At 56.5% G+C, this 123,140-nt stretch overlaps 13 protein-coding genes across 21 annotated transcripts; 7 read left to right on the top strand and 6 right to left on the bottom strand.

Annotated features, from left to right (window-relative positions):
- Window positions 1-9,952: 9,952 nt before the first annotated feature.
- Window positions 9,953-11,002, top strand: CNR2 (cannabinoid receptor 2). The gene has a single exon (XM_058040382.1). It carries the CDS (start codon window positions 9,953-9,955, stop codon window positions 11,000-11,002), a length of 1,050 nt encoding a protein of 349 aa, XP_057896365.1.
- A 1,228-nt stretch (window positions 11,003-12,230) lies between these two features.
- Window positions 12,231-16,861, top strand: FUCA1 (alpha-L-fucosidase 1). The gene is made up of 8 exons (XM_058040381.1): window positions 12,231-12,574; window positions 13,372-13,506; window positions 13,698-13,835; window positions 14,416-14,521; window positions 14,850-15,050; window positions 15,151-15,341; window positions 15,508-15,607; window positions 16,641-16,861. Exons 1-8 carry the CDS (start codon window positions 12,231-12,233, stop codon window positions 16,779-16,781), a joined length of 1,356 nt encoding a protein of 451 aa, XP_057896364.1. The 3' UTR covers window positions 16,782-16,861.
- A 559-nt stretch (window positions 16,862-17,420) lies between these two features.
- HMGCL (3-hydroxy-3-methylglutaryl-CoA lyase) lies at window positions 17,421-22,428 on the top strand. Of its 3 annotated transcripts, none has more exons than XM_058040385.1 (9): window positions 17,421-17,874; window positions 18,909-18,998; window positions 19,201-19,308; window positions 19,644-19,739; window positions 20,254-20,402; window positions 20,710-20,773; window positions 21,078-21,266; window positions 21,518-21,643; window positions 21,883-22,428. In XM_058040385.1, the coding sequence occupies exons 1-9, from the start codon at window positions 17,824-17,826 to the stop codon at window positions 21,982-21,984; spliced, it is 975 nt and encodes a 324-aa protein (XP_057896368.1). In that variant the 5' UTR covers window positions 17,421-17,823; the 3' UTR covers window positions 21,985-22,428. The 3 variants fall into 3 exon arrangements, with proteins under 3 accessions (XP_057896368.1, XP_057896366.1, XP_057896367.1); XM_058040383.1 differs by lacking the exon at window positions 17,421-17,874 and adding an exon at window positions 18,032-18,088; XM_058040384.1 differs by lacking the exons at window positions 17,421-17,874; window positions 18,909-18,998 and adding an exon at window positions 18,790-18,908.
- Window positions 22,429-23,082: 654 nt separating this feature from the next.
- Window positions 23,083-26,695, top strand: GALE (UDP-galactose-4-epimerase). The gene is made up of 11 exons (XM_058040196.1): window positions 23,083-23,122; window positions 23,866-23,991; window positions 24,068-24,183; window positions 24,441-24,554; window positions 24,677-24,853; window positions 24,938-25,051; window positions 25,131-25,197; window positions 25,285-25,370; window positions 25,481-25,558; window positions 25,669-25,783; window positions 25,860-26,695. Exons 2-11 carry the CDS (start codon window positions 23,871-23,873, stop codon window positions 25,913-25,915), a joined length of 1,044 nt encoding a protein of 347 aa, XP_057896179.1. The 5' UTR covers window positions 23,083-23,122; window positions 23,866-23,870; the 3' UTR covers window positions 25,916-26,695.
- A 613-nt stretch (window positions 26,696-27,308) lies between these two features.
- On the bottom strand, window positions 27,309-34,746 carry LYPLA2 (lysophospholipase 2). 2 transcript variants are annotated; one of them, XM_058040163.1, is made up of 10 exons: window positions 34,666-34,746; window positions 32,289-32,392; window positions 31,402-31,433; window positions 30,745-30,810; window positions 30,376-30,423; window positions 30,152-30,222; window positions 29,846-29,919; window positions 29,639-29,740; window positions 29,362-29,538; window positions 27,309-28,889 (listed from the first exon to the last, which is right to left on the bottom strand). In XM_058040163.1, exons 2-10 carry the CDS (start codon window positions 32,364-32,366, stop codon window positions 28,839-28,841), a joined length of 699 nt encoding a protein of 232 aa, XP_057896146.1. In that variant the 5' UTR covers window positions 32,367-32,392; window positions 34,666-34,746; the 3' UTR covers window positions 27,309-28,838. The 2 variants fall into 2 exon arrangements, with proteins under 2 accessions (XP_057896146.1, XP_057896145.1); XM_058040162.1 differs by lacking the exon at window positions 34,666-34,746 and adding an exon at window positions 34,300-34,474.
- A 208-nt stretch (window positions 34,747-34,954) lies between these two features.
- On the bottom strand, window positions 34,955-37,085 carry PITHD1 (PITH domain containing 1). The gene is made up of 6 exons (XM_058040324.1): window positions 36,891-37,085; window positions 36,201-36,244; window positions 36,022-36,099; window positions 35,797-35,901; window positions 35,432-35,540; window positions 34,955-35,221 (listed from the first exon to the last, which is right to left on the bottom strand). The coding sequence occupies exons 1-6, from the start codon at window positions 37,071-37,073 to the stop codon at window positions 35,120-35,122; spliced, it is 621 nt and encodes a 206-aa protein (XP_057896307.1). The 5' UTR covers window positions 37,074-37,085; the 3' UTR covers window positions 34,955-35,119.
- A 1,340-nt stretch (window positions 37,086-38,425) lies between these two features.
- Window positions 38,426-52,802, bottom strand: ELOA (elongin A). Of its 3 annotated transcripts, none has more exons than XR_009115555.1 (12): window positions 52,650-52,802; window positions 47,675-47,731; window positions 46,946-47,064; window positions 44,965-46,159; window positions 44,055-44,169; window positions 43,555-43,710; window positions 43,093-43,190; window positions 42,272-42,452; window positions 41,320-41,431; window positions 40,931-41,082; window positions 39,050-40,432; window positions 38,426-39,019 (listed from the first exon to the last, which is right to left on the bottom strand). XR_009115555.1 is itself a non-coding variant. In XM_058040418.1 (11 exons), the coding sequence occupies exons 1-11, from the start codon at window positions 52,719-52,721 to the stop codon at window positions 40,371-40,373; spliced, it is 2,319 nt and encodes a 772-aa protein (XP_057896401.1). In that variant the 5' UTR covers window positions 52,722-52,802; the 3' UTR covers window positions 38,426-40,370. The 3 variants fall into 3 exon arrangements, 1 of the variants encoding a protein (XP_057896401.1); XR_009115554.1 differs by having other exon boundaries at window positions 38,426-39,049; window positions 39,080-40,432; XM_058040418.1 differs by having other exon boundaries at window positions 38,426-40,432.
- A 1,531-nt stretch (window positions 52,803-54,333) lies between these two features.
- Window positions 54,334-57,198, bottom strand: RPL11 (ribosomal protein L11). The gene is made up of 6 exons (XM_058040124.1): window positions 57,134-57,198; window positions 56,648-56,798; window positions 56,217-56,323; window positions 55,736-55,867; window positions 55,281-55,391; window positions 54,334-54,409 (listed from the first exon to the last, which is right to left on the bottom strand). Exons 1-6 carry the CDS (start codon window positions 57,137-57,139, stop codon window positions 54,380-54,382), a joined length of 537 nt encoding a protein of 178 aa, XP_057896107.1. The 5' UTR covers window positions 57,140-57,198; the 3' UTR covers window positions 54,334-54,379.
- Window positions 57,199-60,703: 3,505 nt separating this feature from the next.
- PPT1 (palmitoyl-protein thioesterase 1) lies at window positions 60,704-66,009 on the top strand. Its single transcript, XM_058040084.1, has 9 exons — window positions 60,704-60,803; window positions 61,028-61,137; window positions 61,859-61,986; window positions 63,197-63,267; window positions 63,951-64,053; window positions 64,356-64,446; window positions 64,537-64,635; window positions 64,795-64,866; window positions 65,182-66,009. Exons 1-9 carry the CDS (start codon window positions 60,704-60,706, stop codon window positions 65,302-65,304), a joined length of 897 nt encoding a protein of 298 aa, XP_057896067.1. The 3' UTR covers window positions 65,305-66,009.
- CAP1 (cyclase associated actin cytoskeleton regulatory protein 1) lies at window positions 65,881-79,919 on the bottom strand. Its single transcript, XM_058040083.1, has 13 exons — window positions 79,870-79,919; window positions 73,910-74,022; window positions 73,604-73,704; window positions 73,149-73,226; window positions 70,797-70,940; window positions 70,623-70,708; window positions 70,017-70,122; window positions 69,754-69,925; window positions 68,721-68,896; window positions 68,410-68,533; window positions 68,225-68,307; window positions 67,613-67,756; window positions 65,881-67,249 (listed from the first exon to the last, which is right to left on the bottom strand). Exons 2-13 carry the CDS (start codon window positions 74,001-74,003, stop codon window positions 67,166-67,168), a joined length of 1,392 nt encoding a protein of 463 aa, XP_057896066.1. The 5' UTR covers window positions 74,004-74,022; window positions 79,870-79,919; the 3' UTR covers window positions 65,881-67,165.
- Window positions 79,920-83,970: 4,051 nt separating this feature from the next.
- MFSD2A (MFSD2 lysolipid transporter A, lysophospholipid) lies at window positions 83,971-94,353 on the bottom strand. 3 transcript variants are annotated; one of them, XR_009115540.1, is made up of 14 exons: window positions 94,250-94,328; window positions 93,502-93,626; window positions 90,420-90,543; window positions 90,207-90,285; window positions 89,809-89,981; window positions 89,615-89,705; window positions 89,069-89,190; window positions 88,720-88,803; window positions 87,303-87,386; window positions 86,313-86,425; window positions 85,629-85,772; window positions 85,291-85,467; window positions 84,438-84,951; window positions 83,971-84,376 (listed from the first exon to the last, which is right to left on the bottom strand). XR_009115540.1 is itself a non-coding variant. In XM_058040217.1 (13 exons), the coding sequence occupies exons 2-13, from the start codon at window positions 93,558-93,560 to the stop codon at window positions 84,894-84,896; spliced, it is 1,308 nt and encodes a 435-aa protein (XP_057896200.1). In that variant the 5' UTR covers window positions 93,561-93,626; window positions 94,250-94,353; the 3' UTR covers window positions 83,971-84,893. The 3 variants fall into 3 exon arrangements, 1 of the variants encoding a protein (XP_057896200.1); XR_009115541.1 differs by having other exon boundaries at window positions 83,971-84,367; XM_058040217.1 differs by having other exon boundaries at window positions 83,971-84,951; window positions 94,250-94,353.
- A 5,862-nt stretch (window positions 94,354-100,215) lies between these two features.
- MYCL (MYCL proto-oncogene, bHLH transcription factor) lies at window positions 100,216-103,554 on the top strand. Its single transcript, XM_058040220.1, has 2 exons — window positions 100,216-100,720; window positions 102,947-103,554. Exons 1-2 carry the CDS (start codon window positions 100,216-100,218, stop codon window positions 103,510-103,512), a joined length of 1,071 nt encoding a protein of 356 aa, XP_057896203.1. The 3' UTR covers window positions 103,513-103,554.
- A 3,297-nt stretch (window positions 103,555-106,851) lies between these two features.
- Window positions 106,852-121,935, top strand: TRIT1 (tRNA isopentenyltransferase 1). Of its 2 annotated transcripts, none has more exons than XM_058040215.1 (11): window positions 106,852-107,007; window positions 113,265-113,407; window positions 113,772-113,868; window positions 114,039-114,187; window positions 114,981-115,123; window positions 115,372-115,483; window positions 115,559-115,671; window positions 116,613-116,690; window positions 118,152-118,261; window positions 118,572-118,686; window positions 121,337-121,935. In XM_058040215.1, the coding sequence occupies exons 1-11, from the start codon at window positions 106,852-106,854 to the stop codon at window positions 121,465-121,467; spliced, it is 1,347 nt and encodes a 448-aa protein (XP_057896198.1). In that variant the 3' UTR covers window positions 121,468-121,935. The 2 variants fall into 2 exon arrangements, with proteins under 2 accessions (XP_057896198.1, XP_057896199.1); XM_058040216.1 differs by having other exon boundaries at window positions 113,265-113,412; window positions 113,777-113,868.
- Window positions 121,936-123,140: the final 1,205 nt, after the last annotated feature.

Genomic DNA, 123,140 nt, shown 5'->3' with positions numbered 1-123,140 from the left:
TAAAGTATTGAAAATTATGTAGAGCGATGTTTCAGGTCAAAGGAGGGAAAATATTTCCCAGGTTTAAAACAGCGCTGTGGGTACGCAGAGCCCCTGGCAGTGGCTGCACTTTGTGTTTATATTCACAATCTCTTATTTTGCCTCAAAGGATCGTTTCAAAGAAAAAACCCACAGGATTTGGCCTTTGCCATGTGTAGGATGATTAAAAATTAGGTATACATAAGAAATTCACACATGTGAGACTGTTCCCTGCCCACCACTGTGGGGCCAGTCTAGCACTGTACACCACATTAAAGGCTGAAAAAAGGAAGTTTCAAAGAAAGTGGAAAAGAACGAGTTCAGTTCCAACCCCACCAAGTCAGGGCAGTACTTAAAAACAACAGATGAACCTTCAAAGTTTTTATTTTGAAGTAAAGATCCTGGTTTCATTGAGTAACCCTGTATTCTTAGCTACAGAAGGAAAAAAAATCCTGTTTTATCCCTAAAACAAAACTGTTTCCTTACTGACCTAGTGTTACAGTGCTCTGACCCAGCCCAGGACAAGGTAAAGACTTTTAAATAGAAGTTTGTATTCATTGTGATGTTATTTTAAAAGCCAGCATATATTTTAATACATGAGAGATGTTGACATACCTAAACCCAGACCTTTGTTGCTGTTCTTTATTGTATGTTTGCACAAAGCCAGCTGAAATTAATTTGTTTTCCTCCCTTTGCTTTGGATTTCTTGGCACAATGTAATGGCTGAGGTCCTTATAGGAGCTTTTTTTGCCTTTACATGGAAGACAACAATATCTGCTGTAAGCCTGGAAATTCCACTCATTAATTAACAACTCTCCTCCAATGCACATCAGCTGATTTTTGCTTTGTTTCTATCTCTAGTGTGTTTATTTCTGCTAAAACACGATCTCAGCCCAGTGTGGATGTTCTCAAGCCAGGACGTGTCAGTGGCATTGAGAAACAGCATTTTGCAGGCTGCAAATGTTCTGCTCTTGTCTGGGCAGCACAACAGCGTGTACTTTTCAGTTCAGAACAAGGATGACACAAGGTCTGGCTGTTTGTCCTCGCTATCTCTGAGATAATTAAAGAAACATCTTGTCTTTCAGAGCTGGTGTTGGGGTCAGGCTGACACATTCAGCCTGGGGGAGCAGGAAATGTCAGTGATAAGCCATTGCTGTATTTGTGCAGGAACTGTTCCACTGAAACAAATGGAGTCATTTGGAGGCCGAGCAGGAACATGAGGGCATTTTTAAAATCAAAGGGACAAAACCCCAAACACTACAAAGTCCAGCTTGCAAAGTTGTGTGTTTCACCCTTCAGCTGTTAGAGCCCTGGGCTGGTTTCCTCCCCTGCAGTGGAAGGAAAGGAGATGTTCCCAGGGCTGTGCAAACCACAACAGACAGAAGCACTCGAGTTCCTGCTGCATCCTAAAGACTCAGCACAGACTGAATCCTGAGGTTCTGTCTCAGTCCTTTATCATCACCACTTGAGATTCCTCCAACAGGAGCCACTTCACTCCTTCAAGTGCTGATTTTTAACCTTCTTCCTTTTCAAAGGTCTCGCTGTAACATCTGTGACTCCTGAGCATGTGACACTACATCCACCTCAGGTACTCATGGGCAGGCTGGGATATCGGAGCTGCCTCCAGGATCGTGCTGTGCTCACCCTGATGTCCTGCAGGTGCCACAGGCCCAGCTCCAGAGCCCCCAAACACTGCTGGAACAGGGCAGTGCTTCCAAACCCACCCTGAGGATCGTGCTGTGCTCACCCTGATGTCCTGCATGTGCCACAGGCCCAGCTCCAGAGCCCTCAAACACTGCTGGAACAGGGCAGTGCCTCCAAACCCACCCTGAGGATCATGCTGTGCTCACCCTGATGTCCTGCAGGTGCCACAGGCCCAGCTCCAGAGCCCCCAAACACTGCTGGAACAGGGCAGTGCCTCCAAACCCACCCTGCTGTGCCACAGACTCAGTGACCTCCTGTGCACCTCTCATAACCTGTACACAGCACGAACAGGAGTTTTCTATTGTGCAAGTGTCTGCCCTGTCTGGATTATTCCACTTCCTCCAGGCACTCCAAAGATGACTGCAATAAATCCCAGCTTCCCTCACGTTCCCAGGGAGCTGTGTTACCCAAATCCTCCTCAGCTCCCCACCATGCTCCTGCTGCCACGGTGACAGCACCTCAAGGAATTCCCCAGCCACTTTTATTTCTCACTCGGCACCTCCACTCCCTCTCAGAGCAAACATTAATCCAGCCCAGGGACGCAGCTCCATCTGTGCTGCCACTGCCACAACCAGCAAGTCCCAGTGAACACAAAGCCTCCAGAGCTCCATTAGCCCCACATTAAGATGCTCCCAGCTGTGGCTGAGCTGGATCTCAGCACACACACACTCCTGGCCGGGTGTTTGAGTGGAGCTGCTGAGCGTGGATGCTGCAGGAAGTCTGCAGCACGGATGACTCATTTGTTAAATCAATAGTGAACCATTGCCCCAGTTTTATTCACAGTGACGAGTTTCCGGCTGTGGGTGACTTTCAGTAAAGCCAAGATGTTTACATTTTGTGGCTCCAAGAGCCCCATGACACACTTGAAACTCGTTAGACGTTTCCACCTGAGCCAAACATTAACCAGATTGTTAATCTAAGTTTCCTTATGAGGGAAACGTGTGAGCTTGTGTTTTTTTTAAAGGCTGCATGGAAGCACTGGGTATTCAGTAATGTTTAGAATATCCTTTATTCTGCCTGGCAGAGCACCCGTGTTCATTAAATGAAGCTCAGGATATTCACAGCAGTGAGCTACAGGAACTGAGCACACATTTGAACCTCTGCAGGGTAAATAGAGAAGAGGCTCAAGAACCCAAACAATGTGATAAAACTCCACATTTTTATTGTTTAAATCTCATTATAAGTATATTGACATATGCTTTAGACATGAATTAAGTTGGTATCCAGCAGCACCTGAGTTAGATCAGCTCCAGAACACGAGTTCTGCCCTCTGCCCTGCTGGAGCTCGTGAGTGTGAGATCACATCCAGCATTGTGCATTGGTGTGTGGGGTGTGCACAGCACCCAGCAAACAGCACCAGGGGTAAAACCCCCCTGGACACCGACAGGGCCAAACCCCGAGCCTGGGGGGTTTAAAGGGCTAGTGCTGAAGCAGCTTTGTCACAGCTGACAGCTTTTCCCACTCTGGAAAACAAACACATCCAGGCACGACTGCCGAGTCACACCCTGTTTTGTGCCTCAACAGCTCCCCGTTGGAACCCTCACCGGCTCTGAGTCACCGAGGAACCTTCAGCCCATGTAAATCAATGTGCCTGGTGCACGTCCTGTCAGCAAGGAAAACAGTTCTACCTGAACCCTCCTCCCTCCAGGAGAGCAGCAGAGGTGTTTGTGCACAGGACAATCCCTCAGCCAAGCCCTGTTTGCTCTCAGGAGCTGTGCTAGACATGGCAGTAACGATGGGTTGGTTTTTTTCTGGGCATTTTCTCTGTGAGTGCAGCAGTCACTCACCGTGGCTCCCTGAGTCACACTGCTCACACAAGGTGAGCAGTGCCCGACCCTCAGCCCCATCTGCACCACCCGCTGTTCAAACACAGCCCAGCAAACACAACAGTCAGAGAAAAATGAGCAATCCCTGTCCTCCCACAGAGCACAGGCACCCTTCCAGCAGGGGCTGGGTCTGAGTGTCCCAGCACAGCCCCAGGGCTCCTCTCTCTGCTCTGGAGACAGAAACTCCTGCACTCCTGAGCAATACCAGGCTCCCTTTCCCCAGCACCTGCACAGCATTGCTTCAACCCCGAGTATGGGGGTGCTCCCAAAGCTGGGTTATTCCAGCAAAAACCCTTTACATTCCAACAATCAGCTCTGATGGTTTTCCTTTAGTCTGCCAGGACAATTTTTGCTATAAATCAGAGTCAATTCAAAAGCTTCTAACTATGCTGCCATAATAATATTTCTTTCCTGTGACACAAGGTTCTCCCTGCAGACAGAGGAAACTTGGGGCCATGCTTCACAGGATGCTGCTGGATGTGAAGCTGTGTCAGGGCAGGGAATAATTTGGGGCTGGGTGCTGCTGTTGGAACTCAGGACCAGCATAAAGAATCTTTGTTTCTCACCTGCTCTTTACAATCTCGTACCTGCTCCTGCAAATTTCTCAGTTCCTGGAAACAAGAATGGAAGAATTATTTTTGGGGACAGAGCTGACAACCCATCATCTCCTGTGATGCCTCTCATGGTCATTGTGGTTTCCAGACCCCCTCCCAGCCCCGGAAGGTCCCTGCAGAGCCAGGAACCCCCTTTTCCCGGCCGGGGCCCAGGAGGAAGCGCCGAGTTCCCAGCTCTGCCTCCTCCCAAGCTTTCCCCGGGCGCTGTCCGGGTTTCCCTGGAGAGGGCAGCCGAGCTCCGCTGAGCTCCGCCGGCCGCTGCCGAACCCCGAGCCGCGCACGCTGCCCGAGGGGAAGGAGGCAAAGCGGGGTTTGGAGAGGACGCGGTGTAACGGCTGGTGATGCCGCCGAGTGAGGGAACTGAGAAAGTTGAGTTCCCAGCTGGAGAGCCGCGTTGCTGGTGCTGGGATGGGGCTGTGGGGTGGCTCTGGGTGGCAGAGCCAGGTCAGGAGCAGCCAAGGGCTAAGGATCACGGCTTTGCTTCGCCTCCAAGGTCCCCACTGCAGCCTTATGGTCACATCCAACCACAGCGTGGCCAGCTCCTTTGGGACTTGGGGCCAGCTTGCCTGTCCCCCCTGACCGGTGACATTGTCCCTAGTGTCACCAGGCAGGGAGAGCTGTCCCTGCTTTCCATCAGCACCAGCACAGCCCAGCCGAGGAGGGAAGCGGTCACTGGAGGGAGGAGGGATGGATGAGAGCAGGTACAGCAGCACCACAGCCTCTGCAGCCCCGGGTCCTGCCTGACCACACGGATTGTGCAGCTGAAGTCCTTGATTTTCCTTCCACTTGAAGAGAGAAAATCGCCTCGTCCCTCCAGCATGAGTGGACTGTGTACAGAGAAATTCAGGGGCACAGGTGAGGTTTGTGCTGCTCATGCAGGCACAGACAGCAGATTTCTGAGCTTGCCCTCAGACCTGCACACAGCCAGGTACATCCAGATTCTTCCACATCTGCCTCCTTGCTTTTTCCCCCCCCTCATACTTTTCCATGCTCCCAGAGAAATCAGGAGGAGAACCTGAATGTCTCTTGCCTCAAACTCTGCAGTTAGAAGGAGAAATGAGAGGGACTGGGAGGACAATTTCAGCGAGCCGGAGGGTTTGGGTGGTTTGTAGATGTGGCACGAGCAGGCAGCAGAACACAACACCCAGAGGAGAAGGGAGGAAGGAAAGAAAACCCGACACATTCTCCAAAAGAATGTGCCAGAGAGCAAGGAGGCAGAGGAAGGATTCACACTGATGGATTTCCAGCCCAGGGGAATAAAGCAGAATGGTTCAAGAAACGCAGAGGAAACCAGAAGTGCCGTGAGAGGAGAGGGAAGCAGGCGCTGTCCGCAGCTGCAGCAGCTGCCCCAGAGCCCGAGCCATGGGAAGCCCCAGAGCCTCGGTGGGGAGGTGAGTGGTTTGTGTTTGCTGACCCACAGCATCCTGCAGCCCTGGGCCCTCTTCTCACATCTCCCCTGATGTGAGAGCCCTCGGTGCTGCCCTGCACGAGGCAGCCTGGGGAGACTCTGCTGCACAGGAGATTCCTGGGGTTCACCATCAGCTGTTGGGGATAAACTGCAAGGCAATGTGTAACTGCTTTTTAGGATGGATCATGGATCCTTTCTTCAGGAGATGAAAGGTAAGTGCTTCATGGCAGGCTGTGGGTTAACTCTTTACAGCTGATTTTGGGAATTGTTCATGTTGGAACTGGAGTGACAGGACAAGGGGGAATGGGTTCCAAGAATTCTTCCCTGTGAGGGTGGGCAGACCCTGGCACAGGGTGCCCAGAGCAGCTGTGGCTGCCCCTGGATCCCTGGCAGTGTCCAAGTCCAGGCTGGATGGGGTTTGAGCAACACGGAATGGTGGAAGGATGGCACTGGATGGGCTTTAAGGTCCCTTCCTCTCTGATTCTCTGTCAGAGTATTTCCAAATGTCTCACAGGGATGTGACGCTGAGTTCAGTGTTTCTGTGATGGTTTTGGTGCAGTGAGAGCAGCCCTGGTTTGCCCTGCTTTGTGCCCAAAGTGGCACTTGCAGCTGCTCTGCACCCACCCCGTCCTGAATTTCACTTTCCCCTCAGGCAGTCACACAGGGGCAGAGCTGATAAATGATCAAATAATCCTCAGTGTGGCATTTGAGGCAGACAGCTCTTACATCAGGGAGGAAATCCCACTCAGTGTCATTTAATGTGGTCAGGACAAACCAGGGGAACAGCTGATTCCAAAATAATGGAAAAACTTCTGCAACTAAACCAGGAAATCACATACAAACTAAAATGTTTGTAAAGCAAAAGATACTTTGCTTCTTCAGCAAGTGAAATTTGCAAGCTTTAGTGACAATTTTTTGCATAAATCACTGCACATGTTCATAGTAGGTGATCATTTAGGACATTTTATTTTATTGTAAAGCTCAAAACTCTCAGATATTCTGCACATGAAATATTCAAGAGCACTTTCAGAGTGCTGCAGGCACAATGCACTGGCTGATTGCAGCAGGCAAATTTAATTTTACATTATCTAAGCAACTGGTACATAACTTTTTAATCAGCAGGATGCTGTGGTGGCTCTGTGAGGGCAGAGCCATCCCAAGTGGAGCAGGATTGGTGCTGCTGTGTGCAGGGCACTGCCAGCCCCACAGCTGGAATCAGTCACAGGCACTGAGAGGGAAAGGACTCCTTCCTTTGGAAACTGAATTTCCCCAAAGCCAGGTGGAGCTGTTAGGCTGGAGTGAGTGGGCTTGGAGCAGATCTGATGGGAGGGGAGCTTTCACTTTGCAGTCACTGGGGCTGCATCAGGAATATGTTGCAGTCCCAAGTCTCTGATCTGTGTCCTGTTCCTAATAACTCACCCCTTGTTCATTCACTGCTGTTTGCTGGGGCTCTGCTCTTGTTGCTGGGGAGTCCCTATTGCAAGGCCACGTTATTTTGGCAAAATATTCCCTGCCCTGGGCCTTCCTGCTGGCAGGAGATGCCGTGCTGTGATCAGAGAGTTCATCCTGTGCAGCAGCCAGGGAATCTCAGCTCGGCTGCTGCATTCCAGGGAAGCAGCCCCTCTGTGCCACAGCCCCTGGAGCCACAGGAGGGCCAGAAGGCACTTGGTGCCTTTCTCATTGAGCCCATGGGGCTGTGGCTCCCTGGCTGGATGCACAGCCATGCCTGGGGCTGGGATTCCCAAGGAGGTGGAGATCTGCTCTTGGAAAGGGGTTTCACCCTGGGACTGGGACCTGTCCCATGGAGGATCTGCAGGTCAGCTCTCCCCAGGAACCAGATATGGGCTGGCACTTTTCCCAGCAGCTAAGGCAGGCAGGGGGCAGAGGCCACGGTCAGACAAATGCAGGGGCCCGTCTGACAAGAGGGAAATGTCCCCTGGGCAGGAAAAAGCAGCTTTGTGGCCAAAAAAGAAAATAATAATAATTAAAAAAAAAGAGGTACAGGCAGTGCAAGGAGAGGAGCTCCTGGCACTGCCTGTGTTTTCATGCTTGTGCACAGGGGACCTTTTGCTGGAGCAAGCTCTGTGCTTCCCTCATGGACACAGGAGCTGCAAGGATGCTCTGGGGAGCAGAGATCTGTCCTTGTCATTCAGGCTGAGACACAGCAGATGTGGGAAAGGAAGATCAGGGCTGGCTGATTGCTGTGAGCCCAGCACACCACTTTGAACTGAGGCTTATCTGAGTTTTTTCAGCCTAGCGGAGAGAGCTGGGCCAGGACAGGCAGCACAGGAGTTATTTTAACATTATAAGCAGGTTCTCTCCCCAAGCAGCTCAACATCAGGGATGGCATTTTGCTGCCCTCACTCCCTTGCCTGGTGTTCAGTGCTTTCCAGGCTCCTAAGGATGTGAGCTGGATATTGCACAACTGCAGGTTTGAGGATTTATGGTGGTCCTGGGAATGCTGGCTGCAGGTAATGGATGCCAAGGTGATGCTGGAGGCTGCTTAATGAAGAAATGTCTTGGTTTGGATGCTGGGGTTTGGCTGGGGAGGGTTGGAAACTCGAGGCAGTTGGTCCCTGCTGAGCCCTGCTGTATGAGAAGTCCATCTGTCTGCTAAATCCATCTCTCTCCAGAGGAAGGGATGTGTCAGGTTTAATAACAGCAGTTGGTAATTCCTGCTGCCTGTGAGGTGTTCCTGAGAAGGGCTGCAGGAAACGAGAGCACTGAGATCTGAGGGCAACATCCTCTCCTGTGATGTTACCCCATGCAAGAGCCTGATGTAAGAGGAGGGCAGCTTGCTGCAACACTCAGCCACACATCAGCCCAAAGTCCAGGACTCCTCCAGCCTTGGAACACCAAGAAATCCCAATCAGGAAATCAGGACTGCCCTGCTGTGCCTGAAAGCTGCACTGAACTCCCTGCAGCCACCCCTGACAGTCAAATGTGGGGCTGGGGCTCTTCTCTGTCACCTCCTGGGCAGCCTCTCCAATCATTGGGGTATTTTGCAACTCCTGAAACACAGGAAGAGAGATGAGTGTTGGGGGAATCAGCGGGGAAGGAAGTGCCCAGGCCAGTTAAAACACCCATGTTTTACAAACCCATCTCTGCTGAGATGTCACGGCTGAGGTTTGCTGGGCAGTGCTGGCTGCTCTCACCTCCAGCAGCAGCTGAATTTCACACAGCAGGCAGGTGGAGGGGCACAGGAGGGTGGAACCCACAGTCCTGCCCCTGTTCTGTGTCTGTCACACATCCTGGCCGTGCCTCGGGTGTTTGGGACATTTCCTCTTTCACAAGAGGGCCCAGGGCAGCGAGGGACAGTGAATTGTTCTGGGGGAGAGGGAACGCTGTCAGCTCAGTGCTCTCCTCCAGCAGAGGGAACTCACGGTCCCATTGCCTGCATGAGGGATCCTGGAAGCTTTTGGGAAGGGGGGTCCTGTTCCCTGGGCTTGGTCACAGCATTTTGCTGTACTCCAGGCAGGTTTGGGGTATCCCACAGTTGCCTCTTCACCTGCTCTAACCCAGTCCAGCATGACATTGTTCCCTGAAATCCAAGGCTGCACAACTTGGTTTAAACACCAGTGCAATCCACAGAAAGAATGGGAGAAAATAACACCTCAAGGACAGGTTATGAAGATGAGGGGGTTAAATTGAGCTGCAGAACTGTAGAGAAAAACCCAGCTCTTGCTGCAGAATGCACTGAGTAGCTCAGCATCTGCCCTGTGCAAAACCAGGCACTTCCCTCCATCACACCTCTGCTGGTGCTAAAAGTATTGATGAAATTACCTAATTCTGGGTGTGGGCAGGGGTTCTTAGGCTCAGGTGGTCTCAGTTTGTATGTCCCACCTGTACTCTAATATTGATCTCTAATTAATCTCTAATAACATCTATTAATCACTCTGACAACCCTAACCCTAGGCAGGAAAAGCAGCCCTGGCCTAGGGCTGCTCCCAAGGAAAAAGCCATGGAGGCAGGCATGTTGTGGCAGTTTTGTGCTCCCCTTGGGATGCCTTTCACAGCTGTGGTGTCCCCCTGAGCTGTCCCTTCCAGTGCTGCTGGCCCTGAGCAGTGAGTCCTGGTAAATCTGGCTCAGGATTTGTACAATTCTCAGTGTTGCTGCTTCCCTCTTGTGGTGTGCCACTGAGGTGGTACAGCCAGGCTTCCCCTGGGCTGTGGGAAATGGGTCTCAGCCAAAGAACCAGCTGGGAAAAGCATGGAAGTTGGGCTGATTTAATTTTCCTTACTTGCTTCTAAAGAGAAGAAAGCATCTTGGGTAAATTTATTGCTTGTTAAGTCCTCTTCACCTCCACCTTTTCCAGAGCACCTGAGGAAGTGCAGAGGGAAGCAGCAGGCTGTCTGTGAGCTCCCAGCTCCAGGTCACCACCATGGATTCCTGCAGGATCCCTGCAAACGCCTCCAAGTGCAGCGGGACCACCATGGAGTGCTTCATGGTGCTCAGCACACAGGCACAGAAGATAAGCATTGGTATCCTGTGTGGCCTCTTTGGGACAATGTGTGTTTTTGAGAACTCTCTGGTGCTCTACCTGATTTTCTCATCCCCTGGGATCAGGAAGAAGCCTTCCTACCTCTTCATCGGCAGCCTGGCCCTGGCTGACATCCTGGCCAGCATCATCTTTGTCTGCAGCTTCGTGAACTTCCACGTGTTCAACGAGGCTGGTTTCTCCAAGGAGGTGTTCCTGCTGCAGCTGGGAGGGGTAAACACGTCCTTCTCAGCCTCCCTCAGCAGCCTGCTGCTCACGGCCCTGGACCGCTACCTCTCCATCAGCCGGCCCTCGGAGTACAAGCTCCTGATGACCAGGAAAAGGGCCTGGACAGCCCTGGCAGTGCTCTGGGTGACCTGTGCCACCATCGCTGGCCTGCCCCTGCTGGGCTGGAACTGCTGCACGCTGGATTCCTCCTGCTCCGAGCTGTTCCCCTTTGTGGATGACAATTACCTGTCGGGCTGGCTCTGCTGGGTCGTGGTGCTGCTGGGCTGCATCGTCTGTGCCTACGCCCACGTGCTCTGGAGGGCTCGGCGGCACGTGGCCTACATGGAGCAGCACCAGGCACAGGCAGGGAAGCAGAACAGCAGGATGAGGATGGACGTGATGCTGGCCAAGACCCTGGTGATGGTGCTGGCTGTCCTCATGCTCTGCTGGTCCCCCGTGCTCGCGCTGATGATCTACAGCATCTTCGGCAGGCTGAGCGACCGCCTGCGCAAGGTGTTCGCCTTCTGCAGCACCCTCTGCCTGCTCAACTCCATGGTCAACCCCATCATTTACGCCCTGAGGAGCAAGGAGCTCTTCTCCTCCCTGAGGAGGGTGCTGTCCCACTTCAGGAGGCAGCTGAAGGCCCCTGAGGAGAGCCCAGAAGCAGAGAGCAACCACAAGTCCTCCGTGATAGAGACCGTCTGCGAGGACACGCACACCGTGTAGGGAGGCACCGGGGCAGATCCACCCACTCAGCCTGCAAGGAGCAGTCTGGATCACTTTTCTTTTTATTTTCTCTTCTGATGGGAGTTGAGGGGTCAGCTGTGATGGGGAGACAGCTCCTGCTGATGTCACCCTTCAATGCTGGGACATGAAGTGCACAAACTTTGCTCTCAGGCACAGGTTGGGATTGTTGGGGTGTCCTGTGCAGGACCAGGACTGGATGGTCCTTGAGGTGTCCCTTCCAGCTCGGGATATTCCATGATTCTGTGATAATCTCCCACCAGGGGAGGTTCAGGTTGGACATCAGCAGGAATTTCTTTATGGAAAAGCTTTGGAAGGAGATGCCCAGGGAGGTTTGGAGTCCCTGTCCTTGTAGGTGTCACCTGGATGTGGCACTCAGTGTTCTGGGCTGTGACAAAGTGAGGACTGGTCACAGCTGGGACTCGATGATCTGGGAGGGCTTTTCCAACCTCTCTCTGTGGCTTAAGGACTTGGCCAGAGCTGGGGCAGACAGGACCTTGCAGGCAGCACATTTCTTCCAGCAGATTTCAGGAGAACTGACCGAGCCACACGGGTGTTTGTGAGATGTTATGTGATTAAACATTCAAGCCATTTTCCAGGACTTTCTTCCTTTTCTTTCCTGGTGTACAAAGTTCTCCAGGTGACAAGGTTAAGCCCAAACTGGGGCAGATACTTTGAGCACGAGGAACTTGATTGGGGTTGTTTTTCTGCAAATTACGCAAAAGCAGCACTTCTGACTGAATGGACAATGAAATGGGACAGGGCCATTCACCGGTGACCTGGAGCAGCTGGGCTCCTGCCAGCCCCCAAAATGCCTCCAACAGGGATGAGCCTGCCTGGGGCACAGCCACGAGGCCCTTGCACTCTGCCCTGTGTCCCGGAGGATGCAGTGCCCAGGCTCCCCAGGGAATGGGCACAGCCCCGAGGCTGCCAGAGCCCCAGGAGCCTTTGGACACGGCTCCAGGGATGCTCAGGGTGGATTATTGGGGTTTTCCCTGGTGTTCCTCCATCTCTTCCCAGGATATTCTTCAATTATTGGGATTATCCCTCCATCCCTCCCCGGGACATTCCCCAATTTTTGGGCTATCCCCGGTGTCTCCCATCCCTCCCCGGTTCATTCCCCGCCGTGCCCGCGGGCAGCTGTCGGGCCCCAGCCTCGAACCCGCGGCCCCGGGACCCGCGGCGTGGGTGACGTCACGGGGTGCCGGCCATGGCGGCGCTGGCCCTGCTCGGTGTGGCGGCCGCGCTGGGCCCGGGCCTGGCCGCGCCCCGCTACCGCCCGGACTGGGCCAGCCTGGACGCGCGGCCGCTGCCCGCCTGGTACGACCGGGCCAAGGTGGGGGTGTTCGTGCACTGGGGGGTGTTCTCCGTGCCCGCCTGGGGCTCCGAGTGGTTCTGGTGGCACTGGCAGGGCCAGCACGATGCCGCCTACGAGAGCTTCGTGCGCCGCCGCTTCCCGCCCGGCACCACCTACGCGGAGTTCGCGCCCCGTTTCACCGCCTACGACTTCCAGCCCCGACAGTGGGCACAGCTCTTCCAGCGGGCCGGGGCCAGGTCAGCGCCGGGATGGCCGGAGCTGGGGTCCCTGAGGGGATGAGTGCCATGGTCGGGGGTCCCTGAGGGGATGGGGGGGTCCCTGAGGGGATGGGGGGTCCCTGAGGGGATGAGTGCCATGGCCGGGGGTCCCTGAGGGGATGGGGGGTCCCTGAGGGGATTGGAGATCCATGAGGGGTGAGTGCCATGGTCAGGGATCCCTGAGGGGATGGGGGGTCCCTGAGGGGATGGAGGAGTCCCTCAGGGGATGTGTGCCATGGCTGGGGGTCCCTGAGGGGATAGGGGGTCCCTCAGGGGATGGGGGGTCCCTGAGGGGATTGAGTGTCCCTGAGGGGATGAGTACCATGGCCAGGGGTCCCTGAGGGGATAGGGGGTCCCTGAGGGGATGGAGGAGTCCCTGAGGGGATGAGTGCCATGGCTGCGGGTTCCCTGAGGGGATAGGGGGTCCCTGAGGGGATGGAGGAGTCCCTTGGGGGATGAGTGCCATGGCTGCGGGTTCCCTGAGGGATTGGGGGTCCCTGAACAGTGCTGGGCATCCCTGAGGGGTGCTGAGAAGATGAAAGCTCTTGCTCTTTCCTAAGTACTTCCCGTTCATTCTTTCCCAGCATTAAAATCCACTATCTCTTATTCTTGTATTTGCTTCTAAACCCAAGGGATAGTGACAGAGTGCTCCTCACAGTGTGGTTATCCAGTGCCTTGCTGGATAAACTCCAGTTTTAGTGACTGGGATTGCAGTAGGGCCGGGAAATATTTCATTTGTTCCTTTGCCATCCCAACAATTCCTTTTCTCCTCTCAGATACGTGGTCCTGACCACCAAGCACCACGAGGGCTTCACCAACTGGGGGTCGCCAGTGTCCTGGAACTGGAATTCTGTGGATACAGGGCCCCGCCGGGACCTGGTGGGAGAGCTGGGAGAGGCCCTCAGGGAGAGGTGAGGCCCTGGCAGGGAGCTCTGCTCTGAGAGCAGTGAATGCTCCTGGCTCTGCTTGACAAACAGCAGAAAACCCTGTGAAAAATGGAGTGCTTGCAAATGATGAAAAATAATAATGCCAGTCATTTAATTTCCACTTATTTCTAATCCCCACTGAAGCCTGACTCTCCCCTCTGTGTTTTGTCCTTCAGCAACCTCCGTTATGGGCTGTATCACTCCCTGATGGAGTGGTTTAACCCTCTCTACCTTGCTGACAAACAAAATGACTTCAAGACCCAGAGCTTTGTTTTGAAGAAGACGATGCCAGAACTTTATGATCTTGTCTTAAAGTAAGAGCCACAACCAGCTCAGTATCACCAGCATTTCCTGGTTTCAGTTCTGTAGAGAAAGGTGCAAAGAAGAGAAATGTTGATTTTTGTCGAGGCAAATTCTCTTTGCTAAGCAGTAATTAGAAAAGGGGTTCAGTTTTAACCTGTGGAAGGTCTGATCTGTAGAATAACCAGGGACAAATTTTTTCCTGCAATTCCCTTTAATCCTGCCTTTGTGCAGGGGGGCTGGAAGTGGAACAAACTGTTCAGTATTTAGTAGAACAGAAAAGTGATTTCATTGGGAATTTACATCCTTGCCTTGCTGACAAAAATAAAAGGCTTGGGCTTGTGAATTGTTGCCCCAGCTCAAGAATGTGCACTTTGAGGTGCCAGATTCTGGGTTTTTTGGAAGAACTGCACCCTCTCTTGAGCTGTGGATCTACACCTTCTTCTTTGCTGCTGCAGGAACCTCCCTTAGAGCTTTGTGTGAAGCAGAAAATGAAGCAAAATCCTCCTGGTGATGGCAGGCAGTGGGAAGGGGAAGAAACAGAGTGTGGCAGGAGCAGATGAGCCTTATTGAAACAACTTCTGTCTCTCTTAGATACAAACCAGACCTGATCTGGTCGGATGGGGACTGGGAGGCTCCAGATTCCTACTGGAATTCCACCTCTTTCCTTGCCTGGCTCTACAACGACAGCCCCGTGAAGGTACCAGTGCCTGCTGCCCCTCCTGGCTCTGGGTGGGTGTGGGAGGGCAGGAGGCTGTGGGGTGTGGGATCAAACCAGAAACCTCCTGGACATTTGGTGTGTTTTATTCTCTGGCAAAAAGAGAACCTTGGCTGTGCTGCTGGGACAGCTCCAACCTTTGATGGACACTCAGCTTTGTTGTCCTGCCTGAGCAGAGGGAGGCATTCAGCCTTCTCAGTTGGGTTTCCATCACACTGGGAATTTTTGGTGCTTCCTCAGGGGGGTGGCTGCCAGCTGGACAGCCCAAGAACAGAAGGATCTGTGCCCTGAGCTGTTTTCCTTCTCTCAGGACACCGTGGTTGTCAATGACCGCTGGGGTCGGGGCTGCTCCTGCCGCCACGGGGGTTTCTACAACTGTGCTGACAAGTTCAGGCCAGGCACGCTGCCCCAGCACAAGTGGGAGATGTGCTCCTCCCTGGACAGGCTCTCCTGGGGCTACCGCAGCAACATGAGCCTGCCCGAGGTCATGGATGAAACGAGCATGATCGAGGTGAGAAACCTGACCTGAATAGCCTGGGGGGATTGCTGGGAGGGAGGGGTTTCTGTGTGTCTGAGGTGAGGATAATGTTATCTTGCTTTATCTGCCGCAGGAGCTGGTGCAGACTGTGAGTTTGGGTGGCAACTACCTCCTCAATGTGGGGCCTACAAAAGAAGGGGTGATTGTCCCCATCTTCCAAGAGAGACTCCTGGCCCTCGGGAGGTGGCTGGACACCAATGGAGAGGCGATTTATGAGTCCCAGCCTTGGAGGGTGCAGATGGAGAACACCACAGACACTGTCTGGTGAGGGCCCTGCTGGTGTTTATTTCTTACCTTTTCCTAAATTTGGAGCTGGGGGCAGTGGGTGACACCTGTGTGGTGACAGAGGGCAGAATTGTGTTCTTGTGCTGTCTGGGCAGGTGAGGTTTGTGCCTGGTGCCCTTCCCCTGCTGAACTCCTGCTCCCCCAGGTACACCTCCAAGGGACCCGTGGTTTTTGCCATCTTCCTGCTGTGGCCTCGGGACAATGTCCTGCACCTGTCCTCACCCATTGCATCCCCAGGCACACAGGTGAGGGACTGAGCACACACTGAGAGCATCTGGGGGCGTTTGGGGCTGGGAAGGGCCAGCCTGGATTGGTTCAGGAGCTGGGGGACTGGGGAGGTGTGGTGGTGTTTGCAGGGGTCTGAGGATGAAGGAAGAGAATCTTGACTCCATGTTTGAGAAGGTTTGATTTATTATTTTATGATATATTTTATATTAAAACCATACTAAAAGAATAGAAGAAAGGATTTCATCAGAAGGCTGGCTAAGAATAGAAAAAGAATGATGACAAAGGTTTGTGACTGAGACAGTCCAGAGAGCTGGGCTGTGATTGGCCATTAATTAGAAACAACCACATGAGACCAATCCCAGATGCACCTGTTGCATTCCACAGCAGCAGATAATCAATGTTTGCATTTTGTTCCTGAGGCCTCTCAGCTTCTCAGGAGAAAAAGATCCTAAGGAGAGGACTTTTCAGAAAATCTCGTGGCTACAGGGAGGGTGTTTGCTGTGGGCTCCTTGCAGCACCCCAGGCTGTTCCCCAGGCTTTGGCTCACATGGAACGTGGCACAGGAGCTGCCAGGGAAGATTCCAGTCCTGGGCTGTGTTGATCCTGCTGTTGCAGGGGAGGGAAGCAGGAGGGGCTGTCCTGCAGCCCAGGGGCAGTGCCCTGCTGGTGGCACATGTCACCGTGACGCACACGTGGCAGTGGCCTTTGCTCTGAACAAACACGGGCAAAGCATCAGCAACAAACAAACCCCAAACAACAAACTGCAGCCTGCTGTGGCCTCCAGACACCCCTGTGTCACCCCTGTGCCACCTGAGCCATGGCTGGGTACCCCAAACAACAAACTGCAGCCTGCTGTGGCCTCCAGACACCCCTGTGTCACCCCTGTGCCATGTGAGCCATGGCTGGGTACCCCAAACAACAAACTGCAGCCTGCTGTGGCCTCCAGACACCCCTGTGTCAGCCCTGTGCCATGTGAGCCATTCCTGGGGACCTGCTGAGGGCTGCTGAGCCCCAGCTGAGTGTCCCCTTCCTTCCTTCCTTCCTCTGCAGGTGACACTGCTGGGCTTTGCTGGCACTCTGGAGTGGCAGATCCAGCCAGGGGCAGGGATGCTCATTACCCTGCCCTGCCTGCTGCCATCTCCCCTCCCTCCCCAGCCTGGCTGGGTGGTGAAGCTCGAGGGGGTGAAGTGATGCCTGTGGGGGGATCGCAGCATCTCCCAGTGCCTTTCTTTCTGATTGAAGCCAAGAGGAATTTTATGTTTCACATTGAATACATTATTTTTCACTTGAGAGAATCTCTCCTCCAGTCTCTGTTGCCTTGTGTCACTTCAGTGTTGGTTGGAACAGTTGTGATCAGCTGCTTCCATGATGAATAAATCTAATGGACCTTCCTGGAAGAAATCATCTGTAAAGATACACAGATCCATCAACAAACTTTTATTGGTATTCTGCTGGACACAGCTACAACAAAAGATTTTGTTCTTAGAGAACTGAAGAGACTCCACTGCTGTGAATTGCACTGGTGACTTCTGCTGGCACTCCTGAACTTGTGAACTTTGGGTTCCAGTGAGAGCTGGGCTCCTGCGTGGCTGCTGAACTTCCCAAAAAGGGTTGAGCAGTGTGGGTGTGAGTGATGGGGCTGCTCCCAAGGGCACACCCAGGTTGCTGTGAAGGCACCACAGCGTTGATGGCACCCCAAGCATTGCAGGCACCCCAAACGTTGCAGGCACCCCAAGCATTGCAGGCCCCACAGCGTTGCAGGCACCCCAAACGTTGCAGGCACCCCAAGCATTGCAGACCCCACAGCGTTACAGGCACCCCAAACGTTGCAGACCCCACAGCGTTACAGGCTGGCTGTTTTGTTCCCGTCCCGGCTAAACCTGCCAGGACACGCTGAGCTGGAGCAGAGCCCCGAGGCACGGCCACGTGCGGAGCCGGTGCCGTGGGCGCCGTTACCCAAGGGACAAACAAACATCCACCGGCACCGAGTGCCAGGACCCGCTCACGGGAGCGCCGCCGGTGACGCCGTTACAAACAAAAAAAATGCGACAAACGGGGACAACGGAGCGATGGCCTCTGCCTCACTGCCCCAGCAGCGGTGCCGGTGACCCCTGGCGCGGAGCGGGGCCCGCCCCAAACAAACAGCTCGGTGTTTACTCGGCGCACCGGGCACCGGCAAAGCCCCGCTATAAGGGCGCGGCGGGCGCGGCGGCGGGGCAGAGCGCAGGGGAAGATGCCGCGCTGTGACACGGGCTGCGCGCCGCGGGACGGCGCCTGGGGACAGGCACAGGGACAGGGACAGGTACCGGGACCGGGACCGGGGACGGACGGGACGGCGCCGGTGCCACGAGGGGCCGCGCTCACGTGACAGCAGCGGCCACGCCCCCAGGGCCACGCCCCCGGTAGTGTCACGTGCCGGGGGTGTGTGCGGTCACGTGAGCGCGGCGGACATGGCGGCGCGGCGGCTCCTGCCCCGCTGGGCGGGATCGCTGCGGCCCGTGAGGGAGCGGGGGCACCGGGAACGGGGCACGGGGATCGGAACCGGGACAGGGGGACCGGGGGCACCGGGAACGGGACAGGGGGATCGGGGGAGAAAAGGGACCAGGGGATCGGAACCGGGACTGAGGGACCGGGGGCACCGGGAACGGGGCACGGGGATCGGAACCGGGACAAAGGGAGCAGGGGGATCGGGGGAGAAAAGGGACCAGGGGATCGGAACCGGGACAGGGGGACCGGGGGCACCGGGAACGGGGCACGGGGATCGGAACCGGGACAGGGGGACCGGGAACGGGGCACGGGGATCGGAACCGGGACAGGGGGACCGGGGGCACCGGGAACGGGGCACGGGGATCGGAACCGGGACAGGGGGACCGGGGGCACCGGGAACGGGGCACGGGGATCGGAACCGGGACAGGGGGACCGGGGGCACCGGGAACGGGGACAGAGAGACCAGGGGGAATCGGAACTGGGACAGGGGGAGCGGGGGCACCGGGAACGGGACAGGGGGATCGGGGGAGAAAAGGGACCAGGGGATCGGAACCGGGACTGAGGGACCGGGGGCACCGGGAACGGGGCACGGGGATCGGAACCGGGACAGGGGGACCGGGGGCACCGGGAACGGGACAAGGGGATCGGGGGAGAAAAGGGACCAGGGGATCGGAACCGGGACTGAGGGACCGGGGGATCGGCACCGGGGGCAGAGGGTCTGAGGGGATCGGAACTGCGGGAAAAGGGACCGAGGGCACCGGGACAGACCCGGACGGGGCCAGCATGGGGGGATCGGTACCGGGGCCCGGCTGACCGTGCCCTCCGTGCCAGGTGAGCTCCGCTGCGGCGGCGGGCGGGCCGTACCCGAAGCGAGTGAAGGTGGTGGAGGTGGGGCCCCGCGATGGGCTCCAGAACGAGAAGGTAACGGCGGCTCCCGGCTCCTCCCGGGGGGTTCTCCAGCCCAATCCCCCAAACGCCCCCCTGTGCCCCCCAATGGGGTGGGTTTTCTTTAAATACTGCTTTTTTCATGTTGAAAATTCTCTGGTTTTTATTTTTCAGTGGTGGAAGAGTTTACTGTGTAAATAATAACTTTAAGTAATTTTTCTTTTCTTGTTCTTCTTAGAATCTTGTGCCCACCCCAGTGAAGATCAATTTAATCAACATGCTGTCAGAGACAGGGCTGCAGGTCATAGAGGCCACCAGCTTCGTGTCCCCCAAGTGGGTTCCTCAGGTCAGTGTTCACACAGGATTTGCAGTGCTGTGCTCTGAAAGTGCAGCAATCCAGTGCTTCTGCTGGCTCCCAACTCCCTGTTACTGGGCAGGAGGAGTTAAAACATCCCAGAGCTTCCCTTTGGACCCTGGACAGGGCAGAGGGACACACAGGTCACACACAAACTGTTTGTGCCTGCCTGGGTGACCCCTGGCCCCTCGCAGGCTGCAGCTCTGTTTGCTTTAGGAGGCTCTGATCCCTGCACATTTCTGTTTTCTTTACAAAAAGGAATTTTAGTGATGATTTTCTGGCAGGCAGAAGTGCAGAACCCTGACGGACATTTCTTTGCTTTGCAGATGGCTGATCACACCGAGGTGCTGCAGGGCATCAGGAAATGCCCTGGGATCAGTTACCCCGTGCTCACCCCAAACCTCAGGGGCTTCCAGGCAGCGGTGAGGGCTGGGGGCACCCCAATACCCCCCTGGGCTCTGCACTGCCCCTGCTCCTCTGCCTTCCCCCTTTCCCAGGCACCCTCAGGGCTGTCCTGCTGGTTTTGCTGCAGAATGAGCTGAGGGAAGGATTGGGATGTCTGGGGGAAATGGTTTTGTAAAATGAGAGAGGTGCAGTCAGGGATTGCAGATCACAGAGACACTGAGGAGGAGAAGAGCCCCGAGATCTTCAAGTCTAAATAAGCAAGGCAGATTTATTTAGGAACAGAGGAGCCTCTGTAAAGGGAGGTGTTTATGGGCTGCTTTGAGACATCCCTACCAAGAGATGCTTCTGAAACCCTTGGATTAACTCTTGGCCATGAAATCATGAAATTGGGGCTCTGTTTGTCATTTCCCTCACAAGAAAAATCCCCTGGCTTTGATTTAAGTGCTGGGGCAAGGCTTGGAGCTGCTGATCTCAGGCTCTTTTCCAGCCTCACTGGTGCTGTGGTTCCAGTTTGGGATTTTCTGTTTGCAGGTGGCAGCAGGGGCCAAAGAGGTGTCGATCTTTGGGGCAGCATCCGAGCTCTTCACCCAGAAAAACATCAACTGCTCCATCGAGGAGAGCCTGGAGAGGTTTGAGGAGGTGATGAGGGCAGCCAAGGAAGCCAGCATTCCTGTCAGGGGGTAAGGCCTTCCTGCTGGAGCTCACCCACATTCACTTGGGGTCAGATTTTCTTGGCCAGCATCCCACATGGAGGTACACACATCACACCCCCAGCAGCCCTCTGGGCTCATCTTGGCAAATTTTACACCCATGGAAGGAGAAATTGGTGAAACCCTGTAACCTTTGGCCACGGGAATATAAAATTGATTCTCCCATCTTGCAGACATGGAAGGTGCACAAATCCTGACTGATTTGTCAGTAGAATCAGATTTGTCAGTAGAATTGCCCTTTTCCAGCTAAAAGTTTGGGGGTTTTTTTTAACCACAGATACGTTTCCTGTGTCCTTGGATGTCCCTATGAAGGGAAGATTTCTGCAGCTAAAGTTGCAGAGGTGAGTCACTCATGAGAGTCACTCATAAGAGTCCCACAGCCAGGACTCCTGAGAGGGCTCTGGTTGATTTTGATGGATGTGAGGTGGGCACTGGGGGTATGGAAGGGAATATCCAGGTCCTCAGAGGCTGAAAGGGGGAACTGAGGGGGGTTTGGATTTTTAATCCCTGAGTGGAGTGTCCAGGGGATCATGGTGCAGCGAGAATCAGCTCTGAGGAGGGAATGAGTGTCCAGGGGATTTTGTGCAGCAGGAATGAGCTCTGGGGAGGCAGGATGCCCTCTGATGCCCTGCTCTCTTGCCCTAGGTCTCCAAGAAGATGTACTCCATGGGGTGCTACGAGATCTCCCTGGGGGACACCATCGGCGTGGGCACCCCGGGCTCCATGAGGGAGATGCTGGCAGCGGTGATGAAGGAGGTGCCCGTGGGGGCTCTGGCTGTTCACTGCCATGACACCTATGGCCAGGCCCTGGCCAACATCCTGGTGGCCCTGCAGGTAGGATCCCCGCTCTGCACCACAAATTCTCTACAGGGAATTCCTTAAAGGACCTCAGAGCCCATCTTGTCCCACCCCCTGCCCGTCTGCCACTGTCCCAGGCTGCTCCAAGCTCGCCCAGCCTGGCCTGGGGCACTGCCAGGGATGGGGCAGCCCCACAAATGGAGCAGCTGCCCTCGGGGAGTTTGGGCTTGCTGGGAATTGCAGATTTGTGCTCCCAGAGCAGCCCCTGAGCCGGGCTCTGTTTGCAGATGGGGGTGAGCGTGGTGGACGCGTCCGTGGCCGGCCTTGGGGGGTGCCCCTATGCCCAGGGAGCCTCTGGGAACGTGGCCACAGAGGATCTGGTGTACATGCTCAACGGGCTGGGCATCCACACGGTGAGTGCCACCCCGGGCTCTGCTCAGGGCAGCAGCCTGGGCTGCTGGGGGCAGGACAGGGGCAGTGTGAGATGGGATATCAGGGAAAACATCCCTGGCAGGGTGGGCAGGCCTGGCACAGGTGCCCAGAGCAGCTGTGGCTGCCCCTGGAGTGCCCAAGGCCAGGCTGATGGGGTATGAGCCACCCTGGGGTGGTGGGAGATGTCCCTCAAGGCATGTCCTGGGCCTTTGCCATGCAGGGGGTGGATCTGCAGAAGCTGATGGACACGGGCACCTTCATCTGCAATGCCCTGAACAGAAAAACCAACTCCAAGGTGTCTCAGGCCTCCTGCAGACTGTGACACTGAGTGGGAATTCTCCTTGGATCAAGAAATCGAGGATCCAGCCCTGGCTGGGATTCCTGTCTGACCTCCTGAGCTCCTTCCCGGCTCAGCATTTGAGAGGAAGCCCAAAATCCACCAGAATTAGGAAGAAGTGAGAGAATCTCCTGTTAGATTGTGTTCTATTGGACCTTGAGGCTGTCCCCATGTGCCTTGGAGAGGGGAGGACGTGGAGGGGCACAGGAGAGCCCTGAGCACAGATTTTGCAGTTGGAGCTCAGCTCCAGCTCAGGCTGTCCCTTCTCCCCTCTCTCCCCTCCACAAATGTCCAAAGGCTGAGCCCAAACCTCCCCTGGGGCCCCCTCAGCCTTCAGGGCTGTGTGTGCTGCTGCTCTGTGTATCTGTTGTAAGATACCCTGGCACACCAGGAGTAATAAACACGTTATTTAATAATCTAAACTGAAAATTTGATTCAGCTGAACCAACAAAGGAGCTTTGGCTGCTGGCTTGGCTCCAGGTGCCTCTTGTGCGTGGAAATTGCACCATCGTGGGCTGGGGGCGAGGAATTCCTTCCACCCTGAGAGCAGAGAGTGAAACTCCTCAGGTGCTCAGGTCCTTGGGAACTGCCCCCAGCTCTTTTTAAAGTAATTTATGGAGGAGTTTATTTGTGAGACTGGAGAGAAGCACAGGAACTTTGTCCTTTGAGGGCCAGGACAGGTGTGAGGCTGCGTGTGCCTCCTCTCCACATGACTGCAATAAACTGTAACAAAAAGTTACCAAACCTTCACTAATGAACGCTGCAGAAATGGGGCGGAATGGGGCAATAATTTGGGGTTTTGGGGTAATAATTCGTGATTTTGGGGCAATAATTCAAGGTTTTGGGACAATAATTCGGGGTTTTGGGACAGTAATTCGGGTTTTTGGCCTCCTCCCGCCGCCAGGGGGCGCTGCGGCACCGAGCTCCCCGCGGTGGCCCCTCCCCCTTCCGCGCGCACCAATGGCCGCCGTCCCCCGCGGAGTTTTGTCCCCGCCGTCGCCCCGTAGCTCTGACACGTTTCCATGGAGGAGCCGCGCGCGTGGCGCCGAGGGGCGGGGCCAAGGCCCGGCCTTAAAGGGGCCGCGCCCCTCACGGGGCTGAGCGGGAGCGGCGGCAGCGGCGGGTGAGAGACCGGGGGGTAACCGGGGGGGATCGGCGGGAACGGGTGTGCTGCCCTGCCCTGCTGCCTTTAGTAGGGACATCCAAACACCCGCGGCTTGGGGCACCCCCGCGCTCTGGAGCGATTCCGGTCCCCGGTTCTGCTCCTCGGCCCCGGGACCCTCCGCTCCTCCCGGGCCGTCCCCGCTCCCGGCTGAAATCCGCGATATTTTGCCTTTCACCGGGCCCGGTGCTGTTTCCCCAGCCCGGGAGTTTGGGGGGTCCGGTTGGGGCCGCAGCTCCGGAGGGAAATGTCCCGGTCCCGGTCCGGGTCCTCCCGGGGCTCCCGCCCCTACCCGGGCCGGAGGTCCCGGGGGTCCCACGCGTATCCCCGGCTGTCCCCGAGCCCTCCCTGCGGGGCTGGGAAACGGAGCGGCTGAAGGGCAGAGCTGGTACCCCGCGGAGACCACCCCAATTCATTCATTGATTAATGAGTTAATGAGTTAATTAACAGCGAGAACTGCTGCCCCGAGGGGGACAGGTGAGCCCCGGGTGTAACAGGAACAACCCGGACTCGTCTCCGGGAGGTGCCACCTCCGTGTCCGGGAGGTGTGACCGGCCCCGCCCGTCCCTCGGCAGCACTGAGCTGGCCGTGCCGTGCCGTACCTGTACCGGGCCGTGCCTGTACCGGGCCGGGCCGTGCCTGTGCCGGGCCGTGCCGTGCCTGTACCGGGCCGTGCCCACCCCGGCTCTGCGCTTCCCCCGCAGGAGCCATGGCCGAGACCATCCTGGTGACGGGCGGCGCCGGCTACATCGGCAGCCACTGCGTGCTGGAGCTGCTGCAGGCGGGCTACGAGCCCGTGGTCATCGACAACTTCCACAACGCCATCCGAGGTACGGCAGCCCCGGCCCGGCCCCGAGCCCGGCCTGGGCCCGGCTCCAGCCCCTCACTCCCCTCCATCATCCCCAGGCTCCGAGGAGCTCCCCGAGAGCCTCCGGCGGGTGCAGGAGATCGCGCACCGGCCCGTGCTCTTCCAGGAGCTCGACATCACGGACCGGGCGGCGCTGCAGGAGCTCTTCAGGAAGGTGCGAGCGGGAGCTGCGGGGCCCGGGGCGGCTCCGGGAACCCTGGCAGGGGTGGGAGCCACGGGAGAGGGAGGGAACGCGGTGCCCGCTCCTGTGGGAGCGCCCCGGGCCGGCTGGCCGGGGATCCGGGGGGATCCTGGGGGATCCCAGCCCGTTCCCGCTGTCCGGCCCCCGATCCCAGCCCGTTCCCGCTGTCCTGCCCCCGATCCCAGCCCGTTCCCGCTGTCGTGCCCCTGATCCCAGCCCGTTCCCTGCAGCACCGCTTCTCGGCCGTGATGCACTTTGCGGGGCTCAAGGCAGTGGGGGAGTCGGTGCAGAAGCCTCTGGAATATTACAGAGTGAACCTCACCGGGACCATCGGGCTGCTGGAGGTGAGAGGGGCCGGGGTTGATCCCGGGCTGCTCCCGCTGCCCTGCCCAGGCCCTGCCAGCACCCCAGGCTGGCACCAGGGCTGGCACAGGGCTGCATCAGCGCTGCCCATCGCTCCTCCCAGACCATGAAGGCCCACGGCGTGAGGAACATCGTGTTCAGCAGCTCTGCCACCGTCTACGGGGATCCCAAGTACCTCCCGCTGGATGAGAATCACCCGGTGGGGGGCTGCACCAACCCCTACGGCAAATCCAAGTTCTTCATCGAGGAGATGATCCGGGATCTCTGCAGAGCAGAGAAGGTGAGGAGCTGCCCCGTGGGGCTGAGTCCCCACACTGCTGTGTCCCCACGGGGTGACCCGGCAGCCCTGTCCGTGTGTCCCCAGGACTGGAACGCCGTCCTCCTGCGCTACTTCAACCCCATCGGCGCCCACGAGTCGGGGATGATCGGGGAGGACCCTCAGGGCATCCCCAACAACCTCATGCCCTACGTGGCTCAGGTAGAGCCCCCAGAGCCCCCGGGGATGCCAGGGAGGGGACACAGGTGCTGGGGCTCCACGGGGCTGTCCCTCTGTGCAGGTGGCAGTGGGACGCCGGGAATTCCTGAGCGTCTTTGGGAACGACTACAAGACCGACGATGGAACGGGTGCGTCAGGGGGTGGGGGAGGTTGGCATGGGGGAGGTTGGGATTCCCAGAGCCCTGGCCCTGCCCTCACCCTCTGCATCCCCACAGGAGTCAGGGATTACATCCACGTCGTGGATCTGGCCAAGGGCCACATCGCTGCTCTGAAGAAGCTCAAGGAGAACTGTGGCTGCAAGGTGCCAACCTCGGGGTGCTGCCAGCCCTGGGGGGGTGTGGGGGTGCCAGTGGGGGCTGAAAGGCACCTGGCCCTTCTCCCTTTGATCCCTGTCCTTTATCCTCCTCCCAGATCTACAACCTGGGCACAGGCACCGGCTACTCCGTGCTGCAGATGGTGCGGGCCATGGAGAAAGCCTCGGGGCGGGAGGTAAGGGCAGAGCTGCAGGGGCACAGGGGGGCAGCAGCTGCTCCCACAGGGCCCCTGATCCCCCCCAGACCCCTGGGACCCCCCAGCCCTCAGCGCTGCTCTCCCTGCAGATCAAGTACCGGATCACGGCGCGGCGCGAGGGGGACGTGGCCTCCTGCTACGCTGACCCCGCGCTGGCCGAGCGGGAGCTGGGCTGGAAAGCTGCCTTTGGCCTGGACAAGATGTGTAAGGGCATCCCCTCCCGGGCACAGCGGGCACTGCCAGCCCCCTGCCCTCCCTCACCTCCCTCCTCCCGTTCCAGGTGAGGACCTGTGGCGGTGGCAGCTGCAGAACCCCACGGGCTTCAGCAAGAACTGAGCTGTGACCGAGGGCTGGCTGAGCCCAGCATGCTGTGAGCCAGCCCTGCCTCCTTCCCGAGGGCTGTCACTGTCCTGGGAGGGCATTTCCAGCTCCCCTCCTGCCTCTGGCACGGGGCAGGAAGGCTGGAGCATCCTCAGCCTCCCCCCTCCTCATCCTCATCCCCCAGGTCTTTGCATCTCACAGAGCAGAACCACAAGGAACACAGAACAGAGCCAGGGCCTGGAACCCCCATGGGAACCCCCAGGGGCTGCAGCCAGCCCGGGCTGGGAGCTCCTGGGCCCTCCCTGTGCCCTGGACATGCAGCCCTGGGGCAGCAGAGTCCTGCTGAGCCCAAACCGTTCCCTCCTGCCCCACCTGGCCCAGGGGGAGCCCAAGGCCCCTGTGCCCCTGCCCTGGCACAGACAAGGCACCAGGAACCTCCCACAGGGACCACTCACATTCCAAGGCTTCCTCCACTCCCCCTTTTCCCCCAGCATGGTTTTGGGGACCAAATCTCATCTCGCCCCTCTCCTGCTGAGCTGGAGAAGCCTCTGCCCAGGGCTGTGCCAGCCTGGCTGCCCACAGCCCCCTGGGTGCCCGCTCCGGGCTCCTGTGGCAGCCACTGCCCACAGCCCAAGGCTGCCAAGAGCCAGCCCTGCCCTCCTGTCCCACACTGCTCCCGTTTATTCCTGGCAGCTCCCAGGGCAGGGATGACGCAGCCGGCCCCGTGTGCTGTCGGCTGGATGAATAACTTATGAATTGAGCTTTTGATTTGTTTTTAAAATAAACTTTCCTACTTTCTAAGTGGCAGCTTTGTTCTGCTTCCCCTCAGCCAGAGCTGCTGCCCCCATAAATGGCACCCTGGGGCCTCATGGAACCTGATTCCACCCCAAATCTCCCATCCTGCCTGGCCAGGGATGACGCCAGCTCAGCTCTGGGCTAAGTTGAGGATTTATTTCACCTTGGTTCTCTGTGGAACACACACACACACAAAAAAAAACCCCCAAACATGTACAAGGAAGACAAGAGAGAGAAGAAAAATAACCAAAAGAAAAACCAAACCCAAAAGGAAAAAAGAAAAACAGAAGAAAAACCCCAAAGCTGTATTGAGGAATGGAGAGAAGCCGTTCTCCCTCCCGGGTTCCAGGGAGTGAGCAGGAATGCTCTGCACAGGGCTGGGCCTGGGCCCCGTCACACACGGTTCCAGTTCACAGTCACACAGGTCAGTCTGTCCATCTGCAGCCCCTGGTGCCCCAGGGAGCTGCCATCCCACCCCTGGTAATGCAGGGAGCTGCCATCCCACCCCTGGTGCCCCAAGGAGCTGCCATCCCACCCCTGCCAGCCCCAGGGAGCTGCCATCCCACCCCTGCCAGCCCCAAGGAGCTGCCATCCCACCCCTGCCAGCCCCTGGTGCCCCAAGGAGCTGCCATCCCACCCCTGCCAGCCCCTGGTGCCCCAGGGCACTGCCATCCCACCCCTGCCACCCTCTCGTGCCCCCCAGCCAGGCCTGGGGGGCAGGGGCACAGCAGCATTAAAACACAGCATGAAAGAGCCCAGGGCAGGGCAGAGCTGGGTACCCCTGGTGCCAGCAGCAGCTCTGCTGCTTTCACACTTCCTAAAAGGAGCAAAAATGGGAAGGCCAAGCCCAGGGCCCAGGCAGGGCGGGCCCCACTGCACTCTCCAGAGGGCAGTTATTGCTTTGCACAGCCCGGGCAGGAGGGGCAGGGCTGGGGCAGAACTGCTGGGGCTGAGCCCCCCAGGGCAGCCCTCAGCTCTCTGGGGCAGGGCAGGGGCAGCAGGGCCAGCCTGGGGAATCTGGGGGTGCCCTAAAAGCCGTGATCAGCCCCGAGAGGGGGCTCAGCCCAGGGAAAGGGGGTGAGGGCAGAGCTGCTCCACAGCCGCTGCCCTGGGCCCTGTGGGAGGGGAGGGTCAGCCAGGAGCCCCCCCAGAGGAGACATTCGGGGCCCCAGCACGATGCCAGCATTCAGAGGGGACAAGCCACAGGTGATTGTACATGGGGTGGCAGGGTGAGCCCCGGGGGCACACAGGGAGGGGCACAGCAGCAGCCAGGCTCAGATGATGGCTGGGAGCAAAGCTGCTCCTTCCAGCTGCACCAGGAGCCAAAGCCGGGGTGCAGGGACCCCCCCTCCCCGAGGCAGCCCCAGTCCAAAGGGAAGGACGAGTAGCAGCAAGAGAAGACGTTGAAACGGGGCCGGTGGCTCCGTGAGTGTAAACGAAGCTTTGGGGCTCCCAGGGTGCAGAGCTGGGCTGGGAGGGGGGGAGACGCCTCTGGGATGGAGATTGTAAAAGCAACAAGAGGAGGAGGAGCAGGAGGAAGGAGGTGATTATCCCAGGAGGGCAGAGCCGCCCCGCTGGCTGAGGGGAGTGTGCGTGTGTGACAGGCAGGGCCGTGCGGAGCCGCGCTGGCCCTGCCCGCGGCCCGGGCAGCCTTTGGCGGTGCCAGCCCAGGGCAGAGCCCGCCCCGGGGCCTGCAGGCGCCCGCAGGGGAGTCCCGGGTTCCTGAGCCCTCGCCGAAAACCCGCGAGTCGCCTGAGGGAGGCCAGGGCAGAGCTCCGAGCCTCGGGGGTGCCCAGCCCGCCCCGCTCCTCCCGCCGCAGCCGGGCACGTCCCGCCCTAATACTGGTACAAAAACCCCAAACCCAAAACCTCACCCGCGCCGTGCCAGCCCCGCGGGGCGCCGGGCCGACGGTGACCTTCCCCGGAGCCAGAGCAGGAGCGAACGGGCCGCTGCCAGGCCCGCCTCAGGCAGCTCCGGTGTGGGCTCCGGGAGCAGCGGGACAGCCCCGGCCGGGGACGCGGTGCAGGGGCGGGCACGGGGGGTGCGGGAGGTGCGCTGGGGGGGCCATGGCTTCCGTTGGCAGCGGGCGGGGCGCGGGGACACCTCGGCACCCTCCCCTGCGACAGTCCCGAGGGGCTCGGCTCAGATCCGGGGCAGCAGCTTCTCGATGAACTCCTTCACCGCCATCATCTCCTGCGGGCGGCGCACGGCCGTCACACCGGGGCTGCCCCAGGGGCGGGCTGGGCCCCAGGAATGGGGAACGGGGCTCCCCAAAGGCTGGCATGTGCCCAGGGAACGGGGCTCAGGGCTCTGCATCTCCCCGAGGCCAGGATAGGGCTCTGTACCCTCCCAGAGCAAGTATATCCCATGTGTTCCCAACCCTGCCTGACCTGCGGTGCTGGGGTTGGTCCCAAAGATCCCAAAGGAAAGGGACCCACAAGGATTCACAGCCCAGCCCTGCCCAGACCCCCCAACAATCCCACCCTGGGCATCCCTGGCAGTGCTATCCAAACACTCCCATTCCCTGGGGAGCCTGGGCAGTGCCAGCACCCTCTGGGGGAAGAACTTTTCCCTGAAATGCACTCCAGCCCTCCCCTGGCACAGCTCCAGGCCATTCCCAGGGGCCCCGTCACCGATCACCACCCCCAGCACTGCCAGCACTGACCTGAGGACAGGAACTGTGCATCACTCCAGGGAAGGTTTTGAACTGCACCTTGGTGGGGGTGACCACAGACTTGAGCTTCTCGGCCGTGAGGGCCCCGAAGCGCACGGGGATCATGGGGTCCAGCTCCCCGTGGCACTGCAGGATGGCAATGTCCTTGTTCACGCCGTTGTTCGCCGCCTGCCAAAAGGAGGGAGGGGACACTCGGGTGAGGGGGCACCAACCGTGCTCCGTGTCCCCAACACGAGCCAGCAGATCCTCCTGGTGAGGGCAGGGGTACCTGAGGGAAGGCCTTGTGCAGCGGGAGCCAGCAGCTGAGCGCCACGATGCCGGCCAGCTGGTGCTGGCACGTCAGAGCCGTGTACAGCGACAAGGCACCGCCCTGCAGGGGGAACAGGCACTCAGTGGGGACCCACGGGGGTGCAGGGACACCCCCAGGGCCAGCTCACACCCTGTGACAGGTGGAGCAGGAACTGGGCACCCTCACCTGTGAGAAGCCCCCCAGGATGATGCGGTTGGGGGGGATCCCGTTCTTCATCTCGTGCTCGATGATTGCTTTAACTGCAAGGAGATGGAGAAATGGCTGAGTGGAAGGGGAAAGGGCTGGAAAGCATCACCCCAAGCTTCAGGGACAGGGAGGTGCCAGAGATGCCAGGGGGAGGTGCCAGGGGAAAGTTTGCTGGGGTCACAGGGCAGCAGAAACAAAGGAGAGGTGGAAGGAAGGCTCCTGCTGCAGCCACAGCGAGGGAGAGGCACACGGCAGCTCAGCACCTCCCCTCACAGAGCTCCTTACTGTTTTCTGCAGCTTTCTTGATCCCAGCCTCATCCTCAGGTGCATCTGGAGTCAGTCCCATCAGGTCAAACCTGGGGGAAGCAGCAGGGTCAGCCAAAGCCTCTCCCAGCACCCCGAGTGTGGGGAGGCAGGAGCTGGGGGGCTCTGCCCTTCCCCACGGGGCAGTGGATTTTGTCCCCCATCCCTCTCGCTCCCCACCCAGGCCTGTCCCCCACAGCACTGACCAGGAGGGCATCACCATCTTCATGTTGAGGGTCACCGGGATCCGGGGCCTGTGGAGGAACATTTGGGGTGGTTGAGCTCAAATCTGAGGGGAGCAGGAGGGCTGAGACCCCTCCCCTCCCTGCTGAGCCCCCTCCTGCCTGAGCAGGGATGCACTGGGAGCTCCAGAGCTCTCCCTGCAGCCAGCAGGGATAAACAAGACAGGAAAGAAAAGAGCCTCTGGTGCTGCTCACTGTGTGGGAACACGGAGCAGGAGCTGACCATGGCAGCAGAGCTGGGCAGCCCTGCTGGCCTCAGGCCTTCCCCAGCAGCCCTGGCAGCCTCAGGGACCCCCAAGAAGCCCCCCAAGAACCCCCCAGGGCAGCACTCACGCGTGAGGGCAGATGTACTTCACGTAGGGGAGGCGGATGGAGGACAGAGCATCGGCCCAGCTGTGCCTGGGGAGGGACAGGAGATTAATCTAAGGCTTGTCTGAGCCGTTTTCCCAAACCCTGCTGCCCCCCAAACCCTCCCCTGAGCTTCCATCAGCCTGAACCCCCCCTGAAACCCTCCCAGAACTGATCCCATCTGGGCGGAGACCACAAAGCCCCAAAGCTGCAGGCAGGGAGGAGGGAATCCCCTGGACAAGGGAGAGCCCTTTGTCACCACCATGGGACCCCGAGGTGGCCTTGCAGAGCAGAGATGCCCTGGTGCAGGCCCAGCCCAGCTGCCAGCCCTGGAAGAGCTGCAGTGCTTATCAGCAGTGCTTATCAGCAATCCCCAAGGCAGCACGAACACGAAATCCACCCGCGGGGGGTGGGGGGCTGCCAGGCTGCCGGGATCATGAATATTTAAGAGCAGCCAGCTCTGGCAGCAGCAATTCCCTGCCATTCCCTGCCAGGCTGGTGGTGCAGGAGGGGCTGCAGACCCCAGCCCAAAGCCCCACACAGATCCTGGAGGTGCCCTGAGGGAAAACAGCAGCAGCAAAAGGGCAGGATCTGCATCTGGCATCCACACGTCCCGGGCAGAGCCAGCTCAGGGACACTCACCCCGTGTCTCCAAGGCCATGGAGGAAAATGACCTGTTAAACACAGAAGGAAGGGAATTAGCTGGTGTGAGAGTCACAGAGGGATGGGCTGGGCTGCAGGGAGGTGGCAAATGGACACTTAGTCACCCACTGGAAGAGGCTGGAATGGGTGGGTCAGGGATGTGCTGTCATCCTGCCACAGAGCTGCCACGGGCAGCTCCCAACTCCTCCGCCCAGCACAGGGACAGGGAGTGACACACCATCCCACCAGGATGGCACCAGGGCACCGACCCAGCCTGAACCCCAGAATGGGCTGGAAGGGATCTCAAAGCCCCTCCAGTGCCACCCCTGCCATGGCAGGGACACCTCCACTGTCCCAGGGTACTCCCAGCCCCATCCAACCTGGCCTGGGCACTGCCAGGGGCAGCCCCAGCTGCTCTGGGCACCTGTGCCAGGGCCTGCCCACCCTCCCAGGGAGCAATTCCTCCCCTGTATCACCAAGGCCTCACAAATCCACCTCCCCATGCTTTTCATCTCAGGCTCCAGCAACCTCTAAACCTCGGGGAGCAGAGGGAGGCAGCCTGCAACCCCAGGGAAGGACAGAGTGGGGGGGTTCCTTTGGGAGATCTGCTTTTAAAAGCTGAAACCCCAGGGCCTTGACAAGCTGAGCTCCCACCCTGGAGCAGACAGCACAGAGGGAAGGGAAGGGAAGGGAAGGGAAGGGAAGGGAAGGGAAGGGAAGGGAAGGGAAGGGAAGGGAAGGGAAGGGAAGGGAAGGGAAGGGAAGGGAAGGGAAGGGAAGGGAAGGGAAGGGAAGGGAAGGGAAGGGAAGGGAAGGGAAGGGAAGGGAAGGGAAGGGAAGGGAAGGGAAGGGAAGGGAAGGGAAGGGAAGGGAAGGGCAGCCCTTACCGCGGCGGTCTCCCGCTCTGCCCCTGACACGGTGACAGCGTCGGCGAGGAGGGGGACAGACATGTTGTTACCACACATACACCGAGAGGGGTGAGCACTGGCACCTGCGGGCACAGCCTGGGGTCAGGCAGGAAAACAAACAACAAGCCTCCCACCCCCTTTGGCAGCTGCTGCACCCACAGGAGCAGCTGTTTGGAAGAAAACAAAGAGCAGTCTGCTGGTGGAACACTCCACGGTGTGGCCTGGCAGTGCTGGAGGGGCAGGAGCAGCCAAGGCTCCGCGCGTGGGGTGCTGGAAGTGTTAAAATTAGCCTGGAAATGGAAATTACAGCTCAGAGCCAAAGTTGTTCCTGTGGCTGCACCAGCGTGGGCAGAGGGTGGTCAAAACAGCCCAGACTCAGCATCCCTGCACCCTTCCCTCATCTCTGCAGGTCAGGCAGCCCAGCCTCAGCATCCCTGCATCCTCCCCTGAGCTGGGCAGGAGCCTGACCCACATCTGCTCCCAGCAGGAAGCAGGAAACCCTCGGCACACAGAACAGGCTCTGCTGCACCCACAGAGGTCCAGCCCTGCTTTATGGGGCTGCTCAGGATGAAGCAGAGCACTGGGAGCTGCTCTGAGCCCCCCCAGTGATGGGAGACAGCCTGGTGGCTGCCCAGGGCAGCAGGCAGGGTCAGCACTGCTGTCCTGTCACTGCCAGATCCCACAGAGCACCCAGCCCTCAGCCACAGCAGCTCCAACACATCACAAATCACAGCTCCCACAGTGCCCTGACCCCACTGGCCAGCAGCACTAATTAGATCAGAGCTTGTTCAGGGCACTGCCTTTATCCCCCAGGAACAGGATCAGCCTCCAGAGCACCATCACAGAACATCCCGAGCTGGAAGGGATCAAGGATCATCCATCCATCCCCAAACCCTGCACAAACCCCCCAACAACCCACCCTGAGCATCCCTGGGCTGGTGCCCAAACACTCCTGGAGCTCTGGCACCCTCTGAGGGAAAACCTTTCCCTGAAATCCAACCTAAACCTGCCCTGGCACAGCTCCAGCCTCTCCCGAGGTCCTGTCCCCATCCTTTCCTCATCACACTCTGCCCCACCATCCCAGATCACCCCAAAGCTCCCCCAAAGCGCCAGCAGCCAGCCTTACCCAGGAGAAACAGCCTGCTGTGTCTGCCAGCCCGGCCAGGACCTGCCCGACTCGTTCCACCCACTGCTCGTCAGCGGCTTCCCCACTCAAATAAAAACAAAACCACCGGGGACAGAGCAGCTCCCCGGATCTGACACAGCCCCACGGCCCACGGGCACTCCAGGGGCAAAACAACCGGCCAGGAGAGAAACCACAGCTGCCAAAAACCCGGCCAGGAGAGAAACCACGGCTGCCAAAAACCTGCCAGGAGACGAGGGACAGCCAGGAATAACAGCACTGTCCCCTGGCAGGGATGGGACATGCTGCTTGCTGGGAAACACGGGATGCTTAGAGATGCCCCAGACATTCCTGCTGGAAACCCTGAAATTCCTGCTGGGAACCCCAAAAAATTCCTGCTGGGAATCGCCACACATTCCTCCTGAGAACTCCAAACATTCCTGCTGGGAACTCCAAACATTCCTCTTGGGAATCCCAAAATTCCTCCTGGGAACCCCAAAAAATTCCTACTGGGACCCCCAAACATTCCTGCTGGGAACCCCAAGCATTCCTCTTGGGAATCCCAAACATTTCTCCTGGGAACCCCAAAAACTTCCTACTGGGATCCCCAAACATTCCTCCTGGGAATCCCAAAATTCCTGCTGGGAATCCCAAAAAATTCCTCCTGGGAATCCCAAAATTCCTGCAGGCAATCCCTGCCGGGGATGCTCCTGCCCCGCTCCTGGAGGGAGCACAATGGGGATGAATCCCCTCAGCCGTGCCCGTGTGGGTGTAATGGCACAAACACAGAGCCAGGAGGTGAATCTGGGTCCGATCCCGCCGTGTCGCACCCACCGGTGCCACCGGATGTTAATCAGCGTTAATTACCGTGCCTCAGCCTCTCCCCGGGCCCGCGGGGAGCGGAATCCAGCGGGGGCTGCAGCGATGGAGGCGGGATCCCCGGTGCTCCGCCAGAACCGGAGCTCCCTGCAGGCTGCGAGGCCCCGGGGGCGGAAAGTCGCAGCCCCATTATCTCAGCGAGGCCCACCGAGCCAGAACCGCGTCCGTGCACCGCCGTTAATCCCCGTTAAAGGCCCCGCCGCCCCCCCCACATCCCCGCGGCCCTCACGGAATGTCCCCCCCTCGTCCCACAGCAGTGGTACGGCCCCCCCGCCGCGCCGCCGCCCGGTTGCGCACCCCCAGCCCCCCCCGCAGTGCCCGGTGGTACGTGCCGCCCCCCCCCACTCCCCGCACCTCTCCCGGGCCCGGCGCGCGCGCTCCTCGCGGCTCCCCCGACGCGCTCCCACAGGAACTTCCGGCTGCGCGGCGGAAGTGACGCACGCACACCGGGAGCGACCGGGCGGCCATGATGGAAACGGGCACCGGGGCGCGCTCGGAACCGCGGCCGGGCCCTCGGGGATTATCGGTGACAAGGCCCGGTCCCGCCCTGCCCGCAGCGCCCTGCACCCCGCGGATGATCGGTCACGGGGACGGGAGGCCCCCGCCGCTCTCCCCGCCGGTGCCACCCGCGCACACGGGACGGACAGCGCACAGCTCGGCACCGCAGCGTGTTTATTGTCAGTCACAGCCGGTACCGGCCCCGCACACGGCTCGGTGCAGCCTCCAGAGCGGCCCCGCCGCCCCCGGGATGCCTCGCAGCGACCGCGCCGTGTCCGTCCCACAGCCCCGGTGCTCCGGTCGTGCCCCGTTAGGAGATGAAGTGAGTCTGGGGGGTGATCTGTTCCAGCTTGTGGTCGGCCGGGTTCGCCGAGGCTTCGTAGTTGCAGATGGTGACTTCGTGGCGATGAGCCTGGGTGGAGACGGGACGCTTAAAATCCGGGAAAAGCAGAATTCCAGAGGGAAAAGCAGAATTCCAAAGGGGAAAAGCAGAATTCCAAAGGGGAAAAGCAGAATTCCACGGGGGAACGGCAGAATTCCACGGGGGAACGGCAGAATTCCACGGGGGAACGGCAGAATCCCAGCCCCTCCCACACTCTGGGCTCTCTCTCCTCTCACTCACCTCCGTCCACTCCCCCTTCAGGCCGATATAAAAAATCTTGGTTGTCTCAGCTCCGAAGTTCTTTGGGAAGTGCATGGAGAGGTGGTAAACGTTGGAGAAACGGGCGATTCTGCAGGAAAACACACCCTGAGACCAGAGCTGCTGCTCCTGCACCTCCCCTGAGCCCAGCAAGGGGGGTTCCCTCACACCAGGGTGATCCTGCACCCCAGGAATTCCTGCCCCAGGCTCTGGGCAGGACAGAGCTGGGGGATAAATCCCCCTGAGGGCAGCTGGGAGCCCCTGCCCCGTGCTGCCCCTGCCCCAGGTGTGGGCAGGGCTCCCGTGGCAGGCAGGAGCAGCCCCAGGAGCCAGGGAATGGCTCGTACTTGGTGGGATATTCCAGCTCTCCCAGGGGATCCCGGCTCAGGCTGAAGGTCTGCTCTGGCTCCTTGGCTGTGTCATCAAAGGACATGTGAGGAATGTTCCTGAACCTGGCAGGACAGGGACGCACAGGGAGTAATTAACAGCAGGTCAGCTAATTGGATTCCATCCATTAGGAGAAATGGATTTATTTGGTGTCCCCTGTGAGGAGGGGAGCTGGTTTTACTCACAGCCTCATCTCAGCCGGGTGTGTCCCGTCGTCCTCGCCCATCACAATGACTCCTTTCAACTTCACACTGCCCGTGAACCTGCCCAGACACACAGAGCTCACCCCTGTGCCCTCCAGGCAGCCCCAGGGAAGGAAGGAGCCCTGGCAGCAGCCAGGGCAGTGCCAGGGGATGGAACTCACGGGATGTTGAAGAGCAGCTCCTCGTCATCATCGCTTTCCACAAACTGGGGACAGAGAGAAGAGCAGGTCAGGGGTGTGCAGGGGGTGCTGGGGACAGCTGGAGGGATCACCCCAGAGGGGTTTAGGGGGCCCTGATTCTCTTGCTCAGAGAATCCCAGAATGTTTAGGATTGGAAGGGACTCTGGAGATGTCACCAGGTGGGTTGGGGATGTCCCCACAGAGGGAGACTCCAGCCCTCCCTGGGCAGCTGTTCCAGGGCTCTGCCACCCTCGTGGCAAGAAGTTCTTCCTCACGTCGAGGTGGAACTCGTTGTGGTTTATTTTATGGCCATTGCTCCTCATCCTGTCCCTGAACGGAGTTTGGCGCTGTCCTCTGACACCCTTGGGGATATTTTATGGGTTTATGGGGTCCCCTCTGACACCCTTGGGGATATTTTATGGGTTTATGGGGTCCCCTCTCAGCTTCCCTCCTCCAGCCTGACCAGGCCCCGCTCCCACAGCCTCCCCTCATCACAGAGACGCTCCAGACCCCAAACCATCTTTGTGACCCCCTCCGGCAGCTCCTCCCGCCCTGAGCGGCCCAGGCCCGTACACCGCGCTCAGCTGGGGCTCCCTGGGGCCGAGCCGAGGGCAGGATCCCCTCGGTGCCCCGGTGTCCGCCCCGCTCCCCGGGCCCAGCTCCCCGTCCCACCTGCGAGCGGTCCCCGCGCTCCTCCCAGGGCCGGAACACGGTGGCTCCGGAGCCCTCGCGGCGCTCGTTGAGGCACTGCAGGCGCTGCCGGTCGATGCGCAGGTAGAGCCCCCAGGCCGCGCCGCGCTCCGCCGCCTCCTCCCCGCAGCAGCGGCACCGGCCGGGCCCGTGCCCGTGCGCCATGGCCGCGCCGCCACCGCCAGCGCGCATGCGCGGCGCCCAGACACGCCCACAGCGCCTCAGGACACGCCCCTCTGTCACATAAACCACGCCCATATTGCTCGTAGGCCGCGCCCACCTCCCTGACGTCACCGCATATGTTAATTAGATACGCCGTCGTGTGCATAGCCACGCCCGTGCAGGCCGGTGATTGGTCCGTTGTGTTGTGGTCACGCCCATAGGGGGCGTGGTCTGGTTCTGCACGTGCTCAGCCCGTGATCCGCCCACTGATACCGGGGAGGGGTCCCGGTGGTCCCGGGGAGGGGTCCCGGTGGCCCCGCCCCGCCCGGGGAATGGCGAAGCTGCTTTGCCAGAAAGGCTCCGGCCCTATTATCCGCGGGGATCGTTCCAAACAGCGCAGGAACGGGAGCAGCACCCCGCCGGGATACCGGAGCGGAATACCGGAGTGGGATCCCGGGAGTGGGATACCAGAGTGGGATACCGGAGCATCACCCTCCGAGCAGCCACGGAGTTTCCCCATGGTGTGTTTAATATTCGTTGTCAGTGTCAGGAAAGAACAAACAGGCACAGTCCAGTGTTGGGCTTTTATTGAGACATGATTCTCCTCTTTTTTTTCATATAACTTATCTAATTAAAATATTCATCTTAGTTACCACAAAAAAAGGAACATAGAAAATTGTATATATATATACACAGTTTGGGACCAAAATACAAATACGAGTCCGAGTCACTCCCCCTCCTCCTCCTCCTGCAGGGATGGGTGGGAGGAAGAGGCAGCTCTGCTCCACCTGCAGCGTGTGGAGGAGCACACAACAAGCGCACAGTGTCACAGCCCGAGCACTTGGATCCCAGACTTTGCCTCGAGTGTCCCCAGGGAAATATCCCTGCTCTGCTCCCAGCTGAGGGCCGGTGCCAGCCCCTCCCCAGGCTGGATTTAGTGCCCAAGCCAAGGGAAGGGTGAGGGGTTGGCATCGAGGGGTTGGCATCGAGGGGTTGGCATCGGCCCTGTGAGAGCAGAGTGACACCAGCGTCACCTCCCTGCAGTGCCACAAACAGAACACGGACACAGCTGGCAAAGCCTGGAGCAAAGGGGGAGCTCTGAGAGGGGAAGAACAGCAGTGCTTGGGCCATACCCACAGCTGAGTGTGAGACCAATGAATTGGCAGTTTAGCAGTGCCCAAATCGCCCTTGGGCATCGCCCAGATCCTCTGCTCAAAGCTCCACTGAACAACACCAGGCTCTGCTTCCCTCCCCTCTGCCCCCAGCCCAGCACAGAGGAGAAATGAACAGTAGCACAAGGGTCAGCAGAAGAGAATGTATTGTTATCTAATTAAAAATACAGCAAAATTAAATACAGCAAAACCACGGGAGAGTAAGGAGCCATTATCTTACAGCACAACACACACTGAAATGCTGCACGGGGACATTAGAGCATCTGGGACTGTAACAAACTTACAGCACATGAGAGTCTGAGAACATTTTTTCCAAGAATTCCAAACTAAACAAAGAACAGACCAAATAAACAGGAGGCAGGTGTTCAGAATGCTTTTAAAGAAAGACATGTCTTCTAAAGCAGGTGGAAAAAATAAAAAGGAAAGAAACAAACAACCCAACAGAAACCAGAAGCAAAACAGGGATTTTTCTCGAGCCCTCCAGGGAGGACCCTTCACAGCAAGGTTTCCCCCGGTCAGTGCACACAGACATTGGGATTTGGCAGCCATGGAAAGCCAGCTGAGCTTCTCAGGAGCTGCCAACAACAACAGCATCCACCACCAGCATCTCTTCCACCCAGACAGCAAAGTCCTAGGGCAGCAAATATGGCTTGGAACAGGAGAATCCCTCCCCAACCCAGAGCCCTCCCAGAGAGGCCTGGGGTCTCCCCCCAGCCCCATCCTGTGCTTGCAGCACCCCTGGGTTTCCCTTTGGGGCAACAAAAGAGGAGGAGAAACCTTCCCCAGGCACAGCCCACAAGCAGAAACCTTCCCCAGGCACAGCCCACAGGCAGAAACCTTCCCAGCAGCACAAACTGTGCCCAGCCCTGTGAGCCCAGCTGCCATCCCCACAGCCCCAGCAGGGCTCTGACCTCTCCAGGAGCTCCAGGGCACCCCCTGGCACCCCCATCCAGCTCCTTCTCCCTCCTGAGCTGCAGCTCCTCACACAGCAGGCACAAGGGAGCCTCTGGAGCTCCTGCTCTGAAGGACACACACGTGTCACAACAGCCACATTCCCTTGCTCGCTTCCCTCCTGCCTCATTCAAGTGGTTTCAGGTTCAAAGACCAAAATCCTTGGATTTTTCCAAAGAAGGGACAGAGCAAAACATACAGGGAAAAGACTTTAGGATCTTCCAAACTGGAAATAAATCCTTTGCAATTCCACACAGAAAACAAGACAGAAGAATTCCTTCCTGCTTCCCACTAAAAGAGGCAAACGATGCCTTCACTGCTATTTAAAACCTGGTTTCCATTGCAAAGTCCCCTATCTCTCTCAAGATAAAAAGTTAAAATCTGACTTGATGCACAGTAAAAGTTCTCCCAAATCCCTGCAAGTTTCATTCCCAGCAGCCAGCAGAAGACAACAGCAGCAGAGGAAACGTCCCCAAAGGCTCTTGGCATCCCTGCAGGACCACAAAAGCACCTGGACAGGATCTACAGCAACAGCACAGAGAGGGTCAGGAGCTCAGATTTTATTGACACACACGAGCAGGGAGCAAAGCCAAAGGCCTGGCAAGTGGCTGGGCCACTGGTCCTGCCTGTCCCAGAGTCTCCAGGTGAGACTTTGGGCCCACCAGGTGACAGGAAAGGCTCCTGTGACACCCAGTGTCCCCTCAGATGGATTCCAGCTCAAGTCACACCCTGGGACTGGGTTGGGAGGGGAGGGACTACTGGGAGCAACATAAATAATGCAACAGGGTAGAGGGGCAAAATATTAATTAAAACCATTTTATAATTTATTAAGAGGTTAAATAATTGTAAATAAGTCTCTGGATCTTCCATTCTCAGCAGGTGCCAAGATTTCACATTTTCCTGTGTCAGGAGATTCTGTACACCCTTCTTTCGAGGGATGACAAAGCCAGAAACAGAATGCTGGGGACAGGGGGGTAAAAGAGGGGGGGCTTGACACTGAGAAAGGGACCAGAATAAAAGATAAAATACTGTGCCGTCATCTTGTGCAGATCAAAGCTTCTCCCAGCAGCTGCAGCCTCCAAAGAGTTCAAAGATAAGGAAGGGCTGTTTGGGTGCCTTCTCCCCCTCCAGTGCCACTCCTCCTCAAGAGAGAAAGGCCCAGCTCAGCACTGCAAACTTATCTCCGAGAGAACCTGTTCTTGAAAGCTTTGATAGTCTTTGCCATCATTGGTGCAATTTCTGCAAAAGAGAAAGAAAAACACACCACCACTGAATCAAAGGAAAAAGCCCCCACATGAAAGGAAAAGTGATGGAAGAAGAGCTGAGAGCAGTTGGAAGCTGCAGCCCTGGCAGACAGGAGGGTTTGAGCGGGGCCCATCAGAGTTTTTAGGTCACAGACTGAGGAGAAGCTGCTGCTTTCTGCACTGCACCAACACTGATCCCTGGTTAAACCTTCCAGACAGAGCTGCACTCCAATTCCAGACAGCTGGACAGACACAGGGCAGCAGAAGGACAGACAGAGGTTCTGCCTCACTGGTACCATCAGGACAGGCTAATCCAGCCAGCTCTGAGTGGGTGAATCAAATATTTCCCTTTGCTGTTGTTCATGCGACAAGTTTGAACAGAGAAAAAGAGATAAGAGACACCAACACCAACCCTCCTGCACAGCAGGAATCCTCCCCCAGCAGAAGCAGCTGTTTCTAAGCTCTGAGAGGGTGTGCTGCAGGCTGTACTTACTCTTCACAGGGGGTTTCCTGGGGTCGTAGGAGGAGAAGGTGCTACCTGAAGACGGGGCCGAGTGGGCGCTGCTGGTGCTGGGCCCATCGTAGGACTGCTCGTCACTGGCCCGAGCGTGGCTTTTGCTGGGTGGGTACAGGACTGGTTTTATTCTGCAACAGACACAGCACAGGCATTGCCACAAAGGATTCACTTTGAGTTGATTCTACAGATACAGGGCAGGTTTGTAACAGCAGCAGGGCTGATACAAGGTGGAACCAGCAGGATCTCAGCACTTCCCAAGCAATTACAGTTACAAGTTTCCCTGCAAAGGGAGCTCCCAGACACACAGTATCCTCTCCTGAGCTTCAGGGGGCCCTGAGCAGCGAGTGCTACAGAGAAACACTCACTTGGTCTTCTCTGGCACGAGAGGGCCTCCAGTTCCAAACTTCTCCTGCCTCCTCCGAACGTCCCGAGGGGGCTTGGCTGCAGAGTTCACAAATGCCATCTTGGCCACTCTCCCTGCAAGAGTCAGAGGGAAACATCTCTTACATCCAGCTGGCTATAAAGGAGGCTCCTCACTGCTTGTCGTACTATTGAGACTTCATCCACCTCTCCCCAGTCAATCCATTCCAAAGAAACAGTGACAATCTCCTTCCTAAGGTCTGAACCTCTCAGAATGAGAAATCAAACTGATCAGCTCAGCAGTTCTCATTATGTTCACCCAAAACCCAGAAATGTTTCCCCCCACCCTGCCAGCATGGAGAAGCCACATGGAAGAGGAGCCTGCTCATCATTCCTGTAAAATACTGAGCTGCATCAACACCATCACGGATGAAATCAAGACACCGCTAAACCACGGAGCAAGGGAGCACACAGAGCTAAGCATGGCTAAACCTTCCAGAGAGAACACACAGAGCTAAGCCTGGCTGAACCTTGCAGAGAGAACTGGACTGATTTAACCCAGATGGGCTCCCCCAGCCCCACCTTTGGGTTGTTGGCGTGGGCAGAGACGATGTTGCGTGCCAGCATGAGCAGGCGCTGCTCGCGCGCGTCGTGCAGCCGCAGGTGTGTTCACCCAAAAATCATTGTGTTCACCCAAAAACCATTACATGTTCACCCAAAAACCAGAAATGTTTCTTTCCCTCCACCCTGGTTCTTTTCCATGCCAGCAAGGAGAAGCCACATGGAACAGGAACCTGCTCATCCCTGCTGTAAAATATTGAGCTGCATCCACACCGTCACGGATGATATCGAGACACTGCCAAACCACAAAGCAAGGGAGCACACAGAGCTAAGCCTGGCTGAACCTTCCAGAGAGAACTGGACTGATTTAAGCCAGCTGGGCTCCCCCAGCCCCACCTTTGGGCTTGTTGGCGTGGGCAGAGCCGATGTTGCGTGCCAGCATGAGCAGGCGCTGCTCGCGCGCGTCGTGCAGCCGCAGGTACATCTCCCGCCACGACTCGAACTCCTCGGGCTTCTCGTTCTTGAAGTCTCGCAGGCAGTGGTTGTGCCACAGCTGATCTGTGTCCTCCACCAGCACCTGGAGCAAATACAGAGCTGGGATCCCTCCTGACTCCTCCTTTCCCTCAGCACCAGCTCAGTGCTGGTGGAATTCCAGCAGGGGCCATGTGCTGCAATGCAGGAATTGTGTTTTCTGACAAAACTATCTTTGGTCTCCTTAAAAAGGAAAAAGCTCAGAAGTTTCTCTCTTTGATTAGGTAAAAAGACATCTCATAGGACCTGGGGAACTTCACCTCAAACTTAAGGATAGCCAATTAGGAACCAAAAAGTCCTGCCTAAGCCATTTACTAGAAAAAGAAGAGAACAAAGAAACTAATGGCTTTTGTGAGGTGTTTTACCAGGAGCAAGAACCTCTTGCACCTGGCTCGGTTTTTCTCTGTAAAGAGTTTTGTTATTTTGCCTTTTATTTAAACTTTTCTGTTTCCAACAGAAGCCGTCCTACTAATTTTATGCCTTCTAAGGTAGCTGAGATATCTTGGGTGTGATATAAATCTCCGAGAGCTTATGAGACCTAGCTGAAGGAAACCCATGTATCACTGCAATGCCAGGAACTCAGGGCTAGCAAAAGCCACCTCTTGCAATGAAAAGAGCAATGAAAAGCTCTCAGAGGTGAGGACAGCCCTGCACACCACATCCCTTGTCCCAGCCAAGGCACTCACATGGTTACATTCCTCGATGCGATACAGCTGCTCCGGGGTGCACCTCTCCAACACCGGCTCCAGCACTGAGAAAGGGACACCACCCACTTCATAGATTGCTAGAGAGAAGCAAGAAGCACAGGGTATTAATTATCCTGCTCCTTCCTTGCCAAGGAAAGGGCTTGACACCTTGAAACACAGTGAAAAAACTGCAATGTTGCACAAAACCATTCAGGATGAGGGGAGGAGAAAGGAACCTCAGGCACTAACATCTCCAAGTTGAGAAATATTTGTGCAAGCTCCATTTCCCATAATTTCCAGTGCTTTAGCACTGCTTGAAAGCATTCTAGGTGCTGATCCCTGCAGCCCCTGTGCTTCCAGTAGGATTTATCCCATATTTATAACAGGGGGAACTGCTGGGTTCTGTACCAAGTTGCCAAAATGTCAGTGCACAGTGACTCAGAGACAAGGACAGGTACTCACAGTCGATGTTGTTGCTGAGGACCCTGATACACTGCTGGTACAGGGACATCATCTTTGGGAGGTAGGCAGTTTTGGAGCCAGAGTACACCTGCATTTTGGAATTTAACCGGCGGCCTGTGAAACCAGCTTCGCTCTCCTCCACCGGCGAGGACACAGCTGTGGAGGGAAACCACTGCAGTGAGGAGGGGACAGAGAAAAGGAAGAGCCTGTCCTGATAAATGGAACAGGAGCCACAAATTGGAGTCACCCAGAAGTGACCTAAAGGGCAAAGTCTTCTTCAAGAGGCTGCAGAGCAAGTTGAGAAAGGGCAAACCCAAAGCCTGAGCCCCAAAGAAGCGTCAATGAAGGATTTTTCTATTTTCTGATGGATTACATGGGAAGCAGCTGCTTTTTTATCTGAAACCTCTGCCCTTGGCAGACCCCAAAGAAAAGACCTGAACCCACCCCTGCTCTCTACCCCAGTCTGGCTCATTCCAAACCCCTTTTCCTGCCCAACATACCTTTCCTTTTTGTCTGGGAGCAGGTGATGGACTCGATGGAGGGAAGAGGACGATAATTGGCCTGGATGGGGGGCAGGGGGATGTCTGGTAACGTCGGGACCACATCTAAAATTATCTGGAAGGAGAGGATGGACATGGAATAAAGACAGGAATACAGCAGAATGTGACATTCCACCAGGGTGCAAACAGCACTGAACTGTGGGGTTTTTTGCACATTTTAAGTAAACCATTCAATGCTGCTCAGTTTGTACCAGGGAACGACCTCAGGGGTGCTGCCAATAGGAAGAAGCTGAAATTTGGGATCTGAATCATTCAGCACCTTCCAGAAAGAGCCATGAATGTTTTTACCATATTCAGGACAAGCAAAAGCATTTCCTTGATCTCAAACACTCATTTACCAGTTCTGCCTCTTCTCCTGTTTCTGAGAAAAACTTTGCACTGGTGGAGGAGAAGGGAATCTCAGAAACTGAGGGAAACTGAAAACTTGGATATGGGGTTTTATGAAGCACTCACTAGAATGAGTGGCAAAGCAGGATTTTTAAGTTAAACCTTATAAAAACCACTTTGTGAAGAGCCAAGTGTTTCAAAGTTGAGTAAAAAGATGAAACAGTAAAGATTTTACATATTAGTTCCTATTTATACACCAAACCCTGGCACCCATGTGACAAAGGATCTGCACAGAAATATTGCTCATTTTCCAGGCTTTCACAAAAGAAGGTTTGTCTTCTGGAATGAGCTGCCTTGTACCACCAGTTCTCCCATTTCTGGGCACTAAAAAAGGTCCAATTTAGAAAAGCATAAATACTTGAGAGGGGAGACATGGGAACCTCTTTAGCAGGACATGCAGTGCAAACTGGGCTGGATTCTAAGCTCACACCCACAGATACTCTGCTTTCTTACCAAACCTTACCCTCTTTGGTTTAGGAGGCTCAGGGGATTTCTTCTCTGCCTTTTTCTCACTTGTTCTCTTGTGGCTGGGACTTTTCTGACTGGAGCTGGAGCTGTTGGTAGTGGCTTTGGATCCGTTCTGTTTGCTGTGCCCTCTGTCTTTGTCCCCAGCTGACCCAGCTGAGGGTTTCACCACTTTCTTTTTCTTTTTCTGGGGCTGGTCATAGCTGAGATATGACTCAAAGGACATTGTAGGTTGTTCAAACTCATCCTCTGCTTCCCCCTCCCCAGAATTTGAGGAAAACCCCACCGATTTTTTGTCCACATCGGAGATTTTGCGCTTCCCCTCCGAAGACTTTAAGCTCCCAGAACCCCCCTTTTCCTTGATCCTATTGCCTGAGTCACTCTCAGCTTTCCTTTTCTCTGAGTTAGAGCTCTCCAGGCTCTGCTTGGACTTTTCCAATTTGCTCTTCTCAGAGTCCCGATGCTTTTGCTTCTTGACATGGTTCTCCAAAGATTCCTCCGAGTGCGGCTTCTCCTTCCTGGAGGCGCCGCTTTCCCGATTCTTCTCCTTTTTGCCGCCCTCTGACGTCCTCTGCTTCTCCTTGCTGCCTGCTGCCACAGGGGATTCTCGGAGCTGCTCCTTGAAGGAAGCCTTGTGCAACCTCTCAGGGCTGAAGGCAGAGCTCCTGTCATCCCCTCTGCCATCGAGTCGCTGTTTCTTGTGCGAGGATTTGTGCTCTTTGCTCCGACTTGCGTTCCCTTTGTCGCAGACGTCGCCGCGCTCCCGGCCTGCCCCCAGCTTCTCCTGGAAGCTGTGCCCTTTATTGGCTTTCCTAGGGAATAGTGCTGGTTCTTCCTGCTCCTCAGAGGCGTAAGGGTCTGTGTCCATATCCTGAGGGCTCTCACTGGGCTCAGGTGACACAGCTTGCCCACAGTCCGAGTACTCCTGGTCTGAAGAGAGCACCGGGGAGGATCTGCCCCAACCCTTCCCCTGGTGGCTGCTATAGCTGTAAGTCTCATAGGCTCTCTCAGGCCTAGGATGCCTTTTGGACTTCTTTTCCCTATGATCTGGGCTATAGGACTGGCTGCAAGAAGGCTGGAAGGGTTCTGAGTATTCCTGATCAGCCTCCTCATCCTCTCTGAGGGAGGATTCCTGATGCCTTTTGCTCGAGCTGCTCCTCTCGTAGTCACGGTCTTCGGAGTCCAGGTTATTTCTGAAAGGAGAAGGAACCAAAAAGAGTGAGATTAATACTGCCCAACATGAATGAAAAGAGCCATTCCCTGGACTGGAACACCCCTCATGGAAGACCAAAGTACTATTTGGTAGCTTTGTGGCAAAAATCCCACTAAATCTCTAAGGAACAGCATCAATCAGGCATTTAAAAATTGCATTTCTAGTGCAAGAATTGCATTTTTGTTAGAACTAGAGACAGAACCTTGTGCCTACACACTCCTGGCTGTGTGATGCTGTGGGAAATGTCCCCCAGTTCCACACGTGGGAATACCACTCCTTTAAATTCCCATTAATAACTGGCCTTTATCACTCAAATCTGTTTGATCTCTGCTGGGTTCAACACAGCTTTGTTACTGCCACATGCCTGCTAGCAGTAACTTCCAGTTTCCATAGGATTCTGGCTCATGAAAGCATTCTTTCAATTTACTTGGGCCTAGAACTTCCTGCCTTCAGAATCACAAAATGGGAAGCAAGCAAATTGCATCTTTTGCTTTATTAAGGGCACTTTTTTTTGGCATCTCCTATTAATCTCTTCATCAAACTGCAAATTCCTGAAAGTTGGCCCCAACTTCCACATGAAACTGCAGCTGTCATCATCCCAACACTCCAGAGCCAGCAAGGGCAGGAAGTTTCTGCCAAAACAAGGCAAAACCCCCAGGCAGAGTTCACATATTGGTTTTACAAGTTTTTCCAGAGCCTTGGCCAGAGAGGTTTGAAGTATCCACTGAGAAAACGCTCCCAAAGCTCATGCGTGGGGCTCACTCACCGCTCTGCCTCCTGCGCCACCGGCACCAGCTTCTTCCACCTGGCCACCAGGTCCTTGGCAAAGTCTCCCACCAGCTCATGTTTCCTCAGGCTGTTCACAGTCTTCCCAACTCCTGTCTCCTTCAGGAGAGAGCCAGGAATCCATCTTAGCAAAACAGGAATTCTCAGCCCTGTTAAACTCCCTGAAGAGTCAGAGAAACCAACACACTCCCTACTGCTGCAAGGGAGAAAGTTCCTTGATCTAAGAGCAAAGATATCATTTTATTATGTCTTCAGCTGCTTTATATCACTCACTACTGTAAATCAAAGGTTAATTCTACCTTAGACAAACACTAATTATTTGTATTATTAACCCAAGTCAGTATTTACCATGAGAGCTGGCAAGTTTGAAGACAGAAGCTATTAAAACCTGTAAGGATTAGCACTTCCTCATTTCCTGCTGGTTTGTTATTGCTGGGATCTGCTCCAACTCCCTTATCCCAGCCAGGTGTTAATCTTTTGGGAGAACTGAGCATGACAAACTGTCCTGCATGGCTTCCCACCTGCCCTGGCATGCTCCCTCCCCGTGCCTGGCACTTGCAAAACCTTATCACAATCACTCCTGTGTCACTGGGCTGGAGCAGGTGGTGAGACAACACACCCTGTTCCAGGGAAAGCAGATTTCATGGAAAACAGCCCTCCCTGGCTCCACAGACACGAGGGAGAGCCCCAGAGATTTCACAGCTCTTACCACGAGAATGTCAACTGTGATGGGTAACTCTGACAGCCTCTTCAGACTCTTCAGCAGCTGTGGAGACAAGAGGAGAAGGGTTCAGAGCTGTCACACGGAACCACAGACTGGGACTGGGGAGGAAGAAAATGCTGCACTGCCTGAGAGCTTGTTAGGAAGATCCAAGTGGCTGACAGCTGCTGTCTGGCTCCAAAAAGCTTCTGAGAAGCTGAACACGAGGGCCAACTGCAAAAAAATCTCATCTCTGCCCACAGGAACCCACCAGAAAGTCTCGTAACACCCAAATATTAATGTTTGCAGCTTCAGTCTGGTTTAAAGCACTGGGAACACAAACACACAGCAAGAGGAAGAAAGCACTTGGAAGCCTCTCAGAAGGTGGTGGTGGAATCACAGCCCTTGGCAATAAAAAAGGGGAGGAAGATTTCTAGATGCTCTTAAAGACCTAAGAGGGGAACCTGTGTCTCCACTGCAGACAGGCTCTCTTCAATCAGGTGCTAAAACAGCAAATTCCCTCCCTCTTGCTCCACTCTTTTCACCAAACACCAGAGAAGTGTTTTTTCCTCCACACACCCCAAGCAAGGTTCTGCCAGCATCTTCAGCTGCTCCACGGGACAGGGTGGGACAAGGAGCCCTCTCCAAGGAGGAGCTGGAGGAGGTTGGCAAGAAGAAACAGCCTCAAGCTGAACCAGGGGAGGTTCAGGTTGGACACCAAGAGAAATTTCTTCAGGAAAGGGTGGCCAGGCATGGAATGGACTGCCCAGGGAGGTGGTGGAGTCACCGTGCCTGGAGGTGTTGAAGGACTGACCAGACAGGGCTCTGGGCTGGGGATCAGCCACAGGTTGGACCCAATGATCCTGGAGGATCCAACCCCAATGATTGTGGGATTCTGAGTGCAGGGGATGTTCCTGTACCTCTGCCAGCCAGGTGCTTGGGGACATGGCCTCCCCACGATGGCTGTTGGCTCTGGAGCTCCAGTACATGGTAGAACACATCTGACAGCACTGTTGCCCCTCACATCATTTCCCACAGCTCAGCTATAGCCACAGTCCAGCCTCATCAGCATTCCCATTATTGCAGCCCCTATAGAGCCCAGGCTGTGCTCAGCACTCCTATGCTATATGCCATACAAAGGGCTGCCCCTGATCCACAAGATCTTCTCTTTGAAGCACTGTGCTCGTGCTCAGATCAGCAGTGTCAGCCTGAGCTGACACCCAGGCACCCCCACAGCCACCCTGCAAGGACCAGGCGGGTTTGCAGGTCTCTCTGGAGGGAAAGGAGTTCCCTGAACCTGTTTGAGGAGGGTTCTGCTTTCAGAGAGGAAACACTCCTCGACACCCAGAGAAGGGTTCCACTGACATGAGCAAAACCACGACTTCTGCTCACTAGAAACCACCCCTTTCTATTTAGGACCTAATAACTGTGACACAAGGTTTCGGTTTTCTTGGTTTAGAAGGGTGAAACACTGATACCAAGAGTGGCTGCTGTTGCCTTGCCAGCACAGCTGCTCAACAAGTTTGCTGGCAACTGAAGGCACCAAAGCAAAGGCAGCAGAGACAGAGCCCAACTCTGCTGCCTCTCCTCACAGTTCAGGGCTCAGGATCCCTCTGGGAAGGCCAAAATCCTTCTGGGATTGGTAATAAAGAGTTTGGATTTGTGTGAACAAAGGGGGCAGGAAGGGAAAGAAGGATGGATTTTTGTACTAGATAGAAAAAGACTACAGGAAAATATTAAAGCAACAGCATCTCTGTGAGTAATTAAATTCATAGAAAGGTTTCTTCAGAGCTTTCAAAACCCACTGTGAGAGTAAGAACCAAAGGAGAGCTCGTTCTGGTGTCCCTAAATATTTTCTAGCTACAGCCCACTGCAGCATCTCCCACAGTTCTGTTTGCTCTTTAGTTATTTGCTGCCTTCAGGGCTGAGTTCCAAGAAGAGAAGTGCTGCTCTCAATGGCAATGCTGTTCTCAGTGTGGCTGGAGACCAGGGGAGCCACACACTTGATCCAGAACACATCTCATGAGGAGCTGAGATATTCCACAGCCACTGCAGTCAGTTCCTCCATGGTCCTTGTGCATGAGATGCACCAAGTGAGACAACTTTGATGCAGTCAGGCTTAAAAACTCGTACTAAACTTGATTTCCTTTGGAAACAAGCTGATGGAGTTCATCCCACTGAGGCTTACAGGGACATCAGGAGGAATTTTGGGCAACAGGAGGAAATTCTTCACAGAAAGGTGGTCAGGCATTGGAGGGAGGTGGTGGAGTCTTCATCACTGGAGGTGTTCAAGAAACAACTCAGTGTGGAACTCAGTTGATATGGAAAGGTTGAATCAAAGGTTGGACTCGATCCTGGAGGTCTTCTCCAACCTGTAACAATCCTGGGATTCTAAATGTGGCAGCTCATCTTGGAAATAGCCAAGATCATACAAATCCTGCGAGGAAAAGGCGACCAGGTGGGAGACAGAGAACACCAGGCTTGAGTCTGGTGAGACACACAGGACAAAACTCTTCTAAAACACCCCAGAACAGGGCAGGGCTGCAGTCAATCAAGACACAACCCACAAAACTGAGCTCCAGCTCCAATCAAGTCCTGCTGAACATGGGTGGATCGTTTTCTTTCCCTGAAAGAAGGCAGCCAGACCGTTACCACACTACAAACACACACTAATATCAAATTGCTCCAGCACAGCCTGGCCTCCATGAAGATGCTCTTGCTCATGTTTTCCTTCTCCTCTTTCTTCCCATAGCCCTGGAGCAGAACTTGTACCTCCTCTGATGGAAAAAAAGGACATTTTCCAAACCATGACAGCACTGTCCAAGATTTCACTCGCGCTGTTCCGTGCCAGCAGCCCAATTTTTACCCCAAACCAGGAATAACAACACTTTACACCTTTCAGCAAGGCATACTGGGCAAATATTATTCTTTCACATTCCTGATAAAATATTTTTAAGGGACCAGGCAAGAAGAGTGAGGACTGGAAATGGTGTAAGGGTGGGCAGCACCCAGGGATGCTGTGGGTTTGTCCTGCTGATGGGGTAAAATTTCTTCAAAGGAAGATCCTGACAAGATCCATCAAGACAATGCAATGGCAACTAAATTCAGGCTTTAAACCACTAACATTTCCGAGGATATGGCTGGAAAAGTATCAGAAGTAAAGAATATAGGTCACAGGGCCTTTCTGCTGGGAAAGAAAAGAGCTTTTCAAGTCATTACCCTGCTTTACCTCCTCTGCCTGCCCTTGCAAAACCGCCCAGGATCAACAGAGCAAGAAACGACTTCACACCACGAGGTCACTGCAGAAAGAGCCGGGCTGTGCAAACACTGCCCGGGGCTTGCAGCGCTCCAGAAACACTTTTGCCCGAGCTCACACAAGGGGCTGGGAACAGCGGAGCTAATTCTGTGCACAGAGCGCTGAAACAATATTACAAGTCTTGCCCACGATCTCAGGAAGCTCAGACCCCCTGGATCTGCCTCCTTGGCAGTCCCTCGGCTCCATTTGGGGCTCCACCAGTCCAACCCTGCTCTGAGAGGGCGAGGAGAGTAACCAGATCCCATTGCATCACCCCCAGCCCGGCTGGAGCTCCTGCAGGGGCTCCCATTTCAAAGGGTCAGCACTCCAGCATCCTCTCCTCCTCCTCCTGGGTGGTGGGAGATCTCGGGCAGCGAGTCCTGCAGGTGTTTTTTTCGGTGAAACAGAGCCAGCCCAGCACGGAGCAGCTGCACAGCCCTGCCTGCCTCCTCCTTCACCTGAATTACACAAAACGCGAACCCAGCACGTGTGAATGCTCCCAGCAGATGCTCCCCCTTTCAAACAGGAGAACGGAGTAACAGCACGCCCGAGTTCCACCAGAATTCCAAATCTCACTAGAAAAACCAGCTCTGGTGCAGGACGGCCGCTGTCACCAGAATGTCACCGAGCACGGGGCAGGTCGGGGCAGCACCGCAGCAGAACATTTTGGCAGCGGGGACATTCCCTGGTGGAGAGGGGCGAGAGGAGCCAGGCGAGTCCCCCCAAGGCCAGGGGGGACAGGAGGGGACAGGAGGGGACAGGAGGGGAGCCCCGGCCCCCAGCGGGGCCTCCCTGCGTGGGCTCACGGGCGCCGCGGCTCCGCCACCCAACACGTCACCGGGACACGGCTCTTCCGGAGAGCTCTCCCTCCGCTGCCCCAATGCCCGGCCCGGCCACCGGGCACCTCTAAAGGCACCCCGGCCCGGTACTGCACGGGGAGACCCCAAAAGGGACACCCCAAAAGGGACACCCCTAAAGGAAGACCCCAAAAGGGATCCCTGCCTGACACTGCCAAGGGAGACCCCAAAAGGGACCCCAGCCTGCCACTGCCAAGGGAGACCCTAAAAGGGACACCCCCAAATGGACCCGTGCTAGTCACTGCTGTGGGACACCCCGAAACGGACCCGTACCCGCCACTGCCAGGGGAGACCCCAAAAGGCACCCCTGCCCGCAATTGCCAAGGGACACCCCAAAAGGGATCCTTGCTCGTCACTGCCAAGGGACAACCCCAAAAGGGAGACCCTAAAAGGGACCCCTGCTCGTCATTGCCAAGGGAGACCCCAAAAGGGAGACCCCAAAACGGACCCCAGGCAGCCAAGGGAGACCCCAAAGGGACCCCTGCCTGCCACTGCCACGGGACACCCCAAAAGTGATCCCTGCCTGCCACTGTCGCGGGAGGATCTGCCACGGGACCCCTGCCACCACCCCAAGGCTGTCTCGGGGGGACCCTAAAAAGAGACGCTCGCCCACCACTGCCACGGGGACACCCCACAGACGACACCGGCCCGCCGCAACGGGACACCCAGGGCCCGCGAGCCGGGGACGAGCCCCGGGCAGCCCGCGCGTCCCAGCCCACGCAACGCGGCCCCGGCCGGGCACGGAGCTGCCCGCGGGGGAAGCCCCGACCGCGCACTCCCGACCCCCGTCCCCACCGCCGGCACCCCGGCGGGCCGAGGCAGCCCCCATCACCTTCTTGGGCTCGGCGCTGCCCGCCAGCCGCGCCTGGAGCCGGCCCACAACTTCCAGCACCGACTCCGCCATTTTTACTGCTGGAGAGCCGGCGGCGGCGGAAGCGGCTTCAGCGGCCGCCGGGCCCACGGCGCTGCCCCGCCGCCACCGCCATCTTGGCTGCGGGCAGGAAGCGGAAGCGGCGCCGCGCGGCCTCGGCCATGGCGGGTGAGGGCAGAGGGCGGCGGGCGCCATGTTGGGGGCTGGCAGCGGCGCCATCTTGAGTGCTGGCAGCGCCGCCCTGAGGGGAGCGCGGCCCCGCGGCTGTGCCGGCCCTGCCCTCAGGAGGGGCTGCCACAATCCCGGAGGAGCTGCGGTTCTGGAGATCGTCCGGCTCAACCCCTGCACAGGGACACGTCCAGGTGGGTTTGGGATGTCCCCACAGAGGGAGACTCCAGCCCTCCCTGGGTGGCTGTTCCAGGGCTCTGCCGCCCTCATGGAAAGTTCTTCCTCAGGTTGAGGCAGAACTCGTTGTGTGTTATTTAGTGGCCCTTGCTCCTCGTCCTGTCCCTGAACAGAGCCTGGTACTGTCCTCTGACACCCTTGGGGATATTTTATGGGTTTATGGGGTCCCCTCTGACACCCTTGGGGATATTTTGTGGGTTTATGGGGTCCCCTCTCAGCCTTCCCTTCTCCAGCCTGACCAGGCCCAGCTCCCATAGACTGTTCATCAGAGAGATGCTCCAGTCCTTTAATCATCCTTGTTCCCGCAGCTCCTTATCTTTCTTGACTTGAGCCCCGACCTGGACACATATTTTCCCTGACACAATGTCACTGCACACCTATTCCTGTTGCCTCCCAATGGCTGCTTTTCTTTGGGATGGTTGGCAGCTGTCTCAGCTGAGCCTGGACCCGAGTCCAGCCATTTCCAGGTCTCAGTGTGGATCTGAGTCAAGCCCATTCCAGGTCTCAGTGTGGACCCAAGCCCAGCCCTTTCCATGCCCCTGCGATTCAGTGAGGGGGCAGACCTCAGAGCAGCCCAAAAGGCTGCTAGAAGCGTAGAATTGATAAGAGCACTCAGCTGGCTGGGAGGAGGGTGTTGTACGAGGAAAGCTGAGGGTCTCTGTGCCTCAACTTACAAATGCTGGCACTGGGCAGAGCTTCCCCCTGGACAAACCTGTCTGAGAGCAAGGTAAGAGCAGCCCCAGCCTGTGTGTGAGTCACAGAGAGCCAGGACACACCTGGCAGCACCAGCAGAGACCTTGTGTGGGGCTGGGACCTGCTGAATAATGGAAAATGGGGAAAAAGCCTTTGTTGCTTTCTAAATCAGGGCTGGAGGAATTAGCAGCAGCAATGGAGTGCCTGGAGCAGCAGTGCCCAGGTATTTTCCAGGCTGGCTGGGAGTTGGCTGTGACTGAACCCACCTGCAGGAAGGACAGAGCTCAGGGGTGTGGGACAGTTGGCTGAGGAGGCACACTGATGTTTGGAGTCACTGCAAACTTGGGGAGCTTGGAAACTGTCCCCTGAGCTGCCTCCATCTCAAAGCTTAAGCAGGGAATGCAGACACAGAAGAGCTCTGCTCCCCAGCCAGCAGCACTGGATTGCAGCATGGATTGGAAAATACAAAAAGGGGGGAAAAAAGCCAAATCATACTAGTGAAGGACCCTCGTTCCCATCAGCTTCCCCACAAAATTCACAACACAAGTTAGGGGTTAGAAAAATTCGTTTACTTCTCTGGCAACAGGAACTGCTCATTTACCAGGAAGGATGATGCCATCATACTGTGAGGGGAAAAGAAAAAAAAAGAACAAGTGAGAAATCACCATCAGGTAAAAGTACAGTGAGAAATCACCATCAGATAAAAGTACAGTGCTGCTGTGCAGAAAACCTGAATCACCAGAGTCATTCCAAGCCAACATGGACATGGCAGAGCAGCTTTCCTGCAGCCTCTGTGCTGTGCTGGAATGTCCAAGGGGCTGTGCTCAGATAAAATCCCTGGAGCAAGCAGCCACACCCTCCAAGGCTGGTCTGAGCAGCCCAAAATCTGGGCCCCGAGGGCAACTGTGCCACATTAACACAGCCAGGCAGGATGGGGAACAGGAATTCAGCAAGATGGGGCAGAGGCCTCCCTGCACAGGGTGTGACCTGTGTGGGTCCAGGCAGTCTCCACACTTTTTATCCAAAAAAAACCCAAAAAAACCAACAAACCCAAGAAACTATCAGCAGTCCCCACCTCTGACATTTCCAAACCAGCTTTCAGCAGCTCCCATTCATTTTATGGACAGATAAGCCCAAAATTTTGTTTTATTTGTGGATCCCTCCATCCTCCAAGTGTGGCAGCTGAGCCTGGAGCAGTGTCAGACCAACAAATCCTAACCCCCCCTCCTCACTCACGATCCCCAAACCCCAAAAACTCTGGGAGCTCTTACACAAGAGCTGGTTGTTCCTCCCAGCTCTCCTGCCAAGAGCTGCTCTTCAGTTCAGCACACCCAAAAAAAGCAAAATATTTCTATTCAGTAGCAGCAGCTTCTACTGCTCTGGGACAGCTAAAATCCACAATTTCAGCACTCAAAATCTGTTTGGTGATTTGCTGCAGCCTTTCCAGGAGCATTGTGCTGCTCCTTGGGATGCTCCAGGGAGATGGGACTGTACCTTCTGCTGGAACCAGCGCATGGCCTCCTCCTTGCCAATCCTGTGCTTGGCCCCGATGTTGCCAGTCCTGCGTTTCTTGTCAGCAATGCTGAAACCCGGCCTGCCCAGCACCTGCAGGACAAAGCCAACAGCTCTGCTTCATGCTGGTGCTTTCTGCTTCCCTAAACTAAGCACTTTTCCAGGAGAGAAGCCGGGAGTTCCCTCAGCAGTGATGCCTTGCTGCCGTTTCTGTGTTATCCCAGGAGTTGCTGTCAGAGCAACAGGATTTGCTTCTGAAGAGGTTTTGTGAGATTTGTCATAAATCAGGGATTTTATGGAATTGCAGCTCTGGAAATCTCATAAAATAATGTCAACAAAACCCAAATTTATCTTCCAGCAAGTCCACGGGAGGCAGTGCTCGCTCCAGGCTCCTTCTGGAGCCTTCCCCCCAAGCCCAGCAAGCAGGGAATACTCACCACATAGAAATCCAGGCCATAAATCCCAATACTGGGATCGTATTTAATGCCCAGATCGATGTGTTCCTGGATCCCAAAGCCAAAGTTCCCCGTGTCTGAGAAGTTGTTTTTCCTCAGCTCGTATTCTCGCACCTGAAACGTTGGTTCTTGCTGGTTATTTTGTTCCTGACTGGAAGGAGAATTCAAACTCCTGCCCACTGCTACCAGACCCCCAAATCACTCATTAGCTATTGAGTCTTTATCCCAAAAATTTTACTTCCAAATCCTAGCAGCAAAGAAAAAACCCCCAAAAAATCAGCTGCTGCCCCAATTACTTCTTAAATAAGGCTGAAACACCACCCAGATAAACAGTGTGAACACTTCACCCCGTGTGTCTGACCTGGACCTGGATCACCTCAGCATTTCAGAGCACACACCCCTTTATGCAGAAAGGAAAAGTTCTGTTCTGTCACAAAGCAAAGATCCAGCCCAAAATCCTCACCTTCAACCCCTTCTCCAGGATCTCCTCTGCTTTGGCCCCACGAACCGTGCAGTGAACAGCGATTTTCTCGTTTCTCCTGATCCCGAAGGACCTCACCGTGTACCGGGCTGTGGGCAGCAACACTCACACTCAGGGGACAGCCAGAGAATTCCCACCCGGGGGATTCGGAGCTTCTCAACACCCAAAAAATTCACGGAATCACAAAGAACGGAGGCAGTTTCACATTCTGTCTTAAGGGATGCTGGCAAAGCAGCAGCCTGAGTTTGGACACAGAACTAAAACGCACAAACGCGCACGAATCCCTGCATATTGAATCTCCCCAATTCTCCAGCAACTCTCCCGATTTAAGGAGCCTTTCCTGGGAACCGCACCCAGGGGGAAGGACGGAAAACACCCGAGAGAACATCCAGGGCTCCTGGGCAGCCGCTCACCTTTGGAGAACACGGGGGTCTGCCCCGTGAGCTGCTCCAGCACCTTGGCGGCGCGGGTGAGCCGATCCCCGCTCTCCCCGACGCAGATGTTGAGGCAGAGTTTGCGGATCCGCAGCTCCCGCATCGGGTTCTCCTTCTCACCTTGGTCCTGCTGCGGAGAGACCACACCGGGGGTAACCGGGGCTGCCCGGGCCGCTCCCGCCCCCCGCCCCGGCAGAGAGGTTTCCTCAGGCGGACACCGCTCCCCGCTCCCCGCCGAGCCCGAACTCCGGTACCGCGGCCCCTCCTGGAGCGCCGCCGGCACCGGGCGGGCCGCGGCCCTTCACGGCTGCAGCCGCTCCCCCGGCTCCCCCGCGCCCATCCCGCCCCCACGCTGTTCCCGCCAGCCCTCCCCGCTCCCGCCCGCACGGGCCGCGCCCGGGAAAGCCCCGCCGAGCGCGGATGGCGGCGGATGGAGACGGCCCGGGCCGCGGGCCCGGCACTCACCGCCATGATGGAGGCGGGGAAGAGGCGGGCGGCGCGCGGCCGCGGGGAATTGTGGGAGCGCGCGGGGCGGCGGCGCCCCCTGGCGGGCGGAGGGCTGGGTTGCCATGGCAACCGCCATTAATTAATGCCCATTATTGACAACGAAGCCAAACGCGGTAATTACGGTAAATATTTACAGTAATTACAATTAACCGAGAGAGGGAAAACAACCCGAACGTGTGATGCGCAATGCAGTTGTTCACCAGCCCTGACTGATGCCAGAACTCTTCCTGAACCTCAAGTTCTATACTGGGAATGACTTTCCCTCTGTGGGATATTCCTTTGGGATCAGCTGTCCTAGCTACACTCTCCACCTTCTTTTGGGAACCCCTCACTGGCAGAGCATGAAACCAAAATAATAGAAAAAGAAGAAATAAAAGTTCTTGACTTAGCATAGACATAACTTAGCAAAAATCCAAACCAAAGTTCATTCTTCCCTGGAGCAAGGATCAGGGGAAGGCAGGCTCAGATCCCCAGAGCAGTTATAGTTTAATACCATTTAATTCATTGACTGTTCTAACCCAAAATAAAATCCCCAGCAGCAGCTTTGGTGGGAGATGCTGCACTCGATATCGGAGCAGCTCCCAGCGAGTGTGGTCATCAGAGCCTCTCACATCCTCACAGCCCCGAATTCCTTGAACCAGACCTGGGAAGGCAGTCCAGTTTCACTTCACTCTTTCAGGAAGGTGCTGGTGTGTTTCAAGAGCTCAGTCTGGGATCTGGATCCTCTTTTTGTACCACTTGGGAGGCTGCCAGCCCATTCCCTGCTGCACTCAGCTTCACTCACGCCACCTTGGAGTCCAAGCTTCTCCTCAGTGGCCCCATCCTGAGCAGAAAATGCCTTCAATGAGGCTCACACTCAGTGAGGATGGCAGCAGCTCAAGGCTCTCCCTGTTTATCCCCTTTCCCTGCCTCCCCAAGGCCATGTAATGCCATCAATTATTTTTTGCCCCAATTGCTTCTAAGCGGGGATGAAGGATAAATGAATAATCAGCTTGTCTCATTAAGGAGAGAAAAAAAAACCTGTCAGGAGTCTCCGTGCAGAGGGTGTGAAAAGCCTCTGGCTCAAAAGCAACATCTCTGCTTCATTCTGGATTTCCTTCATCCAGGAACAGCTCTGCTGGAAAGAGCTGCAGGCTGGGCTGGCTTCCAGCTGCCAGCAATCCATGGATCCAAAGGGTTCCAGCAATCCAGGAGCAATCCTGTGCTGCAGGGCTGCTCCCCACGATCCAAAGGATTCCAGCAATCCTGTGCTGCAGGGCTGCTCCATGGATCCAAAGGATTCCAGCAGTCCAGGAGCAATCCTGTGCTGCAGGGCTGCTCCATGGATCCAAAGGATTCCAGCAATCCTGTGCTGCAGGGCTGCTCCATGGATCCAAAGGATTCCAGCAGTCCAGGAGCAATCCTGTGCTGCAGGGCTGCTCCCCACGGATCCAAAGGATTCCAGCAATCCAGGAGCAATCCTGTGCTGCAGGGCTGCTCCATGGATCCAGAGGATTCCAGCAATCCTGTGCTGCAGGGCTGCTCCCCACGGGCACAGGGGGCTGGGGGTGCTGTGCTGTGCCCCCTCCCCTCTCCACAGCAGGGCCCTCCTTTGCCCAGCCTGCATGGTCTGCCAGATCAGAGAATCTCAGTGTCACTGCAGGACACCACTGCTGCTCTCCAGGTGAAGAAAAACAGAAAGTTTATTTTCCAACATTTATAGATTTCCCAAAAGTGGCAGTGGATTGCAGGGTGACAGTGCCACCTCTCCACTGGACAAACCAACAGTCCGTCAGATTTCTCCTCCTCCATAAAAAAAAAAAAAAAAAAAAGAATGCAAAACAATCAGTTATTTACAGGAAGTGTATGAGGAAGTTCATTACAAGAATGTCAACATCAGAAGGTTTAGAAAATCTTAAAAAATCAGGGTGACAGCTGAGGGCTGCAGAGAGGGAGGAGGAATTGCCCCAGCCACTCTGGGGGTGCCGGGGGACAGCACAGAGCTCAGGGTGTCACCCTTGCCTTTGTCTCTGTGTGACCACTGATGGTGTGAGCCCATCCCATCCTCTGCTCCTGGCTCCTGCCAGCACCAGAGAGCTTTGCTCCACTCCAGACATGGAGAATCAGAGAATTATGGGGTGCTTTGGGTTGGAAGGGATCTCAAAGCCCCTCCAGTGCCACCCTGCCACGGCAGGGACACTTTCCACTGTTGCAGGGTGCTCCCAGCCCTGCCCAGCCTGGCCTTGGGCACTGCCAGGATCCAGGGGCTGCTCTGGGCACCTCTGCCAGGGCTTTGCGCCCTCCCAGGGAAGAATTGCCACATCCCATCTTGTTGCAGAGACATTTCCTCCCTTGGCATTTCTCTGCTGAGTTCAGGAAGCTTTCCCTGCCTGGCTCAGAGCTGCCCACTCAGCACTCCCTCTCCCCTCTCCCCATCCATCCCCAGATCCACCCAGATGGGTCCCACAGGGAGCTCTTCCTGCTCTGACTCATCCCTGCCCCCAGAACAGTCCCCAGCTCTGCTTGGCCAGGTGCCACCACCACATTTTCTCTGCCAGAGGGGGTGGGCTCTGTGTCTTGATTCACTGCAAGGGAAGGAATCTTCTTCTTTCATTGCTGAGAGCAGGTTTGGCTTTATCCAGGGATGTGTTTCTGTCCCTTCCCTCACTGCAGGAACGCTGCCTGGGGGGCTGAGCAACGTCCCTGCAGCAATGGGGGGAGGTTTAAACCTTTATTTCACCCCCTAGGATGTCCCTACAAGAATATGGGGGGATTTTAAATCTTTATTTCACCCCCTAGGATGTCCCTGCAAGAATGGGGGCGGTTTTAAGCCTTTATTTCACCCCTTAACTTCCAGCAGAAGAAAGGGGAGAGCAGGAATTGCAGAGGAACTGCAGGAATTGCTCGTGGGACAGGGAAAGGGAAGGATGTGGTGCCAGGGAGGGCAGAGATGTCCGATACCCCCGTGTTGGTGCTGATGCCCGCCCCTGGCACGCTGATTATTGCCAAGGCCACTTGAGAAGGACCAAAACAACCGCGGGACTGCAGCCAAGGCACCGGGGAGGGGCCGGGAGCAGCATCCCCTGGGAGGAAACGGGAAGTGCTTTACAGCACTGTGCTGGAAGGGCTGAATGGCCGATGAAGGCTTCTCCTCCCTCGGTGCTGAGAAAAACTTCCTGGCGGCTGCAGCGCCAAGCGCCCGCCGCTGGAGCAGGAAACAGCCAGGGTGTGCCCAGCCCATTCCCAACGCACGGCAGGGCACAGAGGATGCAGCGCCACGTGGGCAGCTCGCAGGCAGCGGCCTCGTGGCTTTCCCGGCCGCGTGTCCCGGGAGGAGCGGGGTGCGGCCTCAAATTTGGGCAAATTTGGGCAAATTTGGGATTTCTGGGCGCGATCGGCACCGGCGGGACTCGAACCCGCAGCCCCAGGAGCCTCGAGACCACGCCCCAATCGCCAAACCACGCCCCATTCGTGATCCACGCCCCTGATTGGTCCCGCCCCCAGGCTCCGCCCCTCCATTGCCGCCGGCGGGTCATGTGACGGGCCAAGATGGCGGCGCTCAGGGCGGCGGTGCCGGTGCTGGCGCTGCTCGGGCTGTGCCCGGGCCCCGCGGCCGCCGCCGCGCCCCTGGTGATCTGGCACGGCATGGGTGAGTCGGAACCCTCCGCCAGGGCCGCGGGGGCGGCGGGGCTGGGCTGGGAACCGGGCAGCACCGAGGGGCGCTCGTTCCGGTGTCCCCCTCCTCCGGACAGCCGGTCTCGGCGGGTACCGGGAGGTGCTGCCCCTCCCGGTACCATGGCCGCTGGGCTGGCGGTTGTCTGTGGAGGTTCGGGGCCGTGGCGTGGTGGCGCATCCCGGTGTTCCCTCTTGTAGGAGACAGCTGCTGCAATCCGGTGAGCATGGGCTACATCAAAAAACTGGTGGAGAAGAAAATCCCCGGGATTTACGTCCTGTCGCTCAAGATCGGGAGCAGCCTGATCCAGGTGAGCCGCGTGTCACCCGCGGGGCTGCGGGCGGGCGGGGCTGAGGGCTGCAGCCCGTGCTTCTAACAGGATTCCAGCGGGATTCCTGCCCTGCTTCCCGGCCAATTTTTGTTCTCGCTGAGGTAAACAGCTCTGACAGGTAGAACCCGATAAAGTCCAGCTAATGCCTGCAGAAAAGCACTGGGGGAAAACAAATCCCTGACCTAAATTGGATTAATATGCAAATCCAGTGATTAGCACACTCAACCAGTGCAGGTAGTGCGTGGGAGGCTGTGCTGAGGCAGGGATTTATCCCTGGCCATGCTCCTTCATCTGCAAACATTTATTTATTTCAGTGTAATCAATCGCACACCGCTGCACCTTCATGGGGTTTGACAGGATTTTGTAGTGCTGTGGAATTTCTTTAAATAATAATGTGTAATGTAGGTGGTTTTCTGGGTTCTGGAGATTCTGGGTTCTGATTTTTAATTTTTTGAACAAAATCTGAAGGGATTCAAGTTGAGAAGTTTGGGGAAATGTGCCCCACGTGAGGCAGCTCTGCCAGCCAGAGCAGGAGGGGAAAGGGAAGTGAAGGTGAAGAGAAGTCTCAGAACAGGAATTTCACTTCTGTCCCGTCAAAGCTCAGGTCCTCTTTGTAAACCACAAATGTCAGCGATGCATTTGCAGAGCTCAGAGCAGCCCCAGCACAGGTACAAATGCTGCACCCTGCTCTGGTCCCCAGGACATGGAGAACAGCTTCTTCATGAACGTCAACGCGCAGGTGAGCGAGGTGTGCCGGCAGCTGGCCCAGGACCCGCAGCTGCAGCACGGCTACAACGCCATGGGCTTCTCCCAGGGAGGCCAGTTCCTGTAAGTCTGCCCTCTGCTCCAGCCCAGGGGCTCACATCCTCAGTTATGGCCCTTCAGAAGTGCTCAGCAGACACAAAATGTTAAATTCCTAAAGGCAGGAGTGCTCCAAGGGGGCAGGTTGTGTTTTCCTGCTCTCCCAGGCTGGGTTAAATCGCAGTGCCCAAGCCCACACAGAACCTGCACAGACTCTCAGTTCCTGTGAGTCTGCACTCTGCTCCAGCTCAGAGGCTCTGGGGGGACAAATCCTCATTTATGGCCCTTCAGAAGTGCTCAGCAGACACAAAATGTTAATTTCTGAAAGCAGGATTGTGGTGTTGTGAGGTCCCCAGGATGAGTGAGAGATGAGAATTAACTCCATGTACTCAGAAGGCTGATATATATTACATTACATTACATTACATTGCATTGCATTGCATTGCATTGCATTGCATTGCATTAATTACCTAAATTACATCATATCATATAATATAATATATTAATTATAGTATATTAATTATATTATATTATATTATATTATATTATATTATATTATATTATATTATATTATATTATATTATACTATATTATACTATATTATATTATATATTATATTCTAAAACTATACTAAAGAAAGAGAAAGGAGACATCAGAAGGCAAGAAAACAATGATAATAAAAACCTGTGACAGACTCAGAGTCCGACACAGCTGGCTGTGATTGGCCATTAATTAAAAAACAATTCACATGTTTGGATAAACAATCTCCAGACCACATTCCAGAGGAGCAAAACATGGAGGAGCTGAGGTTTTTCAGCTTCCCAGGAGAAGAAATCCTGGTGAGGAGATTTTTCATAAAATATCACAGTGACACAGGAGTGCTCCAAGGGGGCAGGTTGTGTTTTCCTGCTCTTCCAGGCAGTGTTCAGTCCCTTGGCAAGCCCACACAGAACTGTCAGAATGAGAGCACACAGCCTCAAGCTGCACCACGGGAAATTTAGGTTGGATATCAGGAAAAAGATTTTTACACAAAGGGTGATAAAGTTCTGGGATGTTCTGCCCAGGGAGGTGTTGGAGTCTCCATCCCTGGGGGTGTTTGACAAAGCCTGGATGTGGCACTGGGTGCCAGGGGTGAGCTGAGGGGTTGGGGCATGGACTTGATGATCTTTGAGGTCTTTTCCAAGCCGGTGATTCTGAGAATTCTGTGAATTTGTGTTGTCTTTGCTCTTCCCCACAGGAGGGCTGTGGCCCAGAGGTGCCCTGCTCCTCCCATGCTCAGCCTCATCTCCGTTGGAGGACAGCACCAAGGTAGTGTCTGCCCCCTGGCACAGCTCCTGGGCACCTCTGGGGGCTCTTTCCTAGACTCTGATCACTTCCTCACCAGTTAAATTGTCCCTTTGTTCCCGGCTGGATCTGGTGATGTCTTTGGCCCAATTAGTGTTTGCTGATTTCATTGTCTTGATCTTGCTTAATTGGCAGTGGAAAGGAACCTCTGTCTTCTGCCTGGGTAGGATTCTTACCCACCTTGGGAGCTCTTGGGATGAGTTATTTTGTGGGGAAATTGCTACAGAAATTGTGAAAATTGTGAAACTGAACCTTCTGGGTCACAAGGGTATTTTACAGTCAGCATCCTGAAGCTGACTGTAAAATCAGCTGCTTGTTTGGGGGGACATTTCCCTGCAAAGCCCCAAGGAGAGGGACTCGTAAAAAGGAATTTAAGAGTGAATTCCAGATACTCTGCCCTGAGATTCCCACAGCTCCTGGAGCTGTTTGTGTGCAGCAGAGAGGGAGGATTTGTGGGGAACCCCCAGCACCCCCATCCCTTGTCTGTGCCCCAGCTCAGGGCAGGAGGGGCTGTGTGAGAGCTTGCAGGGCCACAATCTGCCTGATGCCCGGGGTGACTCTGCTCCTGCTGGGCAAGGGGAGGCTCCTGTGCAGCAGGAGGGCCCGGCTTGGTGACTGGGCTCTGGCTCTGGCTCTGTCCTGCCCAGGGGTTTATGGATTCCCTCGCTGCCCCGGGGAGAGCTCCCACCTGTGCGACTGGATCCGCAGAACCCTGGACCTGGGGGCCTACAGCAAGGCAGTGCAGGAGCAGTGAGTACACCCCCAGTGTTGCCAGTTTTCCTCCTTCTGGGCTCCACAGACTCCCAGCTGCCAGTGGGGGTTCAGCACAGAAACAAAAGGCAGCAGCACGGGCCTGGGGGGGAACTTTATTTAACTTTATTTAACTTTTTATTTAACTTTATTTGATGGTAAAAACTCCCCAAGTCCTGGATCCCAGGCTCCAAACTGAGAACAACACTTTTTTTCTCTAGGGGTATTATTAATTGTTTTGTGATTAGGTTGATAAATCATACCTGGAGGGTTGAGAGTTGATTACTTTGTCCCCTCTGCAGCTTGGTGCAGGCAGAGTATTGGCATGACCCATTGAAGGAGGAGGAGTACAGGAAAAACAGCATTTTCCTGGCTGACATCAACCAGGAGAGGGTAAGGACACTGCCCTCTGAGGGCTCAGGCTGAGCACTTTCCCTCTCTCTGGGCTCTGCAGTGGCTTGGATGTGTTCTGCTTCCATCCAGGGCATCAATGAGACCTACAAGAAGAACCTGATGGCTCTGAAGAAGTTTGTGATGGTGAAATTCCTCAATGATACCATGGTGGACCCTCCAATCTCTGAGGTGAGGAAGGCAGGGCAGCTCTTGGGGCTTCCTTGTCTCTGGTTTGTCCTTTGGTGGCAGCCTGGGCACAAACCCAGCCTGACACTGCCCTGGAAGCCCCCTTGGCTCCTGGCATTCCTTCAGCAGCTGCTCCTTCATTTTTTATCCATTTCTATGCAGTGGTTTGGGTTTTACAAAAGTGGCCAAGCCAAGGAGACCATCCCACTGCAGGAGACCTCGCTGTACAAAGAGGTGAGTGCTGGGGGCTTCTGCTGTGTCCCCTTTCCTGTCCCTGGGGTCCCACAGCCCTGCTGCTGTCACTCCTGGGGCATTGCCTCCCCTGCCAGGAGCTGCTGGTCTGGGGGCACATTTCCCTGCAGGGGACATTTCCCTGCAGCCACTCCTGGCACTGTGGAACCCAGGGAGTGACTCTGGAGGTTCCTGCCTGGCCCAGGGTCCCCTCAGTGCCTCATGAGCTCTGCTCCTGCTCCAAGCTTTGCTCCTGGAATCCCTTTTCCCCTCCTTGAGGAGCAGAGCAGAGCTGGAATCTCCCCATTCTCCCCACAGGATCGCCTGGGGCTGCAGCAGATGGACAAGGCAGGGAAGTTGGTGTTCCTGGGGGTGCAGGGGGATCACCTGCACTTCTCAGAAGAGTGGTTTGACAGCACCATCCTCCCCTTCCTGCAGTGAAGCTCCCTGGGCAGGGTTTTCACTGTGACTCACACCAGGCACCGTGCACAGCCCTTGGGGCATCCAGGCCTGCAGGGACTGGGGAGGGCAACAAGAGGGGGTTTGGTTCAAGGGGGCTTTGCCAGGGTGGAACTGCACTCCCAGCTGGGCTGAGCCTTGCCCTGACTCTGACACAGCCCTGGTGAATCCCCCCCAGTTCTCAGAGCTGCTCTCCACCCCCTGTTCCTGCAGGCAGCATTAACCCAGCTCACTAATGCAGGGATCAGCAAAACTCTCATGGTAGGCAGGGCAATCATGTCACAGCCCCTGCTTCAGCAGGGGGGAAAAGGCCAAATTTTGGGGTTTCTGGGAAAATAAAGAGGGTTTAGAATTCAGCAGTATTAACAGCTTGAACAGTTTTCAACTAATGCCTTGATTTATGCTCTTTTGTACAACAAATCAATAAAGAACTTGCCATCTAACTAACTAAATAAAAGCTTGGACAGCTGCTGTGTTTGGAGGGGAGCTGAGGAAATTCTGGGAAAGTATTCCCAGGAACTTGTCCCCCCCAAAAATGAGACAAGAGCCACAGTAATGAGCAAGTTGGCATTAACTTTATTCTATCTTCTGTATAATCTTAAGTACATAAGAAAGGTTTTTTCACAAGCCTCAGGAGAAGACAAGTACAAGTCACAGGACAGTTTCAAAATAAAAAAAAAATTTGCATAATTTTTCCTTTTTTTTTGTTTTTTGCAAGTTTTGTACTAGAGAAAAAGAACATTGACACTTTACAGAAGAAATGCATTTCAGATATGCTTATGCCACCCGAGGCGTTGGAAAAATGAAGGTCAAAGCACGTGCAGCTCCCTTTGTGGGTCAGTACAGTACTGTGAGATCCATCACTCTGCTCCAGGGCCCTGGAACAGAGGCTACAAAGCTTCCACCAAAATAAAGAGCCAAGCAACAGGAGGGGAAAAAGGACAGGATTCAGAGGGGGCTGATTGCAGATGAGGAAGAGAGTGATGAACCGACTTGATCCAACTCTGGTATTTACAGCTCTGCACTGCTGACCTGGAATGGAGCAGCTCCTCCCTCTGGGGAAGGGCACAGCTTGAGAAAAACCATCCTGGCAGCCTGAACCTGAGCTCAGCTGCTCCAGGAAGGAAGCCCTGGGGCAGAGGTTGCCTTGTGAAGGTGGAGGGCTCATGGAATGAGAGGTGCTCAGCTCCAAGCTGCCAGCCAGACTGCTGGGTGGCCCTGGTGGCACCACTGCAGCCTTCCTGTGGCACTGGGGCATGAAAGCCTCCTGTCATGGCACAATCAGGAATGCACTGAGCTAGTGGGAATGATGGAAGAGAAATCAGGGTGGAATTGGCCCAGGTCCTCAGCCTTTGGTCCGACAAAACCGTTCCCGTGTCCTGTGGTGGCAGCAGCTGCTCCAGAGAGCTGGAGGGAGCAGCCTGCAGGAGCTGCCCAGGACAGCTGGGTGCTGTGGCCTCTGACAGACACTGTCACTTGGTAAAAAAGGGGACAACATTCCTCTCACATGGACCAGTTTTGCTTAAAGGCAATACAAAAACAACACTCTGAAAGCCAACTGCCAGGACTGGCTGTGGAGTTCACCGAGACTCTGATCGATTGGTGCAGTTAGATGGGACAAGGGGAGAGAGAAAAGAACCTTCCTGCTGAGAGAGGTGACAACCACCACCTACCCCAAGCCCCAGGCACAGGAACCTCAGTGATGGCAGGCAGCTGTGTCTCTCGGGTAGAAGAGAAGCAGTTTGAGAGCAGAAAGGTACAAGAAATCTAAGAGAAATCATCTGAAAGCAGATTTGTCCCACAGCAGGGCCAGGGGAGGGTGAGAGCCTTGGAGCTTTTCGGCTTAGCCTGCAATTTCTGTCACAGTGGTGACCAACTTCTGACCGTTCCACACTGTCTTGAACTGTTCTGGGACAGGGAATTCAGTCTGGAGGGTAAAAACAGAGAATTGTTGTCAAAAATCAGTTTATGGCTGAGTTAGCAACCACTCTCACTGCTTCAGGCATTTCTTTTCTCAGCTTTGTGCTGTCCTGTACCATCACTGGTGCCTGTTCTGCCCCCAAGAGATCCTGAGAAATAAGCAGCTCTCACAAACCAGCAATAATCTTATTTACAGGTATTTTTGCTATTTCTATAAATCAGATCATCATTCACAACCTCCAAACCCCACAGTAACCAAGACTCCCTGCAGAGCTTTATCAAGACACAACTCCTGCATCCCTCAGCAGGCTGCAGGAGGATTCCAAAGCAAACTTACAAAGTTTTCCACCTGCCAAAGGACTGCACTTACAAAGTCCCCCCCGTCGGTGGGGATGAGCACGTTCATCTCCGAGGACTTGGCACTGACGATCTCGCAGTCGAGGGAGCTCTTGCTCAGGTACACGTGGCACCCATCTGTCTTGTTGATGGAAATCGTTGGCACTTTACCCATGACCTGGCAGGGCCAGAGCACAATTAGCCTAAACTGGACAGCCACAGCATTTTTGGGGTGTTTTCTTTCAAGGCAAGAGGTTGGACTCCAAGCCCTCCCCGTGACGATCGCACAGGATTCAAATATTCCCATCTTTAGCAGGAATCCAAAGTTTTTGTTTGTGATTTTCCCCAATTTCTTGCTCTGATTTCTTTAGAACAAAACTTGGGCAAACTGACCATCCCAAATCAGATGCCCAAACTGAACTGGAATAAACCCTGCTGCTGTGCTCCTGCTTTGGCAGCCAAATGTGCTTTCCACCTCACAGAGCCTCAGCTCTTACCCAAACCCTGAAACAGCTCAAAGACACAAATGTCAGCCCTTTCCCAAAGGACAGATGGTGTTTCATGGGTGTTCTCCACAGCTGCACACTCCTGGTCTGGAAACACAACTGCTCCAGGGCCAGGAGAGAGAACAAGAACTTTTACTCACCTGAACTTTGACATCCCTGCTGTTGATGATCTCCACAATGCCCACCACGTCATCAAACACCAGACCCAGCTTCTTGCAGTTGTCTGCAAAGAAAAGCAGATCAGGGCACAGAGGTTTTGGAGGCTCCAGCTCCTGCACACACACACCAGCAGGCAGGAGCAGCTCCCAGGGCTCTCCCCACTCACCCAGGGTGATGGAGTTGATCTTGCCTTTGATTTGGAGTGTGCTGTTTGTGCACTTGAAAACATATGCTACCTGCTTCAGTTCTGTGTCACTGATCACCAGGTTAGTGGCATTCTCCTGGTTTTCCTGAAAAGGCAGGGGAAACACACTTCATTTTCTGAATGCAGAGCAATTAATCCATGAAAATCCCTTTAAAAACAATCAGGTGCCTTCAGGCTGGTTCCTCTCAGGAGAAAGTTCTCCAGAAGAGCCCCCTTTGCTTCTCCAAAGCTCCCATCCCTCCAACCCACTCCTGCCAGCACCAGGCACTCACCACTCTCCACTTTTTGCCTTCTAATTCTAGCAAAGGAGGTGCCTTTGGGGAGGGGTTTGCATTACAGGCAGGTTTGGGAGCAGTGAAAGGTTTGGGGCCGCTTCTCACGGGGCCCCCCTGGTTCTTCAGGGCTGGATTCTTGTGGGTTTTCATGTCATCTGACACGTGCCTTAAACCTGCAAGAGAAGGCAAAGCTGAGAGCCAGCTCTCCTCCAGGAATGCAGCTCCCCAAACACCCGGCATCAGAGGTTATCCTAGCTAAGATAATACTTGTTAAAACACAAATAAACTCCTGAGGCTGGGGCTAAGTGTGAGTGACAGGAAGGGAAGGAGGAAGCAGGAAATGCTGCTGCAATAATGACAAGAACACAACATGAACCACAGAAGCAGAGTGTGGCACAGCTCTTCCACTCTGCAGCTGGGAAAAGCCCTGAGCCCAGCACCTCCTGAACTGATGTGCTCACCAGGGAACACAAAAAAGGGAAAATTCTGTGCAAACAACAGCTGCCAATTTGCACTTTTTGCACCAGAAAGATGCAGGAAATCAAAGGGCTCAGCCTCAGGTGTTTACAGCTGCAAGTTCATGCCTTGCTCCACCTGCCAGACGAGGGTGACAATGATGAGGGTGACAATCCTCATCTCAATAACATTCCCAGCTCTCTCACTTCCCTCCCTAGACAATCGATGAATTCCTGACTCTCAACCCTCCAGCTATGGTTTATCAACCTAGTCACAAAACAACTAATAATACCCCTAGGCAAAAAAGGACACAAATGAGCCCTAATTTTAACATCCCTCATAATCTTCCTCCTACTCATCAACCTTCTAGGGCTGCTACTCTCCACATTTACCCCACACATTTGTCCCTGGGAAAGCGCCAGCCCCGGAGTGGGGCCAGGTGGGTTTTTGTGTGTTTTTTAAGCAGGTGCATTGAGGGGCAGCAGGAAAACAAGGAGCAGCAGCAGCAGGAGCAGCAGGAGCAGCAGCAGGAGCAGCAGCAGAGCAGTCCCTCCCTCGCTGAGCCCCCACATACCCGAGGTGATCCCTTCTCCCCGGTTGATCTGCGCGAACAGCGCCGAGCGCGAGGCCGAGTCGTCCGTGCTGGAGCTCGCGGGGGCAGGAGGAGGGGGAGGCCCTGGAGGTGGGGGTGCAGGCCCAGCCGGGGGGGCAGGGGCTGCTTTAGCCCCTGCTGTGGCCACGGGACCCTGGAAGAGCAGGGAAGAGGAGAGGAGCTGGCACCAGCCCCGCTCCTGCCCCGCTGACCCTCCCCAGGCTCCCTGCTGCAGCAGCACTCACTGTTTTGCTCCAGGTCAGCCCTGTGGTGTGGTACTCCTTGATGTAGGCCTGCAGCTCTGTCCAGATACTCAGGTAAGCTTTCACCCAGTCCACTTGTTTTTTATCTCTGAGAACACAAAGAGGAGGAATTAAAGGCTGAGGGAAGCGGCTGTGGGCAGATGCTGGAGGAGCCCTGTCACAGACATCTTTTATGGAAAATCCTTTCCTTGGGATTTTTCCTACTGAGAAGCTGAGGGGCCTCAGGAACAAAATGTAAACATTGATTATCTGCTGCTGTGGAATGCAACAGGTGCATCTGTGATTGGTCTCATGTGGCTGTTTCTAATTAATGGCCAATCACACTCAGCTGGCTCAGATTCTCTGGTCAGACACAAACCTTTGTTATCATTCCTTCCTTTTCTATTCTTAGCCAGCCTTCTGATGAGATCCTTTCTTCTATTCTTTCAGTATAGTTTTAATATAATATATATGATGAAATAATAAATCAAGCCTTCTGAAACATGGAGTCAGATCCTCATCCCTTCCTCACCCTCAGACCCAGTGAACACTCACACAGCCCCAGCTGGCCAAGCTCAACACTAGCCCTGGGAGAAAAGGTGAACTTACACATCCTTGTACTCCTTGAGGATCCTGTTGGTGTAAAACATGGCAGCATCAGTCATCTCCTTCACGTAAGGACCAGGCTTTGGAGCCTAGGGCAGAGAGAACACGTTGGCACTGAGCAGCCCTCCAGAACCTCCCCAGCAGCCCAAGGAAATTCCCTTCCCATGGAATCCTCACCATGGCCACCCAGCCCAGGGCTGGGATGCTCTCGCTGACTGCTGACAAGTGGTTGAAGAGTTTGCTGCCACGGTTCTTCTCCCTGAAGTTCTGCACAGCCTGGATCTGCTCCGAGATGGGCTTGAGGAGCTCTGAGAAGGCGTTCTGCAAACACACACGGGGACAGGGCAATTAAAGAGATTAATTAGCACTGGAATGGCTCTGCAATGGCTGCACGGCTGAGCTGGTGGGGACTCAGAACAAGACTCCAGCTGGCAGCAGTGGCTGCTGCAGCTCCTGTCCAGGCCTGGTCCCACAGTCAGCTCCTCCAGCTGAAGTCATTGCTCCCATCGGATCGGCGCCGTGGGAGAACGCCAAGATCTGTGACTCATGTTCAATCCAGGAGACACTGACAGGGCTTGTTAGTAACGAGGACAGAAATAGCATTTGCCTTTCCTGGGTTCTTTTGTTCCAACACAGTTTGTGGGATTTTTCCTCTCCTCCATGAACCCTCGGAGAAAGGGGTGCTGGGCAGGTTTGGCACCCACAGCCCATCCACAACCAGAGTCCCAGCAAGTTCTAAGGTCACCCCCACCAAGCCAGATTTGAGGATTCCAGCTATTTCTCGAGTCAATCCTTCACTACTTGGACGGTAAAAGTTTGTTCCTGTGTGCTGTTCCCTTGGAATGCTGACTGGAAGTGCCAGAAGTGCTCTGGGGTCAGAGACAGCAAAGAGCCAATTCCACATTTCCAGAGATGCCTCTGAGGAAACTTTTCCTTCCTTTAGCATCCGAGAGTCTCCTGCTGGTGGCAGCAGAGAGGGACAAATTTGGGCAAAACTTGCCTTCCAAAACCTCAGCTTCTGCTTTTGCTGCTTTTCCATCTCTGTTTAGATGAAAACTGAGAGGTCCCAAGCACTGCTGGCCAGGCCACGCTTTCAGAAGCTCCAGCCCAGCAGCACATTCCAGTCCCAGGATGGGGAAATTCTTCAGCACAAGCACTGAGAGTTCACACATTTTGCATTTTAAACTGGCTGCTCCAGAATTAGACTCCTGCCAGACAACCTGCACAAAGAGCTACCCTAGATTAAGGCTGCTCTTTGTTCATAATCCTTTATTTAAATAACGTGGCCGTGGGATTTGTAAGCAGGTTCTCAGGCTAGAGGCTGCACAGAGCTGCATCCCAGCAAGCCTGGTGGAACAGAACAACCCTCCAACGCTGATTTTGGGGGAAAAAATGCAGATCTATTTTGCAGTGAACAGGAAAGGAGCACAGCAATCCAGCTCCCACAATGTAACAGTAGAAGGCACGACTGAGTGAGATAATAACTGCAAAGAAAAGCAAGGTGGGATCCTGTTGCTCAGGAAAATACAGTTCTCAGCAGGGAAAAGCCAATGCATTCAGGATCAGATTCTCAGGCACACATCCTGCTGAGAAGCAGCAGCCCAGGGTAAAGTGTTAAATTACCTGCTAAGGACAAATCAATCCTAAAAGCCCGGCCATTATTCAGAGGCCATTCAGCAGAGACAAGTGTCTGCTCTGCTCCTGGACGAGTTTGATGCCTGAAAGTCTCTGAGCAGCATCACATAATGAAAAGCAGGAGCTCCACAAATCCCAGGGTGGCTCCTGGCTCAGACAAGCTCCTGTCTGCAGCTTCTCAGGGAGCACTGATTGAGCAGAGCTGGTGCCAGGTGAAACTGGAGACAGAGGCTGGGAGCTGACAGCCCCACAGCTGCTGTAACAACTGGGAAATGTCAGCTCTGCAGCTCCCAGAACCAACATCCAGGGTTCTGCCCAGTATTGGGGAGCACCCAGAGCAGTTCATGCCCTCAGAGTGTGGGAAATCCCTGGTCAGAAACCCCTGATCAGAAATTCCCTAATCAGAAACCCCTGATCAGAAACCTCTGCCCTCGGGCCAGGGGTGCCTGTGAGTGCTGGGGGAACCTGGGCTGTCACAGCTGGGCTGCAGCCATGACATTTTTTATGGAAAATCCTTTCCTTGGGATTTTTCCTCCTGAGAAGCTGAGGGGCCTCAGGAACAAAATGCAAACAATGATTATCTGCTGCTGTGGAATGCAACAGGTGCATCTGGGATTGGTCTCATGTGGCTGTTTCTAATTAATGGCCAATCACAGTCAGCTGCTCAGAAGCCTTTGTTATCATTCCATTCTTTTTCTATCCTTAGCCAGCCTTCTGATGAAATCCTTTCTTCTATTCTTTTAGTATAGTTTTAATATAATATATATGATAAAATAATAAATCAGCCTTGGAGACATGGAGTCAGATCCCCATCTCTTCCCTCATCCTGGGAGCCCTGTGAGCACTGTCACAGCTGGGCCAAAAGAGGAACTGGAGCAGGACAGGGACACTCACCTCTGCTGGCTGCTGATGCTGGGATGCCACCACCAGAAGAGCCCTCTCACTCATCAGGCCTGCATGGACCATCTCAGCCTGAGGACAGACACAAACATGAGGGAGATTCCCGTGTGAACCACAACAAACCACCCCAGCTGTGAGGAACCACCCCCACCAACTCAAAACACATTCCTGGAGGAACCCATCCCCAGGGGAACCTCAGCAGAGGGAGCTGGGGAGCTTTCAGGCCTCCTGAAGGAGGTCTGGACACCGCCAGGCACTTCAGGATTTCCAGGAGAAGGTTTGGTTCACCCTGAGTGTGTAGGTGGCAACCTGGAGTTATCTGGGCATCTGCTTTGAACCCTCAGGGGTTCTAAAGGTCCTGGGACACAGTGCTAGAGCAAATCTGGCCCTTGCAGCCCTGAGGAGAGAGAGGCAGCCCCCCTGGAGCAGAGGAGGAACAGGGTCCTTACGTGCTTCTGCACATCCCCACCGACTTCTCTGCTGATCTTGGTGTACTCGGCCACGGGCCCGGCCAGAAGGGCATCGAAAGCCTGCACGTACTGAGCCACTCCTGTGGGAAAAGCAGAGCACAGAGATCACCAGGAGCACCCCCAGGCTGCCACAGCACCCCCCCCCCCTGCAGGAGGCTGAGCCCAGCCTGGGGAAGTGCTGCAGCCACAGGGTTTTTATCTCCACGGGCAGCCCCCTCCAGCCTGGCAGCCCAGAGCGAGCCCTGTGCCAGCTCTGCAGTGCCCCGGGGGTGCCCTGGGCCTCACCTTTGGCAGAGGAATCCCCACACATGCCAGGGCCTTGGCACACGTTCTCCAGGCGCTCCACAGCCTTCTCCAGGCGCTCCACCAGCCTCTCCATGTCTGCTGCTGTCCACAACCTGCACAACAGGACACAGTTACTGCATCCCCGGGTGCCACACAGGGTTTATGGCTGGCTGCTACAAGCTCTGCCAGTTCCAGGAGAACCATTCCAGCCCAGCTGTGCACCCTGAGGATGGCCAGCAGTGCACCCTGCCATTACACAGACGGCTGGCTTACACAACAGCCTCTTGCTGTTGCCACACTCACTCCTGAATAGTTCCTATTCCATTTTAAGGGCTCCTTACATGTGTAAGGACATGAAACTTCCACCTTCCAACCTCGTAGTGACACCACAAAGGTGTGCCCAGGCTCTCAGTGCAGTCAGGTCCTGGCCAAAGTCCCACACAGTCACTGCTCTGCTGGGAGCTCACACTCTCCAGGTGAAAAGTAGTGAATTCAAGTCTCCAAATGCATCTGCAAGGACCTCCTGGAGTCCTGAACTGCTCCCAGGAGCATCTGTGAGCTCAGCACCGCCCCAGCACAGAGCCTGGGCCACCCTTGCAGCTCAGAGCTGCTTGTGCAACAGCAGCCCCTGCTCTTCCCCTGCAGCCAGCACACAGGAAAGAGGCCCAGGCACGCCAGCCATTGGCTGCATGTCATCTGGAAAAAGCCTTAAAAGTCACAGAAACTTTCCATTAATGACTGCTCTGCACCAAGCAACCAGACAGGTCAGGCTCCCTGCACAGCAATGCCCAGGGAATGCAGGCAGGGAGCAGCACAGCCGCTGGGGCATTTTTATCTTATCAGAAAGGTTTTACAGCATGAATCACCACAGCAGCCTGCACACAGCTTCCCTCTGCAGCCTGCTGAGGCTCAGAGCCCTGTCTGGAGGGGGAGATCCTTCCCCAGACACCCCTAGAGAGGAAGGCAGGGTTTGCTCAGCCGAGCTGACCCTGGATCCCCTCTGAGAGGAAACCTCGAGTTCTCACTGCGAGTTTTGCTTTTGCTCACCAGCCCCGCTGCTTCGGAGTGCACGTTCTCACCTCATTCCCAGAGGATGTGGGGCAGACCCAGGGTTAGTCACGAGCCCAGCACTGATGCCACAAGACAAACAAGGCCCTTTTTCCACCCTTGCCTCCCTCCTTGCAGCAGGAGAGGCAGCCCTGCTGCGGGGGGCAGGGAGAGGAGGAAGAGAAGCAGCTTCCTCCTCTGTTTGTGCTGAGCCAGGGGACACCCTGTGCACAAACCCCACTGGATGGCTTCCAGATACACCAAAAAAGGGTCCAGAGAAGCTGAAACTCTGCTGCATCAGAGCAATGAGCAGCTCTGCATCATTAATTGTGAGCTCTGCATCTTTAATTCCAGCCGTGCATCATTAATTGGGAGCTCTGCATCTTCAGCTGTGAGCATCTTTAATTCCAGCCCTGCATCTTCAACTGTGAGCCCTGCATCTTCAACTGTGAGCATCTTTAATTCCAGCCCTACATCTTTCATTCCAGCCCTGCATCTTTCATTAATTGGGAGCCCTGCATCTTCGACTGTGAGCATCTTTGATTCCAGCCCTACATCTTTAATTCCAGCCCTGCATCTTTAATTGGGAGCCCTGCATCATTAATTCCAAGCCCTCCAAAAACCTGAGCTCCCCTGGCAGCACAGCCAGGACAGAGCTGGCTCACAAAATGTGGGATTTCTCCCCCAAAAGCCACTGCCAGGGTGGCTGTGCCATGCTCAGACAGGGCAGCAGGCACCCGGAGCAGTTATTTTCCCCAGCCATCAGAAAATTAACACTGGAAATGTCATCACAGTGATCTCTCCAAACTGATTTACACGTGGATCCTGCCAGCACAAGCAGAATCTGTTCCCTGGCCTTCAGTCCCATCTGCTGCAACACTTAAATCACATTTTACATGGCCTGGGCAATCCAGAGAGGTGCTCTGGAGGAGAAATCTGTTCAAGCTCTGCCCCATGGTCTTGTTTGAGACCTCACTGTCACCTCTGCTTGGCACTACCAGGAGAGCCTCCAGTTAAAAGTGGGTAAATTTAACACTTAACAAAGCACCTGACTGCACTGGCAACCAAATTATTACTGTTTTTACAGGTTTTTGGGGGCTGCACAGAGCCTGTGGTCTCCTGAGCAGAGCAATCTGAAAATGCTGTGAAGAGCAGTCCTGTTCTCAGCACACAGCAGTGCAGGCTGTGCCTGAAATCATCTCTCTGAAAAACCAGCCCGACTCAAACTCCAATCAAACTGACTCAAACAAAGCTCTGCAGCACTGATCCCCCGGCAAGGCTCTAATCTGATCAGCCCCACTGCCCAAACTGCAGCTCTGAGCAGATTACTGGGCAGAAAATCCAGATGGAAAACTGGAAAACTGCTTCCTACCCCAGCAGGGGCAAACTGCAGCTTGGGTCAGGAATATTGGGCAGAAAATCCAGATGGAAAACTGGAAAACTGCTTCCTGGGGCAAACTTCAGCTTGGGTCAGGATTACCAGGCAGAAAATCCAGATGGAGAACTGGAAAACTGCTTCCTACCCCAGCAGGGGCAAACTGCAGCTCTGATCAGGAATATTGGGCAGAAAATCCAGATGGAAAACTGCTTCCTACCCCAGCAGCTCTGATCAGGATTACCAGGTAGAAAATCCAGATGGAAAACTGCTTCCTACCCCAGCAGCTCTGATCAGGATTACCAGGTAGAAAATCCAGATGGAAAACTGCTTCCTACCCCTGGCAGCAAAGGAAGCTGCAGGAGCAGCACATCCCTCAGCTCTGGGTGGGATTAACACCCCAAAATCCCCAAAATCAGCATTTCTTGGGACTGCCATGCTCCCTCTCCCTCCATTTGACAAGTCCTGCCTTGTTTATCCATCAACCCCCGGTGCCCCTCAGCAGCTCTGCAAACCTGCTGCTGCCAGGCAGATGGTGAACTCATTTTAATTTCCTTTTAATGGGCGGCATTAGGGCAACTTAAAAGATAAGTCAGTCGGTAAATTGGCAGCAGAATGAGAGCTAAGTGCAGGCAACCCAAAGTCCTGGATGCCAGTCCCTCCCCTTGACTCACCCTCCCTGTGCTCTTTGCCCTGTGGATGAAGTTATTTCTGCTGCCTGGGTACCCACACGGAGGGAAATAAAAAGATTGAGCTGTAACTAAATCAGAGATTAGCATTCAGCAAGGAAAATAAAAACAAGCACACAGGACTGCGCCTAGACAGTGTTTTGTCTACTGGCCTGTAGATATAAAATAATTCAATAAAAAGTGACAAAATGACTTTACCCATCTCAGTGCAAATTATCAGGTTTTGTTTCCCTTCTCTGAAGAGGAAGATGAGAACACAGACCACCCAAAAATATTTTTTTTTTTTGTTCTACAGATCATCCAGGAGTCATTTTTGCTCTGCTCCAGAGGGATGAGGGAGGCTTTCCCAGCTCTCCCTTCCAGAACATCAACACAGGATTTAAATTTAAATCTCGTTCCAATTCAATTGAACTTTGATTAGCAGCGGAGCAGAAGCAGCAAACACAGTTTCACCCAGGGCCAGAGGGGCCATTCCTTTTTCACAGCACATTTGTTCAGCCATCAACTGCCCTTTATTCCCATCTCAGCCTGGGACAGGCTGTGCCACAAACAGGCTGAGCAGAGCAATAAATAAAAGGATTTTATTGCTAAAAACATCATTTCCCCCGAACCCTGCACATCCCAGCAAGAGGAGCTTGGGGAACATCAAGGAGCTGGCCTGTCCCAGCCTCAGAGCGGGCAAATTCTCAGAAAATCGCCGAAAAAATGAAATTATTTCCTTGCCTGAGACAGCACATGAACCTGAGCCCTTCCTGAGCCGTTCTGGAAGACACAAATGTTGGTTTTATAGGCAAAGCAAGCCAAACCCACGCCCGTGCTCACAGCGAGCCCGACACTCTGCTGTCAGCACCACCACATTTGCATCAGCCACTTCCTGTTCCTACAGGCAAAAGAAATAAAGATGGGACAACTAAATTAGGAACATACCACAGTTTATTTCTGAGCTGACACTGGGATATCTCAGGGGATCAGCTACCAGATGATTTCCAACGTTTATATCTGCCAAAAGCCCGGAGAATTTTTTTTTTTTTTCTCTTTTTTAAACAGTTCAGTTCCTCAAGGCAGGAGTCAAAAGCCTGAATTTAGCCAGTGGTCAGGAGCTGCCATGAACACAAGACAGCTATTGCTGGTCCCAGCAGCTGCCAGGACAGAGATCTCAGCTGTTTCTACCCAACAATACTTGCTGACACTGCGCCAGAACCCGTGCTGCCTGCTCCTGCTATTTCAGATCCACTTGATTTAGAAAACCAAGAGTGCTTTTAAAAAAAAATAAAAATCCATCTGGCCCCTGCTCCAGCTTCCCCATACAACAAACCCTCCTGAAGCCATTGGAAATGTTATTTGGCGTTTTGCTCACAGGTTGAGAGGGGGTTAAAGCTCAGCGCTGTGGCAAAGGCTCCTTTTTCAGCACAATCCTCTGAATTGGGAGTTTTGTGCCTGCCAGCCTCAGCTGCCACCCTCCTCTCACTTCCTCTGCCTGCCAGGGTGATGAATCCAGCGGGGAGGTAACCAAGGATGTGGGCTCTGAGCAGGGCTGGGTGCAGCAGGGAGCTGCAGATCGGGAATGCTGAGCCTGGGGGTGCTCAGCACCAATCCTGGGCCTGGCACAGCACAAACTGAACCCTCTATGAATAACTGGGGATATTGAGCCTGGGGGTGCTCAGCACCAATCCTGGGCCTGGCACAGCACAAACTGAGGGTTTGTGCAGGAATAACTGGGGATATTGAGCCTGGGGTGCTCAGCACCAATCCTGAGCCTGGCACAGCATGGACTGAACCCTCTGCATGGATAACTGGGGATATTGAGCCTGGGAGTGCTCAGCATCAATCCTGAGCCTGCCCCAGCATGGACTGAACCCTCTGCATGGATAATTTGGGATATTGAGCCCGGGAATGCTCAGGATCCCTCAGTGCCTACCCCAGCACGGCTGAACTCTCTGCATGGATAATTTGGGGTATTTTTGGCTTCCAGAGAGCTCAGCAATATGACAGGGACACAGGAACAGGACGGGCACACACAGCAGTGCCCCGATGCCGCGGATCCCCGGGTTCTCAAGGCACCTGGGGGGATTCCAGAGCCCCGGGATTTGCCAAACAATCCGGTAATTATTGTAATTTCCTTTTGGCCGGCACGGAATGCTTTGGAATCACACGTTGATCCCATCCCAGGCACGACACAGAGGAGGAACCGGCAACGGGCTGGGAACGGGAACCACCCGGGGGATGGAGAGGGAGCCCGGGCTGTGGGAGAACAGAAACCCCCAAAAACCGGATCGGCCCCGCCTGCCCGTCCCGGTGAGCCCCGGTCACCGAGAGAGCGCTGCGGGGGTGTCTGCACCGGTCTGGGCCAAATTCACCCCAAACCGCCGCCTTTGGGGGATCCGCCCCCATCAACCGGGCCGGGGCTTCTCCCGCCCACCGGCCCCGGTCCTGCGGTCCCCGGTACTGGGCCGGGTCCTGATCCCGTGGCCGGTTCTGATCCCGGTGCTCGGTTCTGATCCCGGTGCCCGCTCACTCTCGCCGGTACCGCCCCCAGATCCGGCCCGTGCCCGGTGCCGGTACCGCTCACTCCCACCCACGGACCCTCGGATCCTCAGCCCGGGCCGTACCCGGTGGCCGGTGCCAGCACCGTTCACTCCCACCCTCACATCCCCAGCCGGGCCGTGCCCGGTGCCGCTCGCTCACTCCCATCCTCGGACCCTCAGCCGGGCCGTGCCCGGTGCCCGGTGCCGTTCACTCCCACCCTCAGCTCCTCATCCCCGGCCGTGCCCGGTGCCGCCCGCTCGCTCGCTCGCTGGTCCCACCCTCGGACCCTGGGAGCCGGGCCGTGCCCGGTGCCCGGTGCTCACCCCCGGCCGCTCCCGCTCCGCCGCTCCCGGCGCCGCCCAGCCCCGCCGCGCCCGCCGCTTCCGGCCCCCGCCCCGCGCGCCGGATGTGCGCACGGCGCGCTGCGCGGCGCGCTGCGGGGGGCGGGGCTTCGGGACAGCCGCTACGCGATTGGCCGGCGGGAGCGGAGGCGTGATCAGAACAGTTGAGGGGTGTGGCGAAAGGGGTGGAGCTTCGGGGCGGATTCCGCCCTGCGATTGGTGGGTTGAATTGAAGGCGCGGTTTATTATGCGATGGGCGTGGCGATGGGCGTGGTCTCATGTGTGGGCGGGGTCACGAGTTCGGGACCCCCGGGGGGATTCGGGACCCCCGGAGGGGCTGGGGGGGCTCCGGGACCCCCAAAGGGCCGCACCGAGGGGCTGGGGAGGCTCCGGGGATCGCACCGAGGGGCTGGGGGGGCTCCGGGACCCCCAAAGGGCCGCACCGAGGGCCTGGGGAGGCTCCGGGGGTCTCACCGAGGGGCTGAGGGGGTCCGAGAGCCCCAGCTGGGACCCTGCCGGGTGCGCTGCTCACCCCCAGGAGGGGCTGCTGGGGTACGGGGGGTCCTCAGGAGCTTTGGGGTCCCCGAAAGGGGCTGGGACATTGACCGGGAAGGAACGGGACACTGTCTCGGTAATGGCTGGGACACGTTGCCAGGCTGGCAAGGAGGAGGAGGAGGAGGAAGAAGAGGAGGAGGAGGAGGAGGAGGAGGAGGAGGAGGAGGAGAAGCCGCGGGCGCCGCTTCCTGCCCGGCTGCGCTACCAAAGATGGTCACGGCTCGGGGATGGGGCTCGGAGCCGGCGGCGGAGCTCTGCTGACACCCAGCGGGGCTCTGTGACACCGGCGGGGCTCTGCTGTCCTATGGGAACCTGCGCTTGGCTCAGCTCGAGGTGTTTGGAACCGGCCCTGGGCAATCCCTGCTGCTCCGCGATCCTTCCAGCCCAGGGAAATCCATCCTCACCCCTGGGGTGTTTCACAAACCCTGCTACCAGATAAACCCTAGGCTTTTTGCCCTTTCCCTGCAGGTAAGGAGGGGGATTATTCCTTTATTCCTCACCTCCCGCAAGCAGAGACTCTTCACACTCCCGCTTTTCTCCTGCAGGGTGGATAGACTCAGCTGTCACCTCTGGAATTGTCCCTGCAGTCGTTCCTCCTGCCCTTTGCTTTCTGCTTTTCTCGGCTCGTTCTCCCACGCCCGCTGTGCCCCCTGCCCCGTCTCCATCGCCACCAGACAAATCAGGAATAATAAGAAAATAAATCGTGTTTTTCAGCATCCTAAAAGTCGCTGTAGGGAGAAGCAGCCAGGTGTGCCTCGGCAGAGCAGGGTGGGCAGCACCCGTGGGGAGAGAAAGGAGAAATCCCAGAGAACAGGGAGAGAAATAAAAAATAGCCCGAGAATGGGGAAGGGGAGAGCAGGGCTGCTCTGCCCAGGTCATCCTCAGTGGTTCCTGGAGGAATTAAAAAGTTATATAAGGAATAAAAAATCTCCTGGAATAGAGGAGTGCTGTGTGTCAGTGACCTGCTCCATCCCTGCTGCTCATCTCCCTTTTCTCCAAGCTCCCTGGGAATATTTACTTCATTTTTCATATTTATTTCGTGTTTCAGCCCTGTTTTGTCCAAAACATCTCAGCCTCCCTCACACAGCAGCCTTTGGGGTTTTTGCAGCCACAGCAAAGCAAAAAGCCAAAGGTTTTTTTGTCCCTCGTGGTGGGATGAGTGAGCACTGCAGCCCAGCTTCATTCCTGGGAAAATGGATTTATTTATTTTTATTTTTTTCCAGCAGGAAAAAATATCACGTCACTACCTGATCATTTCTGCCCACGTGCAGCAGCCCCGGGGCTGCTAACAAACTTGGGACCAGTGGTTTTTGCAAAATATTAACCAAAGCCCACCAAAAGCACGTCAGCCCGTGTTTGCAGATGGTGAGAGTGACCTCAGGCTGGTGGCACAGCCAGGGTGACCCCTGGGGACAGCTGTGACACCACCCTGGGTTAACTCTGCTGAGCTCAGCCCTGCTCCAGCGTTCCTGCTGCCTCTTCCCAGGCTGAGCTGGATCTGTCCCCTGATCCAGCCCCGCTGGGGACCCTGAGGTGACATCTCTGCCTGTGGGAACCTGTGCTTGGTGTTTGGAACCAGCCCTGGGTGATTCCTGCTGCTCCAGGATCCTTCCAAGCCCAGGGAAATCCATTCTCACAAACCCTGCTGCCAGATAAACCCCAGGGTTTTTACCCCTTTCCTGCAGGTAAGGAGGGGGTTTATTCCTTTATTCCTCACCTTCTGCAGGGAGAGACTCTTCACACTCCCACTTTTACCCTGCAGGGTAAATAAGTTGTCACCTCTGGAATTGTCCCTGCAGCCACTCTGAGCCGCTGAGTCCTGCCCCTTGGAGTTCTGCAGGTTCACGTGCTGCTTTTTTTGTTTGATTTTGTCCCCTTTGCACCCATCTGGTCCCCAGAGCAGACCAGAACCCTCAGCTCCCCCACATTCAGGGCTGGCCCAGGAGGGTGTGGGACCCTTCAGGTGGGATTCAGGGCTGATTTCCAGCCCAGCCCTAGAGATGCACCCTGCCTTTTCCACCTCCTGCCCCTCACCTTAGGATGTGGCAGCTCTGCCATCGGGGAGATGCTTCCCAGCCCCTGGCTGCATTTTCTCCATGCCCAAGCTGTGTGTGGATGAAGCTGTAGGTACAGGCAACACCTCCCTGTGTGGTTTTTTCCACTCATTTCTTCTCCCTGCTTGGAGTGAAGCCCTCTGTGAGCAAACTGGGGCACAATCCCAGCTCCCAGGCTGGAGCCCTGCCCAGGGCTTGAGGGTTATCAGCTCTCAGGGTCACTTTCCCCCCCAGACATCTCATTTTCTTCAAAGCCTCAGGCAGGGCAGGCATGCTTAGTGAGGAATAGCCCACAGTTCAAGCTCCTCTGGGTGGTTTTAGTCTCTTGGGCTGGCTGAAAAAAAACCCAGAGACTCCTCCTTGTGAACTCCACAGAGCCAAAAAAGCAAGGAAAACAAGGAGGCAAAGAATAAAGTGTCCCTTATTTCTGTCTTTGAGTAAAAACAAAGGCTCTCAGCAATGTTTGAAAGCCCTGGAGCAGCAGCACTGCCCACACCCCTCAGAGGCAGCCAGGTCATGGCCAGGGCTGGGACAACTCCTGGCCAGGAGCAGAGCAGGGTCAGAACATTCCCAACAACCCTGAGCTCTGGTGGCTGAGCCTTCCTCCTCCTCCTCCTCCTCCTGCAGAGGATGCTCCTGCCACCCACCTGCCCCAGCACAGGGGCTGCAGAGGGAGCTGGCTTTGTCCTGCCCCAGAAATTCCCCGGCCACGGGGCCCTGCTGAGCACAAAACCAGCTCCCATCCCTCATCCCCATCCCACCCTCTGCTCTTTTTCTGGGAGCATTCCCAGCTGATCCCTCCCGGCTATTTTTAACCACCCCCCATATCCTCACTCCTGTCCTTTGCACCCAAATGTGGAACAAAGGATGAGCCACATCCTTCCCCCCCAGACCCCTCACTCTCAGCTCAGCCCTCAACTTCTCAGCGTGACCGACGTGCCCCACAAAAGGAACCAGCCCTGGCCCCTTGGGGAATCCACGCCATCCATGGAGGTGGCTGCCCCCAGCCCCTTTTCTCCAGCCCCTGGAGGCACTGGGCAGGGCAGGGCTCTCCCCCTTGGTGCCGTGGGAGCAGGGAATGCGAGAGGGGGGTATAAATATGCAGGGAGATCAGTGCTCCCCAGCGCTCTGCCCGTGTTGAGCGTCACCCACAGCCCACACTCCCTTTTCTCTCCGCTCCCCAGCTGCCTCTCCTGTTTCCAGCCTGCAGTTCACCATCCCTGCTGGCAGCACTTTGATTTCATCCCTCCCTCCGCCCCCCTCTTGAAAAGGAGCAAATAATGGAGCCTTTGTTGGGCACGGGGGCAAGGGGCTGAGCGCAGCCTCCTGCCTGGATTATGGCATTCCTGCACCAGGGCTCAGCAAAAGTCAATCCCGCACCCCGTGGTGGCTGAAGGGACCCTGGGCTCGCTGACAGCCGTGAAAAATCCCGGCTGAGTGAAAAAAAAAAAGGAATTCTTCACACCCGCCGCCGACTTCCCCCACTTTTATGTAAATCAATATTAACAGGTCCTCGGGTTTGGGCTCTGTACAGATATATACAAACAGGAAGCAGCTTCATATTTACATCATTAAGTTAATTAGGCTGTGTAAAAAAAGCACAGGTCCCACATTAGTGCCCTCTGTAGAGACAGCAGAGGTGAGCTCAGTCCTGGGCACAGTGTAATGTACACTAACAGTCACCCCCAGGCACGGCTGGTCCTGGCAAAACCACCCCAGGCTGGGCTTCCCTGCCCTCCAGAGCCCAGCAGGGAGAGTGCTCCGCCCTGGGGAGGCACCACCATGTGTGTAATGTACACTACCAGTGCTCTGTGGGCCCCGTGCAAGGCACAGGACGGGCACAGATCCCGAGTTCTGGGCAGTGGATGCTCCTCCAGCACCTCCAGGGTCCCATGCCAGGCACAGATCCCGAGTTCTGGGCAGTGGATGCTCCCCCAGCACCTCCAGGGCCCTGTGCAAGGCACAGGACAGGCACAGATCCCAAGTTCTGGGCAGTGGATGCTCCCCCAGCACCTGCAGGGCCCTGTGCAAGGCACAGGATGGGCACAGATCCCACGTTGGAGGCAGTGGATGCTCCTCCAGCACCTCCAGGGTCCCATGCCAGGCACAGATCCCAAGTTCTGGGCAGTGGATGCTCCCCCAGCACCTCCAGGGCCCTGTGCAAGGCACAGGACAGGCACAGATCCCAAGTTCTGGGCAGTGGATGCTCCCCCAGCACCTCCAGGGCCCTGTGCAAGGCACAGATCCCACGTTGGAGGCAGTGGATGCTCCCCCAGCACCTCCAGGGCCCTGTGCCAGGCACAGGACAGGCACAGGTCCCACGTTGGAGGCAGTGCATGCTCCTCACGGCTCCTCCAGCCTGGGGAGCCCAGGGTGAGCAGCCAGCCCCAGCCCGGGTCACACGATGCTGGCCAGTTCTGTGTTGTCCGACTCGGAGCTGCTGTTGCTCTCCTCCCTGGGGGAAAGAGTTGGGAATGAGGCGTGGATTAAACTCACAGGAGCCGGGGCTGCACCCCAGCAGGGCCTGCCTTGGGGAACAGCAGCTCCCAGAGGGATTGTCAGCACCTCGTGGGGTGTGCACCCCAGCACAGGCGGCCGGGGCAGGTCCCTGCTGATCTGCCACACTTCACACCACCCCTCTGGGAGCTGGGATTGGGAAAACAAGTCAGCCCTTCCCTCACGCCACCGCCCACGGGGCCTGGAGGATTCCTGGACAAGCCCCAGTGTGTCCCAACCCGTCTGCTCCTGCCCCCACACACACCCCCACGGGCTGTGCTCGCTGCCTGGTGCTCACCTTAAATCCTGCAGGGCTTTCTTGTTCTTGCTCCTCTTCTCCTCGTCGATGGGGTAGAGCTTGAAGAGCAGCAGGCTGAGCAGGATCAGCCCCACGGGCACGGCAGACACCAACATCTTCAGGGTGAAGTGCACCTGGTCAGGCTGGGAGCAGCCCCTGGTCTGGTACCCTGCAAAGCTGTGGGCAGAAAAGCACTTTCAGACAAAGAAATGGGGTTTGCAGGGGTTCCCTGCAGAACCAGGGAGAGTTTTTGGGGTGACAGCTGGGTTTGGAGCCCATCAATCCCCTCCCAGAGGTTGGGAAGTGCCTCCCTCCCTGTCCCCCAGGCAGGAACTCACTCCAGGCTGAGCGTGGAGATGCCCAGGGACACCCCAGCTGTGAACTTGGTGAAGAAGACGTAGAAGGAGAAGAAGATGGCCTCGTGGCCGTGGGAGCTGGGGTGCTGCAGCTTGAAGTCATCGATGACATCAGGCAGCATGGACCTGTGCAGAGACAGGGACAGTGACCACCAGGGTTGGCACAGCAAAGCCACCTGTCACAGACATCTTTTATCCTTTCTTTAGGATTTTTCCTCCTGAAAAGCTGAGAGGCCTCAGGAACAAAATGCAAACATTGATTATCTGCTGCTGTGGAATGCAACAGGTAAATCTGGGATTGGTCTCATGTGGTTGTTCCTAATTAAAGGCCAATCATAGTCCGCTGGCTTGGACAGAAAGCTGAGCCACAAACCTTTGTTATCATTCTTTCCTATTCTATTCTTAGCCAGCCTTCTGATGAAATCCTTTCTTCTATTCTTTTAGTATAGCTTTAATGTAATATACATCATAAAATAATAAATCAAGCCTTCTGAAACATGGAGTCAGATCCTCATCTCTTCCCTCACCCTCAGACCCCTGTGAGCACCATCACAGCCACCCCCTCTCTGCTGAGAGCATTTCCCTCAGGAGCCCCACATGGGGATGCAAACACGACCAAAAACCCCTCTGGGGGTTTTCAGGGCTCTGGAAGCCCCTCAGACTCACCAGGGCAGGAGGAAGGCAGCTGCCACGCTGATGCCAGCAGCGACGGCCACCAGGTAGGTGACAAAGAGGTTACTGTCCAGGAGAACCACGAGGATGAGGAAGGGGATGGCAGACTGCAGGGGGGCAGAGAACAGGTTGGCATCCCCAGAAGCCCTGGTTTTCCCCCCTCCCACATATCCCAGCCCTGCAGGGAGCCAGAGGGGCAGGATCCCTCCCTGAGCCCCAGCACAGCACACACAGCAGCAGATGTCACCATAGTTTATGAAAAATTCCTTTGCTAGGATCTTTTTTCCTGAAGGGAAACTTCATCTTCTCCATGTTTTGCTACTTTGGAATGTGATTTGGAGAACTGTTTCCCCAGCATGTGAATTGTTTTAATTTAATGTCCAATCACAGCCAGCTTTGTTGGGGTCTCTGAGTCTGTCACAGGTTTTTATTATCATTCCTGTCCAGCCTTCTGATGTCTCCTTTCTCTTTCTTTAGTATAGGTTTTAGTATATAATATTTTTTTAATATAATAAATATTTCTTATTATATTTATAAGATATATAATAAATATAATAATAAAATAATAATTGTATTTAAAAAATAAATGATGTTGTTTATCATGCTGTTTATAATAATATGCTAAATATTATAATAAATATTTATTATAATATATTAATAAAATAAATATTAAATATAATAAATATTAAATATAATAAATATTAAATATAATAAATATTAAGTATAATAAATATTAAGTATAATAAATATTAAGTAGAATAAATATTAAGTATAATAAATATTAAATATAATAAATCAGCCTTCTGAGAGCATGGAGTCAAATTCTCATCTCTCATCTCATCCTGGGGACCCTCACAACACCACCACAGGAGGACAGGCACCAAATAGGCATTAGCAGCAGGGGCAACTCTTTTGGGGCAACTCTGCTGATCCCACATGGTAAAGACCATCCCCACCTGCACCCCACGCTGAGGGGACACTCACTGAGATGCCCACGTAGACAGCACTCTTCTTCCCAAACCGGGTCAGGAACCACTGCCAGAAGGGGATGGTCAGGGTGGCCGAGAGCTGTGGGGACAGAGGGGTCACGGAGGTGGCTCTTGGCTGCTGCAAAGGCCCTTCCCAGCTGCTCCCACCCCAATTCCAGCACCTGGCATTGCCACACACTCCCAGGTGGGGCTGGCACAGTGCCACACGTGGAGTGTGGGGCCACGTCCTCCTCCCCCAGAGCAGAGCCCTGGCACCGCTCCTGCCCCAACAGGGGAGGATCTGACTCGGTCCTGGGGCTGAGAGGGGACCTGTGTCACAGACAGCTTTTATGGAAAACCCTTTCCTTAGGACTTTTCCTCCTGAGAAGCTGAGAGGCCTCAGGAACAAAATGCAAACATTGATTATCTGCTGCTGTGGAATGCAGCAGGTGCATCTGGGATTGGTCTCATGGGGTTGTTTCTAATTAATGGCCAATTACAGTCATCTGGCTCAGACTCAGTATTTTGTTATCATTCTTTTTCTATTCTTAGCCAGCCTTCCGATGAAATCCTTTCTTTTAGTATAGTTTTAATATTTAATAATATATATTTAATAAAATATAATCGAAAATAAATTATACATATTATATAATAAAAATAAATATGCATTAGATATACACTAATAATATATAAACAATATAATGATAAATACATGATAAATAATATAATAAAGACATATTTGATATAATATTTATATTTAATATATATTATATAATATATATTTAATATATAATACTTTATATATTATCTAATAATATGAATAAATATATAAAATATATTAATAATATATAAATAATAGAATGAATATTCATTTAATATAATAAATATATATTAAATAGATCTTATTATATAATATAAATAATATATATAATAAAATAATAAATCAAGCCTTCTGAAACATGGAGTCAGAGCCTCCTCTCTTCCCTCATCCTAAGACCCCCGTGAACACCATCACAGACCTGATCTTGTCACAGCATGGCCAGGAGCCAGGCCCTGTTGGCACCATGGCACCTTGGGCCTTCCCACCCATGAGGAGAGGCTGGCAAGTGCCTCCAGGAATGAGGAAAGCTGCAGAGAGCTCTCAGGGAGCTGCTCTGCTCCTGGCAGCCAACACTGAGATCCTTTGCTCAGAGCAGGGAGGGGAGGGACACAAGTGGCAGGGTTTGCACAAAAGGCCCCCAAGGCTCCTGGTGTCCCCCATCTGTGGCCTTGCTCACACGGGCACAAGGGCCCTGTTGTTCCTGCCAACCCATCCAGCCCTTGCAGGACGTTTGGCAGCTTCTCCTCCCTGCCCTTGTGCCAGGGGATCACTGTCCCTGTCCCTCAGGCCATGCCAGCCCCCAGGGAGCCCCCCACGGGCTGCAGGTACCCACCATGATGGCCAGCAGAATGTTCTGGAACTCGTTGCGGAAGCCCAGGGTGTAGGTGCAGAAGAGGGCAAAGTTTCCCTCCAGCAGCTGTGGGAAAGGCACAGGCAGGACAGTCACACCCCCAGCACAGCACAGACAGGGGTCAGGGGGAACACGTCTGTCCTCACACAGCCACACTCCCAGCCCAGACAGGGAAGAAAGCGGCCATTGAGCCATCGACTGAGGGCACGAGGCCACATCCTCTTCCTCCTGCCCGGGGCAGCTCCGGCTCACCCACCATGTGCTCCCAGCCCCTGGGATGGTCCCCACAGCCACCCCCAGTGCTGCTCCCTGTCCCCTGTCCCCAGCTCACCATGAAGGCCAGCGAGGTGAAGAGGAAGCCGGCGATGAGTTTGATGTAGGGCCGGTGGTTCATCACCAGCTTCAGCCCCTGGAAGAAGGAGACAGGCTCGTCCGACTCCAGCTCACAGGACTCTGGGGAGCAGAGACCAGCCCAGCGTTAGAGCCCCCCAAAAACAGCACCCAGGGTGCCCCATCCTGCTGCTCAGCACCCTCCAGAACCCCTGTCCACACACAGCCCCACAGAGCAGCTGATTCCCCCAGGATAAGCAGGGAGAGGGAAGGACACGAGTTTGGATATCACATCCCCCCGGGATGCCCTGGTTGGCACTGGCAACCTTGGCCAGCCAAAAATGGCTGAGATAAAGGTTATCTAACAGACCCCAGAGGAGCTCTGGCCTCCTGCAGCACCTCCCCAGACCCAGAACTCAGTTCCTCCTGCCCCTCTCCTCGGGGAGAGCCACGAATGAGGGGCCAAAAGCTCAGCCAGGTTCCTGGAGAGGAGGGAACAGCAGCATTTCCACAAATCCTGAGCATTCCAAGCCCTATCCAGCCTCACCTCTCCTCTCCCTCACGCCCAGCACCAGGATGAAGGCACAGAGGACATAGAGCCCCCCGATGACCCCAGCAGCAATCATGTAGGCATTTCTCTGTGCAAGAGAGGGAGCAGCAGTCAGGGAAGGGGCTCAGCCAGGGGAAAGGGGCTCAGCCCTGCCCCAAAGGGGATCCCACACCAGGGCACCCCCAGCTTACAGTGTCTGTGAGCCCCCCGGTGTCGTGGGTCATGTTCAGCTCCTCCATGGCCACCGAGGAGTTGGTCAAGCTGAAGAAGAAGGGGCTCCCCACGCAGGGAGTGTCCACCTTGCCAACGATCTGGCCCTGGATGGCAGTGCCCAGCACGGTGCCCAGCACCTCCACGGTCATTCCTGCAGGGAGAGGCCAGCGCTGAGCACAGCAGAGCATCCCCAGCTGGGATTCACTGCCCTTCAAGGGGAAAAATGGGCTCCAAATCCCTGAGGGATAAAGGGAAAAGGGAAGGGGGGAAAAAGGGAAGGAAGGAGGGGGAAAGAAGGGGAAAAGGAAAAAGAAGAAAGGAAGGGGAAAAGGAAAAAGAAGAAAGGAAAGGGGAAAAGGAAAAGGGGAGCTCTCACGGTAGGCAGTGGCCGAGTCCCGCTCGCTCTGCTCCCTGCTGATGAACATGGTGAGGGCTGAGTAAGGCACGTGGAAGCACTGCAATGGCACAAGGAGAACTGGCTCAGGGAGGATGTGACAGCACAGGGGACCTGGGGCAGGGTGGTTTCTGCCCCTCTGTGCAGCTCAGGGGCTGGCACCTCTATGCCAGGTGTGAGCAGAGCCTGACTCACCGTCACCAGGGTCTGGAAGGCACAGTAGAAGACAAGGTACCACATCACTTGTCCTGTGGAGATGTCTGGCACATACCAGATGAGGAAGTAGGAGATGATGGCGAAAGGGGTGGAGAACATGATCCTATGAGAGAACAAAGTGTCGGCCTGAGCAGCCCAGCTCTCCCCACACATCCCATGGCCTCCAGGTAGCCAATCTGGGGGCTCGTGAGCTGCCCCAGGGCTGATCCAAACCAGCCTCAAGTCTCACAGGGTCACAAGAGCTGACTCAGAGTTCCAGGGAGGAGCTTTCCTTGCACTAACAGAGGAGTCTCCTTCCACAGAAGTGATTGATCTGCTCTTGCCTTGGGCTCCCACCCCCAGCCCGACCTCTCCCCCAGGCAGCACTGCTGTGTTCAGCAGGATGTAATCACCCCCCTGATCCTGGCAAGGGCTGGGGAGCAGCTGGGGAACAGCTCAGCCCTGCTCCCCGGCAGCCAAAAACCTCTCACCAGCTTGGCCTTGCTGCCAAGGCCCCCCAGGCCCTGCTCCCGGGGTCAGCCCTGCTCTGCTGGCAGCAGTGGGGCAAACCAGCAGCAGGCTGGCTCCTTCCTCCTCCTCTGCCCAGCCTGCAGAGCTGCAGGAGCAGGGACAAGGGATGCAAAACACAACAGAGGATCAGAGGGGACTGCTCAAGTGCTGGGCCTTGGCAGCAATTCCTGCAGGATCTGCCAGCAAGGGCTTCTGCTCTTTTCATCCCGCGGCTCTCATAACCCCTGTGCTGCTGCAGGACGGCCAGGGCACAGCTGTGCCCTGCTCCAGGGACACCACAGGCACCCAGGGCCCCCCAGCCCTCAGGGGAGGAGGGGAGCAGGAAGGAGGGAAGCCAGCCAGGTGCTGAGGTTAGACCCACATCTGTTTAGAAGATGGATTTTGCTGGGAGATTTGTGAGCACCCTGCGCTCCACAAACCCCAGGACAGAGCCTGTGAGGTCCTGGAGCGAGTCCAGCAGACCTGGACATGGGACAGAGCCACTCATGGCCCTTCCCTGCCAGGGTACAGCGAGATCTTTCCAAGACCTTTCCGCCTGGGCTGACGTACAGGACACAAAGCTTAAAGTGAGAGTCGGGGAGGGAGCGGCGAGAGCGAGAAACAGAAACTCCGCGGATGGAGAGCAGCGACAGAGGCTGCACAGGACCCAGCACATGCACATTTTTCCACACCCACGTCACTCCTGCAGGGGAAGGAGGGGGGAGGAAAGCGCCAGCAGCTCCAGCCCCTCCTGCTGCCGCTTATCTGCCCTCCCATACGTGGAGCAGAGGGAAACGCAGCGCCAAAAGCTGAATGAAAGCACCAGGAGAGAAGCGAGCGGCGTCACGCCGGCCATCCCATGAGCGTCAGATGCGCCAATTCCCCCCAGCACGGGGCAGCTGAGCCCCAGCCAGGGCTGACCACAGCTCCTGGCAGGCTGTGCAGTGACTGAGAGTAACCCCTGACCCAGGGCGAGGTGATTAAGGAGTCGGAGGCGGCTGTGACGTGCCCCGGCGCTCATTGGCCCCGCTGCATGGTGTGTTCCTTTGTGCCGCTCGCACGCCCCTTCCCAGCCGGGCCTGAGCTGCTGGAAAACGGCTGGAAAAGGTCAAGGCCAGGGGTTCCTCACTCACAGACACCTCAAGGAAACGGCTCAGGCAGCGGCAAGCCCGCTGCGGTCACGGAAATGAGGATCCCAGCCCGGAGCTGGGCATGGGGTGACATCCACGAGGCTGGGGGGAAAGGAGGAAGCAGACGGTGTGGATGAGCTGGTGGATGGAAATGCGCCAAAAAATGCGTTTCAAAGAGAAGAGGGCTGAAAGGAAGAGAGGTGGTGGCCCTCAGGGAAGGTGTCCTCTCCCTTCCAAGGAATGGAACAGCCACAAGCTTTGTGCCGCAGCCAGCTGGGCTTGGTGCCACAGATCGGGGTCGCCTCGCAGGTGTTGAGGGCCGGGGCCAGGCCTTGAGACCACCCCAGTGCCTGCAGCTCCTGCCTTTGCACGCAGGGAAACTGAGGCAGCCACACCAGCCTGGGGCCGGCAGAGCCAGAAAAACCTGGGGTTTAAGAGGTTTAAAATCAGCTCGGCTCCATCCAAACAGGGCTCAGCGGGCAGCCCTTGAGCCATGCACAATAGCAGCGAGCCGTGGGGCCCAGCGCTAGCAGAAAGAGCTCTGGCTAATTTTAACGAAGCAGGAGCCGCTCGGAGGAATGCGGCCGCTTCAGTCCCACCCCCTGCCTGGAGATTAGGGCGAGCGGAGCCGTCCCCTGGCTGCCCCCCACGCCCAGCCTGCCCCGCGCTAATCTCCGGACCCCAGACCCCGCTGCAGGCAGGCTGGAGCTATTTCAGGCCACGCGTGTGCAGCCTGCCTCCAACAACTGCCTGCTGCTACTGCTGCTGCTGCTGCCAGAGCTATTCCAGGAAAGCCAGGAAGCAGAGGGTATAATTCTGTGGGGCACAGCACTGCGGCCCTGCAGCTCCACTCACTCCCCCCGTGCTCACCCTCGCTGTGTTTCGGCCGTCCCACGGGCACACGGGGTTATTTTAGCCACCCCGTCCCCTGCTCAGGCATTAAAGCTCCACATCCCGTGCAGGAACAGGTGTCCAGGGATGTCCTGAGCCACGTGAGGGCTCACAAAGCCCATCGCTGCAGCCAAGGGCACAGGGAGCGCCCGGCGCAGACGCCCAGATCCAGCACAGCTGTTTCCCTGCTCTCGTGACTGTCAGCCACCAGCACAGACCTGTCACACACACCCCCAACCCTCCTCCCCGTGGTGCCACCTGCTCTGGCTGCCACCACAGCACCACAGGAACAAAGTCCACCACGCTGGAGCTTGCAGGTGCAGTGACATTTAGGTCAGCCAGGCCCGGCAAGAGCAACAGGCACCAACTCGAGGCCACCCGGCTGTCAATGGCACCTGGGGCTTTTTGGAGCTCCTGGCACCACACCTGGGCGAGCCAGGGCGTCAGCACAACCTGCCCTGCACTGCCACATGCCAGGAGATACCCGGAGCTGACTGGAAGGGCTGTGACACAGCAGGCAGGGAATGCAGGGCGCTGCCAGCTGCTCTTACCAGGGCATCAGGCGGCCGAAGCGGGTCCAGGGAGTTTTGCTGATGAAGAACCCCACCATGGGGTCCGTGATGGCATCCCACACTCGCCCCACAAAGAGGATGATGGAGGCATAGAAAGCGTCCACCTGCAGGAGGAGGAACTTGGGTCAGGAAATGCAAACCCTCGGCAGCTCCCAGCTGCCCTTCCTGAGCCCCTCAGGACCATGCCAGCCCTACCCAGTGTGACCCCACAAGCACTTGGGAGCAGTCCCTCGGTCTCTCCCCTTCCTTCAGAGGGATTTGAGGCTCCCAGAACCCCCGAGTGGAATTCCCACATCTCAGCACCGAGTCCCCAAACCCAGCACAAGAGGGTTCTCCCACACTTTCCTTCCCTCTGGGTTTCACACCAACCCGGCCCGCCGTAGGACGGGCCCCGTGCCCTCCAAAAATGCCACCACGACCCCGCTTTGTCCCGCACGGCAACAACAACACCGGGGGAAACCCGCAGCGCCCGGGGGTCGGGGCAGCTCCATCCCGGGGGCAAAGCGGCACCGGGGGTCGGGGCAGCTCCATCCCGGGGGCAAAGCGGCACCGGGGCTCGGGGCAGCTCCGTCCCGGGGGCAAAGCGGCACCGGGAGCTCCGGACCCGCAGCCCCGGGGGTCGGGGCACTGCCAAGCCCCCGCAGCTCCATCCCCGGGGGCAAAGCGGTACCGGGGGCTCCAGGACCCGCAGCTCCGGGGCCAATCCCGCCCTCCAGCCCGGCCGTACCTGCGCCACGTCCAGCAGGTAGATCTGGAGGAAGAAGCCGAGCGCGCAGCCCGTGATCTGGTACGGAGCCCCCCCGACGGCGTAGCACAGCTTGCTGCACACCGACAGCCGCTCCCGGCTCTCCTGCAAACGGGATGGGTGTTAGCGCCCCCCGGCAGCGCCCCCCGCCCCGAACCGGCCCGGACCCCCCCGGGGCTCACCCTGCGGCGGTGCTGGCGGAGCGCGGGCGGCAGGAGCCCCCCGGCCCCGGGCCGCTCCGCGCCGCCGCCCCCGGCCATGCCGTGCGCGATGAATGGGGCGAGCGCCGGCCCGCCCGACCGCCCTTGTACCGGGGGGACCCGCCCCGAGAGGGGCAGGACCGGCCCGCCCCCACCCCCACCCCCCCCCGCCTCCTCCTCCGCCTCCTCTTTCTGTCCTGGCCCTTCCCGGGCTTCCCGTCCCTGTGTCCCGGTGCTTTCCTTGTCTCTTGTCTGTCCCACATCCCTCCATCCCCCCGTTCTTCATCCCCCAACTCGCCATTCCATCCCTGCCCTCCATTCCCCCATTCGTCATCCCTCAGCCCCCCACTCCATCCCTGCCCTTCATCCCTCAGCCCCCCATTCCATCCCTGCCCTCCATTCCCCCGTTCTTCATCCCCCAGCTCGCCATTCCATCCCTGCCCTCCATTCCCCCATTCGTCATCCCTCAGCCCCCCACTCCATCCCTGCCCTCCATTCCCCCATTCGTCATCCCTCAGCACCCCACTCCATCCCTGCCCTTCATCCCTCAGCCCCCCATTCCACCCCAACCCTCCATTCCCCCATTCTTCATCTCCCAGCCCCCCATTCCATCCCTGCCCTCCATCCCCTCATTATTCATCCCTCCGTCCTACTCCATCCCATCCCTCCGTCCCTGCCCTTCATCCCTCAGAAAGGCAGAACAGTTTGGGTTGGAAGGGGCCTTACAGCCCATCTCCTGTCACCTCCCAGCCAGGTTCTCCGAGCTCCATCCTCCCTGGCCTTGAGCACTTCCAGGAATGGAGAATCCACCGCCTCTCTGGGCAGCCTGTGCCAGTGCCCCACCACCCTTATCGTTAAAAACTGTCTGTATATCTCACCAAAATCTCCCCTCTTCCGGTTTAAACCATCAGTTAAAACCCTTTCAGTTTAAGCCCCGTGTCCTGTCACGACAGGCCCTGCTACAAAGGATGCAGGGGACACTCAGTGTCCCCCTGGCTGGATGGCCACATGGACCTCCATCCCAAATCAGTGACACGAAATACTCTGAAACAGGAGAGGAGTGGATAAAGTTTCTCTTTTCCTCAGGGAAAATCTCTTGCCCAGGAGCAGAGGGGACTGCTGTGGTGGCACCTGGCCATGCTCTAGGGACCAAACTCTCCACCGTGTGTGACCCCAGCCCCATTACTCTGTTCCCTCTGTCCCAGGGGCTCCTCAGCTCCTGGGAATGCTTTTGGCATTCCTGTCCTTGAGCAGAGCTCCTGGGCAATCAGGGCTTTGGGGGAACAAAGAGAGGCCTTTGGGACAGAGATTGTGCAGAAAGAGCACAGATAGGGGAGCCCAGCCTTGCATATGAACGGGAGAAGTAGACAGAGCAGGATTTCCCTGGATTAGGAGGATTTTCTCCCCCAGATCTGCTATTGCACAATTTCCTGTGGGGGATTTGAGCCCTTCCTTCGGGGCAGATGCTCTGGGGGTTCCTCATGGTGATAAATGACCCACCAAGGGCATACCCCAACGGGGGTGTCCCTGCAGTAGCTCCTGCCATGCCTGGGGACTCGGGACCCACAGGTGGATGGGGTTGGGCCACTCAGGGTCACCAGAACCACTTCAGTGACACCACACCAGCCTGGCTGGGGACACCACTGGGGCCTCCTGGGGGATAGGACCCAAATTATTGCCCTGGGGACATGGAAGGGTGGGGGCTCCAGCGCAGGATGCCATCCCTGCTGCCACCCACACTGTCACACATCCGGCAGAGCCTGGAGCAGGATCTGAGCAAGTGTGAGAGCACCCGAAACCAGACAGCCCTGCCAGGCTGGGCCAGCCCTGCCAGGGAGCGTGGGCTTGGGGGCAGCCAGCCCAGGGTGATCCCAGAGCTTTTGGGGGTTTGAGGGTGGGGATAGCACTGCTGACAGCACAGAGCTTCCCCAGGGCTCGGGGCACCTCCTGCTGTCGGGCAGGGAGTGACAGTGACAAAAGGAGGAGGCGGCAGGGCTGGAACCAATGGTGCATTTTCCTCTCTCCTCCTTTTCCCTGCACTCCCAGGGAGCTGGGGATGATGTGACCCTGGCCACTGTGCCCTCCCTGCCAGGCTGGGCGGTTTTTAGTGCTGTTCCTGCAGCCCAAGGGGTTTGGGGTGGCGTTCTGCAAACCTCCAGCCAGACTCTGTGCCTGCTGCCCAACAGCTTCTTGGGGACAAAGGGGACTCATTGCAGGGCTACGTGTGACATGTCACAAGGGGACAAGACGAGGCCAAGATGTGTTGGCACAACCTCTGCTCCCTCCCTGGGCATCCAAGGCTCCCATGGGCATGGCAGAGTGGCTCGAAGGCTGCAGTGGGATGGGGACATGTCGCAGACATCTTTTATGAAAAATCTTTTCTTTAGGATTTTTCCTCCTGAGAAAGGCCTCAGGAACAAAATGTAAACAATGGTTATCTGCTGCTGTGGAATGCAACAGGTGCATCTGGGATTGGTCTTGTGTGGTTGCTTCTAATTAATGGCCAATCACAGTCAGCTGGCTTGGGCAGAGAGTCTGAGCCACAAGATTTGTTATCATTCCATTCTTTTTCTATTCTTAGCCAGCCTTCTGATGAAATCCTTTCTTCTATTCTTTTAGTATAGTTTTAGTATAATATATATCATAAAACAATAAATCAAGCCTTCTGAAACATGGAGTCAGATCCTCATCTCTTCCCTCATCCTAAAACTGCTATGAACACGGTCACGGGGACATTCAGAGACAGAGCCCAGGACACCCCTGAGACCCCTGCCAGGCTCTGGGGGTGGCTGCCCACCCTGGGGGAGCCCTCTGGGCTCTGCGGCTTCAAACCCCAGCCCTGCTGGAAGTGGGGATCCAAAGGGCACAGGGCCACCAGGAGCTGCCCTTGCATCATGTGTGGAGCTGTGCCAGCCGCCAGCAGGGCCAGGGCAGCTCCAGGGCTGTGCCAGCACCGGGGACACGCACTCAGCGCTGGCTGGGGGCTGTGCCAGCACCGGGGGCACAGCCAGGGTTATCCTGTCCCTCTGTCGCTGTCCCCACAGCCCCCGGGGCTGTCACACACCCCCTGTTTGCACAGCCGCCGGCTCTCGGGGCTGTTTGCCCAGCGCTGGAGAGGTTGGGATCAAAGGGCTCCGGCTCTTCCCGGCGCTGCTCCTGCACCTTCAAAGCATCCAGAGCCCCTCGGAGCCCGGAGCGGCTCCTGGGAAAAGCCGGGGCCGTGCCGGAGGCCGCGGGAGGAAGGAAAGGAGGGAGGAAGGAGACGTGGCCGGGCGCTATAGGCTGCAGGAGGCTGTGTTCCTGTTGGAACGGGGGACAGCGCCAGCTGTGTCCCCAGCCATGGCCACTTGTCACTGCAGGGGCTGGCACAGCACAAACCCGTGCGGCCGCTCAGTCCCTGCCCTCGGTGCAGCGCGATTTGTATCCCAAGGGAGAAGAGAAAACTTCACCCGCGCTTCCCAGGGAGGGAGAAGGGCAGGAGCAGCCCGGAGGTGGCAGGGCTGCGGCTGGCGACACCTTGGGGACACGCCCGGGGCTTCCAGCGTGGGGACTGGGGGCAGAGCTGAGATTGGAGAGCAGAGGGAACATCAGCCCGGAGAGCACCGGGGTTCCCGATCCTGCGGATTCCCGATCCCACCGGGATCCCCGATGCCGCGGATTCCCGATCCCGCAGCTCCTGCCCCATCCCACCGGGATTCCCGATCCCACCGGGATCCCCGATGCCGCGGCTCCTGCCCCGTCCCACCGGGATTCCCGATCCCGCAAATCCCCGATCCCGCGGCTCCTGCCCCATCCCACCGGGATCCCCGATCCCGCGGATTCCCGATCCCACCGGGATTCCCGATCCCACCGGGATTCCCGATGCCGCGGATTCCCGATGCCGCAGCTCCTGCCCCATCCCGAGGCAGCCCTGGGATGCTCAGGTCTGCTCTGGAAGGACCAGGAGAGCATTTAGGGCGCTGTGGCCATGGCGGGGACCCCAGAACTGAGAAACCCCAGCCCTGGGCCAGCACTTTCCCAAAGCTTTACAGCGTCCGTCGAGCCCGCAGCCAGCAAGGGAAGGGCTGGAGCTGCCCCGGGACACACCGGGACACACCGGGACACACCGGGACACACCGGGACACACCGGGACAGCCGCCAGCCCTGCTCCTCTGCCCGCCCAGTGCCCGCCGGCAATGGGGAAACTGAGGCATGGAGCGGTGGCAGCGCTGTCCCCGGGCGGGGGGTGCCCGCTGCGGTGCCACCCGCGCGTCCCCGTCCCCGCCGCCCCACGGGCGCTGCTCCCGGGGCCCGGCAGGTGGCGCCCGGTGCACGCCGGTGGCGGCGGACGGGACCGGGACCGGGGGGAACCGGGGGGAACCGAGGGCAGCTGTGGTGGACCCGACTGGGCTGGATTTGGCTTGTCTGTGCCGGGCTGCACTGAACTGACTGCTCCGGGCTTTACTGGGCTGTGCTGGTCCATGAAGAGCATTGCAGTGCTGGGCTGACCTGGGCTATAACGGGCTGTGCTGGGACAGTTTTCTGTCTCCAGGCCTGGCGCTGCACCCCGGGTACCAGTTCCCAGTCCTCCCAGTCCCCCCAAGGCTGCCGGCTGGGGTAAATCCGGTGGCCTCATCCACAATCTGGGCGGAGAAAGGAGGATGCTGGGGCTGAAGTGGGTTCACACACTCCATGAGGGGAATCTCTTGGTTCAGACTGGACTTTGTACCTCCGTGCGTGTGGGTAGCAATTAAGCGCAGGGGGGAAAGCCCCGCTGTGTTTTCACAACATTTATTGCCCTTTCTAGGAGGAACTTGGCATTGGGGAGATGCAGCATCCTGTGCTGCGCAGCCAAAATGCTGCTGGTGGGAGCTGTGCGTGTCCCAGACACCCCAACTTCCCTCCAGCCCGTGGCTCCTGACATCCCCAGGGGCCCCCAACCCCTCCACGGCCCTTCCTCTGTGCACAGACCTCGTTCCTCATGAGCACTTTGTCCCCCAGCCCTGTTTTTCTGGTGTCCTTGTTCCAGCCAGCTTTTTGCCGCAGTTGGTGCCATTCAGGGGGGAAATGCTCCCAGCTGGGAGGGCTTTGGGGAGGAGTGGGGATGTCTCCAGGTGGCATCCAGGGTGGCACCCTGAGCTGGACACGAGCACTGAGCGACCCCCGTGCTGCCCATGCTGAGCCATTCTCCTGCCTGTGCTGCGAGCTGCGGTGGGGTGGCAGCCAAGCAGATGAGAAAGAGCCCTCAGAAACCATCCCGGCCAGCAGGTGATGCCTCCTTGTCACTTGTCCCCTCTTCCCCAGCTGGCTTTGCCCTTATCCTCGGGCTGGTGGCACAGCTGCGTGTCCCTCCCCAGCGGCTGCAGAGGGGGATCCCCCAAACCCTGCCCCTCCTGGGGGGCCAAGCACGGCGCTGGGAGCCCCCGGGGGCAGCGAGGAGCCCCCAGCCCAGCGCACGGGGGGGCTGCCGATCCACAACCCCACGAGCATCCCCGGTAGCGACACCGGGGGGACAGCGCGACCCCCTCGCTGTATCCCACAGGGGGCGGGGCTCTGAGCACGACCACGCCCTTTATGCAAATCCCCGCGCTGCGATTGGCGGGGGCGGGGCCGGGCTCGGCGGCCGGGCTATAAGAGCGGGGGAACAATGCGCCCGCGGTCCCGGCTCGGGGGCTGGCGCCGGGGTGGGGGTCCCCCCTCATCCCTGGGGCTGCCCCTCTCCTGAGCGCCCGTTCTCCCATCGGCCACCCCCTTCTCCAGCGAGCCGAGATGGAGTTTGACTCGTACCAGCACTACTTCTACGATCACGACGCCCTGGAGGATTTCCACCGCTCCACGGCGCCCAGCGAGGACATCTGGAAGAAGTTCGAGCTGGTGCCCACGCCCCCGCTGTCCCCGCTGGGTACTCCCGGGGACAAGGGGGGATGCTCGGGGCCGGAGGAGAGGCCGGGATGGCTCTCTCGGTACTGCCTGGCTGGGGAAGAGCCGGAGTATCTCATAGGCACGGGGCAGATCTTCGGCAACCTGAGCGCGTTCATCCTCAAGGATTGCATGTGGAGCGGCTTCTCGGCGCGGGAGAGGCTGGAGAAGGCGATGACAGAGAAACTTTCCACGGGCACGCAGAGAGCCACGCCGCACAAGCCGTCCTTCGCGCAGGATTTGGGCTTGGGCAGCTCCGTCAGCGAGTGCGTGGATCCCGCCGCCGTGTTCCTCTGCCCGCTGGCCGAGAGCAAGATCCCCGCGTCCTCGGGCTCCGAGGGCCAGAGCGACTCCGGTAAGAGCTGGAGCCCGGCGTGGGGAACACGCGTGTCCGCACATGTGTGTGTGTGTGTGCAGGGAGCCTCCCAGCCCGGCTGCGCCTTTGTTGAGCCTCCGAGCGAGCCCCGGTCCCGGCCCCACGAACAAAGCGGGCTCGGCCGTTCCCCTTCCCCGCGGGGTTCCTGCTCCGCAACCCCCCGTCCCTCTCGGGGCTCCCTCCGGTTCTCGCGTGGGGGTCTGGAGCTCCCTTTCCCTGCTCCCGGCCCCACGGGAACCTCGCGGGGAGGTTGAAGGGCAAGTTTGCTTCTCGCCGTGCGAACTTTGGGGCTCTGAGCGCCGCACCGCGCTCTGCCCGGCCCGGGAATTCGGCCGCTCCCTCTTCTTCCTCCCACGGCCCACCCGGGACGCGCTTCCCTCGGGACAAAAGGCAAACTATGCCCTGGGGACAGCAGGTCCGGGAGCAGCGGCGCGTCCCCCGGGGCGGCGGCTCGGTAGGACGGGCAGGAACAGCCGCCCCGCTTGTGGCGTGTCCCAGCCCAGCCCCGGGGCACGTCTGTCTGTCTGTCCCGCGTGGGGTGCGTGCCGGTGTTCACACGGGGTTCACCCCCGAGCTCGCCACAAGGGCAGTGCGGTGCCGCTGCCCCGCATCTCTCTATTTCCCCCCCAATTTTCGGTGTTATTTACAAACACCCTGCGGCTCTGCACAGCCCCGCAGCCCCGCCGGGGCCCGCGCGTTGTTTCCGTGGCTCCCGGAGCTGCCGTGGGAGCGCGGCCGCGGTGCCGTGACCCCGTTAATAAATCTTTCGGTGGCCGCCACCTGCGCCGGTGAGTCACGGCGCGGGGCTTAATGCCATTAGGAGCCCGGGCACTGTAAGCCAGGTCGCGGGCGTTAAGAGGCTTAACCCAAATATGCGCGGGCCTCCGGGGGCCGCGGGGATGCCGCGGGGGTCCCGGTACCGAGGGGGTCCCGGAGGGGTCCGGCCGCGCCACGTGGGCGCCGAACAAAAAGCAACAGATTGCAAACAATGAGAGCGGCAGCGCTGATGGACGGGAGCGCGGACCAATGGGATGGCAGAACAGCCGGCCGGCCCCGTGGGACAGCCAATGGGAGCCAGCGGGAGGCGGGGCTAGGCGGGATGAGTTTTTATTAATGAGCGTGTGTGTGTGTGTACGGGGGTTGTGACACTGATGAGTGTCCCCAAGCCCTGGAGCTCCAATATCGGGGGGTTTGGGCTTCCTGGATGAACCCCAAAGCCTGGAGGGTTTGGGGATCGGCTGGGATCACTATCAGGAAGCCCAAAACTGGCACTCTCACAGGGGAGTAGGGCCAGGCCTCTGCCCACGATGCTGGTGAGGGTTTGAGCATCTCAACCTTTAGCAAGTGGCTGTGTTTTCCCCCAAAACTTAGGAAAAAAAAGCTGGAGGCCCATCCCCTAAAGTGAGAGCAATCCCAGCGGATGTGTCTGGAGCCTGCTCACCTCGCTGTCCCCAAAGCCACTGGGATGGGACAACAGCAGTGCCAACAGGCAGAATGGGACCAATTATGCCTTATTTAGGTCTTTCTGTTCCGGGGCTTGAGATGCCTTTGAGGTTCAGAGGCTGCTGTAGGGACCTCTTCACCTCTCGCTCCCTCCCTGCACAGCGGGGGATTGTCCCCTCTGTCCCCGGGACGCCGGCGCTGAATGGGCTTTATCGCTTGTGAAAAGTAGCAAGTCAGCGAGGTGGGAAGCTGCAGCCGAGGGGAACAAAGGCTACTTCTGCCCTTATATCCCTCATTTACAATTCCAATGGGCCATGAAAGCGCCCGACCGGGATGAACTTTGGAACCAGGCTGTCCCAGCATCCTGCTCCTCCAGTTCCCCCCACCTCGGGTGTTTCTTTCCTGATGATCCTTTATGATGAACACATGTTGCTCCTGGTGCTGAAGTGAGGTGGAAGTAAAGCCCCCCAGTCCATTTTTGGGGGACCAGGCGCATGAAACAGGGAGGGAATTCCGCTCCTTCCTACGGGATGGTATTGAAGGGGCGCTTAAATCACTCAATCCCTGCTGGATTTCTATTTTTCCTCCTTTTAAGTGGCAAGGAAGGGCAGAGAGCCCAGGCTGGGCTGGGAGAAGGCTTCTGGAGGTCGCAGAGTTTGCAGTGCACGACCAAACTTTAGCGGGGACATTTTCCAGGGAGCTGTAGGAAGGTGACAAAAGGTGACTGACAGGGATTTTTTTCTTTCTTTTCCACGGGAGCAGAAGGTGAAGAGATCGACGTGGTGACGGTGGACAAGAGGCAATCCCTCAGCCTGAGGAAGCCGGTCACCATCACGCTCCGTGCCGACCCCCTGGACCCCTGCATGAAGCGTTTCCACATCTCCGTGCACCAGCAGCAGCACAACTACGCCGCCCGCTCGCCCCCGGAGCCCTGCCCGCCTCCCGAGTCCCCCCAGCAGCACCAGGAGCAGGATGAACCCCCCAGCAGCGTGGAGCCCACCCCTGCCGTGCCCCTGCCCGAGCCCGGCTTGCCCAAAGCCAGCAGCAGCCCCGGCTCGGACAGCGAGGACGTGGCCAAGAGGAAAAACCACAATTTCCTGGAGCGCAAGCGGCGCAACGACCTGCGCTCGCGCTTCCTGGCCCTCAGGGACCAGGTGCCCGGGCTGGCCAGCTGCCCCAAGACCCCCAAAGTGGTGATCCTGAGCAAATCCTCCGAGTACCTGCAGTCCCTCATCAGCGCCGAGAGGAGGATGGCGGCCGAGAAGCGGCAGCTGCAGCTGCGCCAGACCCAGCTGCTCAAACGGATTGCTCACCTTAAGGGGCACTAGCACCCCCATCCTGGTCCCCACAAACCCCCAGCTCCTTCTCAATTTGCACATTTTTTTTTTTAAATTTTTTGGTTGCTTGTGGAACTGTTGGCCACGGGGGCTGGAGCACGTGGGAATGGGTCCACAGCAGCGACCCCGACAGCGTCACCTACCCGGGGTTGGTTCCTGGCATTGGGTGTTCCAAGATTTCCCTTGTGAAGTTTCCTCAGTGACTGCTCCAGTGCAAGAGCTCAAATTTATTCCCCCTCTCTGCCATCTGCCACCAACAGCATGGCTGGGAGCTGACCCTGGGCATCCACCAGCCCTAAAAAACCCCAAGCAACCACATCTGCCTGGGCTCCTGGAATCAGGCAGACCCAGAGCCCAGCACGGCGCTCACCTCTGGAGAGATCCCCTGGATGCTGATGGCAGGATGTGCCTCTCAGAGCACCCCCTGGCTCGGCTGGACCGTACCTCACTTCCCTGTGTCACTTCACGCAGTAGCTGGTCCTGGATTTTTATGTTCTAGAAACTCTGCTGCTGTAACTGCGAGTCTTATACTGGAGGCTGTGTTTTTATACTGTATTTTTGTACCACTTTTTTGAGAAGTATTTGGTAAAGAGTTTGCTTTTTTATATATATATAAATATATAAAAACTTTTTTTTTTTTTTAAAGGGGGATTTCCTGCTGTGGGGGAGGGCTCAGTCCTGCTGCACTTTAGGGAGATCAGGAAGGGGCTGAGTCCTCGCAGAGGCCATTCACCCCCCTTGCAGCTCTCCAAACCACCCATTTGCAATAACAGGGAATTTTTATCCCTTTCCCACCCTCGTGAGCATCCTTGTGACCCCTTTTCCCACCTTTGTGAGTTCTCTTTCACCAGCAGCCACTTAAAATCCCCAGCAAAGCCTTGGGGGCTGCTCTGCCTTCCCTGTGCCCTCCTGCTGCCCAGTCTGGGGGGGTATGGGGGTGGCACAGTCCCCTGTCCCCTCCCAGGGGTGCTGGCAGGGGTGGTCCCACAGGATGGCACCCTGGGGTCCCTGCTGACCTGCTGAGAACTGTTAGAGTTAACACTGGTTGGATTTAGCACTTTCTTCATTACCTCATACTTCATAAATAAATAAGTTTGCAACAGCCTGGGTTGGCTTTTTCCATGCTGTGGGTTTCCATGCATCACCTTGTTGCTCCTGGGGGGGGAGGCTGCTCTGGCCCCTGGTTTTTGGGGTGTCCTGGACATTAATAAAAATTAATCTATTTTTTTTCCCCAAGGCTCAGCTGCACCAAGACTGAGCTCTTTGTCCTGGTTTTCTCCCTGCCCTTGAAGAAGAAGTGGTCGTGGTGGCGGGGCCAGGGAAATGAATCCCCTGGATTATTTTTCCTCCTTTTAAGTGGTTTTAGTGGCAAGGAAGGGCAGAGAGCCCAGGCTGGGCTGGGAGAAGGCTTTGATGTAACTGAAACCCCCCCCGATGGGGTTTGGGGCAGGGGGTGTGGGGTGATCGCTGCCCCACGGGTCAGGGGCTGGGGCTGTGTCTGGCAGTAACCCTATAGGGAGAGGGGAATGCAATCCCCTCACTTGCAGGGAGCTCCACGTCCCAGACCTGCCAAGTGGGTGAAATTATATATATGTGTGTTCCCCCTGCTGCCCCCAAACCTGACACGTTTGGGTTTCCTTTGTCCTGGCAGCAAAAGCCTGACTCTAAATGCAGGAGGGATGTGGGATTGTGTTACTGCTGAGGACTCAGGAGCCAGGAGCTGCTGCTGGAGCCTCGATCACCGGGGGAAAGCCAGCCTTAAACAGCAATGGTGCCACACAGCAGCCCTTAAAACACCCATCCCCTTGGTTTCCAGCAGCGTTTCACGCTCTGTGTTGCATCACACGGTGTCACAGCCTTTCAGAGCTGCATTAAAAGGTGCTCCCGTGACCCACAGCTTAACCAGGGAGCGGGGTGACCTAAATCTGACACCTCGCCCATGCGCAGGAGGCGCAGCCCAGATGCAGCAGCCCCACAAACGGTTTATTTTTGTTGTGGTTTTGTGACACTCACACTCGCAGTCTCTCCTCCTTTCTCAGCTCAAGGTGACCCCCGTGAGAAGGTTTTAAACAAATTGGGTTTTTTCTTTTTGTGCTGAAGGTACCTAGGAAGTTTAAATCATTAATTATCTTTCTTGGAAGTGCAGATGAGCACATCCACAGCCTGAGCCTGAGCAGGACATGTCCCCAAAGCCCAAAGCAAACTGAAGGACCGAGCTGCAGTTTGTAAACACCTTTGAGTTCTCCTGCCTAAAGCCTGCATTCGTGTGCATCTACCTGAAACTTCCCTGGTTACTGGAGCACGTGTCTCCTCTCATATTGTCACGGTCAGGATGAGGGAAGGAGACTGACAGTGCTGTGAAGTGAAGAAAATAAGCACACAGGGCTTTCCTTCTCGCTTGTTCAGCACTGCAATTTGTGAGTGTCAGCTGCAATCATCACAAGTCTGCACTGCCAGGGCCTGAATTTGTTATTTTTTTTTTAATGCACGCTGCCCTGCTAACACCCTGCTCTTTGCTGTACCCCCCAAACCACTCCTGCTTGCCCACCACATTTCCCTCCCATCCCTGCGCTGGCCCGGGGGTGTTCTGGGCACGATGCCGCCTTCACGCCTGGGCTGGCAAATTTTTAGGACAGTTTCCCGAGGCGGCAATAATCCCTTCCCTGCCGAGGGGGGCCGGCTGCCCGCACCCCCCCGGCCCGCAGCCTCCCTCTCGCTGTTGCCATGGCGAGGGATGCGTGTTGCCAGGGAGAGCAGCGCCGCGGAGGTGCCATGGCAACGGGCTCCCCTTCTCCCTCCCCGCTGTTGCCACGGGGACAGCGCCCGCTCCCCATCCCCTCCTGTTGCCGTGGCGATGGGAAGGACGAGCCTCACTGGAAGCCGCTGTCGCCACGGCAACACGCTCCTCTCCGTTGCCATGGCAGCAGCCCCCGCCCAGCATCCTACTCTGCCCCGTTGCTATGGCAACAGCCCCGCTCCCCATGCTTTGCCCCGTTGCTAGGGCAACAGCATCATTCCCACCTGGTCCTCAAAAAGGGACCACGGGGCAGAGCCCCACGCGTGGGCAAGGCCGTGAGGGGCTCTGGGAGGTAACGGGGGGCCCGAAAATGGCCCGGGAGTGGGGATGGGTTCGGGCACCCGGGACACCGGGAGGGGACCGGGCTGGCTGTGGGGACCCAGGGCACGGAGTGGGGGCACACGGAGGAAGCTGGGGAGAGGATCCCGGGCGGGCAGCGGCGCACGGAGCTCGGGGCCCGGCCCCGTCCTCCCCGCGGGCGGCCCCGGCCCCGGCCCGCCCCCGTCCCGCCCGTCCCCGGTCCCGGCCGGGCCATGGCGGCGGCGGCCGCGCTGTGCCTGGGCCGGGCCCCGCGGCCGCCGCGGCCGCTCGTGGTGATCCTGGGCGCCACCGGCACCGGGAAATCGGCGCTGGCGCTGCAGCTCGGGCTGCGCCTCGGCGGGGAGATCGTCAGCGCCGACTCCATGCAGGTACGGCCGGCGCCGGGCACCGGGGAGGCCGCGGCGGGGCCTGCGCCGGGAGGAGCCGCGAGCGGAGCCCGGCGGGGCCTGCGCCTGGGCCGGGGTGCTGGGAGGCGGCTCGGCCTCTACCGGGGGCGGCCTGGGCTGCGCCGGGAGGGCTCCAGCCTGTACCGGGAGAGGTCCGGCCTGTACCGGGAGGGCTCCGAGCTGCACCGGGAGGGCTCCGGCCTGCACCGGGAGAGGTCCGGCCTGTACCGGGAGGGCTCCGAGCTGTACCGAGGGAGGTCCGGCCTGTACCGGGAGGGCTCCGAGCTGTACCGGGAGGGCTCCGAGCTGCACCGGGAGGGCTCCAGCCTGTACCGGGAGGGCTCCGGCCTGTACCGGGAGGGCTCCGAGCTGCACCAGGAGGGCTCTGAGCTGTACCGGGGGAGGTCTGGCCTGCACCGGGGGCCTCCAGGCCTGCACCGGAGGAAGTCCGAGCTGGGCCTGGAGGAGCAGCAGGGCCCGTTCGGGGCCTGGAGAAGCTCAGCCCTGGAGGCTCCGGGCAGGTTCCCTCCGGTTCCTCGGGGCTCTGTGTCCGGGTGTGTATAAGGGAGGGCCCACGGGATGGAGGCTGCCCGTTCAATGTGCTCCCAGTGTCCCCGTCCTGTCCCCAGTGTCCCTGTCCTCTTCCCTGTGCTCCCATCACAGCCCTGGAGCCCATCTTGCTGCCCCTGTGCCAGCTCCAGTATCCCTGTCCTGTTCCCAGTGCCCTTGTCCCTGTATCCCTGTCCTGTCCCCATATCCTTGGCCTGTTCCCCGTGTCCTTGTCCGAGCCCTGAAACCCATCCTGGTGCCCCATTTTCAGCTCCAGTGTCCCTGTCCCAGTGACCCTGTCCCTGTGTCCCGGTCCTGTCCCCGGTTTCCCAATCCCCGTTCCCATCCCACTTGTTTGGTTCCTGTGACAATGCCTCTCTATCCCCTCCCTGCCCTGTGGGCTCTGAACACAACCAAAACTGCAGAGTTTGTTCAAAGCGTTTGTTTAGGCCTCCCCATCCCCAGTAAATTCACCTTTTGGAATGAAACCAGAGCGAAGGTGTTTTAATTTTAACCCACCAGAAGCTGCAGAGAGGTGTAAAGGGTTGAGTAAGGGGAGGCAGCAGGTGGAGTAATTTGGTAGTGAGGAACACACAGGGTGGTGTCCTCTGGCATCAGCAAAGGGACACCAAGAGATTTGGGGAAGAGCATTAAAAATTATATTTTTTACTTGCCAGTGACAGTGTCTGTGGTCTTATCTCTCACTGCAAGCAGCAGTGTGGAATATATCAGTTGTGTCATTGGGATAAGTCAACAGCAAGGAGCCAAAATTCATTTTTTTGGTCTTAATTTTGTTCAGCTACAAGAGCTTTGCCACAGGATGGACATTTCAGCCACCACAAGAATAACAATTTTGCTGTTGTTTAGCAAAATATTTTCCTTACTGATTCACACTTTCACTGTTCACTTCCTATAGGGTGTGAACTTTCCATCATGTTGAATGTTAAATATGTTTATTATTCTACATAAAAAGGTGTTTTCTGCCAGCAACGCCCTTTGTGCTGCTCAGAGATCAATTCCTGCTGTCCTGTGCTCACCTCCCTGTTTCCTGGTCACTCTTTGTGTGCCACTGAGCTAAATTTAAAACCTCACTCTCCTGAATTTGGGGCAAGCAATCAGAAAGTAATTTCGTGCAATATTTCCCTTAATCTCTTGTGGAAAGAGTGATGTTTGAGCCGAACTGAAATCCTGAGAGGGCAAGACGTGAAGAGCAGGAGCTTTGCCCATCTTTAATACTGCAGAAGTGGCTGCTGGCTTGGCCCATGCCAGCCACGAGGCTGCTGCTGCATCCTGAGCTCTGCAGGTGTGCTGTGAGCCTCCTGAATGTCTGCTGGTGGAGATTTAGGAGCTGAATCTCTGCTGGTGAGATTCTGGTGGATGTTCAGGAGCTGAATCTCTGCTGGTGGGTGTTTAGGAGCTGAATCTGCTCGTGGATGTTTCGGAGCTAAATTCCCAGTGGTGGATGTTTAGGAGATGAATCCCCACTAGTGGATGTTTAGGGCTGAATCCCAACTAGTGGATATTTAGGAGCTGAATCTCTGCTGGTGGGCATTTAGGAGCTGAATCTTTTCTGGTGGATGTTTAGGAGCTGAATCCCCACTAGTGGATGTTTAGAGCTGAATCTCTACTGGTAGATGTTAAGGAGCTGTATCTCTGCTGATGGATATTTAGGAGCCTCATCCCCACAGGTGGATATTTAGGAGCCTCATCCCCACAGGTGGATGTGTTTAGGAGATGAATCCCCACTGGTGGATATTTAGAGCTGAATCTCCACTAGTGGATATTTAGGAGCTGTATCTCTGCTGGTGGATGTTTAGAGCTGAATCCCCACTGGTGGGATGTTTAGAGCTGAATCTTTGCTGGTGGATATTTAGGAGCTGTATCTCTGCTGGTGGATGTTTAGAGCTGAATCCCCACTGGTGGATGTTTAGAGCTGAATGTGCTGGTGGATATTTAGGAGCTGAATCCCCACTGGTGGATGTTTAGAGCTGAATGTGCTGGTGGATATTTAGGAGCTGAATCTCTGCTGGTGGATATTTAGGAGCTGTATCTCTGCTGGTGGATGTTTAGAGCTGAATCTGCTGGTGGATATTTAGGAGCTGAATCCCCACAGGTGGATGTTTAGAGCTGAATGTGCTGGTGGATGTTTAGAGCTGGATCTGCTGGTGGATGTTTAGAGCTGGATCTGCTGGTGGATATTTAGGAGCTGAATGTGCTGGTGGATATTTAGGAGCTGAATGTGCTGGTGGATGTTTAGAGCTGCATGTGCTGGTGGATGTTTCGGAGCGTGCGTTCTGTGCCCTGCTCCTTTCAGGCCCCACCATGGGAATGCAGGCAGTGCAGGGAGGACCTTGCTGCAGGCGCCCGAAGGCATCCAGGCTCCAGTGGCTCTTGTCCTGCTTTCCTTTTAATCTCATTCTAGCGTGACTGTGGAGCCAGGGCCCGGCAGCTCGGCTGCTTTATCCCGTAATGCAGCGTGCTGCCGAGGCGGGGCGGCCCCCGGTGCCCCCCAGCCGGGGCTCCTTTCTCCCTGCCTTTGTTCCCCGTGCCCCGTCCCCCTGCCACGCAGGGCTGCCTCTGCTGTCCTCGCAGGAGACTCGCCGGGGTTTGGAAATCCCATTGCTGCTCGGGGATTGACAGCTGCCAGCGACCGTGTCGCCCTGAGCCCCCTCTGTGCATTCATTGCTGGGCTCTGAGCAGCGCTGACAAATGCTGGCAGTGTTTTGGGGCAGCTGCTGGAGCGGGAGCCAGGCTGGGGAAGGGGCTGGGGAGCCCCGAGCCCACCTGTTCCCACACACAGGCACCCCTCTATCCATCTCCAGGGTGTTTTCGTCATGGCTCTGAGTCGCTGCGCTCAAATTACAGACTTAACTGCTGCCTGCTTGCAGCTCAGGAGCTCTGGTTAATCTGCTGGCCTCTTAATCTTTCTTTTTGTCCTTTCTGTTGCTGTTTGTCATCCCAGTGAGTTTGGTTGAGGAGTAAATAATTCCTTGGGGAGCCAGGCAGGGTGAAGGCAGTCGTGTTTCTTCATTCCTGGCAGTGAACATGCAGGGATCCCTGTGCCAGCTTGAGGAGGGCCCCATCCAGTCATGATCCCAGTGTCCCTTCTGGATCCCACTGTCCCTTCTGGATCCCAGTGTTCCTTCTGGATCCCACTGTCCCTTCTGGATTTCTCCCTTGGGATGGTGATGCAGTTGCTGTAGCACACACTTGCCAGTCAATGTGTGGAGTCTGGATATCTTCAGAGACTTTGCAGGGATCAGGGTAGGGAGTCAATCGTGCTCTCCTTAGTTTGGGTCCTCCATGCCCCTCTCCAGCATGGCCCCTGTGAAATCCTGATGTTTTCCTGGCCATAGATGGCCTGGATGTGTTTGAGGTCTGTCCTGTCACCTCTTACACTCCTTGCACTCAGGGTGAGGATGGTGGTGACAGGGTTTGGAATGATGCACAGAACGAGTGGCAGAACAAAGATCTGGGAGAACCTGCCCTTCCCAGGCCTGCAGATCCTGAAAATCATGATGGTTTTTCTGTCCTGCCTCAGTTTCCCCACCTTTTCCACAGGGGCAGCTCTACCCTGACAGCCCTGCACAGGGGCTCAGGCAGAGGCGGGAGGATGCCCTCAAGGCTAAGCATCTTTAGTGCTGCCTTGTGCTCCGTGTGTCTCGGAGCCCGGCTGCTCCAGGCTGCTGCTAATCTGTTTTGGGGCCTTAGAAAGCAACAAAGGCTTATCTGAGCCGCTGGCTGAAAATAGAAATGAGTGTCAGGAGGACGTCTCGGTGCGAGGCCCTGCCGACAGCCAGCTGGTGGAAACCTTCTCGGGGCTTACTGCCCGTGTGTAAAAGGCTGCCTTTGTTTCCTGCCAGCCCACACACTGACACTCCATTCCTCCCCGTGTTGCCAGATATTCCAGGAGGCTCTGGGTGTTTAATCTGCAGGAGAAGCTGGGGATAGCAGCCTGGGTTCTGTGTCCTGGATGTGTTCAGGGATCACAGCCTGAGTTCTGTGTCCTGGATGTGCTCAGGGATGGCAGCCTGGGTTCTTTGTCCTGGGTTCTGTGTCCTGGATGTGCTCAGGGATCAGAGCCTGGGTTCTGTGTCCTGGATGTGCTCAGGGATCACAGCCTGGGTTCTGTGTCCTTGATGTGTTCAGGGATCACAGCCTGGGTTCTGTGTCCTTGATGTGTTCAGGGATCACAGCCTGGGTTCTGTGTCCTGGGCTCTGTGTCCTGGGTTCTGTGTCCTGGGTTCTGTGTCCTGGATGTGCCCGTGCAGGGCACTGGGAGCTGCTGGCTGACTCTGAGCAGCCTGTCAGCCCTCTGTGCTCGCTGGGATTGCAGGCAGGCAGGGGGAATTGGAGGAGCTGGAGGGTTGGGAATGGGGAGAGCAGGCAGGCAGCCAAAGCTCGCTGAATTCAAAGCCTTTCTGTGCCTGCTGGAGCCGGTGTTGAATGGAGCTGCCAGCCCAGGGATCAATAAGCTGCCCACAGCCACGGGGCACGTTGGCAGAGCTGCCTGTGGGCCCGTCCTGCCTGCTCACCATGCCCTGGGGCTGCTGCCTTTCTGCAGGCTTTGCTTGCCCTCCCTCTCCCCCTCGCTTCCTGCCCCCCGGGGGAGCCTTTTGGGATGGGATGGGAGCAGGAGCCAGGCCTGGCTCTCCCAGGGCTGCAGTTGAGCAAGGTGGGAGCAGAGCTGGTTCAGCAGCTCCAGCAGCTCCTGGCATGACTGCTGCAGGCAGGGCTCGGGCTTCCCTGCTCCACTAACCTCATCCCTCTGTGCCTGCTGCCCGTGGGTCACCTCTGTGTCACCTTGTCCTCCTGTCTGGGACCAGGGGAGCAGTGGGTGGAGGCCACGCTGCAGCAGGAGGCTTGGCAGCTTCTCAGAGGGGATTAAGGGGAAATTTATTTCTTGTAGTCTGGCTGGGGTGGGATGGAGGAGGAAATGAGTGCAGCCATTTCCAGTCCTTTTCCCCATCATCCCGGTTTATCCCATGCTGGGAGACTTCTGTTAAGCAGGAAGGCTCTGAGAACTAAACACATCCTTCCAAAGCACCTCCTTTGCCACCTCCTGCTCAGTCCTGGGCACAGCACAGAGCTGGGCTGGACACAGAGGCTTTATGTGTGCTGCCTGTGCTGAGGAGGGTTGTGTTTGCACAGGGAGCAGGGTGAGGAGCTGTCCTCACTTCTCCTGCCTGGAATGTGCTCTGTGTGGCAGGAAGCAGTGATCCTTGTCCCCACGAGGATCTGTGCTGTGCCTGGAGAGCAGCACACCTGAGCTTTTACCTGCAGCAGCAGATGAGGGGGTGGCAGCTCAGACGCCCTAATTTTGGGGCTCTGTGCCAGGCTGGTGACACTGCCAAGGCTTTGGCTGCACTGTCCAAGAGCTCAGTCAGCCCTCCCACCCCTCATTCCAGGCTTGTATCAAAGCAGGAAAGCTTCACGAGCGGTTGGACTCCACGGTTCATCTCCTGTGGGCAGGAACAAACAGCAGAGAGAGGCAGCTCAGCCCTGGCAGGAGCTGGCAGGTGTTGGCAGCATTCCTGCTGCCCTGCCTGAACGTGGCACGTGTCCCTGCCGTGCCCTGCCTGTGCTGCCCCAGCAGGGCTGGGAGGGGTGGCTGGGACGTGGGGAAGGGGTCAGTGCAGCCCTCACAGGACACAGAGGTGAAGGACACGCTCTTCTCTTCTCTTCCCCAGGTGTACAAGGGCTTGGACATCATCACCAACAAGGTTTCCCCTCAGGAGCAGCGTCTCTGCAGACACCACATGATCAGCTTTGTGGATCCCCTTGTCTCCAACTACACCGTGGTGGATTTCAGGGACAAAGCCGTGCCTCTGATATCCTGTCATGCTGCAGCCTGCCTGGCTGAGCAGGGATGGGCTTCCCCCCTCCATGGCCAGAGGGATCCGTGTTTGGGCTCTCCACATCCCAGCTGACTCTGTTTTTCCAGAGGATTCTGCTGGTGAGAGGGGCTTGGGGCTTCTTTTGCCCTGTGCTGAGTGTTGTCCTCCCTGGCAGCCCTGGGGTGTCCCTGAGTTCTGGAGGTGACAGAGAGTAATGAGAGATGAGGGACACCTCTAACCCTGTCCTGCAGCCTCACTGCTTCCCTGGAGCTGGGAGAGTGGGATCTGAGCCCCAGACTGCTGCTCCCGCAGCCTTCCCCCTGCTCTGATCTCTGCTTCTGCTCCTTGACTCTGGCACATTGAAGATATCTTTGCCCGGGACAAGATCCCCATAGTTGTGGGAGGAACCAACTACTACATCGAGTCCCTGCTCTGGAAGGTCCTTATCAACACCAAGGTACTGTGGGGGGCTGTGAATCCCTTTGGGAAAGGATCAATTCTGTGTTTAGGGCAGACTTCTGCAATTTGGCAACTGGAGAGGGGCAAGGAGAACCTAAAGGGGCAAGGAGAACCCCATGGCTATGGGGGATGGTGTTGCTTGGCTCAGGGCTGTCCTGTGCCCCGCAGGAGAAGCCCAGCAGTGCCCCCAGGCTGGACAGTGACAGGAAAGTGGAGCTGGAGCAGCTGGACAGTGCTGAGCTCCATCGGCGCCTCAGCCAGGTGGACCCGGAGATGGCGGCCAAGCTGCACCCCCACGACAAGCGCAAGGTGGCCAGGTGAGCTTGGGGTGCCGGGGCCCAGCACCCCTCACCCCTTCCTGAGGGAATTGTGTGCCTGGGAGCACGGCAGGATGAGCATTCCCACCCCAGCGGGTGCTCCTGGGTTCTTGGTGCTGGGGACTCCCTGGGATCTGAGCCCTTTGGCCACACAGCCCCAGCCTGAGCTGCCTTTGGGGTGCTGGGCTGTGCTCTGGGGCTGCTCCTGCTCCGTGCCCCAGCAGCAGAAGGTTTGTCTGGAGCTATTTAAAGAGCAAGCTGCCCTGCTGGCTGAGTAACATAGCTGAGCTCTGTGGGAACGGCACGGCAGCAAGACCAGGCTTGCTGCTCCGTCCCGGCCGAGCCCTGGCCCCGGGGAGCAGAACACCGCCCACCCCATTCGCACGGTGCAGGGGGATGGAGGGTGGGGCAGCAGCGCAGCTCCCTCCCTGCCCGGGCTGGGCACAGCTCCACAGCAGCATCTCAGCGCTGGTCTCCCTTCCCTGCAGCCCTGCCTGGCTGGAAAGGGCAGGGCTGGAGCCAGATCCCTGTCCCCTGCAGGACTTGTCCCTGTGCCAGGCAGGAGTGGGCGGCTGTGCTCTGGGCTCCTCGGGTGCCAGCGCTGCAGCCCCGGGAGCTGGGTGTGCGTGGATGCCGGGCACGGGAAGGGGCTGGGCCCTGCCCTCGCCCCACATGGGAGGGTTGGATCTCGGCAGTGTCTGCGGTTCCCTCTGCTGGAGCCCCCGGGGCTGCTGGGGCAATGGGAGCGCTCGTTCTCACCCAGCCTCTGAGCTCTGTGTGCCTCTGCTTCCAGGAGCCTGCAAGTGTTTGAAGAGACAGGGATCCCCCACAGCGAAATCCTGCACCAGCAGCAGGAGGAGGAAGGTGGGGGGCCCTTAGGTGGGCCCCTGAAATACCCACATTCCTGCATCCTGTGGCTCCACGCAGACCAGGCAGGTGAGAGCGGGCTCCTGGCTGGCTGGGGAAGGGCTCACTCCCTGCCCCTGCCCCAGCCTCCTCCCTGGAGAAGGCAGCAATTCCTCTGGCAGCAGTGGGTGTGACACAGAACTGCCAGGCTCTGCCTTCCTCAGGTGGAGCAGCAGCCTGGCAGTGCTGCCTCCTGTCCTGGCAAGGCTGTGCAGCCCTCCAGGGCATGGCTCCCCATGGCTCCCCATGGCTCAGCGTGTCCTGCTCTCCTCCTGCAGCGCTGGATGCACGGCTGGAGAAGAGGGTGGATGACATGCTGGCTGCAGGGCTGCTGGAGGAGCTGCGCGACTTCCACCGCCGCTACAACCAGCAGAAGGTGGCAGAGAACCGGTGGGTGAGCAGCCAGATCCCCTCTGCTCCTCCCTCTGGGGGTCTCCCACCGTGACCCTGCCTTTGGTTCTCCAGGCAGGATTACCAGCACGGCATCTTCCAGTCCATTGGCTTCAAGGAATTCCACGAGTTCCTCGTCAGTGAAGGGAGTTGCTCACCTGAGACCAGTGCCCTGCTGCTGGAGAAAGGTGAGGGGAACACCCTGTGTGCACCAGGTGACACCACAAGGTGCTCTAAACCCAGGTCACAGCCCCAGGTGCACCTTTCTCTCTGCATTTCCCACTTCTGGCAGCCCAGAGGGGCAGGGACTCGTTTTCCAGTGATTGGAGAGCATCTCTGAGCACACCCAGAGCAGCCCTTCCCTTCCCTCAGGGCTCCTTGCAGGGTGCACAGGGCACAGGTGACTTGGGAGCTGGAGCAGCTCCACCTGGGTGATGGAATCCCAGCTGTGGAGAGCAGGGCTGGAGAAGAGGAATGAAGCAAAACTCAGCATGTCAGCAGCTCTGTGGTGGTGAGGAATGTGGGGATCAGTCAGCAGGGACGATCCCTTTGGTGCTGTGTTATTCTGGAATGGCTGGGCTGATGTTGGAGGGGAGCTGCTCTCCACACAGGGAGGGCCCAGGCAAAGTCCATCCGTGCCAGGGAGGGTTCAGTGTGGAAGAAGAGACTGAAGAAACCACAGAAATGATAAAGGGCTTGAAAACAAGTCTGATGCAGGAGGAACTTGTTGTGTCTGCTCAGGAGATGATTAGGAGGGATTTGATAAGCCTGGTACTAAATACTGAGCAGTTGTAGAGTGGTAAATCATCCTCTGCTGGGTGGGATGAGCAGTCCTGGGCTCCATTGGTGCAGGGAATTGGGCATTATGAGAGCAGTGCAGCACTTGAACAGGATGTCCTACCTGCCAAAGCTTCAGGGTGGAGGGCTCTTTGCACCCTCTGTTTGTTCAGGGATATTTGGGGTACCTTGTCCAGCCTCTTCTCAGTGCAGGCACAGACAGTAAAAATAATTCTCATGGTGCCACCCAGCACAAATTTCTTTCTTGTGTGATTTCCTTACCCTGGAGCTGACAGCCTCTTGTCACTGACCTTTGGGGTTTATTTCTTCTGTTTAATCCCCTGTTCCAAAGGGATCCAGGCCCTGAAGCAGGTGACCAAGAGATACGCCCGGAGGCAGAACAAATGGGTCCGGAACCGCTTCCTGAAACGTGAGTCCTCTGCTCCCAGCTCTGCTCGTGCCCCACAGGGGACTCTGGGGCTTTGGGACAGCCTGTGTTTGGGGGTCTGCTCCCAACCAGACCCTCCAGGAGCCACTCAGTGTCCCCATCCACCCACGAGGCTCTGCCAACCCCAATTCCTTTTTGGGTTTGGGTTGCAGAGTGGATCTCCTGCCCCTCCTGATGTGTCCTGCTCACAGCCTCTCATCCCAGCCACTCAAGAACCGCTCTGTCCCCTGTACCCCTGCACCCCATCCCCTCCCAGCCATCAGGAGGGATAAATCCCAAGCAGATTCTCAGCCCCATGTCAGGCACTGTTAGATGACGATGACGATGATGATGGTCGCAGCATCCCTGCAGCTTATCCTGCCACATGCTCCTGAGGGGCTCAGGGAGGGGGTCCCCACGCACCCACACATGCTCCTGGCAGGGAGCAAAGCCCATTTGACAGCTGCCCTCCAGATTAGGAGCAGCAGCCCCGTGGCTGCTCCCAGCCCAGGCCGTGCTCTGTGCGGTGGCAGGGAGCCAGCAGGACTTCCCCAGCCCAGCCCCAGCCTTGGAGCAGGGCCAGCAGCAGCAGCTGGGAGCCGGGCACTTGTTGAAAGGTGCTCAGTAGGGGCAAAGCAACAATAAAATAAATAATGGTAAAAAAAAAAAAAAATAAATAAAGAGAAGGCAGGGAGAAACTCGAGTCAAGAAAAGAAGGACTTTGAAGGAGGCGCAGGGGTTTTGGCAGAGTGGGCTCAGCTCACCTTTCTGGTGGCAGGTGTGCTTCAGATGGGCCTGGCAGGGGCACAGCAATAAAAGCAGCACCTGCTGGGGACTGGCACGTGGAGCCTTTGATGGCTTTGTCCAGGCAGGGACAGCCAGGTGCCCGTGGAGGGCAGGTGAGCCGTGGAGAGCAGCCAGGTCACCCAGGGAGCAGGTGCTCTCTGCTGGCAGCTGTTTCACCCTCTCCTGGCTGCAGCCAGTGCCCTGTGTCCTGGCATTGGGCCAGGGCAGGCCAGAGGGGTGGCTGTGAAGCTGTCCCTTGTCATTAGGAGCATCAGCCCCTGCACAGTCAGTTCCAGCTCTCAGTGGGGATCTGCACGCTCAGATCCCTCGTCCAGGCTCCCTGCCTGCATCTCCTTGTCAGCCTTTGTGCCTGGATCCAGCTCTTCCATCCTCCCAGCCCCCTGTGCACCAGGGCTGGGCTGAGCTGCTGCTTGTTGTGATGGGCTGCTGGCATGCTCACGTTCCAGAACATTCTCACAAGGGCAGCCAGCTGTGAAGATGCTTCCCTGAGTCCTGAGGTGTTCCTGCTGCTTGCAGGAGGGAGTTTTGGCTCTGGACAGCCTGGTGCTGTTGGTTCTGAGTGCTGACAGGAAAAAGCAGATCCCTCTGCTCCCCCTGGGTTCTGGGAGGGGGTGCTGAGGGTTTCTGGTGCTGAGCTGCCCTGTGGTGTTTCTGTAGGTCCTGGGCCCAACGTGCCCCCAGTTTATGGCCTGGAGGTGTCTGATGTGCAGCGCTGGGAGGAGGATGTGCTGAAACCTGCCCTGGAGATCGTGGAGAGCTTCATCCAGGTACTGGGGAGCTGGGCTTTGACTGGCTGACCTCTCTGTGGTCTCCAGGCCCCCTCACTTGGCACACAGCCTGTCTCTGGAGCAGGGCTGGCTGTTCCCATGCCCAACCTTGGCATTTCCTTGCAGTGGTACATTTGTTGTCTCAGCTGAACGTTTTCCCTAATGCCCAGTGCTGCACATGGCAAAACTCTGCTCTCTGCCTTGCCAGCCTGTGTCAGAGCCTGCCAAGCTCCCATCCCAACCTCTATGAGAGTGAACACAGGCCAGTTTTGGTATCAGAGCCCAACCTGAGGCATTATTTGATGTGCAGGGCCGTGAGCCCCCGGCAGAGCCCCTGAGGATGGAGCAGGACGAGGAGAACAAGCGGAGCCATCGCGTGTGCGAGCTCTGTGCCAGGCTCATCATCGGCGACAGGGAGTGGGCAGGTAGGGCCCTCACAGGGCACAGGGGGGGTACCTGGGAGGGCTGAGCTTCTCTGGGCTGCTGGAGCAGCTGCCCTGTGGCCAGGTGACCCCCAGCTCACGATCCTGGCCTCTCAAGGGTTGTTTGCAGGAGCTGTGCCACAGGAACCATCTGTCAGGATTCCCTCCTGCCCTGGGCTTCCCCTCCCTTCCCAGCACCCAGAAAACACAGAGAGCATCACACCAGAGATCTGTATGTGGCATCTGAGAGCTGCTGTGTTTATCAGGGCTCCTGGTCCTTCACAACACTATGGATGCTTCTTGAAAAAGCACAGAGCAAATCTCTCTCCTCTAAAATTCTGTTGTGTAAATGAAAATTTCATAATGTTTCTAATAGTTCAGCTCTAATATTTCCTACTTTTGTGTGTTTTTTTTTTTTCTTTTTAAACTATTCCTAGCTGTAATAGAAAGGGATTTTCTGTTTTCCATAGACTTACTTTAAAAGAGCTCAGCTGGAATCAGATTAAGTCAGTGAATTTATCTGTGCTGGGAGGCTCATGCTGAGAACCAGAAACAAAAAGTCATGGAGAAACTGGCTGCAGAAATGAAACTGGTAAATCTCCATGTGTTGCCCAAGTACAGGATGTGCAGGGTCATGGTTTAACCCCAGCATCTGAGCCCCCCACAGCCACTCCCCCACTCTCTGTCTCTGGGAGAGAGGATTGCAAAAGGGTGAAAGTGAGAAAATTGGTGGGTTGAGTTAAAGTTTAATAGAGAAAGCAAAGCAAAACTAGGAATTAATTCACTGCCTGCCATGCTTGGGCAGATGCTCAGCCTTCCCCAGGAAAACTGGGCTCCATCACATCTGACATGACTTTGGGATGACAAATGCCATCATCCCCATGTGCCCCCCTTTCCTTCCCCCCAGGATGTGTGAGCTGCATGGCCTGGGCTAAGCTGGGGTCAGCTGTGTCCCCTCCACCCCCCTGTGCACCCCCAGCCCCCTCTGTGTTGCTGTGAGGAGCAGAAAAGGCCTTGACTCAGTTCCACAGCTCCCAGCAACAGCAAAACATCCCCGAGTTATCAACCCTGCGCCCAGCACGGATCCAAACACAGCCCCAGAGCAGCTACTGGGAGGGAAACCAACTCTGCCCCAGCCAAAACAAGCAGCTGAGACACAACCAAAGATAAATTTCCCAGGTTGTTGGGTTTGAAGGAGTTGCTTATTCCTGGCTGAGGCAGGGAAGTGCTGAAAGCAAAGGCTGGAGCTGCTCTTTGGGGGAGGCTCCTTGCAGGGAGATCAGTTAAGTGCAGTTGTTGTTTTATCTCAGCTGCCTCAGGAGGTGCTTTGAAGGAGCTCTGTTTGTCCAGAACTGAAAACTCTCGGGGTCTCTGGCATCCTTTAGGTCTAGAAAGTTCTGTGACTGAGTGGGGTCCCCCTAAATCCCTCCATGTCCTTAGGGATGTCACCCCAGACACCAATAAATGGTGACAGTGCCTCCCTCAGCCCAGACCAGCTGTTATTCTCTGTATCCAGCTGAACTGGGCTCAGATCCACAGATGGTGGGAGAAAAGCGCTCCAAAGCCTGCAAAATGGAAAAAAAGGAAGGTGAAAACAGTGGTGGGAACTGGGTGGATCTGCACTCTGCTCTGTTTGCTTAGGTCAGGTGACAGCGAGTTTTGGGAACTGCTTTCCCAGCACCCTGCTGGCTCTGGGGGATTTTAAAATTGTAATTTTACAATTTATATGGACTTGAAGAGCACAGCTCCCAGACAGCAGCAGCAATTGGCACTTCCTAAGCCACTGTAGCTTTGGTGTTGCTTGTGACAAATTGCAGGAGGTGAGACTTTATCTCAGGGTGAGGGTGACCCTCCAGCATTGTGATAAAGCAGCAGCTTTGCATGTGATTTCATCCTTTGGCAGAAAAAGAATGGCTGGAAAACACCTGAGGGCCTTGATTCAGCAGAGCACATACCCTCATTTAATTAAGGCCCTGCTGGAAAAGTTTGTGCTTTAATTGCTGCTCTGATCTCTTGGAAAAGGCAAAACCACCCCGCCAAGATGGTCAGACAAAGCCTCCCCTGAGATAAAACCGCTGATAAGGAGGTTTGGCCGTCCTTAAGGATGTGATTTCATGGAGAAATGCAGCTCCTGCTGCTCCAAGCTGAATCCCTGGGATTACCCCTCTGTTCCCATCTGACTCCTGCTGCACTGCTCTCATGGCTGGGGCACTGCCCTGGAGTTTTTCAGTTTAATTCTGCTCCAGGCTTTTCCCTGGCTGCCCTGTAGGGTGCACAGCATCTTGCCAGTGCTGTGGTGCAGGGATCCAGTCCTACAAACGATCCTGGCAGCTCTCCATGGGGAGCAGGGAGTTGCACAACCTCACCTGCAGCCTGCAGAGTGGCACCTCTTGGGAAGCACATTCCCTCTTCCCTGGAGAGGCTGGCACTGACAGCCTGGAATCTTCTGCTTGCACAGAACCAGCATTTTTCCTTCTCTCAGTTCTTCCTTTGTCCTCTTCTGAGCCCTGATAGTTTTGGCCTGGAAGTGTCCAGGGCAGGCTTTGGGAATTCGCTTTTCTCTGGGAGTGAATTGTGCTGGCAAGGGAGGGTGCTCTGCCCTGCGTGGGGGCAAATTCCACAGATTAAAGGCTCTGTTTGCCTCTTCCTCCAGCTCACACGCGTTCCAAATCCCACCTGCACCACCTGAAGAAGAGGAGGAAGCTGCAGGCATCCGGAGGGACCGTGGGGGACAGTGGGGACACAGAGACCTCGGACGAGGATGGCAGCCTGCCTGTGCCTTAGGGCTGGAAAAGGGAGCAGCTGTGCATCCACCTGCGTGGAGAGGAAGCTCCTTAGTGCTGGGCAGCCCTGAACCAAGGAGCTGAGTCATTTTTTTTGGGGGGGGTGAGGCAGGTGTGTGATGGCAAAGGCCGCATGGGATCCTCTTCGTGTGGGCTCATCCCGCTGTGTTCCCATGCTCCCCCAGCCCTGCCTGGAACGGGCTGGGCCCCGGGGCAAGGCTGCTGGGAGCCTCCTCCCATGCAAAGTGTGAATTCTTGCCAGGGCTGCATCCTTGGAATGGCTGAGCTGCTGCTCTGTGGTTGTGTGGATCTCAGAGGCAGAAATACCCCGACTCCTCCAGCTTGGCCGGGGGTGCAGCTCCGGAGCCGAGCCAGCTCTGCCTGCCTTTATTGTGGAGAGGATATTTTTTTTTTTTTTTTTTTTTTGTTCTTTTACATGCAAATAAAGCTGCAGGATTATTGTGGGTTCCCCTCCCTGTTAACAAGTGCGGTTTCCTTGCTCTCTGATTCTACCTGGCTCCTGTTCCCTGCTCTGGGCACAGGGCAGGAGATCTGGTTCCTTCTCCCAGTCACCTTTTCCACAGCTCCTGGGGGAGCTGAGCAGATGTTCCCAGCCTGGTGGGGGCAGGGAGCCCTGTGCACACAGCAGGTGCAGGAGGAGCTGGCACCTGTTAAACAGGAACTTGGAAATGATCTCATCGAGTTTGCAACAGATGAGCCTGTCCTAGTTAAGGCAGAATTCCCGGGGGGTTACTCTGTGGTTTGGCACTGGGAACCAGCCCTGAATTTGAATCCAAAGCTACTGAGCAGCAAATTCCTGGTGCTGTGTCCGCCAGGCAGTTGGTGTCCCATTGTTGTTCCTGGAGGATGTGAGTGCCATTTGTGCCTGGAATGCTGCTCTGGTGAAACCAGGACAGCCTTTGGGATTCTCCTGGCAAATTCAAAGCCAGGAGGGTTTGAGGGTTGGTAGAGCACAAGTTTTTCCTTGTGCTGTGCCATTGGCAAGAGCCAGGGCTCGTCCTGCCAGGGAAGGGCTGCGTGGGTGGATTCGCTGGTGCGGGCTCTGGAGATTCCTGCTTTGGTGGGGATTAGATTAAAACCTCCAGTTTGTGTTCTTCAGCATGGAATTATTCTTGTAGTGCCCCATGGAGTGTCTGCCTCGGGCTGTGGTAGGGAAAAGCTGGGAATTTGGCACTGGGCAGAGCTGGGCACCAGCTTTGGCATGCTGGGCACTGCGGTGCTGCTGGGTCTGTGCAGTGCCAGCTGAGCCTCTTCTCCAGCCCAGACTTGTTTGCCATCCATGCTGACTCAACCCATGGATGTGGGCTCAGCCCAGTGCTGGAACACAAGGCCACGAGGAGGTCGTGCCATGGAATTGTGTCCTCCCATGGAATTGTGTTCTATGGAATTGTGTCCTCCCATGGAATTGTGTTCTCCCATGGAATTGTGTCCTCCCATGGAATTGTGTCCTCCTATGGAATTGTGTTCTCCCATGGAATTGTGTCCTCCCATGGAATTGTGTTCTCCTATGGAATTGTTTCTCCCATGGAATTTTGTTCTCCCATGGAATTTTGTTCTCCCATGGAATTTTGTTCTCCCATGGAATTGTGTTCTCCCATGGAATTGTGTTCTCCCAGGCTGAAGTGTGAGCTGGGAATGAAGCCCCATGTGTGC

Source organism: Melospiza georgiana, chromosome 24 (genome assembly GCF_028018845.1).
Source record: "Melospiza georgiana isolate bMelGeo1 chromosome 24, bMelGeo1.pri, whole genome shotgun sequence".
Lineage (NCBI taxonomy): Eukaryota > Metazoa > Chordata > Aves > Passeriformes > Passerellidae > Melospiza > Melospiza georgiana.
This window is presented reverse-complemented; position numbering and strand designations above follow the sequence as displayed.

What these genes read in the sequence shown, in the direction of transcription:
- CNR2 (XM_058040382.1), top strand. Translation starts at nt 9,953, where the DNA reads ATGGATTCCTGCAGGATCCCTGCAAACGCCTCCAAGTGCAGCGGGACC.
- PITHD1 (XM_058040324.1), bottom strand. Translation starts at nt 37,073, where the DNA reads ATGGCGCACGGGCACGGGCCCGGCCGGTGCCGCTGCTGCGGGGAGGAG. An exon ending in CACCCGGCTGAGATGAGGCT is followed by an intron (nt 35,902 to 36,021) that starts GTGAGTAAAACC and finishes CTGTCCTGCCAG; the next exon opens with GTTCAGGAACATTCCTCACA. An exon ending in GAGCTGGAATATCCCACCAA is followed by an intron (nt 35,541 to 35,796) that starts GTACGAGCCATT and finishes GTTTTCCTGCAG; the next exon opens with AATCGCCCGTTTCTCCAACG.
- FUCA1 (XM_058040381.1), top strand. Translation starts at nt 12,231, where the DNA reads ATGGCGGCGCTGGCCCTGCTCGGTGTGGCGGCCGCGCTGGGCCCGGGC. An exon ending in AACACCACAGACACTGTCTG is followed by an intron (nt 15,342 to 15,507) that starts GTGAGGGCCCTG and finishes CTGCTCCCCCAG; the next exon opens with GTACACCTCCAAGGGACCCG. An exon ending in TTGCATCCCCAGGCACACAG is followed by an intron (nt 15,608 to 16,640) that starts GTGAGGGACTGA and finishes CTTCCTCTGCAG; the next exon opens with GTGACACTGCTGGGCTTTGC.
- GALE (XM_058040196.1), top strand. Translation starts at nt 23,871, where the DNA reads ATGGCCGAGACCATCCTGGTGACGGGCGGCGCCGGCTACATCGGCAGC. An exon ending in CAAGACCGACGATGGAACGG is followed by an intron (nt 25,198 to 25,284) that starts GTGCGTCAGGGG and finishes GCATCCCCACAG; the next exon opens with GAGTCAGGGATTACATCCAC. An exon ending in AGGAGAACTGTGGCTGCAAG is followed by an intron (nt 25,371 to 25,480) that starts GTGCCAACCTCG and finishes TCCTCCTCCCAG; the next exon opens with ATCTACAACCTGGGCACAGG.
- MYCL (XM_058040220.1), top strand. Translation starts at nt 100,216, where the DNA reads ATGGAGTTTGACTCGTACCAGCACTACTTCTACGATCACGACGCCCTG. An exon ending in CGAGGGCCAGAGCGACTCCG is followed by an intron (nt 100,721 to 102,946) that starts GTAAGAGCTGGA and finishes CCACGGGAGCAG; the next exon opens with AAGGTGAAGAGATCGACGTG.
- PPT1 (XM_058040084.1), top strand. Translation starts at nt 60,704, where the DNA reads ATGGCGGCGCTCAGGGCGGCGGTGCCGGTGCTGGCGCTGCTCGGGCTG. An exon ending in TCCCAGGGAGGCCAGTTCCT is followed by an intron (nt 61,987 to 63,196) that starts GTAAGTCTGCCC and finishes TCTTCCCCACAG; the next exon opens with GAGGGCTGTGGCCCAGAGGT. An exon ending in TGGACCCTCCAATCTCTGAG is followed by an intron (nt 64,636 to 64,794) that starts GTGAGGAAGGCA and finishes ATTTCTATGCAG; the next exon opens with TGGTTTGGGTTTTACAAAAG.
- LYPLA2 (XM_058040162.1), bottom strand. Translation starts at nt 34,441, where the DNA reads ATGGGGCTGCGACTTTCCGCCCCCGGGGCCTCGCAGCCTGCAGGGAGC. An exon ending in CAGAGCGGGAGACCGCCGCG is followed by an intron (nt 31,434 to 32,288) that starts GTAAGGGCTGCC and finishes TGTGTTTAACAG; the next exon opens with GTCATTTTCCTCCATGGCCT. An exon ending in TCCTGGGGGGCTTCTCACAG is followed by an intron (nt 29,741 to 29,845) that starts GTGAGGGTGCCC and finishes TTCCCCCTGCAG; the next exon opens with GGCGGTGCCTTGTCGCTGTA.
- CAP1 (XM_058040083.1), bottom strand. Translation starts at nt 74,003, where the DNA reads ATGGAGAGGCTGGTGGAGCGCCTGGAGAAGGCTGTGGAGCGCCTGGAG. An exon ending in GCAGGGATGTCAAAGTTCAG is followed by an intron (nt 67,757 to 68,224) that starts GTGAGTAAAAGT and finishes TGGCCCTGCCAG; the next exon opens with GTCATGGGTAAAGTGCCAAC. An exon ending in CCACCGACGGGGGGGACTTT is followed by an intron (nt 67,250 to 67,612) that starts GTAAGTGCAGTC and finishes TTTACCCTCCAG; the next exon opens with ACTGAATTCCCTGTCCCAGA.
- ELOA (XM_058040418.1), bottom strand. Translation starts at nt 52,721, where the DNA reads ATGGCGGAGTCGGTGCTGGAAGTTGTGGGCCGGCTCCAGGCGCGGCTG. An exon ending in CCTCAGCAACAACATCGACT is followed by an intron (nt 43,191 to 43,554) that starts GTGAGTACCTGT and finishes GCTTCTCTCTAG; the next exon opens with CAATCTATGAAGTGGGTGGT. An exon ending in GCATCGAGGAATGTAACCAT is followed by an intron (nt 42,453 to 43,092) that starts GTGAGTGCCTTG and finishes TATTTGCTCCAG; the next exon opens with GTGCTGGTGGAGGACACAGA.
- TRIT1 (XM_058040215.1), top strand. Translation starts at nt 106,852, where the DNA reads ATGGCGGCGGCGGCCGCGCTGTGCCTGGGCCGGGCCCCGCGGCCGCCG. An exon ending in CAGAAGGTGGCAGAGAACCG is followed by an intron (nt 115,484 to 115,558) that starts GTGGGTGAGCAG and finishes TTGGTTCTCCAG; the next exon opens with GCAGGATTACCAGCACGGCA. An exon ending in TGCCCTGCTGCTGGAGAAAG is followed by an intron (nt 115,672 to 116,612) that starts GTGAGGGGAACA and finishes CCTGTTCCAAAG; the next exon opens with GGATCCAGGCCCTGAAGCAG.
- RPL11 (XM_058040124.1), bottom strand. An exon ending in TCCTGGAGAAGGGGTTGAAG is followed by an intron (nt 55,868 to 56,216) that starts GTGAGGATTTTG and finishes CCAACGTTTCAG; the next exon opens with GTGCGAGAATACGAGCTGAG. An exon ending in TGCGCTGGTTCCAGCAGAAG is followed by an intron (nt 54,410 to 55,280) that starts GTACAGTCCCAT and finishes TTCCCCTCACAG; the next exon opens with TATGATGGCATCATCCTTCC.
- MFSD2A (XM_058040217.1), bottom strand. Translation starts at nt 93,560, where the DNA reads ATGGTGGGGTTCTTCATCAGCAAAACTCCCTGGACCCGCTTCGGCCGC. An exon ending in ATCTCCACGCTCAGCCTGGA is followed by an intron (nt 85,468 to 85,628) that starts GTGAGTTCCTGC and finishes TTCTGCCCACAG; the next exon opens with CTTTGCAGGGTACCAGACCA. An exon ending in AAAGCCCTGCAGGATTTAAG is followed by an intron (nt 84,952 to 85,290) that starts GTGAGCACCAGG and finishes TCTTTCCCCCAG; the next exon opens with GGAGGAGAGCAACAGCAGCT.
- HMGCL (XM_058040385.1), top strand. Translation starts at nt 17,824, where the DNA reads ATGCCGCGCTGTGACACGGGCTGCGCGCCGCGGGACGGCGCCTGGGGA. An exon ending in TCAGGGGCTTCCAGGCAGCG is followed by an intron (nt 19,740 to 20,253) that starts GTGAGGGCTGGG and finishes TTCTGTTTGCAG; the next exon opens with GTGGCAGCAGGGGCCAAAGA. An exon ending in CTGCAGCTAAAGTTGCAGAG is followed by an intron (nt 20,774 to 21,077) that starts GTGAGTCACTCA and finishes CTCTTGCCCTAG; the next exon opens with GTCTCCAAGAAGATGTACTC.